The 116,352-nt window shown below is 42.3% G+C and overlaps 3 protein-coding genes across 9 annotated transcripts; 1 reads left to right on the plus strand and 2 right to left on the minus strand.

The window, feature by feature from the left end:
- Positions 1 to 400: 400 nt before the first annotated feature.
- Positions 401 to 22,977, minus strand: GTPBP3 (GTP binding protein 3, mitochondrial). Of its 2 annotated transcripts, none has more exons than XM_087922831.1 (9): positions 22,759 to 22,977; positions 19,930 to 20,156; positions 14,824 to 14,910; positions 14,081 to 14,283; positions 12,706 to 12,778; positions 11,870 to 12,013; positions 6,077 to 6,242; positions 2,591 to 2,881; positions 401 to 1,158 (listed from the first exon to the last, which is right to left on the minus strand). In XM_087922831.1, the coding sequence occupies exons 1-9, from the start codon at positions 22,947 to 22,949 to the stop codon at positions 927 to 929; spliced, it is 1,614 nt and encodes a 537-aa protein (XP_087778957.1). In that variant the 5' UTR covers positions 22,950 to 22,977; the 3' UTR covers positions 401 to 926. The 2 variants fall into 2 exon arrangements, with proteins under 2 accessions (XP_087778957.1, XP_087778958.1); XM_087922832.1 differs by lacking the exon at positions 22,759 to 22,977 and adding an exon at positions 21,020 to 21,220.
- Positions 22,978 to 30,436: 7,459 nt separating this feature from the next.
- ANO8 (anoctamin 8) lies at positions 30,437 to 97,026 on the plus strand. Of its 6 annotated transcripts, none has more exons than XM_087922828.1 (19): positions 30,451 to 30,874; positions 43,093 to 43,203; positions 54,267 to 54,399; positions 57,946 to 58,084; positions 59,775 to 59,871; positions 64,020 to 64,136; positions 66,396 to 66,523; positions 73,783 to 73,944; positions 74,597 to 74,749; positions 76,615 to 76,741; positions 78,693 to 78,748; positions 79,887 to 79,961; positions 80,278 to 80,421; positions 84,046 to 84,807; positions 85,536 to 85,727; positions 86,718 to 86,849; positions 89,845 to 89,955; positions 92,406 to 92,691; positions 95,667 to 97,026. In XM_087922828.1, exons 1-19 carry the CDS (start codon positions 30,766 to 30,768, stop codon positions 95,705 to 95,707), a joined length of 3,075 nt encoding a protein of 1,024 aa, XP_087778954.1. In that variant the 5' UTR covers positions 30,451 to 30,765; the 3' UTR covers positions 95,708 to 97,026. The 6 variants fall into 6 exon arrangements, with proteins under 6 accessions (XP_026554664.1, XP_026554662.1, XP_087778954.1 ...); XM_087922829.1 differs by having other exon boundaries at positions 92,406 to 92,529; XM_026698879.2 differs by lacking the exon at positions 80,278 to 80,421 and having other exon boundaries at positions 30,437 to 30,874.
- A 3,589-nt stretch (positions 97,027 to 100,615) lies between these two features.
- On the minus strand, positions 100,616 to 113,910 carry DDA1 (DET1 and DDB1 associated 1). The gene is made up of 5 exons (XM_026698920.2): positions 113,844 to 113,910; positions 112,115 to 112,195; positions 108,529 to 108,580; positions 102,022 to 102,083; positions 100,616 to 101,688 (listed from the first exon to the last, which is right to left on the minus strand). The coding sequence occupies exons 1-5, from the start codon at positions 113,844 to 113,846 to the stop codon at positions 101,578 to 101,580; spliced, it is 309 nt and encodes a 102-aa protein (XP_026554705.1). The 5' UTR covers positions 113,847 to 113,910; the 3' UTR covers positions 100,616 to 101,577.
- Between the last annotated feature and the right edge of the window lie 2,442 nt (positions 113,911 to 116,352).

Genomic DNA, 116,352 nt, shown 5'->3' on the forward strand with positions numbered 1-116,352 from the left:
GTCATTGAATACAACACAACTGGCTGGCTTCATTGATTGTGCTAGTAAATCTTTTTAAAGTTACAATGGCTCTCTCTCTCTGTGTGTGTGTGTGTGTTAGTGGACTATTTCAAGATATGGAAACCAATCAGTAAGGAGACCCCAAAGGTGCTTTTTTCAAGGGGCAATTGGACTTTCTGGTTTTTCCTTGAAGACGTTTCGCTTCTCATCCAAGAAACTTCTTCAAGAAGCTTTGGGACAACCATGACCTGGATGACTGAGAATCTCCATACTCAGTAAGGAGAGTGTTTCTAGATTATTATTTTTTTTTTTGGTGGTCTAGCATCCTGGTTCCTGTAATAGTCACCCAGATTCCCACTCACCCACCCAAAAGTAAAATGCAGGGTCCAAAGACAGTAACTTTTCTTTCATCTCTAGCATTTAATATTCATTAGTGCAATGCTTCTGAGTGAGGTTGCTTTTTTGCTACCAAAAGAACTAATAAACTCAACTATTTCCATGAATTTGCCTGATCTCTTTTGTGACTATTTATCCTTCCTTCAGATAATTGTTGAGAACTTTAATCCAAATGATATTACATTGTAAAGTTGATGGGAGCCGCTTAGTCACTTGTTTAGTGGGAGAAGCCGATTATTACATTTGGCAGGACCTCTTCAACATGTCTTCTATCCTTCTGCCAAAAATCCTCTCTTTATCACCACCAGTGCAGCTGCTAACCCTCAATCAGTGTTTTTTCAAACTTGCCTGGGGAATTCTAGGAATTGAAGTCCTCACGTCTTAAATTTGCCAAGTTTGAAACACAGTGCCTTAAATAATCTCCCATGGCAGCCTCTCCCTTAATCTTCCAGGAGCATTGTAAGTGCAGAATCACTTTCAGCCTCTGGATGGTGCCATGTGCTGACTAGTTCACAGCTGGTGGGTCTCCTTCACTTGCCAATACAAAAATCCTTGAAGATGATTGCCAAGAGCTCTTCGGTGCCCACTTGACCTGTCAGACGCCCTAGTTGTCGCCGTGCCAGTCGCAGCTGCTCCGCAGCCAACACCAGGTCCGTAAGCTGGTACTCAGCAAAGGATCTGAGGGCCTCCAAGCACTTCTGCAAGCTGAGCTGGTGACGTGCTTGCGTTGGACTGGGGGAACCAGTACGAGGATCGCCACACCTGCAGAGTGAGAATATGAAGATTTAAATAGATGATTTACTGGCATGTATGAATTATGCTGGGTTGTTACTTGCGTTAATAGGACATGGGCAGCATCTGAGCAACTACAGTTGAGATACACAGAAGAATGTAGGTAGATAGTCTTCAACTTATGACCATAATTGATCCAGAATCACAATCATAAGTCATGTTGGTCATTAAGCAGATCATCATACGACTATACCTGTTTTTGCAACCTTTTTGGTGGGGGTTATTAAGCAAACCCATTTTATTCAACGGGCGTCTTTTTCCAGAAACTGGGGATAAACACCAGAAATCAGCAAAAATATTGAAAATCACAATCATCTAAATGTGAACTGGTCATCAAATCATCCAAAATGCAATCACGTTTCATTGGGGGGGGGGGGGCAGTGAAGCCATCAGAACTTCAGAAGTGGGTTGTAAGTAGCTCTTTGGGGAGGTCCATCATACCTGCAAATGGTTGCTAAGTGACTGCTTGTTAAACAAGGCCCACCTGTATGTACACCTAACGTTAAAGATTCTATCTCTAATTTCCAACAGCTTAAATTAAGATATTATCTCAGGTCACATCCACACAACGTCTTTGGTGTGTTCCTCTCTCATTGTGGAGCTGGCAGGAAATATTGCCCTTTACTCTGTAACCACCACACAACCCCACTTACTACTGTGTTTCCCCTGAAAATAAGATCCTGTCTTCTATATATATATTTGGCCATCAAAAAAGGCACAAGGCCTTATTTTCGGGGGAAGTTGTCCACTGACTCAGCTCACTTGCATGCGTCGCCCCCGGTCTCCTTTTCACTGTCAGCGGCCTTCAGGAACTTCTTCTGTGGCCAGCAACGCTGGTAAGGCTTTCCTGAAGGCCTCTGCAGCTGATAACAGACTTCTGGATCGATCCGGAGCTCGGTTATCAGCTGCAGAGGCCTTCAGGAAAACGTTGTCAACTGCAGAAGAAGTGGGTCGGTTGGGGTATGCGAGGCCTGGCTGCAACTGTCTGAAGATAAGTAGTATGGCAGCTCCACCCCCTGCCCCCATCCCCACCCTAGCTTAATTTTTACCTGCCCACCCTGGAGTGGGTGGGATCTTAATTAGGGCCTATTTTGGGGGTAGGGCATATATTGGGTGCACATGTAAAAATCAAGCTAGGACTTACTTTCAGGGTAGGTCGTATTTTCGGGAAAACACAGAATGTACCCCCAACAAGCCTATGCTGCACTGTTCTCTGTACAGCTTTAATCCACAACATTCTAAGGAACATGGTTGGCAGTTCCCTCATCGGATAGTTCATCCACCGCCCAACATCATCCACCATGTAAAAAGTGCAAGGCATGGAGTTTTTAAATGTATGTTACATACAATATATACATCCACCCTCAATTCTCCCCACTGTTTTTACCCCCTCTGTTCTCACATGTGTGCCAGCTGTTTCTGCAATGCATTCAGAAAGGCCACAATCCCATCTCCAGTTTTGCAGGACAACAAGCAGGCAGGGCCTACACCAAGCCGGTCACAGGTCCTCAAGAGATTTGCTTGGTCTTCTTCTCCGAGTAGGTCCATTTTGTTCAGAACCAGAAGGTAGGCCTGCGTCTCATTTAGCTCGTCGGGAGACAGGACATCTACCATGGACGTCGTTAAGTGGTCATGCTGTTCAGCTGCAACTTTCCCATCCAGAATGATAAGAACAAGGTCAGCATCGCGGACCCTAAAAGGAAATAATCAAATAATAATAATAATCAAGCCTTAATTCTCTCCTAAGCTACCTCCTCCAAGAATCGTTAATTTCCTAATTATAATCTTCTCTTCTGAGAGCCACCTTAAGGTTTATTTTAAGAGACATCCCCAATGAAAGGATGCAGCAGCTTTCCCCATAATGCAGCCTTGATTACTACACGTATAAAAACAAGGTGGAAAGGAGAGGAGCTTAAGAAATTCTTCTCTGGATTCCTCCCTTTCCTCTGTTTTGTACATGATGATAGCCAGATGTTCTGTCTGGACCGCATTTATCATGGCTCCAAATTGATGTATTTTTTCTCCTGCATCCTTACCCTGCACACTTTCTGCTAGGAAAGCAAACACTACTCACTAACCCTTTTGTGGGTGTTTGAGGTCATGTGGTTTTCACTGTATGCTGGGAACTTCTGACTCCACACATCTTAAAGTTGCCAAAGTTGAGAAACATTGGACTAGTTTTTTTAAAAAAGATGAATCCAGTGTTTCGTTCTTCCACAAGTGAGCTTATTTTTTTAAAAAAATGTCTAGCTTTTCACTGTTAAACTTATTAAAAAAGAAAAACCACCATGGAGAGCAGCAACTAGTGACGGCAAGGAAGGGTGCATTCCTGCCACAGTACAAAGTAGTTACAGGTGGTCCTCAGCTTACGACCATAACTGAGCCCAAAATTTAAGTTGTTAAGCAAGACATTTGTTAAGTGAGCTTTGTCCCATTTCACGGCCTTCCTTGCCACAATTGTTAAGTGAAATCACTGCAGTTGCTAAGTTAGTAACATGGTTGTTAAATGAATCTGGCTCCCCTGTTGTTTGTCAGAAGGCTGCAAAAGAGGATCACATGACTCCCAGATACTGTGACCGTCATAAATGTGAACCAGTTGCCAAGCATGTGAAATTTGGTCACCTGATCATAGGGGATGCTGCAAAGGTCGTAACTGTGAAAAATGACTGAAAGTCACTTTTTTCAGTGCCGTTGTAACTTTGAATGATCACTAAATGAAGTCAAGGACTACCTGTAGTTGTACAGATGGTCCTCCACTTATCACAATTGAGCCCAAAATTTCTGGGGCTAAGCAAGGCAGCTATTAAGCGAGTTTGGCCCTCATTTTACAGCCTTCTTGGTCACAGTTGGTAAGCAAATCATTGCAGTTGTTAAGTGAATCATGTGGTCATTAAGTGGATCTGGCTTCCCCCCCCCCCTCAGTTTGCTTGTCGGAATCCAGCTGTGAAAGTTTCAAATGCTGATCAAAGGACCCCTGGACAGTGTAATTGTCATAAATATGTCAATTTTGTTGTATTTATACTGTATGTATATGTACAATGACAATAAATAATTCAATTCAATTCAATTCACTATATGCCCGACCAAGAAGAGATTCAACCTAGAAATAAGGAGAAATTTTCTGACAGTGAGAACAATCAACCGATGGAACAGAAGTTGCCCTCAGAAGTTGTGGGAGCGCCATCACTGGAAGCTTGCAAGAAGAGACTGGACGGCCATCTGTCAGAAATGGTGTAGGGTCTCCTGCTTGGGTGGGTGGGGGGTTGGACTAGATGACCTACAAGGTCCCTTCCAACTCTGTTATTCTGTTAAGGTGCCAAGGGCCCAAATTTTGATCCCGTGGCCATGGGGATGCTGCAACAGACATGTGACAACCAGCCATAAGTCAGTTTTTTTTCAGTGCTGTTGTAATTTCAATTGGCACTGAACAAATGGTTGTAAGTTGAGGATTACCTGTAGCAGACATGTTTGCCTGCAATGAAATTAAGTACTGCAGGCAAACTAGACATCATTGCTTTGAATGAACACAGTTAGATACGCTAGTTTTGATGTGTAGCAGGAAAAGACAGGCCGAGATGGCCTTCCTGGGAGGAAGGGATGGCCCAGGGATGAGTAGAAGATGAAGTCATGCACCCCAGCCCTCACGCTTTTTTGCAGAGTTCTTCACCTAAGAAACTTCCTTTCTGGATCTAAATCTGTTTCACTGGGGTCCTAGGCCAGGTGTTTGCCTGTGCCTAACCACAGCAGAAGCACACCTGGCTACCTGTTGGTTCAGCTGTGTCCCCATGAGATTGCCTCCATCTCATACCCAGCTCATGAGACAGGAAGATTGTCCATAACAGGACTCAGTTAAAGCAGGATTTTCCTTCTTACTCTGACACACTCCAAATGCAGCTTCAAAATGCATTAAAATCTATCAGGCTCTGTCAGGCATTACACAGTGACTGCGGATGGAGACAATCAAAGCAGGAAAGGGATGAGTGAGAAGGGCAGCCAATTTCATGTCAGCGCAGGTAGGGTTCAGCTTACAACCACTTGTTTCGTGAGGGTGTGATTTACTTAACAGCTGCAGTAATTCACTTAATAAAAATGGCAAAAAAAGGTTGTAAAATTGGGTGCAACTCAACTTATTTCTAAGCCTTGCTTAGTGATGGAAATTGTGATCCCAACTGTAGATGTAAGTTGTGGATTACTTGTAAAGTATTTTTTGCTTACTCAAGGATGGATGGATAGCACTCTTCCTCAGGAGAGGGGAAAGGCCACTAAGATAACCACAATTAACCACAATTAATTAGTGAAATATCTAGAGATAATTCATCTTTGACTTTTCATAGCCACATAGCTGACCACCATGGGAAACTGGGTGTTCCCTCCTTACATTTCCATGTCCTGTATCCTGGCTGAGGAATTCTGGGTGTTGAAGTCCATAAGTCTTAAAGTGGCCAGGGTTGGAGACAGGGGTGGGTTTCTGCCGGTTCTGTCCACCTCTGTAGAACCGGTAGCTCTGAAGAGCAGCAGACATAGAACCGGTTCTATGTCTGCTGATGTTTTGGCCCACCCACCCACCTAGGCTCTTACCTGACCTTTTTTTCCTGATTTTTCAACTTCAGCTGCGAACGAGGCACAGCTGCAGTTAAAAAAACAAGAAAAGAGGGCTGTTTCAAAGGCTGCTTCTCTGCACACAGCATGCTGATGATGATTTACAGGCCCGCGGCTCTCAGCGTGAAGGGAAGCTCGTAAATCCCAAACTGGTAGTTAACCCTGTCGTATCCCACCCCTGGTTGGAGACCCCTACCCTATATTGTAATATTTGCTGCATGGTAGAAGGGCGGCTCCCAATGTATAAGCCCCTCCCATTCTGATCCTCCCCTTCCAGAGTTCCTTTCACCTCTGCCGAGCCCGGCTCACTCCTTCCATCTCAACCATGTCGGTGGTCTCTCTCAGGCCTGCCGTGTCGCTCAGCACCACAGGGAAGCCACCAATGTTCAAGGCAGTCTCTACCACATCTCGCGTGGTCCCTGCCACTGGAGAGACTATAGCAGTTGGCTTTTGACCTAGAGGTTGTATCAGTCAAGAAGGGGGAGAAAGACAGTGGGTGAATTCACACGATACTCTTCGCTTAAGCTTAGTTACAAAATTTAACTCTCTTGCTCGGTTCTTGCAATACAATGAACCATATTCTAACCCAGGGATCTCCAAACTTGACAAGTTTAAGACTTGTGGACTTCAATTCTAGAATTCCTCAGCCAGGAAATTTGGGGAGTTGAAGTCCACATGTCTTAAAGTTGCAACTTGGGAGCTCAATTGTCTGGATATGCCAACATTCTAAGCCAACACCCCAAACACAAGATTTAAAAAGATTCTCTTTAGAGATCCAGTGATGTAGCAGGGACAATGTTGAATCAGATCCAGTGAGACCCAGGTCTAATCCACCCTCATCTACCAAAGCTCATTGGGTGACTATATGCCAGTCACTCTCTCTCAGCCCAACTTCTGTCCCAAGATTGCAATGAAAAAAATTGGAGGAAGGGGCTATGGTACTCCCTTAGACAAACTCCCAAAGAACGGGTATAATTCTAAGGAACAAATACATTCACTTAAACTCAGCATTTTGTCTGAGGCTGCTAGGTCTTAGCTATCTTGGTTAAAGCTACCTACATAAACTAATCCAAGCCATAAGTGTAAACTCTTAATTCCCGAAACCCCTGAGGAGACTTTATATGTGATTGTTGGAAATAAATACTATATTATTCTGATTTGTTTTGCAGCATGCTCATTTCCTTCTAGTTAATTTTTTAAAATTTAAAATAACATTGGAGGAAAGATAAGCTGTGAGGGAATATCCACGTATTGGGAATCTCAGCCATTAAGAGTTTCCTGAACCATAAGTGGTTGCCATAACATTAAAAAGGCCAATGTAGTTAAGAGTTTCCCTTAAAGTTAATGGGCAAATTTTTTCTGAAGGACATCTGAACTGTTATATATGGAAATTTGCCTTATACACCTAAGAATATAAAGAGCAAGATTGAAGCCATGTTTGCTCTCTATCTGACCTGTTCAGAGAACAGAACAATTATGAAATTTGTTGTTTTTCTAATGTCCTGTCTGGTTGCGAAATAATATGTCCCTGGGGCATCTTGACATCATTGATGATCTCTTGTGTAATCTTTTAAGTAGAGAACAGGAAATCTGAAGATGAATGGTGAAGTGAAGAAAGTTGGGGAACTTCCAGGGACGCATGGGAGGAATTATAGAAAAACACCCATGTCATTCCTATGACAACCTCTATAAACTTCTATGTATAGAAAACAGGAAGTGTTATGTAACCACGTAATTATAATAAACCTATATAAGCTGTATTTACTAAAAGGGAGGGTCTCCTTTCTCCCAAAATGGTTTTTGGGGTTAGGAGTCCGGTACTGCAGTATCTTATGTAATAAAGCAGCCTATGGATTATCAGATTATCATAGTCGGTTGTTTTAATTATTTATAGTATATTCTCTCATGAACCCTCCCTAAAACAATTTAAACAAACACAAGCGAACGTTCCTTGACTATTTACAGAATAACACAAAGCGAATTAAAACGAGTCTCCACAAAAGGGTAAGAAGGAACAACAGGGAAAGGTCTTAACGCACTTTGGGTGAAAATACATTTGCTTTGCATATTATTGGTTTGTTCGTGGTTTGGTAAATATTCTCACAGCATAGTCATGTTGACCTTTAATATTATGCCCAAATGAATCTTCCTCTGATGTGTAGCGGAAAGGATTCATTTGAGCATAATATTAAAAAATATCTTTCCTATCTGACAGCTTGCCTTTACCTGCCTATGATTTTTAATAATTCACTAGACAACCAATGATCCATTGGGTCGTCCTTTGTCAATATTTCTTTATTTAAAGAGATAAACACAGGCAAATGACTTTCAGTTGCCTTCCAGTTTCTCCAATGACAGTGCTTGTGGAAAGCAGGTAGAGAATGTCACCTGACTGTGATAGCATTGTAGTGGCCACAAGTTTGCAAATATAATTGGTCTGAGGATTCTAAAAAATTTAATTCCGTAGACGTAATGGATCTTGGATTTGTACATATTCTTTAAGTTAGCATACTTAAGAAACTCTGATTCAGAAATTGCTGCCCAATGATTCACTGTTTTGGCTAATTGAAGGTTCCAAACAGACAGTAGAGTTTGGGTAATATATAAATTGTATTTACCAGTATAGCACACTCCAGGGAACAGGTTTGAGTGCTATGTCCGTTTGCCATTACCATTCCCTTGCAATGTTTACTGATTTGGGACATTTATGCAGTTGAGACATTGTTGAGAGTCCTATAATTTCTCTTTCTAGCCCAAGATTAAAAGCAGCTCATTTTTTACCTCCATCTAAAAAATTAGTCCAGGTGACAGGCTGCAGTGTTTTTCAATTTTTATCACTGTTAAGATGTCAACTATAAAATTCTCTGGGCTGGAGGACCACCAAGATTTTCACCTGATATTTCTTTTTTATTTCACCAGCCTATCAGCCAGACTATTTTTTGACAGAGGTTTATCTGTCTTGCACAAGACCATTCTCCTTGTGGCTTGGGCTTTCAGAAGACCTGTAGACCTGTGTTCACAAACAGTTGTCTAAGAAAGAGATGAGTACCAATAAAGGAGAATATTATAAAGGAGAACATTTGTAGCCCAGGGATGAAATGAGGGGCCGCTGATGTTTCCTGAGCTTAGTTTTTTTTTTTATAGACTAAAAAGTCATAAAAGCCAGTGTATTAAGCAGGATGTACTGTAATGGAAGCAAGAATGTTTTGTAAAAGGAGAAAAGAATGAGAAATATTGTGAAAAGTATCAGTGTAAAAATACCTTTAGATTTCCTTTTCTTTTTCTTACTTCATGCTTTAATTATTATTTTTTTGCTTAAAATTTCTTATTCTTTTTAATAGTTTTGTGTAACATTGCTAAAGCTATCTTAGGATTGCTCTTTGTTACTCCAAGGACAGTAGTGTTTTTAAAATGGACTTCCTTGTTATTGTTTTATTTCCTTGAATTCTTTCAGAACAAATCGTAGTATTGTTAATAGTCTAACAATATTGTTTTCCTGGGGGAATCTTTTTACATGCTCTATTATTAAACAAAACTAACAGATCGGGAAAACGACCCTGAACTTTTCACTAGAAGACATATAGTACATACAAAGATACAAATTTGAGTATTTAGAATTACTTGTATTATTGAGAAGGGAAAGGATATTCAAACATAATCTCAGCCTTGATACGCAATTCTGTCAGTGTTACATCAATGAAATAGTGTCATATACTATTTCTGAAAAATTGGATTTTGAATGTTTTTCAATGTCAAAAGGGTGTTATGGGATAATTGAGGCATTAAAATTGATTTTAAAAATGACAATTAGGAAGATTTAGATAGATATTGTGATTTTTACTTTAGACCATGATACGGATTTTTTTTAAAAATTATGGTCACATAGACCAGGGCTGTCAAAATCACGGCCTACGGGCTGGATGCATCACGTGCTGGCTATGGCAACTCATTCAGCATTGTTATAACATTGAGCAGTTGCTGAACAAGTGGTAATTAATAGAGAACTAGCCATTACTCTAGATCAGAGGTGTCAAACTTTCTGGCCATGCTCACACCCGGTTTAGTGAAGGGGAAAAAAGTCCCGATATGTCATGTGATGCTGCTCTGATGATGTGAGTTTGATACCCTAGACACAGACAGTCAGATATTTAGACAGGATTTGGCATTTTTATCCACCTGTCAACTCTTTCTGAAGGACCTGGGATAGGCAGCTGTTGTTGTTTAATGGTGTTAAAAGTACTGTTTCAGGATGTAAATTGTTCCAAGTAAAGCTGCCCTTTGCATTGGACCAATGGGGATTTTGTCACTGCCAATGGTGTTCAAATGATGCATTAGTTCAATGGTGGCTATCCTTTTTGGGCTCCTGTGCCCAAAATTGTGTGCATGCTTGCACGCTCATGCTCACATGCCAGTACCCAGAAGGCAATGCGTACCCCCACACACATGCGCGTGCAATCCCCACCGACCCACTGGCCGGTTTGAGGCCTTTTTTGGCCTCCCAGAGGCTTCAGGAAGGCTTCTGCAGGCTTTTCAGGCTGAAAACTCGGCCTGTTTCATCACTTAATGATAGTCATAGGATACAATCAACAATCAAATCATACTAGGAAACAGTCAAGTGGGAGGGGATGGGTGATAAGGTGTGGTGAAAAGATTAACAGTAACAGTAGTGTACACTTTGTAAATAGTTGAACAATGTTGAGGGAATTATTTGTTTAGCAGAGTGATGGCTTTCGGGAAAAAACTGTTCTTGTGTCTAGTTATGCTGGTGCACAGTGCTCTATAGCATCGTTTTGAGGGAAGGAGTTGAAACAGTTTATGTCCTGGATGTGAGGTGTCTGTAAATATTTTCAAAGCCCTCTTTTTGACTCGTGCAGTATACAGGTCCTCGACTGAAGGCAGGTGGGTAGTAATTGTTTTTTTTTGCAGTTCTAATTATCCTCTGAAGTCTGTGTCTGTCCTGTTGGGACAGGACAGAACCAAACAGAGAACCAAACCAAACAGTTATAGAGGTGCAGATGACAGACTCAATCATTCCTCTGTAGAACTGTATCAGCAGCTCCTTGGGCAGTTTGAGCTTTCTGAGTTGGTGCAGGAAGAACATTGACGAGTATCATTAAGTGTTGTACATTATGATTCTTGATTCTTAACGAATGTACCTTTTCTTTATGTATACTGAGAGTATTTACACCAAGACAAATTCCTTGTGTGTCCAATCACACTTGGCCAATAAAATATTCTATTCTATTCTATTCTATTCTATTCTATTCTATTCTATTCTATTCTATTCTATTCTATTCTATTCCATTCCATTCCATTCCATTCCATTCCATTCCATTTGTCTGGTATTTCCGGAAAAACAGAAAATGATGAAACGGGCCTAGTTTTTGGCCTGAAAAACCTGCAGAAGCCTTCCTGAAGCCTCTGGGAGGCTGAAAAAAGGCCTTAAACTGGCTAAAAATCAACTGTGAGGCGCGCACATGTGCAGTGAGGTAAGCTTGCTTGCAGCTCTCTTGCCAGTACAAATGGCTCTGCATGCCACTTGTGGCACGCGTGCCATAGGTTCGCCATCACAGCACTAGTTGTTTTAGAATTGCACCCCATGGTGACTATTACTATTGGTACTTGCTTTCTTTTCTCACAGTCATTCTATTTGCAGGCCTTCGTACTTTGTGATTTTTCTCCAGTTCTTTCTTTTCTCTTCTAGGCACTGCAATGTCCACTAACCAGGTCTTTTTGTCTTGCTAACTCACAACTGTTAAGTCTAGGGTGCTTTGTGGCAGGTACTTGCCTGAGATGTCTTTATTTATTTATTTGCTACTGTTTCAGTTTGTTCTGTTAATGAAATAATGCCAAGATAAAAATTAAAACGTGATTGCAGCCTTCAGAGGGCTCATGTGGTAACTATTCTTTGTGTTTATGGCCTCAGATTTGTTTTTCGGGCTTTTGAGAAGGTTTCTCTAAAAAGGAGATTGATGAACCTTTCGTCAAAATCCTGAAAGACTCCTGCCCTCCTCTCCCTTGACCACTCTCTGACTACCCATCCACCCATTCCACCATTTCACAAGCCCCCAGTGCTACTCACACAACTGGTTGAGAAGGCTGCTCTTCCCAGCATTAGCAGGTCCTGCAATGACTACATGGACTCCATCCCGCAACCTCTGCCCACGGCGGCCATCTTGCAAATGCTCCGTCAGTTCCTTCTCCAAGGCCTTGACAGCGTTTTCAACTATGGAAAAAAAAGAGCATCGTGGTGGATGCATTGACCATCCCTTCCTCCATCCCTGGCTTCTTTCCTTCCTTGACACTGCTGTGGAAGACTAGGATCTTGCAAGAAATCCTTTGGTTTCTTGCCTGGAGCTCATGTCTATAGAGATTCTCAATCATCCAGGTCATGGTTGTCCCAAAGATGCTTTTCAAAAATCAACTGGACTTTCTTGCTTTTCTTTTTGTTTTCTTCCCTGAAGATGTTTTGCTGCTTTTCATCCAAGGAGCTTCTTCAGTTCTGGCTGAATGGTGGAGAATTCCATATCCTTCAGCCAGAACTGAAGAAACTTCTTGTATAAGAAGTAAAATGCCTTCAAGGAAAATAAAAAGTTGAGTTGCCTATTGAAAAGCACCTTTGGGATTTCCTGGAGTGTGTTCACCAAAAAGCAGATTGGCCTCAGTGGGTTTCTAACAGTGATTTCCTAAGAAAAAGAAAAGAATAAACACAGGGATGTACAAGTATTGTAGTACATATCTGCAAGGAGTGATTAAAAACAGCTTAAGGGTGGCCACAACTGAGTTATTGACATTCTGGTTGCGTTTTATGTGTGTGAAGGTAAACAGACGCAGCTTGGATTGTGCCACTGTGGCTGACATCTTGCCTTTTTTTAACCACACTCAGAGGATTCTCCCCACCCCAGCAGGAGGACCCACCTTGATCAAGGACATTGTCCTCAATATTGTCATCTTCACTGAAGTCGATGTAGGCCTCCAGATGAGCCAGGGTCTGCAGAAGAAAAGGGCTGAGAGCTATTTTCCTTCAGGGGGAAAAGTGGGGGAGGGGGAGGAGGCTGCAGAGAAAGGATGTTTAAATATTTATGGAATATTTGATCACTTTTCCATATAAATGAGTCTATCTAATAAATGAGCCTGAGAGAATTAGCCTGTCAGAAAAGGCCCTATTAAAAGGCATAAGGTTTTATGAGCTAATATGACCTCGTACATCAGCCTAGTCACTCAATGCATGAAGTGAGTAGCAGCTCATAGGGCTGGAAGGGACCTTGAAGGTCTTCTAGTCCAACCCTCTGCCCAAGGCAGGAATCATTATATCATCTTGGAAAAATAGTTATCTACTCTTTACTTGAAAACCTCTTATGATGGAGCACTCACAACTATGGGAGGCACGCTGCTCCACTGATTGTTTGTGCTGTCAGGAAATTCCTCCTTAGTTCTAGGTTGCTTCTCTCCTTGATTAATTTCCACCCATTGCTTCTTGTTCTGCCCTCAGGAGCTTTGGAGAATAGCTTGACTCCCTCTTCTTTGTGGCAGTCCCTGAGATATTGGAACACTCCTCTCATGTCTCCCCTAGTCCTTCTTTTCATTAAACTAGACATACCCAATTCCAGCAACCATCTCTTTAAATGTTATAGCCTCCAGTCCCCTAATCATCTTTGTTGCTCTTCTCTGTGTTCGTTTTCATGGTTAAGGCAGGACTTGAATTCAGGCCTCCACTTTCTAGCCTGCTGCTTTAACCACCTGAAGCCAAGATGGCCAAATAAAGGCTATCATACTCTGCCCATGTCATGCAAGCTGACTCACTTGAAAAGTCAATCATGCTTATGTTCGTTGCAGCCATCTCTGTGGTCACGAGATCAAAATTCAGATGCTTGGCAACTGCCATGTATTTATGACAGTTGACGTATCCCAGGATCATTAGATCACAATTGAGATCTTCTGACAAGCAAAGTCAATGGAGAAGTCAGATTCATTCAACAACCCGTATTACTAATTTAACAACTGCAGTGGTTCACTTAACAACTATGGCAATGACGGTCGTAAAATGGGGCTAAACTTATTTAACTGCCTTGGTTAGCAATGGAAATTTTGGGCTCAACTGTAGTCTTAAGTCAAGGACCACCTGTATTAATAATTATTTTCATATTTCTATTTTTACTACGTTATAAGCCACCTACTGGCACTTTGAATAGCAATGTGGGGCAGCATATAAATTCAATAAACAAAATTAACTGTGCTGTTCCGGTTTCTAAGACTTCTAAACACACTCTCACACACAGAGACTGTTCCTTGCCTTGGTGAGGGTGTCAGTCCAGCGCTGATAGAGCTGACCCAACTCCCCATCCATCTGACGTAAGGCCTGCCGACGCTGGCCTTCCGTCTCAGCATGAATCAGGTCTCCTAGGCCTTCAGCTGCTGTGAGGTCTAGCTTGCCATTCTGGAAGGCCCGTTTGGTGAATTCTCCAGGTTCAGCAAAGCGCAGCTCTGGAAGTGCCCCTGAAATCAGGAAGAGATTTTCCACAGGGGATACTTTACCTCAGGGGTGTCAAACTCAAGGCCCAGGGGGTGGATCCAGCCTGCAGGGTACTTAGATCTGGCCTGCGGGGCCGCCCTGCAAACAGCGAAGGACTGGCCCACGGTGCTTCTGCCAGTGAAAATGTCTGTTTTCGGCTGCCAGGGCCTCCTACAAACCCCCTGCCAGTGAAAATGGAGGTCAGGAGGGCTGCATGCAGAGGGCTGAGCTCCATTTTCACTGGCAGAGGGTTGTAGGAGGCCATGGCAACTGAAAACGGAGCTTGGGAGCCCGTTTTTGCTAGCAGAATGCTCAGGTCACCATAGGTACCCCCAACAGGAGTGATGTTAAGCTGGCCATGCCTACCCCGGTCCCCTGAGGTAAAACACAACTCTGATGTGGCCCTCAATGAAATCGAGTTTGACACCCCTGCTTTACCACTTTTCCCCACTAAAGAGGTACTTCCCTTGCACCCCTAAAAATGGCTGGGAAAGAAGGATTAGCCAAAATATTGAAAGACCCACCCAAAGCATTCAAGACGCCGCTCACCACAGCTGGGCCACCATGCACATGGAACTCAACGCTGTCCTCGCCTGTGAAACTAGCTGGTCCTAAAGAAAAATAAGAAAGTTGGAATTAACTTAATCAATTACAAGGCCCATTCAGTTCCTCGAAGAAAGGCTTCTGCTTCATTCCTTAAGAGAAACTTAGAATCATATAGCTGGAATGGACTTTGGAAGTCTTCTAATTCAACCTTCTGTCCAAGGCAAGAGTCCTTATATCATCTCAGACAAATGGATCTCCAATCTTTTCTTGAAAACTTCCAGCTACGGAGCGCCCAAAACTCAGGGAGGCAAGTTGATCCATTCATTAATTGTTCTGTCAGGAAATTTTACCTTATTTCCAGGTTGGATCTCCCTCTGGAGGGCTTCCACCCACTGCTTCTTATCTTGCTTTCACATGATATGGAGAATACATCAATATTCTCTTCCCTGAGGTATTAGAAGACGACTATCATGTCATCCTTAAGGCTGCTCTTTGTTAGGCTAAACATACCTAGTTCCCTTAATCGTTCATTGTATGATTTAGCCTCCAGAGCCTTTTATTATCTTTGTTGCTCTTCTCTGCACTCTTTCTAGGGCCTCAGCATCTTTTTTGTATCATGATAAGCACTTCATAAAAGTGTCCATGATGGGTATTCAAAAATAGACTGTCCTCGATCTGCAGGGCTTAAGGTCTGCAACTTTAGACTATCCTGGCTTAAATCATTCAGACAAGAATGATAAATTCAGGTGGATGATTGCACTTTTTCAGCCAGGGATCAAAAACATATCCTCCGGCAATGATTTAACCACATTAGGTAAAAAGATAATTTCACACATCTTGAATTCATCTCTTTTTGATCAGAAAATACTGACTTCTGAGGGTCCCAAAGGTGCTTTTTCAAAAGGCAATTGGACTTTGTTTTTCCTTCTGCAGAACTGAAGAAGCTTTTTAAATGAAAAGTGAAATATCTTCAAGGAAAAACAAAGTCCAATTGCCTTTTGAAAAAAGATATCTTTTGGACAACCACTACCTTGACGACTGAGAATCTCCATAGACACTGACTTCTGATATTGTAAGAAGAGAAAAATGTCTCTCTTTATATTTTCTTCAAACTGGTTTTACCAGCTTAAACTATTTTTCCATTTGTGTTTTCCTTTTCCAAAGACCTTTCCTGGAAAGAAAGAGATTTCCTTTCTTGCTTGTTTTTGGATCCTGTTTTGAGTATAAATTCAGATCAATCTCAAAAATTACTTTCAAAGGCTTAGGCTAATCAAAGATAATGAGAGAACAGGAAATGAGCAATGGAATATGGAATATGGTACTGTTAGCTGAGGCTGAAGCTGCCATACTTAAAGATGAAGCAGACACATAAGCAGAGTGGACAAAAAGCCAGGAATCTCGTCTAAAAGATCCGTTTGGGAGACAGATAAGAAAGAAACAAGTCCTTAAAGGAAACAAAGGAAAATATGTCACTTGAAGCAAAGAAAGGCCTAAACACATGGGAATCCCTCCCGCCAAGTCCCATCAATTGCTACCAAATTTGCAAATCAACAAGGCAGGACTAATTGCCAGTCTACAATCTACTGGGTATAAAGAGGCAGCAAACCCCACACTCACTACCGCTGAGGATGTTATCTAGGCAGGTAATGAAACGTCTGCAAGCAAACAACCAAGCTCAGAGAGCACCAAGGACTCTGTTACCATACAACAAAGAGTAGCATTCTTGGAATCCCTGTTTCTTGACCTTACTATTTCAAAGGGCTGACAGATGATCAATATGTTAAATATTATTTATGTTCTTTTTATGACCTTGTAATCTCTTAATTGGGGTAGACTCGAGGCAACTGAATGGAGCTGAGCATTTAATGGCTGGATGCCCTTCCTGATGCCTATCCAGAGTTTACAGCAGATATTTTCTTCATGCCCTGCAAGAGAAACATCTGTCACCATCTATGACTGAACTCTCAACCTTCCGAATGGGATGTGAGCATCTTCATCACTAGGCCACCATGCTGCTCCAGCCAATACCTTAATTGGACTATAGCAATTAAGGTATTGGTCTACATGCAGCTGCCTTTGAAGACCCTCTGGAAGCTTGCAGTGGTTCAGCAAGCCAGGCAGTGATGAACATGTTTAGTTTGACTAATACAACACCTCTACATTTGGAACTGCATTAGCTTCCAGTCAGTTTCTAGGTGCAGTTCAAGACATTAAATTTCCTACTTGCAAAGTCCTACATGGCTTACGATCTGCTTATGCTGTAAATCACCTGCTCCAAAACGAATTTCTCCATCCTGTCAGATTTGGAAGAGAAGACCTGCTATGGTCCTGTCCCCAAGGAGTTCTATCTGCAGAATTGCTTTCAACTGTAGCATTCCTTTGTGGAAAATATCCCTTTCTCTCACTCTCTCTCTCTCCCCCTCCCTCCCTCCCTGCCTTTGTGTCATTATGTTTTTTTGTTCATCTGTTATTTTAATCCTTATTTTTGCTGCACATTGCTCAGTCATTTGGAATGGAGTAGCATAGAAATATGAATAGTACAAATAAATAAACACAATAAAAGCTATGCATTCCAAGGGGCACCAATGAAAATGATCACCCAGCAGAATTTAAGTCCTAGACTGAGCTAGGACCAAAAGGAATGCTACTTATTCCTTTATTGTGGCAGGTAATTTGCTCTGTTTTGTAAATTGCTGGGTTCTTGGTGTCCTTTGAGCTTGGGTGGCCTTCTGCAGACATTTCATTACTAAGCTCAATGATATCACCACTCCTCCATGCTCTGATAATCCAACCTAGTAATAAAATGTCTGCAGAAAAAAACAAGTTCCGAGAACAGCAAAAAAAACTCAACAGTTCACCCCTGAACTATGTAGAGTCTGTACTACTGGAACTTCTACTATCTGTACTTGCTGTTCAGTCTGAGAAACAACTTCCTTTCAGTCTAATTAAACATGACATCTTTCATGTGGTAGCCTCATGTAGAAGGTCTTTTCTGTGTTTCATGTTTTCCCTCAAGGGGGGATTATTGCATTAACTGGTTGCTTCAACTGAACTTTATAATAACCATCAATTTTCTTCACAACGATTATGGAACGTGCCTTCTTCCTTCATAGGTTACAAGACCCCATCTGAATGTCTGATTGCTGTAACAATTTAGGGCAAGAATTACAAAAAATACTACCCCAGAGGAACACAGCTGAGCATAAACAGCAAACAAAAAAGTGCTTATTAGAAATAACAAGGTCCACAAAGCTAATGAGAGCATAATACCACTGCAGAAAGGTATGGCTCTATAAACAACTTTTCAAATATAAACACATATGCTGCTATGAAGGATTTTTTTTTGGGGGGGGGGGGTCAGAATCAGAATAGGGCTGGAAGAGACCTTGGAGGTCTTCTAGTCCAGCCTCCTGCTCAAGCAGGAGATCCTATACCAAGGGTCTTCAAACTTGGCAAGTTTAAGACTTGTGGACTTCAACTCCCAGAATTCCTGAGCTAACATGACTGGAGGAGGCATTTTGGGAGTTGAAGTCCACAAGTCTTAAAGCTGTCAAGTTTGAAGACCCCTGTCCTATACCATTTCAGACAAGTGACTGTCCAGTCTCATCTTAAAAATCTCCAGTGATGAAACAGCCACAACGTCTGAAGACAAACTGTTTCATTGGTTAATTGTCTTCACTGTAGGTAACAGTGGTAAGGGCACGTTGCTCACTGGTAGATAGTTTGTCCTAGATTCCAGGTTGCTTCTCTCCTTGATTAATTTCTATCCATTGTTTCTTGTCCTGACCTCTGGTGCTTTGGAAAATAAATTGACCCTTCCTTTGTGGCAACCTCTCAAATACTGGAATACTGCTAACATGTCCCCCAAGCAGTTAGAACAGAATGATTTATTTTTTTAGCATATCCCAGAGGTCATTTTAAAAACAGCTCTATTCCATAATAATGGCACTATTCCACCTGAAGCATTTTAAGGAAATGTGAAAAGATGAATATTTAGATCTAAAAAGTCATAGATAGAAGACCTTTACCAGCTTGGCACCTGGTCTTGCCTGTAGAAGATAAGAACTTAATTGCTTATTTAAGACCAGAAAAGGCTCTAAAATTATTCAATTCCTGTGTTAATTAAAAGTAATTCAACTTGATGGGCACTAATTTTGGCTTTGCTGTTTATATTTATGGATAAATATGCCTATTACTTGTAATGATAATTCCCATCTTTACAAAAGGGAATTCAACAAATTACAGACTCATCTCTTTGCTTAATTAACTGCAAATGTGATGCAATGTCAGGCATGTGTGTGTGTTTGAGCGACTGAGAAGTGGAGAGATTGATTGGTACAGGAGAGCCTCCTGGTGGAAAAACAAGCTGCCTTCCAAGAGGATTATTTTTACTATCAACCAACATCTAATGTTCTAATACTTAATAGAAATATATTAATCATTAGTAGATAGTGGATTTTTTTAAATCAACAGAGGGGAATTAATTTCTCTTACCATAATGTAGCTGAAGTAGAATTCCCATATTTCTCATGTATTTATTTCAATACCTGATCTATCTTGAAGGGCTGTTATAGTGCTGAAAGCCTAATCACATTCACTTTTCCTCACTCTGATACCACAGAGCATCAAAGTGAGGCAATCTTGAGCTTCTTTCTCACACTCTTGTTTTCTCACATTAAGCTCATGTTTTACTAATAGCTTTCATACACTGTCTTTAAGGACAACTTTATAGTCCTCTACAATGTGATAGGTCCAGCCAACATTCACTGATTATTTTCAGTTTATAACAAGTTACAGTAACTGCCTAACATACAAGTAGTTCTCGAATTATAACAGTTGAACCCAAGATTTCTCTTTGTTTGATCCCTCCAATAAGTATCCATAATCTAATGCTTCCTCATTAGAACTCTGAGCCTGCCATTTGGGTGGGGGAGGGGAGGTGCAATTATTTTACATATCCATCTATTCAGCTGAGAACAACATTGCCAAGACAACAGAGAATTATGTACCAGAAACTTAATAAAGCTTTAATGTTGGACGAGAATCAGTACAGCAGATATGCTTAGATACTTTAAAATTCTAACCTGGGAACCATAATACAAGGCCTCGGTCCAGGATTTCAGAAGAGCTGGGGTCACAGATCCTACGTAAAGTAGCTGTTCTTGGAAGTGGCGGTTTCTTTGTCCCAGTCATGCAGAGCAAGGCTGAACAGCTAGCTGGGCCACTGGTTCGAATCACAGCCACTCCACATTTTCCTTGGCCAGAAGACAAAGCAAAGATGGTGTCCCTCTTTGCAGCCTGGCAATATAACCTGAAAAACAGGAAGGAAAAAGAAGAGCCAGTTTGGTCCAGTGGTTAAGGCATCAGGCTAGAGAACAAGAGTGTACGAAAATCAGTGCATTTCTTTTGATGATGACAAACGTGTCATCCACGTAGCGGCCAAAAAAGGGGAGATAAATCATGAAGCTACTCCAATACAATGGAACCTCAGGTCACGACCATAATCCATTCCAGGACTATGGTCACAACCTGATTTAATCATGACCGGAAGCATGACTGACTGTGCATGCATGGACAAAAGTTTGAACAGACTGCGCATGCGCAGAAGGGGAAATTGGCATGGAAAGGGAATCTGCTGCGGTGGAGTTTGTTTGCCACCCGATTTTTGAATCGTGACCCGAACCTTCTTCACATTCCAAAGAGAAATATGTCCATTAAAAAATATTTCTTTGGTCTTTTTAGTTGCCATCAGAAAGAGAGTGGGGGAAAGTAGTGCATTCCTGAAATGCTTCAGATAATTGCTAGGCAGCCCTGTTGGCGAGTAAGATTATTACTGGAGAGCATGACTGATGACTCTTGGCTATGGGTGTGTCCCATTGGAGAATATATATCCAGGGGGCATGCTTCTTGTCTGGACTACATTGCAAGGCTGACAGTAACACAGTGACCCTGATTTCTGCAACGCATTCCACAGCAGCATATATCATTGATCCTCATTGCTTTTATTGGGCGAGAAGAGTGAAAGTAGGCCTAGACTACGTATTATGGGCACTCATCAATTTTGTACAAATAGGGTTGCCCAGTCCACTCCATGGAGCTCTTAGATCTCTTTAAGAACTAGAAAGCTGGCCAACAGAGAAGGTGAAATATGCTCCTGAAACGGTTATAACTTACAGAGGCAACATTCTCTTCTGTTGGATTCCTGTCTTCTTTGCAATTGTTACAAAGGCCTGACTCTTTTAGAAGAGAAGGCAACGGTAAGGCAGGCAGAATTAGCCTTGATAAGACCACATTTGGAATATTGCATTCGGTTTTGGTCACCACAATGTAAAAAAGATGTTGAGTGCAGAGAAGAGCAACAAAGATGATTGGAGACTTGGAGGCCAAAATATAAGAACAGTTGTAGGAATCAGATATGTCTAGTAGTTTAATGAAAAGGCTAGGGGTGACATGACAACAATGTTCCAATATTTGAGGGCCTGCCACAAAAAAAGAGAGGGTCAAAGCACCAGAAGGCAGGACAACAAACAATGGATGGAAACTAATCAAGGAGAGAAGCTATCTAGAACTAAGGAGAAATTTCCTACAGAACAATTAATCAGCAGAACAACATGCCTCCAGAAGTTGTGGGTGCCCCATCACTGGAAGCTTTTAAGAAGAGATTGGACAGGATGCAATCTGGGTTGGCCACCGGGACTAGAGGTTTCTCTTCTGAGCTTTTGGCAGCTCCGGTGGTTTAGAGGTGGAGCTCTTGCCTCACAATCAGAGGCTGTGAGTTCATTCCCAGGTAGAGGCTAATATTTGGAATAGACTCTCCTGCTCTAGCAGGGGGTTGGACTAGATCAGTGGTCGCCAACCAGTGGGCCGGGGATCACTGGTGGTCCACGAGAAAATGTTGGTGGTCCCAAAACACCCCCCAAAGCAATTAATCCAGGCTGCGCAGGAACACAAGGCTGTGCCACCCACATGGCCCGTGGGAACACAAGGTTTGTGTCCCTTGCATTGTGAACAACACGAGGTAGTGAGGGGAGGAGGGAAACGGTGGAGGGGGAGGACTCACCCCACTCGCCTGGCCTGGCCACTGGGCTGCTTCTTTCTGCTTCTTTCTTCTTCTGCTTTTGGCTGCACACAAGGAAAGCAGCAAGAGTCTTTCTTTCTCTCCCTCAAACTCTGCCAGAAATGAGTCTTTGGGGCCCTGCAAGGCATCCTGCTCCAAGAGGCTACACCAGCACGACAAGTCTCACAAAGACTTGTTTCCGGTGGAGTTTGTGGGGGAGAAAGAAAGACTTCTGCTGCTTTCCTTGCATGAAGCAAAAAGTCTCTCTCTCTCCCCCTGAGAACAGAGCTGGAGACAGTATCCTGTGATCTCAAAGAATGGTCAATCAATAGGAAAACGGGGTGAGGAATTTTCCTGCAGACTTTTTTGGGGATTTTCCCAGGGTCTCTGATCCGCGGGATTTAAAATTATGAGTTTGGTGGTCCATGAGGTCCAAAAGGTTGGCGACTCCTGGACTAGATGGCCTCCAAGATCCCTTCCAACTCTGTTATTCTATGAAAATTATGTCTCATGGTGGAGCCCATCCTCAGGGAACTTCTCTCACAGGAGTCCGAAAGCTCGGAAGATGAAACCTCTGGTCCTGGTGACAGAGCCAGATTGGATCTTCCAACATTATTCCAGATACATACATTTCCTTTCATTTGTTAGAAATTGGACAGCCATTTGTCCAGAATGGTATTTGGCCAAAATTATATAGGTATTAGGGTCTCCTACTTGTGTAGGGAGACTAGGAGACCTCCAAGGGCCCTTCCACTTCTGTTATTCTAACCCTGTCCGCAGGGAATTGCACACCAAGAACATTACCTCTTTTCACGTGCCTTTTGAAAGGCGAAACTTCGTATTTAGAGTCACCCACCTGCAGAAGAGCTTGCAAACCCTTCGACTTCTTACAGGCAACAGCCTTCTCTGCAAGAAAAGCCACATCGCTCCCCAGCAGGAATTAGAGCAACATCGTTCCCCTTCCCCCTCGCCAATTGTCCTCCCCGAGTTCCCTCCTGTCCAGCCCTTCTCCCCTATGCAAAATCCCCACGCTTCCTTTGAGACCATGACCTGACGTTCACCTTTGGCTTCAACTGAGGGCAACGTGCCCTTTTGTAACGTGATTGGTCGAGGGGGAAGGAGGGCGGGGCTTCGGAAAGGGCGGGGCGCCACGTCCTCCCTTTTAATAGTATTGTGTTGCGGAGTCGGTAACTCACAGCCTTACGCTTCCTGGATCGATTGCTTTCCGTCTGTTTACATAGGCGATAAACAATACGTATGCAGAGTAATCTTGCATAATTCCATATAATCTTCAGCCTTTTGGGGGTGAGGTTCTTCTTGGGTGGAGTGTGCAGTATTTAAAAATCAATTAGGGAGGCTAGATGATGATCCAATATTAATATTAAATAATATTAAATATTAAAGGAAACCGAGAGGAAGAATTTTTAAACGAGATCACGCGAGGCCGCTGTTGGGAAGAAGGAGATTTTAACACGCACTCTTCGTGTGCTCGGGTGCGGGCTTGTCTTGCAGGGCAGGTAGATCTGAGACCAATTAAACCCCTGTCTGTAGATCGCCTCCCTAGGTGGAAGCGGCATGCACGCATCTCCAAGCTCTGAGATGACGTAGCAGCAGCCTTGGTCCGCGTGGCGGGAAGCTCTTGGAAGGACCCTGGCAGCAAGTGGGTAGCCCTAAAATAGAAGGGTAGAAGCCCAGTGTAATTTTTATTGCTGGTGTATTTTAAACGTGTTACTACAATACTACGTTTCTACATTTTTGGTTCGCGCAAATCACATTATAACACCCGCTTCCCCGCACTTCTAGTTGTTTGCTACAAGAAAGCGTACATAAACATCGCCCTTCCGCTAAACACCGCCGCCTAAGAAACATAAATTTTATTATCCGAGGTTTCCTCTGCTGCTTGGCGCTGCAGGAGGAGGATGCTTTGAATCTTATATTTTTCCCCCCAGATTAAAACCGCGGAAGTGACCTCTTAGGACGTGGCCGAGAGAGAGACAGGATGACAAGGTTTAAAACTGAAAAACCAAAACGGATTTAATCTAGAATTTGCTAAGAATGTTGCTTAAGTGTGGCCCTGGTTAAAATTATACATTTGCAAAAAAAAATATCCCCACCTGATAAATGCAAAAGTCATGACATCCTGATTTGGGCATGACCTTTCTCCTAGTAACACAAACTGGAGAGGCGGGAGGCTGATCATGATTGTATATTAATAGAGAAGTCAGTGTTTGGGTGCTTAAAACAGCTGTCGGCTCTGATTTAATTGTGATGCTTTTTAGGCTAGCCAACTTTGAAATCTGGAGTCCGTATAAGTTAAAGAAAATGAGCTCATCTGACTATCATAGCTATTTTCATCTGCAGGCTTATTTTGTTTTGCTTATTTGTTTATTATGTATTTATTTATGCACTCCCAAGGAATTCAAGCCACACCCCAGCTTTTCCACCTCTCTGTGTTTTATTTTTACAATCACAGCCTCAGGTAGATTAGATCTGAGAAAAAAGTGATTTGCCCCTAATGAATATTTAGGAGCATAAAAATTTCAGCTGGAATTTCCCTTTTCTACTCCAGCACATCTTTTTAAAACTTGCTGGGTCCCGTTCCCCCCCCCCCACACACACACTTTTGGCTTTTATCCTCCTATATTGTACTATTATGATCTTACCTGTGGATGCATTATTTGTGTGAAAAGGATTGGACTAAGGTTGAGCAGAATTTTTTAGAAACTACAACATCTCTATAAGCAAAGATTCTCAGTAGGTGGCAGCACGTAGCCAACCTTGTCCAATCTTTAAAAACCTAAGCAGAATCAGACCTGTGTAGTGCTTGGATGGGGGACCACAAAGAATCCAAAGTCTACAAGGTTGTTAAGCAAATAAAGACCACAGTAGCTGAATATAAAGGCAAACTGCTTCCATGTTGTTGCCAAGAAAGCAGTGTGACTGTAGCCTTAAAATCACCAGGCAACAAACGTATTATAAGGATGATGTTACATTTTAACCCATTATTTTTTTAACCTTGATAACTTTTAAGATATGTGGACATCAACTCGCAGAATTCCCCAACTAGAACCATGGATTTTAGAAGTTGAAGTCCATACATCTTAAAGTTGCCAAGGTTAATAAACCCTGTTTTAACCTAACAAAAATCTTGTAAGATGGGCCAGTTATTTCCTTATTGCAGAAAAATGGGAGTGGGAAGTTTTATGCCTCATGAGGTTTTATGTTTGAATTGAGTATCTATCTTTAACTTTCCAAATTATTTTGAGAGCAGGGTAAAGCTTGGAATGAAGGGAAAGTCAAGGCAATGGAGATGAAACTGTGACATGAAAATTGAGATAAGAATGTATCTAATTTAGGAAAGTGTAAATCCAGTGTCAGGTACAAATAATTAGAGGCAGCTTTTTTTTATAAATCAAATAGAAACTGCAGCCAAGACCACCACGGTACTGATATTTGTATACAGCACTGTCACAGGTTCTTTTAAACTACAGGTAGTCCTTGAGTTATGTCCACAATTGAGCTCAAAATTTATGTTGCTAAGCAAGAGAGTTGAATTCTTCTCCATTTCATGACCTTTCTTACCACAGTTGTTAAGTGAATCACTGCAGTTAAGTTAGTAATATAGTTGTTAAATGAATCTGGATTCCTCACTGACTTTGCTTGTCTACTAGAATAGAACAGAGAATAGAATAGAATGGAATGGAATGGAACAGAATTCTTTATTGGCCAAGTGTGATTGGACACACAAGGAATTTGTTTTGGTGAAAATGCTCTCAGTATTCATAAAAAAAATAAAAATAAAAATAAATTCATCCAGAATCATAGGTATAACACTTAATAGTAATCAAAGGGTACAAATAAGCAATCAAATCATACTAGGAAATATAACAAGTGATCAAATCAAATCAAATTATACTAGTAAACAGTCAATTTAAAAATCATAAGGATACAAGCAACAAAGTTACATTCATGCAGTCAAGTGGGAGGAGATGAGTGAAAGGAAGGATGAGAAGATGAATACTAATAGTAGTGCAGACTTAGTAAATAGTTTGACAGTGTTAAGGGAATTGATTATTTGTATAGCAGAGTGATGGCAGTCGGGGAAAAACTCCTTGTATCTGGTGTTCTGGTGTGCAGTGCTCTATAGCTTCATTTTGAGCATAGGAGTTGAAACTGTTTATGTCTGGGATGTGAGGGGCCTGTAAATATTTTCACAGCCCTCTTTTTGACTCAAGCATTACACAGGTCCTCTATTGAAGGCAGGTTGATAGCAATTGTTTTTTTTCTGCAGTTCTAATTATCTGTTGAAGTCTGTGTCTGTCTTGTTGGGTTGCAGAACCAAACCAGACAGTTACAGAGGTGCAGATGACAGACTCAATAATTACTACAGATAGTCCCTGATTTACAACAGTTCATTTAGTGAACAAAGTTACAATGGCACTGAAAAAAGTGTCTTTATGACCATTTTTCACACTTGGGACTGTTGCAACATCCCCATGGTCACATGATCAAAATTCAGATGCTTGTCAGCTGGCATGTATTTATGATGGTTGCAATGTCTCAGGGTCATATGATCATTTTTTTGCCAACCTTCTGACAAGCAAAGCCAATAGGGAAGCCAGATTCACTTGATAACCATGTGACTAAACAGTTGCAGTGATTCACTTAACAACTGTGGCAAGAAAGGTAAAAAAATGGGGCAAAATCCACATAACTGTCTCACTTAGCAACAGAGATGTTGGGCTCAATTGTTGTTGTAAGTCAAGGGCTACCTGTATTCCTTTTGAATCCTACTGCTGGAGAACCATCTATTTGCCTTAGGCTGCTTCAGGCTTCATTCCCATAACCAAACCACCCTCCCTCCCACTCTAAAACCACCACACCCAGCTGCTTCTGTTCAGCTTTTATAGCCATCAGTTACAATGCTGGCTAGGGAGGTCTTAAAGGGACAGGCCCCCAGCTGCTCAAATGTTGGTGGTTTTGCAGACAGGTTGCCGTCTCTCAAATACCCTTTATTTTATTAATGCAATGTCATTACCAAAGAAGAAGCTAGATCTTTTACCTCACCATCTATTTTGGTAGCTTTTCTAATCACTTGTGAAGGAGCAGGACTTATGTGTTCTGCTATTTCATGGTTTGTTTAATCATGGTTATCAAATAATCTATGACTGGCCATGCAAAGCCAAAATCAAATGGCATATGTGCCACAGTTTCTGAATCAGGCCTAAATATGGTGGTTCTTGAGAGCATTACTTCAAAAAATGCTCACAGTGACTCTTAACAGGAAGATTAGCCTAGTCATGCCCATTATTTAACTATAATGGTGGTTTTTAAAACTTGGCAACGACTTATGAGCACAGTTGTGCCCAAAATTTCTGTTGCTAAGTGAGACATTTGTCAATTGAAAATGGGTAAACCATTTTATGACATTTCTTGCCACAGTTGAACTACTGAACTACTGAGCTACTTCAGTTGTTAAGTGACACAGTTAAGTGAATCTGGCTTCCTCTTGACTTTGCTTGTCAGAAAGTCACAAAAGGTTATCATATGACCCGGGACACTGCAACCATCATAAATATGAATCGGTTGCCAAACTGAATTTTGATGGGGATGTTGCAGTGGTAATAAGTGTAAAAAATAGTCAAAAGTCACTTTTTTCAGTGCTGTTATAACTTTGAATAGTTCAACAACTTTGAACTTTTGTGAGTCGAGGGCTATCTGTACTTTTTCAGTAACTCAAGAAGGTAATCATGAATAATAACAAATATAGATAGCCCTGCCTTGACTTATGATCACAACTGAGCCCAAAATTTATGTTGCTAAGCGAACAGAATGATACTATCGCATCATAGCAGACCAGTCTTCATTTGGCTCCCCCCTTACCACCGCCCACGTGTTTTTAAATCACAAACAGATATGTGTTACCTTGACATTTATTAGAGAATATATAGTAGCGTAACATGATACTCCAAGCATCAATGTACTGTAACTCACAAAGTCTCATACAATATATTGTCAAAACCATTTCCATATGGTACAGATAGTCCTTAACTTACAATCATTCAGTGACCAAAGTTACAGTAGCAAGGAAAAAATGACTTAGGACCTGACCTTGCACTTAAGACCATCATAGCTTCCCTCACGGTCACATGATCAAAATTTGGGGCTTGGTACCACCAAATATTTAGGATGACAAGATAATGTGATCACCATTGCAACCTTCCCCGCCATCTTCCGATAAGCAAAGTCAGTGGGGGAAACTGGATGCACTTAATGACTGCATGATTCACTTAACAACTGCAGTGATTTCCTTAATAACCATTGCAAAAAAAGGTCATAAAATCGGGTGTGATTCACTTAGCATCATTTTACTTAGTAACGGAAATTCTGGTCCTGGCATTGGTTGTAAGTTGAGGACTACCTATAAACACTTCTTTGAGTGATTGCCTGACTCCTTATTAACTGCATACTCATGGCAGCAATGCAGGTAGTCCTCAACTTACAACAGTTTGTTTAGTGACAGTTCAGCTACAATGGCACTGAAAAAAGTGACCTATGACCTTTTTTCACACTTATGACCATTGCAGCATCCCCCTGGTCGCATGATCAAAATTCAGACCCTTGGCAACTGACTCACATTTATGACAGTTGCATTGTCCCAGAGTCATGTTGCCACCTCTTGCAACCTTCTGACAAGCAGTGGGGAAGCCAGATTCACTTAACAACCGTGTTACACTCTTAACAACTGCAGTGATGCACTTAACAACTGTGGGAAGAAAGATTGTAAAATGGGGCAAAACTCAATTGACAACGCCAAAAGGTGCTTTTTTAAAGGTGCTGGACTTCCTTGTTTTTTCTTTCGAAGGCACTTCGCTTCTCATCCAAGAAGCTTCTTCAGCTCTGACAGGATGGTGGGGAATGGGGATGCAGATGACCAGCTGTCTGCAAGGACTATAAATCCCTCCATTCCCCACTATCCTGTCAGAGCTGAAGAAGCTTCTTGGATGAGAAGTGAAACGTCTTCAAAAGAAAAGAAAAAAAAGTCCAGTTGCCTCCTGAAAAAGCACCTTTGGGACAACCATGACCTGGATGACTGAGAATCTCTACAGTTACTTAACAACTTTTGCCTAGCAACATATTTTTTTTTTTTTTGCTCAGTTGTCATCTGTATAGAATTAGTTTGCTATTGTTTTTCGCAATTTCCTAGACTAGAGATTTTCTGGTGGTCTTCCATCATACTATTATCTAGGTTCAACTGTGCTTAGCTTTTTTAATATAAGTTTGAGATCAGTTGGATCTTGACACCGTCTACTCTATGAAGTCAAGTGCCATATATCTGTGGCTTTTGAAATTATCTCTACACCAGATGAATTTTCCCATTCTTTCCCACGAATTAGTGTTGTCTAGTTTCCTATCCACCCAAAAATCAATTTCAAAGTCAGTCAGCCTTTGGTGACTTTACTTCCTTCACATTTAAGGCTATTTTTTTTAAAAAAAAAATCAGCAAAAGGAATGTTTATCTCTAGTTACACCTGTTCTGGAAGGAGTCTAGAAATAACAACTTGACCTTTAGGATGTGAAGTTATTTGAAGTCAAGACAAGGCAGGGAAATAAGGATGGAGGACATGAAATGTAAGGGTTTAGAAGGAACCATGCTAACAGGTGTGGTACAGATTAAATAATTTCCTGAAAGAATAGAACACTCAATCCAGTTTTAATTCTAAACTGGGACTAAAAGGCTGTATACCATCCTCAACCTGTTTTTTTGTGGATCCAGCCACTTTTTCAAAATCTTTTACTGAAAAGCAACAACCCACTACAGAAATAGGAAACTCAAAAAAGCGTCTAGTAGATCCCTGAAGTATGTGGAGGATCATTTTTAAAGAGAGAAACCTCCAAATTGCCTCCAACATGCAAGCTTCGTAAACTATAACATGTGGGGTTCGTTCTCACAAGATGTGATGGACACAAGTAGAGGGCATTTGACTATGAAAAGTTCAGTATTGTAGCAGGCAAGAGGTCTATCATCTGCTATTTATAGGAAGTGGGACATCCATATTCAAAGGCAGCCAATCTCTGATCTCCTCAGATATGGGAACAGATTGACAAAATATCTTCTTTGTCGTCATTTGCCATTTCATCGCGTTGCTCGCCATCATGGATTTACTGTTTCCATTTTGATTGTGGGCCCTGTCCTAATGTAACCTCCTCTTCCTAAAGGCTGCTTTATTTATTACCGTCATTTGACTGTTCTTTTATTTCAACTTCTGCAAAACCCCCGAAATATCCATTACTAAATACGTTAGTCTGGGCGAAGTGTGTGGACCGCGAGGGGGCAAATTCAATGTATAATTAGGAGAAATTATCTCAGATACTGTGTCCGTGTGCAGCGGAGAACACACAGGGAAAGTATTAACAGTTCTGCCAGGGGATCCCAATTCAACCCCAGGCACGCTATTGACAGATGGCGCTCGGGAGTCGCAGGCCAACCAGATTATTAAACGGCTCTTCGCCGTCTCTTCGCTTTCCCCCCCTCCTTTGTCCCTCCGTCTGCACGCTGGCTCGCTCCGAGGCGCTTTGGGGCGCTGGATGCGTTAGGAGGGGCCATCCGGGGCAGGTGCCGCTCACCTGGGCCGAGCAGGGAAGCCCCCTTTCAGGCGTCCGTCGCTCCAGCCCGGCCCTGATGGCGCGCCGGCTGCCTCTTCAGCCCAGCTCCGGTCCTTCGCTCGCCACCCTCCCGTCCTGGCGGCTGTGAGACCAGCCCCGGCTGCTTTCTTGGTTCGGATGAGCCGCCCGCATCCCGACGCCGCACTGCGATGCTGTTTTCCTGGTGCAGCCCTCAACCTTGAGCTCAAGAGCCACGATGCCAGAGACTGGGGCGGCAGGACCGGCGGCGAGCGTCCAGGAGAACAAGCGAGGCGGAGGCGCGATGGATGGGGAGGCGGCCGCGCCACCTGCCACCGGGGTCCTGGGTGAGTAAGCGCTGCCCCCGGGCGGCTGTCCCGGGCCGTGGGATGGCGATGGCGGCGCGGGCGGAGGACCGTGGATAAAGAAGGGTCGCACCGGCGGCTTTTCCGCAGCCGCCCGTAGATGTTGGCAAGCGCGGACTTTGACGAAGTTGGGGAAGACCGGAGGGCGGCTGCATCCCTTCCCCGGGTGGAAACACCGGCTGCGGGGCGCCGGCTGGGAAGGAGCGCCTGTGTGTGTGTGTGTGTGTGTGTGTGCGGGCGTGGAAGGGGCTGCAGTCGCGCCGCCGCCGCCGCCAGTCTATTGTCTCACAAGCGGGCGTGACTCCCCCGACCCGAGAGCCCACCGGCTTCAGTCGACGGATTGGGGTGGGGTGGGGGCGTGAGGCGTCCTCGAAAGCCTGGTCGGGAGTGGCTGGACACGACGCCCGGCCGCGCAGACACGGGCGCCTCGTGGAATTGTAAGGCGAGCGCCCGGACCTGACCCCTCGCGTCTCCTCCGGAGGTCAGCCGGTCTTCGGGGTGCAGGTGGGAGCGGCCCTATTCCGCCCTTCCAAAATTTCCGTCCCGCCGGCGGAGGCCGAAGGAGACCGGCCCTGCAGGTCCACTGCGGCGGAGGCCATCCGCGCCGTGGCTTTGGATGACGCCGCCATCGGGGGAGGCTGCTTTTCGGCGGGGCCGTAGCGAGAGGACCCTTAAAGGTCGCGAGGCGAGGGAGTCGCAGGGCGCGCGTCGGCTTCTCCCAAACCCTGGCTTTCTAGACGCGCGGGACGTGGGCTGCGGGTGATGGGACTTGTAGTCGAGCGTTCCTGGAGGGCGCCGGTGGGAAGGAGCCTGAAATATTTATTTATTGAGCTGGTGCTGAGAAAACCCAGCCACTGGGGGGTGGAAAGAGCAGGACTAGGTTGGGAAGGAGGCCTCTCCCCTCCCTATGTACCTTTTGGAAACCTCTGGCCAGAGTGAGGTTGTCTTTTTTTCCCCCTCGCTCTTTCCCTTTTGGCCCATTTCGGATAGAAAGAGACTTCAAGAGTTTAGCGTGTGTGCGTGCACACAAATGTATGTGAGAATGGGGTGATATTAGAGCACCTAGAGTTCATATACTGCTTGATATTTTAAAATTTCCCCAAAAGACACTAGGCGTTGGACCTGCAGTCCCAGTGATCTGTTATACATGCAACAGGGTTTATGACCTTGGCCAGTTTTTTTTAAATTTTATTTATTTATTTAAGCAAGTTTTAGATAACAGATATAATTAGGAACATGATTATAAGTACATGAATTGGGTATGAATAAAATGGGATATTAGGACAGGGACGGTAGGCACGTTGGTGCTGTTATGTATACCCCTTACAGACATCTTAGGAATGGGGTTTTGCTTCAGTACAGTTTAGATGCAACTTACACACACACACACACACACACACACACTTATACTTGTCTCCCCCCCCCCAATGTTTTTATATAAGAGTGCTTCTGGGGGGATAAGCGGGATATAAAACTAAGAAATAAAGCAAAAATCATTATTTCTTTCACAGGCCTAATCTTTCTTCAAGGTTAGCAGTGGAAAAACTGTGAAGAACCTGGGGAAAATCTATGGGAAACAGTTTAGGATGTGAATTATCTGTTTGAGATAGGATTCCCAACCCCAACCCCCCAAATATGAATTGAGGATCCCTGGCTTAAAGTATTGGACTTCAGCTCCCACAAACTCTGTAGTCAGTATTGTACTGAACTGAAATCCATAATTAAAGCTAAGCACACTGCTTGGGTTCATAAACTTAAACCATATTTTTAGCCACAATTTATTGCATAAAGCTCACTTGGCTGGTTTCATACAATACATTAAATTATTAAAGACGGTGTGCTAAACCACTAGTAGTTTTAACCTTTATTAGTTGTCTGAGCCACAGTGGATGGATCCTTACAATGTATTAAGCCCTAAGGCAGCTATGGTTGACAAACTGTAATTGTACCTTATGTCTGAAAAACCAAAACCTCACAATTGTGTTATGTTTTAGTGTAATATATATCTAGAATCTACATGTGGCCAAATTACAATAAATTGCTTAAGCATAAGTACATCTGGATATTAGAGAGAAGAAAGTATTTTATCCCTGTCCCATCAGATGAAGGAAATTCTAGCAATACTAAACAGCTATTTCTGAGGACAGAGCCTCAACAGGAGGTGTATTAGTAGCTTTCTCTTGCCCACCTTATTTCTTTTCTGGTAGTTTTTCACCCCACCGAAGTAACAGGCACATGTAGTTAGTTCTATGAGTTAATGAAGGAACTGCAAAACTATTGTCCCTGAATAAAACAGCATAGAATCAAGCAAGGTAAAAAAAGAAGTATGATCTCTTAGGCAGAGATTTTGAACCTGAAGATGGTTGTTTGAACAAAAAAAGATAAGTTGTGTACTCTTGGAGATTAATTGAATCCTCCAAGCCTTTGGATTGATTTGGCCCAGAAATACATCTTATTAATATGTAAATTAATGTCACAAGCTACCTCTATTGGTGCAAATAGGAGAGAGCTCTCATTACCTAGATTCTAGCTATTTAAAAGTAGAAAGTGCTTAATTGGTCAAAAAAAGCGGGGCAGCAGTACTGACACACTATGCTGAGCTTGGTTGGTTTTAACCTTGTGTAACGTTTTAGCAGCTTAGTGTTTGGTCAGAATTCTAGCTTTTTGGTTCAGTTTAAATTCAATAAATAGTGTGAATCCTGAAAATGAGTAAACTCAGGACTCAGATTAAGCATGTCATACGAATCCAGCTATGTTCTGGAGACTTTGCATTGAAGTCTGCTGACATATGTGAGAGTACGTGCACGTGCATATATTTTCACTGTAGTGCCAACCTCAGCCCACACTACAGCTATGCCAAGAAGATTTTGGGCACCCACAATGCCCAGCCTGTTTCTTTCATTGCCTGGAGTCAGCACGCACAATCCTCAAAGACAGAACTCCTTTGTCAAATTCCCAATTCCCATTGGGTTGGCTGAGATGGGGGAATAATTTTTTCAATCTTGTATCATTTCATCCTTTTTCCAGAATTTTCCCAACAAGCGGAGGCTGCAGTTCTGAATCTGATTAATTGAAGTAGTGTAACTTCTTAGTATAGCCTAATAGAAAAACTTGAGCAAACTGTTAGTATGGGGAAGAAGAGACGGACACCCTGAAAATTAGGAAAAGATAAATAGGGGTTTCTATTTTATGCTGCAAATCTTTGTAGCCTTTCTTTACTCCTTATTTTGGAGCATTATGAGGTGGACTACTCTTGCATAGGGAGGTTCCATGTGGGTTAGATATCCTGAGGAAAAGCTGTAAGGGTAAACACTTCAATTAAATGGATCAGACCAAATATGAGGTCCTACTTTTGGTAACGATTAATTTTTTTTTCTCTCCCATCAGTAGTTGGCATTCCAGAATGAAATATAGGATCCATTCTTCACAACTTTAAAAGCAATTCCCTCTAGATATATTGGACAATAATTCCAATTACATATGGGGATGTTGGATTTGTTTTTGAGCACATCTGAAGGGCACCAGATTGGGGAAAATTGGTTTAAAGGATTCCAAAAGGTCTGCCAAGTTAAAATGTATTCAACATACAAAGAACATCTACTCGATCTGTAAACAGGATGTCTTGCATCCTGTTTCCAAAATGACTTGCCAGATGCCTCCAAGAAGCCCATTGGCAAGACATGAAATTTGCCAAACTTCCCTGTGTTATTTTCCTGAAAGGATCTATTAACTGGGAATAGATTTCCTTTGAACAGGGAGTTGCTGTTATTCTACAAGCATCAGCTTTATCTCCAGCATGTCCCAATTGTATACAGTTGATCAGAAACGAGTTTTGCAGCTTTTGCCCTTCCTTGAAATGGAGTCCATATTGGCAGTAATCAAATATGTGTGTCGGACTCTCAGAAGTGAGCACGTACAAAATGACACATCCCTTAGCATCTTAACTCTAAACTGCATAACAATTTCTAAACTGAAATTGTAAAACAAAGAAGAATTTTGTACAGCAGCTGATTGCATGCCACAGACTGAAGAGAGAGGCACCCTAGAGTTCCCAAGAAGTGTAACTATTTAAAGGAGCACATACATTATTTACAACATACTCTGCCATAAGAAGTGATGATAGTTACTATATGTAAGTAGATAAATCCACATTCATAGTCTAGTTTTCAGTCTTTCTGGTCCTGGATTAGGAAGCCTTTTCATCTAATATATGGGGGGGCTGCTCTAGTATTCATACAAACGGATAATATCAATTATTTCAAGGTCTCTAAACAGAACCTCCATATTTAGACATTGTATACCTTTGAATAATAAACCCTAGGAGTTGTGCAAACAATGTGGGGATTGGGTGTGGGGGATACTTTGTTTTTGCTATCTTGGAAGCAAATACAGGTAGTCCTCGACTTACGACTACAGTTGAGTTCCAGATTTCTGTTGCTAAGCAAATCAGTTGTTAAATAAATTTTGCCCCGTTTTACGACCTGTCTTGCAACTGTTGTTAAGAGAATCACTGCAGTTGTTAAGTAAGTAATATGATAGTTAAATGAATCTGGCTTCTCCACTGACTTTGCTTGTCAGATATTCACAAAAGATTATCTCACGGCCAGGGACACTGCAACCATCATAAATATGCGTCAGTTACCAAGCCTCTGAATTTTGATCACGTGACCATGGGGAGGCTGTAACGGCTGTAAGTGTGAAAAACTGTCATGTCACTTCTTCCAGTGCCGTTGTAAGTTTGAACAGTCACTAAAGTGAACTGTTGTAAGTCGAGGACTACCTGTTGTAGTCAACAATGCTCTCAATAGTAGCTAGGTCAGTGATGGCTAACCTTTTTGACACCAAGTGCCCAAAGCGGATGCACACATGCACACCCCCAAAGTGCAGTGCACCCTCTCCCCGTGCATGCACCCTGCTCCCCATGGATGCAACCCCTGTGTGCACCCCGCCCCTTGCACAGGCACATCAGAGACCCAAAGACCAGCTGGCCAGCAGGAGGCGTGCACGCACATCACAGAGTTAACAGATAACAGATAATCAGAGTTGGAAGTGACTTTGTAGGTCATCTAGTCCAACCCCTGCCCAAGCAGGAGACCCTACGCAATTTCTGACAAATGGCAGTCTAATCTCTTCTTGAAAGTCTCAAGTGATGCTGCTCCCACAACTTCTGAGGGCAAGCTGTCCCATTGGTTGATTGTTCTCATTGTCAGAAAGTTTCTCCTTATTTTTAGGTTAAAATCGCTCCTTGTTTAGTTTCCATCCATTATTCCTTATCTGGCCTTTGGGTACTTTAGAAAATAGCTGGACCCCTTCCTCTCTGTGGCAGCCCTTCAAATATTGGAAGACTGCTATCCTGTCTCCCGTGGTCCTTCTCTTCACTAGACTAGCCTTGCCCAGTTCTTGTAACTGTTCTTCATATGTTTTAGTCTCCAGTGCCCTAATCATCCTGGTTGCTCTTCTCTGCACTTTTTCTAGAGTCTCAACATCTTTTTTATAATGTGGTGACCAAAGCTGAATGCAGTACTCTAGGCCTAGTCTAGTTAGGTGGTACCGTTCCATAATTTGTGGATTCCAGTCAAATTGGGACTACAACTCCCATAATTCCAAATTCATGCTGATATTCAGAGAATTGTAATCCAACATACTGAAAGAGCAACAGACTCTGAACATACTCAGAGAGTGGGGAGAATTGAGTTTAGATTTGTTTTTTGACTTCAGGGACTTGTTCTGATGATAGCTACTGTGTAAGACACATTTATTTTAAAGCGTCCATGGACAGAGGCTGTATAACTCTGCATTTGAAATGGTCATGAATACACACAGGAGGTGGCGGAAATAGGCTGATGCCTCTCTCATTTTGTTTTAATTAGTCCTCGACTTATGACCACAATTGAACCCAACATTTGTGTTACTAACCAAGACCTATTTTACAACCTTTCTTGTCACAGTTGCTAAATGAATCACCACAGTTGTTAAAACGATTGTTAAGTGGGATCTAGCTTCCCCAATGATTTTGTCTGTTAGAATGTCACAAAAGTTGATCACACAGCCCTGAGGACACTGCTACTGTCATAAAATGCGTATCCGTTGCCAAGTGTCTGAATTTTGATCATGAGGTCACAGGGATGCTGCAACGGTTTGTATTTGTGAAAAATGGCCCTCGGTCCATTTTTTCAGTGCCGTTGTAACTTTGAACAGTCATTAAACAAAAGGGGGCGTGCATAAACGCACCAACGTGCCTACCGTCCCTGTCCTATTGTTTCTTTTTCTTTTTCTTATATGTATCCATGTATTCATAACTATGTTTTTTTACTAATACCTATTATCTTGTAAACAATTGACAAAAATAAATAAATAAATAAATAAATAAATAGTCCATAATATTTTTCCAACTTTAGAACATTGTTTGGCAGACCTGGGTATAAATACAAAAAAAAAAAAAGGTGTTAAGTTAAGGACTACCTGTATGGACTTGCTCTGGCTTTTCAGTGTAGCCATCATGGTAACCCTGATATGGCTAATCAGGCATGAAAGGCCAGGCTGGTTGTAGTGGATCAGGTAGTGGAGTAGGAACCACAGTTTGTAGTTTTCTCTTAGTCACAGAAACCCAGGGGTGGGCTGCTGGGGGTTTGCAGGGGTTTGGGAGATCCTCTAGCTAAGATTCTGCACAGTTCGGAGAACCCTCAAATCCCACTCCTGGCTGGCCCCGCCCACCCCTCCCCTCCCAAGAGTCCCCACGTGGCCCGTTTTGGATGCAGGTAAGTGCATGCGGAGGCTCAGGGAAGGTGAAAAACAGGCCTCCCAGAAGTTTGGAAAGGCCGGAAATGGGCCCATTTCTGGCTTCCAGAGAGCCTCCCGAGCCTGGGAGGCTGTTTTTGCTCTCCCGGAGGCTCAAGGAAAGCCACCAGAGCCCGGGGAGGGCAAAAATGCCCCCCCCGGGCCATGGTGCAGGAGGCCGACTCGGCCACACCCACCATGGCCATGCCCACCCAGCAACCAGGCAGAGAACCCTCTGCTAAAAAATTTTTGAAACCCACCCCTGCAGAGACCCCTGGACAATTTTTAGCCAGTCGCTCTTTTTCCACTTTACACATCCTGGAAGAAGTTAATAGCAAACCACTTTGCAATTTTGCCAAGAAAACTGCATGGATTTGTCCAAAAGGCACCAGAAAATTAAAGGATGGGTTCTCTTCCCCCTACCCCCCTCAGTTTTAGCCCAACAGCGAAACTTTTATTTCTCAGGAAAAGGACTAGATAAAACAATTGCAAAATAGCAGGGTGTGATTCATACTCCAGGGAACCCTTGGGCCCTTTCTCTCAATTAACTACCTGCTGAAGGAGATGAGTCCTGCTTGTCTTGACATATTTGTTTCCAGATGTGCTAATCTTTGTAGCCCGTTGGCTTTGGGCCAGGTTCTGCCTTCACATCCATTTTCTGCTGCTGCCTGTTCCAGTCTAGCTGGATTTTTGCCACACAAGCTTCTAGTCCTCATTGCCACATTTAGAAACAATAAGCTAACATTTCTTGCGCAGAAACATTTCTGAAGATAATGATTAAAGGAGTAATCATTATAGCCAGCTCTTCTCCAAAGGGATCCAGTGGCATGTATAGTTCTTCCTTCCCAGGAGAACTTTCTGACTGGGTTCCCTGTCACAATATGCCAGAGGTGAAATAATGGGAGAATTGGGGGCTGCAGTGCATCCCCATCTTAGGGATGTTGTGATGTTACTGGAAAACTTATTTATTTAAATCAAATTTATATGGTTACCCATCTTACAAAAAGTAACTCTGGGTAGCAAACAGCAAAACAGTAAACACACTTACATTTTTAGATTTAAATTTTTAAAAAATTTAAGAAACATATTTGTAAAATATCTAAAAAGCTATAGTTCTTTAGAGCTTATCTTCCTTTGGTGTTACAGATACAGATACAGAATAACAACTCCCAGAGTTGAAGTCCACAAGTCTTAAAATTGCCAAGGTTGGAGACCACTGATCTAGTCCAACCCCCTCCCCCCAAAAGCAGGAGACCCTACACCATTTCTGATAGATGGTAGTCCAGTTTCTTCTTGAAAGCTTCCAGTGATGAAGCTCCCACAACTTCCGAGGGCAAGCTGTTCCATTAGTTGATTGTTCTCACTGTCAGAAAAGTTCTCCTTATTGCCAGGTTGAATCTCTCCCTGATCAGTTTCCACGCATTATTCTTGCCTGGCCTTCAGGTGCTTTAGAAAATTAAATAGTGTTTGTTTCAATGGTTAAATGTTTCAATGGTTAAATCAAGACTACAATATGTTTCTCTGTCTAGATTTACATGTCAAGCCCATGGGCTTAGGAAACTACACGTGACATTCATGCATGCAAGAAGTTCGTCATTGGCCTCTATTCTCTCTAACCTTTTAGCTTTGCAGCCTATGCAAATGTGCCACAATTGGCACGTTTTACTTGTACAGATGGGCAGTTACGGAAATCAAATAAGTAAATAAATTAAATGGTGGCTTTTTGGTTATAGCTAGCCACAAATATTTCTGCACTGGTATGCATGGATCCTGAAGCCACCGCTGCCATCACTTATAGGCCACGTTGCAAATTCTGGGAACTGAAATTTCTTCACATCTCACTGGGGAAGGTTTTGTTTCCCGCACAGTATTTCTGACGCAAGGCAAGCCAAATTCTGGTTTTTGCTTCTTTTGCCAATTTTGGAACCTTTAATAGCTTATTAGTGGACAGCAGGCAGAAACTGTAGATCAGTGGACTCGATATATGCTGAGAACAACCAAAACTACTGGGAAATCCATCATTGAGTTGGTTGCCATAGAAATGTCTAGTTTCAACATTCCCACCGCCTCCCTCTCCCCATTTCTCCATCTTTTCAGCAGAGATTTCCCAATAGTAAGTATACGTAAGAAGTATGTGTTATTGGTGACATCTGGCTAGGTCTATCTTGCAACGGATAAAAGGGATCCTTTTGTGCAAACTGGTGTGTGCATGTGTGCGTGGTTTATGTGTAAATCAAGATGAACCAGAGAGAGAAAAACAGGAGTCCCTTGAAGAGGTGGGAGCTTGAATGAAGAGGTGCTGGTTTATAGGTCTGATACAACCTTCAGCAAGAATTGACTTGCACTGCAAGAAGAATGCATTAAACAAAGAATAAAGAGCACTTTATTCTTCTTGGTGGTGCAAGAGGAGGTAAATCGCTGTTATGTATTATGTATTATTAAATTATTCTGGCTTTTATATGTATTTTCCTAAGAACACCTTTGTCCTTTTTTTTGGAACGGCAGAGCAATGGACTTCCAATTATGATAGACTTCTGGGCCTGCAACTGTAAATAAAGCCCAGCTTGAGGTGGAAAATACTTCCCCTGTTGAATTTTTGCCTGTGTGGCTGTTGAATGTATAGGCACAACACTTTTTTTGGGCAGAGGACAGGATTGGCAGCCCTATGAAGAAGGAGCTAAACTTAACCAGGGCACAGTTTGGGGTTATGAAAGAGGGAAGGCAGACTGTGTAATCCATGTGTGTCCAACCTTTTGGCTTGCCTGAGCCACTTTTAGTGAAAAGGGATTGCCATAGGCTGCATATAAACTAGATAATACAGCTAATGTATACAAATAAATTTTATTTGCTGTTTAATATTTTTCATTATAACATTGTGGGGGCCGTATTATTCTAGCTGCCCAGGGCCACATGTGCAGGTTAGACATGCCTGATCTAAATTGTTTTCCACCAAGGTTCCTGCCCTCTTAGTAAGTCAGGCACTTACTTAGCCTGACTCCTGCACTGAACTGTTTCTGCTCCTATGTCACAAAAGTGTTTATAGATCCTTTCCAGCAAAGGGAGAAATGGAGATTTCCCATCGGAGTCCAACTTCTCCTCTCAAAACATGCCCTAATGCTCGGGTTTCCATGAGGTCACCAGTGGCCCCAAGTCCTTCTTGATATGCATTCAGAAAAATAAGCAATGTGATGAATAGAAATGCATTTTTACTGATATGGTTGCATAGGTTTGTCTGAACAACTTATCAGTAGATTTGGATTGTTCATTCAGAATTTAATGTTCTACTGTTTAATGTTGAAGGATTTTCTGTCACAGTAAGAACAGAGATTCTGGCTTGTTCATTAACAGTTTTCAATTGTGGCTATGTGGGCATCACAGAGAAGCTGCCTTCTGTAGCCCTGTGTCTTCAGATTTTCTTGCCTGCCATACCCCATGATCCTGAGCTGGGATGAGCATTCTTGCAGTAGCAGGACATAATTGTACAGGTAGTCCTCGACTTACAATCATTTGTTTAGTGACTGTTTGAAATTATAACGGCACTGAAAAAAAGCGACTTGCAAGCGTTTCTCACACTTATGATCCTTCCAGCATCCCGATGGCTACTTGATCAAAATTTGGACGCTTGGCAACTGACTCATATTTATGACGGTTGCAGTGTCCCAGGGTCACATGATCACCTTTTGCAACCTTCTGACAAGCAGTCAATGGGGAAGCCAGATTCGCTCAACAATTGTGTTTCTAACTTAACAATTGCAGTGATTCAATTAAGAACTGGGGCAAGAAAGTTTGTAAAATAGGGCAAAACTCACTTAGCAATTCTCTCGAATAGCAACATAAATTTTGGGCCCAATTGTGATCGTAAGTTGAAGACTACCAGTAGCCTAACCTAATGAGAGGGTGGGAAAAGATATTTCATTGGGAAAGGATTTTTCATTGGAAAAAATCTTTCGCCGTTACCTCCTTTTGCACTGGTTGTTCTGAAACACTGTCTCTGAACATGAAAAGCTCTGATGGCTTTCTAAGGTAGAGAAGCAATAGATAGCCCTAATATCAGCTCTGCTGGATCAGAGGAGGGGCCTGCTCTTAATCCAGCATCCCACTCCAATCTCTGAATGTGACAGAACCTGCATCTGGAGGAGGAGTCGGTGGGAGAGGTTTGCGGGAGTGGGCTTCAATTTTTTTAGCAAGGGGCTCTCTGCCCTAATGACTGACTGGATGGGTGTGGCTGGGTGGTCATGTGACTGGGTGGATGTGGCCAACCCGACATTGCTTCTTGGCCTTAATTACCTAAAAAAAAGATATATACCAAAAAGTTGTGTATTATTTCATGCATTTCATACTTAAATAAAAGACTGAGTGAAACCAGGCTTAATAGCAGTGACTGTGACAGGGATCTTGGAGTCTTAGTGGAGTTCCTGGTGAATTATTCTTATTGTTTGGGGATTAATCCTCTTGGAGGCTAGTGGCTATATTATCTGATTTTTTTCAATGGCTCTCCCTCCCAAGCGCTGAGTGGATTGTTCATCTAGCTTGCAACACTTTTACGAGGAGTAAAATGCCCAGAAGTTCAATTAAGCCTATTAAGAGCTTTCCCTTGCTGCTTATCTTCCTGAGGTTCTTGGGGGCCCTCCAAGCCTTGCAGAGTCTTAGCTAGGGGCTCTCGCGAGCCCCCAGTAGCCCATCCCTGGAGGTTTGACAACCCAGAGCTTCCCCAAAGACAGGCCAGCATTCGGAGATTGTGCAGCCCTAAACTGGATGGGGGAAAGGGGAAGAGGTTCAGGGTAAACGCATCTGAGAATCTCTAATGATATATATCTAGTACAGGAGTATCAAACTCTATTTCATTGAGAGCCGCAATCAGGGTTGTGTTTGACCTCGTGGGGGCGGGCTGGGGGGACGCATCAATGTCACTTGTGTCGGGGGAATCTGTGGTGGCCTGGGCGGGGCTGGGGGAGAATCCATTGTCCTCCCAGGCTCTGTTTTTGTTCGTGATGACCTCCAGCCAGCGAAAACGGACCTGGGAGGACCACATGCGCCGCTCCCAAGCTCCCTTTCTCTGGCAGGCACCATGGGCCAGTCCTTTACTGTTTCCCGGGTGGCCTCATGGGCCAGATCTAAGGACCTTGTAGGCCAGATCTGGCCTGCGGGCCTTGAGTTTGACAACCCTAATGTTACAGGTATAGCTTGGCAAGATTCTGTTCACTAAGTATCAGCAAGTCAAGGGCTGAACTTGATTAGGTTTTGCTGCGTCTTCTCTGGACTTAGGCCTGACATTTCTGCAAATCAGAGGAGAGGCAAGGCGGGTCCCTCACAGGAGAGAAAAGAGGGCATCCAAGTTTCTTTTCAGTGCATCTCAGCTCAATTAAAAGATGCTGGTTCCAAAAGCACTCAGTGATTCACCATCTGTACTTCTCTCTTCACAGACAAGCTGTTTGGGAAACGTCTGCTGCAGGCTGGGCGTTACATCATGTCCAATAAATCGTGGATGAAAACGGTCCCCACAGAAAACTGCGATGTGCTGATGACTCTGGCAGGTGTGTAAGGTCAGAGTGGTGGTTGCCGTTGATTCTCTCCAAATGCAATTAGAATTGTGCTTTTAATTTTCCCCTCTCTGCCGTTTCCCCTAAATAACATTCTGAATCAGTTTAGTCTTGATTGCTGAAATACAGTAGCTGGAGGTAATCTTGTAGGATGTGGTGGCTTCCAGGTGTTAGGTCTTCTATTCTCAGAATTCACAGTAACCAGATTAGAATTGGATTCAGATGATCAAGTGCAGACCCATTGTTAGAGCTGTGTTGACCTATTGCTTTTATATTTTTTTTCTCTGACTGCTGTGGGTTTTATGCTTTTCTTTGTATTTTTTTAAAAAACATGGTTAGTTATCCAGAGCCATGCATTTTGATAAGTTTCATAAACAAATGCACCAAAGTGGTTGCTTTGGGCTTCATAGGTTGAATGGATCCATCCAATTTCAGGTCATTGATAAAACCATACTTTAAAAATCCATAACTTGATGAACCATTCAATGGACAAAGTTTGTGCAATATGGCTGGTTGAAACTTACCCTACTCCTGAGGTAATGATTTATCTACGGCTCTGTCAGCTGACAAAACTGACACAACTAAACCCCAATTTACCTTGGCTTGACCATCCTTGCTTGCTGTTGCTTCCTCCAAAGTTTACAGCTTTAAAAAAGGTACAATGTGCCTATCTGAGAATAGACATCTGTTATATGGGAGGGAGTGCATCAGTCAAAATACTAATTCAATTTATTCAGTGTATCTCATTACCAGCATTTGTTTTGAATGAAAGTAACAAAGTAGATAAGTGAGACATCAAAACTAAATGATTCAGCAAAAACAAAATAAATAAATATAAATAAATATTTATCCTTGGATTAACTCCTGGTGACAGCCTCTATGTAATTTTCCCTCCCTTCTTGTGAAGAATGATGGAGATGGCAAACTTTGAACGGGTGAAATTGCTCTGTTTTTAAAACAACATTTCCCAGGATGAGAACCTGCAAAGGCAGTGCAGATTGACCTAGCCACAAATGCCCAAAGTGACTAAAACCTCAGAAAATTGCCAAATATCACGTTGTGTTCTTATGGAAAATATTGCAAGATGTCAGTTGGAACATCAACACCTTTGGAGACTTAGTGTTCACACATGAATTTAGCTCTTTTAAAAACCTATTATTATTAAAAATAATTTTCAAGTTATATAGGAAGAAAGTTCCAAGTGTCATAATGCTGAGAGGTATCACATAGCTCGAACCTAACTTGCATTTCTGTTACAACGCAATGATCCACGTGCCGATGGAGAATTCTTCCAAAAGAATTTAAGATCAGCTAATGATTTCAGTTAGGATTCAGAGATCAAATTAAAGAAAAATATGTTAAGCCCAGGAATGTTTTGGTCAACCCTAAAATAGAGTTTATACACTTCCCCATACGTTTGCTTGTCCCTCCCCAATAATTATTTTTCTACATATTTCCAAATACAAGTGTAGCAAACTTCCTTATATGGAGAATCTTCGACTTGAGACTCTAATTGAGCCCAGAATTATGGTTGTAAGTTGTGCTAGTTGTTAAGGAGGTCACCATATTACTATGGCCAATTATATGATTTTTTTTGTGTGTGTGATGTTCAGGAAGCAAAATCCATTATCCACAATGGGCGTTTTTGTCAGAAATCCGAAGTAAACGCCAGTTTCTGACGAAACAAGTAAATTGTGAAGTGACAACAGGACACCACAGACATCCATACATGTGGGCCAGTTGTTGAGCACCCAAAATGCAATAATGTAACCACGATGTGTGTGTGTGTGTGTGTGTGTGTGTGTCCCCTTGATAACTTTGAATCTGGGGAAGCCTGGGGAAGTCTGTTGTAACTTTGAACCCTTCCTAAGCAACTAGTTGTAAGTTGAGGCTATTTTTACTAGTGCTTCTAGATATGTCGGACTACAATTGCCATTGCCTTTGATCAACATGGCTAGAAAGTGATGGGAGTTATAGTTCAACATATGTGAGTAGCCCAACTTAATCATTAGCATTTGCAAATTGCAGTTTAATTAATTTCCCTATTCTATCTAAAAACTGCATTTCTCAAACACCCAGTTTTTATTTTTCCCATCTGAAACTGGATATTTCAGTTCAGAGGAGACAACTGGGGGTGGGGAATGCCTAACCACAGTTATCTCAGGTCTGTAAACTCATTCCTAAGGGAGGACTAGAACTCCCAGTTACCTGGTTTCTAGGTCAACACCTTAATCACTATTCCAAAATTGACTTTCAGTTGGGTGATGAATAGAACTAAACCAGTGTGGTTTAGAAACTAATTTAGGGATTACCAATATGTGTGAACCAGACACTTAGATTAATTCAAGGAAGCATGGATAAAGCAGACCATGACCTAGCATGACAGGTGAGCTCAGCCAGGGCGTCAGAAGTTGGGGGTTTTTTTGTTTTTATTTTGTTTTGCCTTCTTGTATTAGCAGAAGGAATAAAACTGAATATGTGCTTGAAAGGAGATACCAACACAGGACAAATGCCAAACCGTAATAGAATATGGAGGTGCAGGAAAGGTGGGGGAAGGAACACTTCTGCACTTAAGCTTTTGAATCACTGCCAGTGAGGAGGCATTCACAAACAGATATCACTTGGGAGAAAGAAGCTTGCATCACCCAAGGCATTCAAAAACATAGCTAAAAACTAATTGCATTGTGCAGCTCTTCAGCCACCATTGCAAAGGATGATCTGTTATAACATTTAAGGATGATCTGTAGGAGTAATGATTCACCCACAAGTCCAGAAGAACCCCAAAGTTCTCATAACATAAATTAATGTCAGGCCCCCAAAACCAAGAAAGACATGTGGTGATTCTTCCAAGCAACTTGGAAGCCAATCCAATTGGTTGGCTGTACATGAGGGACTCAGAATCAGAATAGAGCTGAAAGGGACCCTGGAGATCTTCTGGTCCAACCCTTTTCAAGCAGGAGACATTACAAAATTTGAGATAAGAGGCTGTCCAGTGTCTCCTTAAAAACCTCCAGTGTTGGAGCACCCACAATTAGCCATTCCACTGGTTAATTGGTAATTGTTCCACTGGTTAATTGTTCTCACTGTTAGGAAGTCTCTCCTTAATTCCAGGTTGCTTCTTTCCTTGATTAGTTTCCATCCATTGTTTCTGGTCCTGCTTTCCGGTGTTTTGGAAAATAAATTCTCTCCTTGATTAGTTTCCATCCATTGTTTCTTGTCTTGCCTTCTGGTGCTTTGGAAAATAAATTGACCTCCTCTTCTTTGTGGCAACCTCTCAAATATTGGAACACTGCTATCATGTCACTCCTAATCCTCCTTTTCTCTAAACTAGCCATTCCCAATTCCTACAATTGTTCTTCATATGTCTTAGTCTCCAAAGCCTCAACCTCTGTTTTGTAATGTGGTGGCCAAAACCGGATACGCTTTTCCAAGTATGGTCTTACTAAGGTTTTATAAAGTGGTATTAATTCTCATAGTAATTTTTTTTATTGTTCCACATCTATAGACAGAATTGTGGCAACTAAGTACTCTACTAGCTGCATCTGGCATATACTCTGAGCTATTAGGAAGGGGCTGTCTCCACTCTCTTTTTCTCATACTAAATATTTGGAATGAGCTGCCTCTTATTCCTCTGGAATGCACTCCTGGGAATGTAGCCTACTTCATCCCGTCACAATCAATGCTCCTATTTGATAGTTTTATTCAGGCAAGGGCTTCATCATCCACTTTGCAAGCTTTGACCTATGTCTTCAACACTGCACGGCCTCCAATCCTTCTAGCAGTTAATTTGCTAATGGGAAAATTGATGCATCTTCCCTGTTTGATATTAATGCATCTTCCCTGTTTGATATTAATGCATATGTATGAACATTAAGGCATCTTGCAGTAGGCATACTGTTTTACATAAGTTTTGCTGCAGATGCATATTTCAGTCACAGCAATAACCTACTGAAAGTCAGTGGTTTGCTAATGTGTCCTTAACTTAAAAACTGATGGCACTTGGTTTTTCAATCGACAGAATAAAGAATGCACCACCTAGCAAATAGAGATGCAATTCAACAAATTATGATGGAGGAACACAATATAGTCAGTGAAAAAAGAATAAGGGTGTAATTACAGTAGCATTTCCTTCTAGAAATGTGGATATAACATGGGCTAACCCCTAACCTTAATTCTATTTAAGGAAAATACCAAGCAGGGATGAGTCTGTGTGACATTTGTTGTACTCGGTGGCTCGATTCCCATGAGCGAATAAACCACGGAGAGACAAGAAAGGAGCCTCCCCCGATTGCCTACCAGCATTCAGGCACCCCGCGGGTAAAGATAACTCCGCCTGAAAAAATTCCTTTCACAGAGGCAGCCAGCCACCTTGGTGATCCCTGGCTAATGCATGCCATACGCTAAATAAATAAATACATACATACATACATACATACATACATACATACATACATACGAACAAAAGTTGTGTGGGTAGCTCTTGTGTATCTTAGTTGCAAGATTTTAGCTGAAGATCAGGATAAATTCTTGGTCCAAGTAGTTCATTATTGGAATGAATTATCTAGACCTAGAGCAATAGTGATGGATTTGAAGTTCTTCCAATAGAGCTGAATTGCAACTCCCCAGCATTGATAAAGGAGAATATTTGTAGCTGACTGTAGAAATGATTAGATTAGATTACTGGCAGATTAGATTAGATTAGATTAGATTAGATTAGATTAGATTAATAGAGTTGGAAGACACCTTGTAGGTCATCTAATCCAACCCCCCACCCAAGCAGGAGACCCTTCACCATTTCTGTCAGTCCAGTCTCTTTTTGAAAGCCTCCAGTGATGAAGCTCCCACAATTTTCGAAGGCAACTTCTATTGATTGTTCTCACTATCAGAAAATTTCTCCTTAGTTTCAGGTCCTCGATCAGTTTCCAGTGATTATTCCTTGTCTGGCCTTCAGGTGCCTTGGAAAATAGCTTGATTCCCCCTCTCTGTGGCAGCCCCTCAGATACTGGAAGACTGCTATCATGTCTCCCCTGGTCCTTCTCTTCACTAGACTCGCCAGGCCCAGTTCCTGTTAACCGTTCTTCATATGGAATGTGAGGCCCCTGGTGCTCTCTGAGCTTTGTTGTTTTCTTGTAGACCTTTCATTACCCAAACTAGGCAACATCATCAGAGCACTGTTGATTGCATCTAGTTTGGGTAATGAAATGTCTGCAAGAAAATAACCGCTCTCAGAGAGCACCAAAGACCTCTCAACTCCAAGCATCTTTCACTTTATCCATGGTAGTGGATTCATCTGGACCTAGAGAGAATTCCTCATTCATTCACTCAGAGAGGATTTCCTATTTATCGACCAAATTTATATGGCCACCCATCTCACACAAAGTGAGTCTGGGCAGCATACACTTGCAATAAAACCAACAATTACAGGTAGTCCTTGGCTTATGATCTCAGTTGGGACCAAAACTGTTGCTGAGCAAAGTGGCTGTTAAGTGACTCCTGCCTCATTTTATTTATTTATTTATTTAATTTATATTGCCGCCTATTTGCCCATGGCGACTTGAGGCGGCTTACACAATGTAAAACCATATTTAAAACAAAATAATAATAAAAAAACAAAACTAACAAAAAGAATCAAATAAATTAATAAAGTACAATAGAACAAAATCTGGGAAAAATAAAATAAAAAAATCACCCCACAACTTCCACCCACCTCCCGCCCCGACGACAGCAGATCACACTAGCCATTTGATGGCCTCCATCCCTCTCTGGGTTCCCCAGGCCCACTGGCAAAACCAGGTCTTCAGTACCTTCCGGAAGAGTTCTAGAGTGGGGGCCATTCTAATCTCTGGGGGAATGATATTCCAGAGAGAGAGAGCCACCACGGAGAAGGCCCTTCTTCTGGGTCCCACCTGGGTCCCACCAGGTGTGTATCCCTCAGGGATGGGACCCACAGCGTTCCCTGCCACCTCACTCTAATGGGTAAGGTAGATGTGACCGGCAAGAGATGGTCCCTCAGGTAACCTGGACCCAAGCCATGAAGGGCTTTTAAAGGTGACAACCAGCACCTTGAATTGCACCCGGAAGCAAATCGGCAACCAATGCAGCTCCTGCAGGAGAGGTGACACATGTGCACACCAGGGTCTGCACAAAACCACGCGGGCCATTGTATTTTGCACCAACTGGAGCTTCCGGATGCTCTTCAAGGGCAGCCCCATGTAGAGCGCGTTGCAATAATCAAGACGGGTAGCGACTAAGGCATGAGTGACTGTGAGTAGGGACTGCTGGTCCAGGAAAGGGCATAACTGATGCACAACCCGCAGTTGCGCAAAGGCCTCCTGGCTATGACCGCCACCACGACCGCCACAAGATCTTATGATCTTTTTGCAACAAGCAATTTTAACTGCGGTTGTTAAGTGAATCATGCAATCGTTAAGTGTATCTGGCTTCCCCTGTTGACTTTGATTGGCAGAAACTTTCTGGTAGGGTCGCAAATGGCAATCACACAACTCCAGGATGCTGCAACAGTTGTAAATACATGTCAGTAACCCAATTTTGATAAGATGACCCTAGGGATGCTGCAATGGTTGTAAGTGTGAGGGTTGGTTGTAAATCACTTTTTTCAGTATTGTTCTCACGGTTCCAAGCAATACATCCATAGCAAACAGAACTCCAAGGCAAGCAGATTCCTCAAAGAACAGGTTTATTGGATATATCGTATTGGCACAGACTGGTAAAAACAGACTCTAAAGATTCCCATGGTTTTCACCTAATTAAAAGTAAAGTTTTCCCCCCTTTCCCAAATAGTCACATGGTCCAATCAAGGTGCTGTCCAGTTGCTTGGAAACTTCACTCCTCTCTTCAACCACCTGTGGGAATGTCTTTGGTTCTCAGGGGAAACCATTTTGTTTTGGCTACAAAACCCCAGCTATCTCTATTCCTCCTGCCTATCCCTCAGCACCATTGTGGTAACACTGAAGCCTCAAGATGGCCTCAGACAGTTGTTCTAAGTTTGAACAGTTGCTAAACAAATTCTTGTAAGTTGAGGACTACCCCATGAAACATAAAACTACCTTAAAGCCATTTAAAACAGTTAAATATAAACTAAAAAAACAAGATGACAACATGGAACATGTCATAATATTATACATGATGCAGCCTACGCATAAGCTCTCTGTCGACAGAGATCCTGAAAGTCATGTTTTAAGGAATTTCTGGAAGGTTACAATGGTTGGGGCCAGTCTCATGGCGGGGTGGGGGGTGGAGATTGGTGTCCAAAGATTGGGTGACAAAGACTACCATCTACCAAACAGGTTTATACTAAATACCAAATCCAGATACTCCATGTCATGGGTTAACATAGATATCTAAAAACATACATTCATGTAAATGTTGGGCAGATTCCATTTAAAAGCATATGCAGTATTCTGATATTTTCACAAATTAACAAAGTACATGTTTTGCCCTAGACAGAAGAATGGTGAAAAGAATATACATATTTGGTATACATATTTGGAATAAAACGTGACATAAATTTACAAAGCTGGTATGGATTCAAGGACTAAACTTTGAATTTGCTGGCATGAAAGAAGATTCCTATTCATAATGTAATGGGAAATTCTACATTCTCTGTACCTAGATCATATAAGCTGCTCTCTAGAATGTAAGTTATTCACTATAAAATGTGTTCAAACAGTGTGATAGAAAACGCAGCAAAAGTGAGTTTACATGACACTACACCAGGCTAAAATGGGTTTTGTAATGCGTGATCTATTGTGCTACAAGACTAGAATTCATTTATTAACATTTGATTGGAACCAAGGCATTATGTTAATCTATAGTATTAGAATTAGAATTTTTTATTGGCCAAGTGTGATTGGACACACAAGGAATTTGTCTTGGTGCAAATGCTCTCAGTGTACATAAATGAAAAAAATACATTCATCAAGAGTCATAAGGTACAATACTTAATAATAGTCATAGGGTACAATAAGCAATCAAATCATACTAGGAAACAGTCAATATAGATCGTAAGGATACAAGCGACAAAGTTACAATCATACAGTCACAAGTGGGAGGGGATGGATGATAAGGAGTGATGAGCAGATTAACAGTAATAGTGGTGCAGGCTTTGTAAATAGTTGGACAGTGTTGAGGGAAATATTTGTTTAGCCAAGTGATGGCGTTTGGGAAAAAACTGTTCTTGTGTCTAGTTGTTCTGGTGTGCAGTGCTCTATAAGCGTTGTTTTGAGAGATTGTTTATTTGGTCAAAATATGTGAGCGCAGCAATTCTTGTTTCATTATCCTAGTTTAGGATGTTATCTGAATCTGTCCAGAGTGTCAGTATTCATAGATTGCATTGTCTAATCTTATTGCTTGATTTGTGGGGCCCAGATACCACTGCCTTCTCTTGTAACTTTCCTCTGTTTTCCTGTTTTTCCCCTGTGTTTTTCTCCTAGTTCAGAAAATCCATTAAGTAGAGAAAAATGGAATATCTTTACAATGACTTATGACTGATAGCACTAATTGCTAGCTACTTAAAAGCACATACTCGCTCAGAACATTACTTTATGCTCATTAATGACCTAAATCTTCTTTTTATTCATATTGATAGCTGGCCTTCTCTAAAATAAGCTTGCAGTCATCTCAGTTGTGCTCATAACAAGATCATATGTGGTCCAGCAGTTAATTAATTGCACTTAAATAGCATCATAGGCACATGATAGTTAGAAACTTCAAGGGAGACAGAAAGACACAAAGTTGTGCAAAAGAATTGGAGTAAGAAGTAATGTACCAGTTTTTCCCTCCCTTACTCTACATCGGAGCATCAGAAGAGGCTGTGTAGGTTTTAAACAGCAGCAATAGGAGGCAGTAAATGGAATGATTCATGGAAGTTGTTTTCACTGTCCTGGGAAAATAATACTTTGTTCTTAATTGGGTTGCACTCACTCAGCATCCCTACATACTTTGGGAATGAGCCTAAAACTATTTTCACTATTGACCTACCAATCTTATTAGATTTATATTCTGGCATTCCTCCCGGAACTCAAGAAAGTCTACGTGCCTAGCTCTCTTTCCAGTTCTTGCTCACAGCGACAATCCTGTGAGGCAGGTTTTGCTGAGAGACAAGGAAAATATATGGGGAGCTAGAACCTCCTATGACAGGAATGCTGACAGTGTAAATAATCCACTGTGACCTTGCACAGAGATGGGAAGCAGAAAGAAGGGCATCCTGCAAGCTGAGGAAAAGGAGGGAGGAAAAGGTGGCATTGAAGGTTATAACAGGGTAACAACCACCATACTGTCAGAAGACAATTAACTGTTCAGTTCTAGTGAGCAATAAAGATTCTGCAGTGGCTGTACTAGGGGACTTTAGCTTAGATGTAGGCAGATGAAAGAGGAGGTTCTGACATTGAATACTAAGCCACACTTTTGGTGATGTCTATGCTAGAGTTATTCCTGGACAGGGATAGAGTCATTGGGCTGATGCAATACATGTGTCAGTTATGATGTGGGAGTTGCTTAATGCATGATGTAAAAACTGCAAGGAATGCAACAAACAACAGCAAGTGAGGTGGCTAGCTGCTATCATAAAATACTGTGTTTTCCTGAAAATAAGACCTGGGGGGGCTCCAAAATAAACACCAGGGCTTATTTGTTTGGGGGGGGTGTCTTATTTTTTTCCATGTAGGGGAAGCCCACTTCTGTTTGCTCGCGGTACAACAGGGCAGGAGGCTGGGCGGTGTGCTAGTGGCGCCACCACGAGGCAGGTGAGGGTGGAGCTGTTCCACGTGCCCCGCACTGGCTTACTTCAGGGCCCCTGCAGCCAGTCCATCCATGCCCCAACACCTGCCTCGCCTTGTGGCTGCATCATGGGCACTCCATTGTGGCCGTGAGCAAGCAGAAGAAGTGGGCCGGCGGCTATGTGGGTTCCTGCTGAACATGGCTGCTGGTGCTGCCACTGCGAGGCAGTTGTCGGGATGTGGATGGCCTGGCTGTGGGGGCCCTGAGGTAAGATAGTGCGGGCGAATGGAGCAGCTCCACCCCTCCCACCTGCCTTGCCGCACCTCGTGTCAACAGCACTATGAGCAACCAGGTGGAATGGAAAGCCGGGCAGCTGCGCAAGCTCTTAAGTAGGGCTTATTTTGGGGAGGTAGGGCATATATTAGGTGCATACATAACAATCATGCTAGGTCTTATTTTCAGGGTAGGTCTTATTTTCGGGGACACATGGTACCACAGTCTTCGCTGATTGCCATTTTGTTCCTGGGCTAATTGAAATCCCAGGAAGATTTACGGTATATAAGTAAACTCTTTTAGTCAGCAGCATCTGCAAAATTGGATTACCGTGTCCAAACTGGCAAGATGGTAAACAGAATGTCGCAATAAAATCCATCGGCTTGCATTGTGACACTGCCATTTTGCTGTCTTTGATACACAAACCCTTGGAAGTGGCTATCCATGGAAATTATGTTTGATGTCAACCAAGAAGAAGCTTCTCTGCATTGTTTTGGAATTTGTTCAGCATGTATATCATGTTGAGCACTGTTATATTCATCTCTGCATTCGAGAATTTGTGATAGGGCTGCCACATTAATGGATGTCTGCCGATTAGGTTGGTTGTTACTGACATGGAGGCGCCATATCAGTATAACAAATTATGCGAGGGCCTGTGATTGCCACACATATCCCTTTTATTTTCTGTCTCTTGGGAGTGTTAGTCTTACCCAATGTCATACTGAGTATTATTTATGACATGGGACAGACATAACCGGTGCCTCCTAATTATAGCTGAACTCTAATCCCCAGAAGGCCCAGCCAACGTAGCAAATAATCAGGGATCCTGAGAGTAGTATGTTTCCAACTCTATCCCAAAGCATTGGAACCATGAATGTGGGTGTTTGGGGTGTGTTTTTATGTTTGGCATGAATGCGTGCAGTGCATGAATGAGTGAGTGAGTGAATGAATAAATGAATGCCACTAACTTCCAACTGGAGGAAGATTGCAAGTGCAACTAGTCTTCGCATAATTAGAAAGCATGCATTTGTGTTTCATCTTACCAGATACAACTGATGACCACACATTACTATGGTTGTTGAACCACATCCGTTTGGGAATCCCAGAGCTCATCATCCAGATTCGGCACCACAAACACACCCGGGTCTATGCATTCTTTGTCACAGCAACTTATGAAAGGTAAGTCCTCTTGGAGGTTGGCAAGAGGCATAGATAGGCAAGTTGGCAAGAGTAGATGGGCAATAAAGACTTAGCGTTTCTCAACCTTTGAGCATGCTAAGTGGAGAATTCTGGGAGTTGAAGTTCAAATATCCCAAAGTTGATAAGGTTGAGAAACGTTGGTCTAAAGATATTGAAAATGGATATATTTTCCAGTATTACATGGTGCAGGCTTATATAGCAACAGCAATAGCACTTAGACTTACATACCGCTTCACAGTGCTTTTACAATCCTCTCTAAGCGGTTTACAGAGTCGGCCTATTGCCCCCAACAATCTGGGTCCTCATTTTACCCACCTCAGAAGGATGGAAGGCGGAGTTAACCTTGAGCCTGGTGAGATTCGAACTGTCAAACTGCAGGCAGCCAGCAGAAGTAGCCTGCAGTACTGCATTCTAACCACTGTGCCACCATGGCTGTATAGCAGGAGTCTTCAAACTACAGCTTGCAGGCCAGATATGGCCCTCCAAAGCCATTAATCCAGCCTGTGCGGGACCACAAGGCTGCCCCGTCCACATCGTCCCACCTAACTGCTAGCTCCCACCTGCCTTCTGGAGGCCGAGGAGGCCAAAAATGGGTCACAGAAGCCTCCCTGATCTCCAAAGAGAGAGGGGGAGAGAAAGAGAGAAAGACACAAACACAAACACACAAACAGAAGTCCTTCACACACACCCCAAGGCAGCCACATTCCTTCACTAACTTGCTTTCCACCCCCAGGAGCATAACAAATTAAAGTTTAATTTATGTGTATTATTTAATAGACTGCTAAATTAGCCATGCCCACCCAGTCACATGACCACTTAGCCATGCCCACCCAGTCACATGACCACTTAGCCATGCCCACCCAGCCAGTCCAGGCCCCCCAATAGTCTGACGGACCATGAATTGGCCCTCTGTTTAAAAAGTTTGAGGATCCCTACTCTATAGAATCAGACTACATATGGTCCTCCATTTATGACCACAGTTGAGCCCAAAATTTCTTTTGCTAAGTGAAACATTCATTAAGTGAATTTTGCCCCATTTTACGATCTTTCTTGCCCCCATTTGTTAAGTGAATCATTGCAGTTGTTAAGTTAGTAAAATGGTTGTTAAAGTGAATCTGGCTCCCCCATTGACTTTTCTTGTCAGAAAGAACCAAAAGGTGATCACATGAGCAACCATCATGAATATGAATCAGTTGCTACGTGCCCAAATTGTGATCACATGACCATGGGAATGTTGCAATGGTTGTAAGTGTGAAAAATGGTTATAAGTCACTTTTTTCAGTGCCGTTGTATCTTTGAATAGTCACTCCACTTGACCCAGGGTTAACTTCTCTAACACCAACAAATCTCAATGGTGTCAGGAGACAGTCTCTGTGCTATCACCTTTTCATCTGGAGAACTTGGAGTTGAACCCAAGAGCTTATGTATTCAAAATGTAAGACTTACGGGAAAGTTGGCTGAAAAGATATTTCTTCCTGGTCTTTTAATGTAGGACAGTGCCAGGCCCAAACCCAGAGATGACACAGCAAAATCCAACTGAATTCCACTCTTTACTTCCTTATACCTAATGGACAGAATCTTGCCAAACAAAACTATAAGTAGTCCTCTATTTTAAACCATTCATTTAATTAATATGCAAAATTTTGAATGACACTGAAAAAAGTGACTTATGACCAGTACTCACGCTTACGACTGTAGCAGCATTCCCATGGTCACAGGATCAAATTCTGGTTGCTTGGCAACCGGCATGTATTTATGATGATTGCCACATCCCAGGGTCATGTGATCATCATTCATTACCTTCCCAACAAGCAAACTCAATGGAGGAAACCCAGATTTGCTTAACAACCACATGATTCACTTAACAAATGCAGTGAAAAACGCTTAAGAATCATGGCAATAAAAGGTCATCAAATCGGGTGCGACTCACTTAACTACTGACTTTAATAATGGAAATTCTGGTCTCAATTCTGGTTGTAATTCAAGGACTACCTGTATAATCTTCTAATCAAGGGGTGTCAAACTGCATTTCTTCGAGGGCCGAATCCATGGGCCAGCTGGGCGGGGAGAGAGACGGGATGGACACCTGCAGCACCCTGCTGGCCAAAATGGGGCACAGGTTAGGGTTAGGGCTCTGCCCCCACACCTGGAGGCTGTCCAGGCTGAAAATGGGCTGCACGGGGGCTGTGCACGGGCCCCGTGCAGCCCATTTTGACTGCCAGAGGCACAGCAGGCCAGTCCTTTGCTACTTCCAGGTCGGCCTTGAGTTTGACACTTGTGTTCTAATCCTGAGATATTTTAGTGTGTAGCTGTCTTGAACCTCTTCTCTCCTCTCTATAAGAGGCTCCACAGTTTCTCTGAGAAAGCTCAGTGTTGCCAAAACTCTGTTGTAAACACTCCTCCAGGTGCCTTTCCATCACAGAAAGATTGTGCAGAATGCAACATACTGTAGGTAATATAATCTGTGACATTCTTGTGGTCTCTTAAAGGTCATCTGCTGAGTCCAGTTTCTCCTTAATCAGAGTAAACATAAAATAGTAAAACTACTTGCCGAGTTTCAGAAAGCAGTAGATGGATTTTATCATCTTACTATATTCGACATTTAGTTTTTAGTTTACTTTATTGTCACTGCACCTCGTACAACAAAATCAAACACCATCTTCAGTGCACATCATGACCACGACCATGAAAATAAACACAAACACACATCCTTCACCCTTCACACATTGAACCGGAATGTTGTAGATCAGTTTTTTTCACTCTAGTATCTTACATATTTGTACTGAAGGGCACCAATTTGCAGACATGTGTATACATATAAATCAGTACAGGACATATTTACTTATTTATTAAATTTATATGCCACCCACCTCACTGTCAGGTGCCTCTGGGAAGAGAAAAGCCACATTATTCCAGCAAACATAGAAAACCCAAAACAAGGTAGTTGCTCTTCTGGGTTCGGCGTGCGCATGTGCACCCGGCATCTGGTCTTCATGCCCGTGGGAGCGCTGGAAACTGGAATAGCAGCTCCCTGGTGCGCATACGCATTAGAAACCAGAATACTAGGTGGCTGGTGTGCACGTGTGCTCTGGGAAGCTAAGCTTCCTGCTTCAGGCGCTCCCACACACGTGCGTCGTAGAGCTGCTCTTTTGGTTTCTGGCGCGCGCATACACGCACGCGCTCCGATTGGTTCGCCACCACTGTTCTAGGCTCTCCAGCCAGCGTAGTGAAGGAAAAAGAATGCTGGGAACTGTAGTTTAACAGCTTGAAATGTAACAAGTTTAGTTTTTTTAATTCTGGATTTTCTTAGGGTCTTTTTCCCCCATTGCTAAATTGAAATATTTTTCACCTATCTTTTGGTCAGCAAAAAAACTACTGCCGTGAATTCCAGTACCAGCTAACATTTTTTTTTTTGCAGACTTCCATTATCAAGATCATCTTTTCTACAAAACAAAAGCTGGAGAGATGATAAATCCCAGGGTGAACTTCATTTTCTCACTCTCCTGTTTGCCCTTCTCTTGGCAGTTTGCTCCGGGGGGCGGACGAGATTGGCTTGCGGAAGCCTGTGAAGGCTGAATTTGGGGGTGGCATGCGCAGTTTCTCCTGCGAGGAAGATTACATCTACGAGAACATAGAAAACGAACTCTATTTTTTCACTTCTCAGGTGAGTCCTCTGGGGCAGGGAAGAGGAGAAAATCTCCTAGCAGTGATGATGTTACCTAGTTTGGGTGATGAAACGTTTGCAAGAAAACAAGCGAGCTCAGGGAACACCAAGGAACCCTCATGTCAACCCTGAGCTACTCCCTTTATTAGAAAAATCCCCCTTCCCTTTGATTTTAGTTGCTGTTTGGTAGAAAATCCATTGATTGTTAAGGACCTCTGCAGACGATCCTGCTGGGTAGATTGAAAGAATTGCTAGGTCAGACAAACTCCGGGTTCCACAAACAGTTATTACTTCAGTGCTCTCAGGAAAGGAGGACAGAGACCTCTCTGATCTGTCCCCAAGGAGCTGTTTTTTATTAATAGTTTGCCACTCTGCAGGGAAGCTCTGTAGAGTCCTTATAGCTAATGGCCCTCTGTTTCTCCTTCTACAATGAACTCGGTTAAGACCATCAGTGGGATCCTATCTATTCCACTACCAGTTTGGTGATCGCGTGCGCATGCACACACACCCAACATGTGCCACCTAACACGCACACACAGCTTTCCACATACTAGCTGAGGCCTGCAGCACCAATCAGCTGAGAGGATAAACAAGAGAAAAGCACAGGGGTGGGCAGAAGGGCCAATCCTGCGTTTTTTCTTTCCTTTCTCCTCTCAGTTGATTGTCAGAGGCTTATTTTACTACTGGTAACATACCACCACTGGTTAAGACCTAGGCCTATGTGTTGCGTTCATGTCCCAAAGCTTTGGATGAGGCATCTGAACACCGCCCACAAATTGCAATGTTTATTGAAGGCAAAGAGGGAGGATCATGTTGACAGGATTGTATTCTTTTAGTGTGAAATTCAAAAAAATTCAGTGGAAACGAAATCAAATGTCGTTCAAGGCTAAGAATGCCTCATGGCTAGGCTTGTCATAATCCAGATTTCCGAATCTGGCAGCCTAATTAGCACAATATTTCAATTAGACTAATAGACGAATTCACCTACTTTGCATTCATTGGATGCATTTTGAACACAGAGAGGACCTTCCTCTGGCTCTCCTTTCTTACCCCACAATCTCCATTTTTGAGGGTTTGGTTTCAACAAACTTTCTTCCCTCTGGGAATCCCATAGGAGCATCCACTTAGCAACTCGTTTTTTCCCACTTAGGGCAGAGATCTCCAAAGTTGGCAACTTTAAGATTGTGGACTTCAACTACCAGAATACCTGAACCAGCCATGATGGCAAGGGAATTCTGGGAGTTGAAGTTCACAAGTCTTAAAGTTGCCAACTTCGGAGAGCCCTGGTTCAGGGCTTCCCCTCCTAACTCTTGATTTTTCCCGTGCTGTGTACCAAAACAGGGTTTGTCTGGTTATAGGGCACCCCTATCCATAGCCTCCATACTTACACTCTGCTGCTCCCAGCTTTATCACACTTGCAGAACAGACCTGCACCACACAAAGCCATAATTCCCGCATGGACAGCTTTGTTGAGTGGGGTTATTTCCTCAGTCCTGGAACAACCTGTCCTCTGCCTTTGCTTTGGTTGGAGTTGTGTGTCCCAATTTACAACGAGTGGAACATTGCGATCCAGTAGGGGAGAATTAATGGCTTTCAAGAGAGCTGTAGAGACACGATCCAGTCACGGACATGACTTTGAATGAGAGGTTGTTAACCCAAACTTTTCATGGCTTTTCCATCCTGCTTTCAGGAACGTCAAAACATCATCAGGTATTGGCTGGAGAACTTGCGGGCCAAGCAGGGTGAAGTGCTGCATAACATCCACTTCCTGGAAGGGCAGCCAATCAGTGAGTTGGGGATGGGGGCCTGCAGATGGGATGTACTCAGTACTGTGCCTCTGCCAGTTAAAACCAGAATTGGGTTGGATTTTTTTACGCGTTTCCTTGCCATGCTGAATCTTCTCTGTGCTATGTCTTTTGCATTTGCTCAATGCTAGCAAAGTCTGGTTTTGAAACGAAATATTTATTTACCTATTATTCAAATTTCTATAGCCACCCTTCTCGCGTGAATGGCCTTGGGCAACTTACAAACGATTGAAACAAATGTAAAAGCAAACGATAGAACCTTTTAAAAACAAGAGGAAAATAATGTAATAGCATATAAAATAGATACTAAATACATAAAACGTACAGCCCATAGTAGTCCTTTACTTACGACCATACATTATGCCGCTGTTTCAAAGTTGCGTCACTTCTGAAAAAAGTAATTTATGACCAGTCCTTCCACCTATGGGCAGCATCCCCTTGGTCACATGATCCAAATTTGGTGCTTGGCAACAGGTATTTACAATGGTTGCAGCATCGCGGGGATTATATGATCATCAGCCAGCCTTTAACAAGTAGAGTCAATGGAGGAAGGCAGATTCACTTAACAATTGCATGATTCATTTAACAACCATTGTGATTTGCTTAATGAATGCAGCAAAAAGATAAAATTGGGCGCAACTCACACACTGACTGCCTCACTTAATGACAGAATGTTTGGGACCAATTGTGGTCATAAAGCAAGGACTACCTATAATCCGTTCATCAAAACAATCAGCACAGCCACTGTTCCCCATGCTTGTTGGTAAAATGTCTTTGAGACTGTGCAGAAAGCCAGAAGGGGATATAATGGCTGCATCAAATTACAATAATAACTAATCTCATAAATCCAGGCATCCTCATGTCTATTAATTCGGATTAGTCTTATCTGTGATTTATTTTAACTGAAGAGTGGAAGGATTGGGGTTAGCAGCTAGAATACTTGGGCCAAACTTGGCCCTTTGAAGGGAAAGTCTCAAATCCTCACCTGTCGATCTTGAAACAAAACTGCTGTAATTGGAATTTTAGCTGAACATATTATCTGAGACAGGAACCACGTCTTCCTTCCTAAGTAAATTGAATCGTAAATCAAGACCATTTTTAAAAAGAACATTTAATACTCACTTGCCAAATTAGATGCCTTTGCTCCTTACTTTCCCTGCCCCCAATTCCCATGTTCAAGCCATCCCTGAAATTGATCATGCTGGAAAGAATTTTAATCAAGTGAAAATTTAAGTAGGGCAAAGTGTAGAAATTGCAAATGCAGGAGAATGAAGAAAGTTAACAGAAGAACATTTGTCTTTGCCTTCCTTCACCTCTGGACAGCTATGGTGTGGTTTAAATATTTTATAGAAATGAAGTAATACAAATTTCCCTGAAATTTGTGGGGTAGGGTAGGGTGAAGTGGGGGCTAGATGAGGGGCTGGCTAGCTTAAAGCACCCTTGTCTTAGATGAAGATGCTATAAAGTCAGAGAAGGTTGTCTTTCGGTGGCTGGAAATTATGATTACAGTACAGGTAGTCCTGGACTTACAGCCATTCGTTTAGCGACTCTTCGAAGTTAGAATAGCACTGGGGAAAAGTGACTTATGACCATCCTTGCACTTATGACCATTACAGCATCCCCACAGTCATGTGATCAGAATTTGAGTGCTGGGCAACCGGTATGTATTTATGACAGTTGAAGCATCCTGAGGACATGGACTCGCCATTTGCAACCTTCCCAGCTGGCTTCCAACTACAGCCACATGATTCGCTTAAAAAACTACAGCGATTCATTTAACAACTGTGGCAGGAAAAAGGTCGTAAAATCGGATGCAACTCGTTTTAACAACTGCCTTGTTTGGCAATGGGAATTATAATCCCAGTTGTGATCATAAACTGAGGGCTATCTGTATTTGCACATGAGAAAACCAGATAGCACCGAGCAGGAAAACATTACACAGGAATCGTACCTAGTTCAAAAATGGAGATGGAATAAATGTGAGGGAGGAATGTGAGGAGGAATAATAAAGATACATTAGTTCATTAGTTATTATAAGAGGACCAAGCATTAGGTCCCACACATGTTATTTTAGTCTGTCGTAATCATTGCTGTCAAAAGCATCAAGGCACATAAAAAGATGAGAGCTTTGTTCATCCTGACTTTTTTTTCACCGCATTGTGCAAACACCTTGAACACTATAATAATATATCCTAAATATATATTAGTATGCACTTGAAAGGAAGATGATGTTGAATTTAAAACAGTACCCTCTAAAAGAGATTAAGAAGAGGGGGGAAGAACCCTGCTTATCCTTCCAAATGCCACACAATTAATCCTAACACTGCTATCTTTTAGAAAATCCCTTAAAATGTATCACATACTGCAGACCATGGTGGAAAGCAATTGTTGAGGTAATTCCCCACTAGGAGAATGAGCGCATACAGGGAGACGTATAGAGAGTAGTGTTTGAATAATACAGACAGAGCACACAGATACACTGTACAGTAAGTATAGGTTTTTACTTCCAGAAAGGTTTAAACAAAGTTCAAAATAGGCAGTCCAAAGTCTTTCACAGGTAAGATCAGTCAGTTGTTAGTTCAGGAATAATCCAATAACAAATTCCAGTGTCAAAAACAGTTCAGTATCAGACTTACATCAAATCCAGGAATATCAGTCAATTAGGAAAAATGGAGGAACGCCAATACTTTCCAACAGAAGGAAACAGATACACTCTCTTCTGAGACTCAGACTAAGACAAACCAGGTTTCTGGCTCCATCTTATGGCCGTTTCAGAACCCACACCTAATTACAATTTTGCATTTTCTTAAAGATACAGTTTTAAAATGTTTATCCTGGTTTATATATTTCTAACCCAAATAGCTGTTAGATGACTCATATTCCTAACAGCAATTTTATCACCCCATGCTGATTCTGGGCTGTTATTCCTTAGTTCTTGGCATTTCCTTTTCCAATATAGTAATATATCCATTGTTTTTCGCTGTTTGTCCCCATTTCCTGCTTGATTTATTGTTCTAATATGTTGCATGATGCCTAGATTGGCTTGTTTAATTGTGTCAGCTTATATAAACTGAACAAACAAAGGAAATTTGGATAAAATCCAGATCATTTTTTGAGGGCCATAACACACATCACATATTTATTATCCTTTCTCTCTCTTTTTTTTCTTTGCATTTTGTGTTCAGTTGTTGCTCTTTCATATTGTGGTATTTAAACTTGGATCAAGCTTAAATTGTATTGATTGACCTCATGCACCAAATGACTGAGTTTGCCTCTGGGCCTGACTTGAGCATAGTTAGAAAATAAACAGGGTGAGTGGGGTTAATCTCTTGTCTGAAAGGGTTCACACCTGTAAGGCAAACAAAACATAGGCAGAACAGGACAATCCAGAACCCTCTGAAGGCAGGACGAGGAACTATAGTGAGGAAAAGCCTCAATGTTTGCCTTCTAGTAAATCACTGCTATTTTATTAATAGACCAAAACAGAAACACCATTGTAGCTCCTTGACATTAATGCTCATGGAACGTTTTCAACAGTCTGAATGGGCCCAGTGGTGGGATTCAAAAATTTTACCACCGGTTCAGTGGGCGTGGCTTGGTGGGTGGGCTCTGCACATGTGCACATGTGCCAAATACGCACTTTGTGCAGGCACAGAGGCATTCCAACTCACCTCCTACAAGCCTGCACTCTCCCTGTCGCTTCAGCAGCTGCTGCGCGGCACTCTGCTGTGCCGCGCAAAGCAGCTGCACTTCAAAAGCAGGAAATAAAGGTGAATATGGGAGCCCGAGTGGGCAGGCAGGCCCAACAGCAGAGCGGTGGTTCAGTCTCTGCTGCTCATCGGCACTAGTGGCTCAGCAGAACTGGGCTGAACTGGTAGAATGCCACCACTGGAATGGGCCTTCCATCTCAAAAGGCTGGCCGGCTCCCTTCTTACTATGGAATGCATTTCCAGATTCAGTCTGTTTTGTGGCCTATTGCTAGCACAGTAGCTCTCTACCGAGGGATATGATTGACCACGGGAGTGCCAAGGAATGGGGCCCAGTGGGCTACGGTTAGTGTAGAGAGCTAAAAAAGAGAGATTTCTGGATTTTTGCTCTGCTCTGTTCTTCTTCCTTCTTTCTTTTCACAGTCCCTGAGCTGGCTGCTCGTGGTATCCTTCAGCAAGTCTTCCCCATCCATGAGCAACGGATTCTGAATCGGCTGATGAAATCGTGGGTACAAGCCATTTGTGAAGCCCAGCCTTTGGGTATGGCCCCTTGACTCACATAGGTCTCTGCCTAGAAGTTTTATTAGAGTCCTACCTCCACCTATTTTTTTCTCTCCCTACATTCTACTAAAGTAGCTCACGAGATTTGTTTTGCTTTATTAGAGTTGAAAATTAATGCTCTCCCACCCCACCATTTTAAATCGTAAGCTGCCTAAGTGAGTCAGGGCTATTGCTTGCCCAGCACAAAGGCCCTGATTCTCTAACATGATCTCAACCCAACCATTTCTCTGTAAATGGGTAAAGGAACTAAATTTATTTCATGCTGAGTCAGATCAGCATAAGCATTTTACAAAACAGACTTCACTAAGCTCGGAAAACCAGATCTGCTATAATTCAGGCAAACACAAGATGGCAGTAAAGGATTATTATTTTTTTATCTCTTTGCTGCCATCTATTGATTATACAGACCTTGCAATTCAAATATAGTATAGTGGCAGTATCAGGAGCAGCTAGAAGTTGTATATTATTTTCTAAGTGTGTGAAGTTGCCTTCATGTTAAATATGAAAAAAGATACTCAATGGAAGTGAAAGAAGCTCCGTATGATGGGGGGAAGATTGGAAGTAAATTATTATTGCAAAAGATGAGGAAGAAAGATATATAGAGAAAAAATAGTTTAAAAACATAGTGAAAGTATAAAAATTGGTTGAGGTCAAAAGAGGTAGAGAAAATACAGAGTTTTTTTGTAAGAGAGAGAATGATTTGAAGTTTTATATGAATCACAGCAATCTAGACCTATCTTGGTAAAATATTTATTTATTTACTTTTTATGGCCACCTATCTCACAAGAAGTGCCTGTGTAGCAACATACCAAAAAGATATAAAGCTAACATGTCAAAAAGTAGTCATTAGTAAAAAGTTAATAGTTACTTCTATATTAAATTCATATGTTCACCCAATATATGGAAAATGAAGAATGGATGGAGATGTTTTAGGTGAAAATGCTGGCAGAGAAGTATGTAGTCTCTTGAGAGGAATCTTTGCCTCTGGGAAAAAGTAGTCAGAAAATCTCAGCAGGTGGTAGCATCTCCCTGAACTTGGCTGACCTTGAAACAAGCAGAGCTGGGTAGTATTTACTGTAGGTGTGGGGGCAAACTATGAGGTAGATCGGGTAATCTAAAAATATTTCAGAAGACGTTAATGGCAAATGATTTCAATATTGCATCCAAGAAAAGAGCCAGTTGTGAGAATTTAGCCTGACTCCCAGTTAAGCTGTATCATTTGTCTCCTAAGGGTCTCCTTAGCATAGAGGGGCATTAGCAGCCATCACATTCCCGTCAATTTAGTCTAGTATTTGTCAACCTTGGCAACTTGGCTGAAATGTTTTAGAATGTAGTAGAATGGCAGCCAGTGAGGCTACTGTATGCAGGTAATCCTCAACTTACAACTGTAGTTGAACCCAGAATTATGGTTGTAAGTCATTGCAATTGTTAGCTGTTCCCAGACCCTATTTTGCACCATTTTTGTGTCTAATGTCTGCTCTAGTTTCATTGTGATTCTTAATCATTATTTCTTGCATCTTAGATATTGCTTCTTGCAGGGATAGTAGGGTAGCTTGTATGTTAACGTTAGAGACATTAGACTGTTTTTCCCCTATTAGAGATTCTTCAATGGTTTTTTGGGTTGTTGGTGGAGCAGAAGTTAAAGTAGTTGTTAGGGTCGGGGTGGTCTTCCTTCCTGATTTCAAAGCCATAGTTGTCACCATTTTTGTGTCAGTCGTTAAATGAATCCATTTTATACAATGGGAACTTTTTGTGAGAAACCAGCAAACAACTGACAGAAAACAAATAAATTGTAGGCAGTCAAATGATTGGACTACCTGTGATTGCAGTCAATAATATGGTTACTGTATTCTGATCAGTCTTCAATGACAGCCCTATGTAGAATATACTGTAGTAGTCCAGATGGGATATAAATAAGGCTACTTGTACTTCTGAATTTTCTTTCACATTACCTGTCCAGAAAAAAAGTGTTTAAGCTGAAAAGTCCCAGGGCATCAGAAACAGGAAAATGAATTGAGGTAGGATTGTTGGGTTGATAACCACTGTATAGACTACCTGACAGCCGAGGAAAAAAGATCATTCTTGTTCCTTGCCCCTTTGTGGTATTAATGAAATGTAATTTGCTCTTTGATTGAACAGAGAGATTTCTCTAGTAGCACAGTTTTAGGAAAGAGTAATCTTGCCTTTTCAAGTTTTGTCCTTAATGTTTTCCTGAAACTGTCCCTCTTCTTCTACCAGATGAAATATGTGACTATTTTGGAGTGAAGATTGCCATGTACTTCGCATGGTTGGGCTTTTACACATCAGCCATGGTATATCCTGCTGTCTTTGGCTCCCTTCTCTACACCTTCACAGAGAATGACCAGGTGAGGCGTTGAAGTGCATTGCAATGGCATGGTAGCCTTCTGGATTTGTTCTAGTTCTACCTGAAGAAGCTGAGAATCAGATTTCTGGTAAGCCTAGATATATACAGGATATATTCTTTCTCTTTTTTCCATACTTCATTACTTTTTTCCTTCCTTCTCGACACCTCCAACAATCATAACAATTAAGCTATAGGCTACTTGGCATCATAGACCCCAATGTCCATTAGAAGCCTCTTAAATACCCTGTGAACCTTGAACTATAGCGTTCAAAATATTAGATATTTTGAAATAGTTAAATATTTCAAATATTGATATATATTTGAAATAGTCAGTATTATTAGGGTACAAATCAGTGGTGGGATTCAAATAATTTAACAACCGATTCTCTGCCCTAATGACTGGCTGGATGGGCATGGGCGTGGTCATGTGACTGGGTGGGCGTGGCCAACTCAATATCACTCTTCATACCCAGCCCTGCCTCCTGGCCACTCTCACTTTCCCCAGGCCTTGGGCCTATATGTAACACCTCCAGAAATGAAAGAGTTAATCAGCCCTCAGTTTCTTGGCCCTCCCCACCCCATGAAAGGATGGGGAGAGACCAGCAAAGCATTCTTCTCCTATCACCAAGGAAAGTAAGACATTGGAGGCTGAGCTTATTAAAAAGCAATCCATTGTGTCATTTTTCACCCCCAAAACAGCCGAAAACAGCCTGAAAAACGGGTTGAGGCAGGGTCAGCCAGTGGTGGGATTAGCCAGTTCATCGAACTGGGCATAATTTCAACAGCCGGTTCCCCCGAACGGACTGAATCCCACCTCTGGTACAAGCCAAATAGCCTACAGTTTGTTATTATTGATAGAGATGAAGAGAAGGGAGGAAAAAAGTAATGTGTGGAAAAAAGAGAACTGCATATACACAGGCCTCCAAGAAATCTGATTCTCATCCTCTTTCGATAGAGGTAGAACAAATTCAGTGGCATCTATTTACAAGGAAGAATTTATATAGAAATATTTACATAGAATTATAATTATATTCTCGCCATTGATTTGCCTCAGAATTCAGGGATCATTTTCATGTGTGAATGAAGCTGAGCGGGATGGGACAAATATTTAACAGAAAAGGGGGGGAGAGGCGGGTCCCGAAGGTACTTTTTTTCAAAAGGCAACTGGGCTTTGTTTTTCCTTAAAGACATTTAGCTTCTCATCCAAGAAGCCTCTTCAGTTCTCAGAAGTTCTGAGAAGTTCTCGAAATTGAAGAAGCTTCTTGGATGAGAAATGAAACATCTTCAGAGAAAAACTAAACCCAGTTGCCTTTTGAAAAAGCTCCTTTGGGACAACCATGATCTGGATGACTGAGCATCTCCATAGACAGAAAAGGTGGCGGGGCTTGGAAGGCTGGTTGGAAAAGGAAAAGGAAGAAAAGGCAGGATTGATTATGAGAAGAAAAGTTATAGAAGGTTTGACACCTTGAAAGGATGTGGAAGATTATGTGGAAGAGTTTGAAAAACAACAGCCCTTTAAGAATTTAGTGGGAAAAGGGCAGAGAGAGGAAAAGCCATAGAAAATGCTGACCTGCAAGAGAGGTAGAATAGCTGTGGGCCACAAGCAATCCTTAAAAAACTATTTTTACAGCCCCTGCTACCCTGTGAACATCCAGTTCTCCTCCCTCTACTATCAATGAGTTCCATGCACAAGAAATTGTAAATGGTGAAGTGCAAAATGCTGGAGACAGAGAGAACGGAAAAACTCATTTTGACAGATTTGATGCTGCCTAAAATTGCCATATTCACCTGCCTATGGCAGAATCCAAATGCATGCAGGCAGGTGATGGGATGGGTGGAACAAGAACTCATCTCTGTGTATATATTTTATTTCTATGCCAGAGTTTCACAACCTTGGCAACTTGGAGATGCAAGTGGTATTCCACTGATGATCATAATTGGGACTGGAATTTCTGTGGCTAAGCAAGATGGTTATTAAATGAGTCACACCCAATTTTATGATTTTGTGTTTTTGCCGTGGTCCTTAAGCAAATCACTTCGGTCATTTAAGTGAATCACACAGTCATTAGTTGAATCCTGCTGTCCCCATTGCCTTTACTTGTTGGAAACCAGCTGGGAAAGTGGCAAATGGTGATAATGTGATGTTGGATATTCTGCAATCATTATAAATACCTGCTGGTTGCCAAGTGCCCAAAATTTGGTCACATGACCACAGAGATGCTATGACAATTCTGAGTGTGAAGACCACACCTATGTGTGAGGACCATATATTTTTTTAGCACTATTGTAACTTCAAATAGTTGTTAAATGAATGGTCATAAGTCAAGACGTCCTGCAGGTGCTTTTTCAGGAGGCAACTGGACTTTTTTGTTCTTTCTTTGAAGATGTTTCACTTCTCATCCAAGAAGCACTACTCAGGTGACCCTGAGGACACAGATAAACCTCCAAGTGCTTCAACGACCCTCTAAAACAGAGGTCTCCAAACTTGGCAACTTTAAGACTTGTGGACTTCAATTCCCAGAATTCTCCAGCCAGCATAGCTAGTTGCCAAGTTTGGGGACCCCTGCTCTAAAAGGATGCAAATGACCAGCTGTCTGTAAGGAATATAAATCCTTCCATTCCCCACTATCCTGTCAGAGCTGAAGAAACTTCTTGGATGAGAAGTGAAATGTCTTGAAAAGACAAAAACAAGAGAGTCCAGTTGCCTCCTGAAAAAGCTTCTTTGGGACAACCGTGACCTGGGTGACTGAGAATCTCTATAGTAATAGGTCAGGAGCTATTTGTGTTTAGACTTCAGTTCTCAGAATTCCTCAGCCCATCATGCTGGCTAGGGAATTGTGGGAGTTGAAATCCATACATTTTCAAGTTTCCAGGGTGAACAAACACTGTTCTATGCACATATAAGCCCACCTACTTTGCCACTTAGATGAACTCTCTAGATTCCTACATAGGCTGCCAATTCCTATTCTAACAAAGAAGGAACCAGAACACTCATGTTCAATTTACAACGAGTCTTGGCCTGGAGGCTCACCTTATTTCCTGCTTCATGATCATTTAATGCTTCCATTTTGTTCTTGCCAAGAAGCCCCTAATCCTGTTAGGCAAGGAATTGCAAAGGAGAACCTGGAAGAGAATGATGTGTCAGCATTTTCAGCATCATTAGCTTCTAAATGCGAGGAGCCATCTTGTCCAAGGATAGAGCAGAGACAATTAGAAGTTTTATTTTCCTCTTTCTGTGAAGGGTAATCTGATACTCCCTTTGCTGCTAAGCCATAACTGCCAACATCATCATTGGCCATATAGTCCATGGCTTATGACCACAATTGAGCCCAAAATTTCCATTGTTAAGTGAAACATTTGTTAACTGAGTTTTGCCCCATTTTACGACCTTTCTTGCCACAGTTGTTAAGTGAATCACTGCAGTTGTTAAGATAGTAACATAGTTGTTAAATGAATCTGGCTTCTCCATTGAGGTTGCTTGTCAGAAGGTTGCAAAAGGGGATCATATGACCCCAGGATACTGAAACCGTCATAAATACAAGTCAATTGCAAAGCATCTGAATTTTGATCACATGACCATGGGGATGCTGCTGTGGTCATAAGTGAGAAAAATGGTCATAGGTAAATCAGTGCCGTTGTAATGTCAAACAATCACTAAACTAACTGTTGTAAATTGAGGACTACCTTTACGGTTCCTTTAGAACTGTTTATTGCTGTTATTCATTCCTTTATTGACTACTCTTCCGAGTTATCTGTGCCAGAGCAGCTCATAATGTTATTTAAAAATCCTAATAGAACTCTGATTATTCCAGAGGTATAAAATTATAATAAATAAATAAGACACTAATGAAAACCACAAATAGAATAAAATACTCTTTTAAAATATCCCAATTAGGATAATTAAAGAAAAACTCTATGGTTGCCTTAAAAACAAGCCAGGGAATTCACACATAACTTTCCAGGAATAAAGTTCTAGAAAATTAATGGAAAAGGCCCCATTGGTGCTCACCACCCCAAGACTTTTTATTTATTGATTTTATTTATGAAACGTATATGCCTGCCAACCTAGCAGTTCGAAAGCATGCAACTGCAAGTAGATTAGGGGTGTCAAACTCACATCGTCATGGCGTCATTGTGTGACATATCATGACTCCCCCCCCCTTTGCTAAACCGGGTGTGGGTATGGCCAGCATGTGATGCATCCGGCTGTGAGTTTGACATCCCTGAAGTAGATAAATAGGGAGTCCTTCGGTGGGAAAATACCAGGGATATGAAAGGAGAATTGTAATAGTAATTTATAGGCTGCCCTTCTCACTATCCAAAGGTCCTTTGGATAGGTCCTCTTGCTGAAGGGCCATAGAATTGGGCCTCATCATAGATATTTGCTACAAATTAGAACAGCGGTGTTAAATTTGTGGCCTATAGGCCATATGAGTCATGCACTGGTCACGGCCACCTCCGGTTTAGCAAAGGGGGGGGGAGAGAAAGTCATGATATGTCATGTGACATCAACGTGACGCCGTGCGTTTGACACCCCTGAACTAGAAGGATGCATTGTGATGTCATGATGAATACACGGTCATATTAAAGGCCCCGGCAGACTTCTCTGGCGCTACACATCAGGGAATGTATGCGTCTGTCATTCAGGGATGTTTGCATAGGCATTCCATTTATATTTGTGCAAATATAAAATTCTGGCTTGGGGCCATTGAAACAGCAAAGCACAGAACAGGAAGTCGGATAAGCCAATTGGAGTGCAGGACACGCACCCCACGCCACACGCAATTGGGTTAGGGTTAGGGTTATACTTACCCATCAAACCCTTTGCAGTACAAGTTTGCAGTGACACATACAGACAGTAGTGGGCAACTCTAAATCAGCCTGTAGTTGTTGCGTGATATTGCAGGCAAGTATGGAAGTCAATGGCTTGGCCCATGATGTCACAACATACTCTGTGGCATTTCCTTTTATCCCCAAGAATCCTAATGGGCCTGAGCAACTGATGACAACACTCTGGCAGGTTGAGATGGCCGCGACTAATCCCTAGGTTGGCCCCGTCTTAACCTTATAAAGGTTAAATCCATTTTTCTTTGGCTCTGGAACTAAATAGGCTAGGAATGTAGAAGGGCTGAAAAGGTCAAAGCCCTGAACTTTTGTGAATCTTTTGATGTCACATTCTTCCAAATGAAGGTTGTTTTTTTGTTTTTTAAAGGAAGAGATACTGATACAAGCGTCTCAGTAACTGGATTGCTTTCACTTTAGAATCCAATCTGGCTTTCAGCTGTTAAGGTAAAGACTTCTTTCAGTTCTTAACTAGCAGCATCTCTGTGGATAGACAAGGAGGCCAATCAACCACCTGATAGCTAAGGAATGCACACGTGGTACAGTTGTGACTCCTTGAGACTCTTTAAGCATGCCATTATGTGGTGTGTATTACAGTAAACTCAAGACTTGTGTCACTTAAGGCAAGCTCATAAGATCTTCCTTCTCCAAATGCAATCATACTTGGCAAACCACCTGAAGCTAGGCAGAAATAGAACAGGGAACGCTTGGAATCGGTTTGAGCTTACTGGACCATATCAAAGTCCCACTTTGGGCTGTTCTAACAGTGGGAAAGCTTTATTTGTCTAGGAAGAAGACAATGCAGAAAAAAACAAGTGCCCTTTGTGATTCTTTCCAGGATCTTGTATTCAGATTATCTGCCTGTATTCACTGAGATTCTGCTTACTATCCTGGCTAATCATTTGACATTTTCTCTATAGTTTCTCAGTGTTTAAAAATGAAACCCTAATTCAACCTGGGACTGCTAATGCCATAGGTGAATTAGTTCTTGTATGTTCTGCTTATCCATTCCCTATGGACATATGTACAAAAACCCAGTGCCTTTTAATGATGATCAGACATTAACCGAGGATGGATCTAACATCTGTTATAGATAGTCCTCAATATGCAACCATTTGTTTAATGACCATTTGAAGTTACAACAGCACTGAAAAAAATGACTCACAACTAGTCCTTGCTTTTATAACTGTTGCCACGTCCCCACGGTCACGTGATCAAAATTTGGGTGCTTGGCAGCCAGCATGTATGTACGATGGTTTGCAGTGTGACCATCATGTGACAGCTTTTCGCCATCTTCCCAGTTGGCTTCTGACAAGTAAAGTCTCTAAGGGAAGCTGGATTTGTATAACAACCACATGATTCGCTTAACAACTGTAGTGATTTGCTTAACAACTGTAGCAAAGAAGATCATAACATCGCAACTGGAATTCTGATCCCAATTATTGCAGATTGAGGACCAATTGTTATCATAACCAATTAAGTAAACTAAAGCTACCTAAGGCTGTGACTTTCCTTCCTGTTGATGAACCTCTGGGAAACATCGGAGCATGATGAAGAATAGGATGCTGGATCAGATGGGTGATTTGATCTGTTCAAAAGGGATCTTCTCTCTTGATCAACGATTATCGGTATCCATGGTTAACAATGACCCACCAGCTTCAGAGGCAGTCTACCTTTACTCGGGAAAGCTCCTGTATCCTCCATAGGGCTTCTGATCACCAACCAACCCTAAGGATTTTTCCCATCAGGGAGTGTGTGAAATGTTCCCGTTTTGAAATGTTTCAAGTACAGCATCCTGTTTTGAGTGGAATGGATTGTCTGGAACATTTTGCAAAGATTTCAGGCTCAAAAAAAAATGCTGCAAGCCTTAACGCATTTACATTTGCAGCCAGAGCAGTCCTATGCTCAAAGCAGCACCGTTCACACTTGAAATGAGACATGTCTGAAATTTTGTGCTAGGAATGTTTTGAAATGAAATGTTTGGTGTCCTTCTGCGAAGGTGCAGAGGGAAGGGCTGTTCCCTTCCTGTCTTACCAGATCTATCTGGCTGGCTGTTGTGGGAAGGTGAATTTTAAGTTAAACGTCAGGCCAAGATTCCTGGTTGTTAATATTACCATGAGGGGTCCTGGGTGCTCTTTGAACTTGATTGTTTTCTTGCAGATGTTTCATTACCCAAACCAACATCTGCCCAAACATCTACCCAAACCAACATCTAACATCACCAGTGCTAGACTAGCAACCCTGAACAACCAATATTCTTCTTTATTGGTGACATTCTCATCCCAGGAGAATGGTTGGAGTTGATTTTTCTGATTGACGGATAGTTGGGATAGACAACCTTCTTTAGTAGCTGTTAAAACAGTGGAAATTTCAGTTCTTCTTTGCTCTTCATTAATCATCTCTTCCCTTCCTAATTAGACCAGCCGGGACATTTGCTCTGTCATATTTGCCATCTTCAATGTTATCTGGTCCACGCTGTTCCTGGAGGAGTGGAAACGCCGAGGAGCCGAGTTTGCATACAAGTGGGGAACTCTGGACACACCAGCAGAGTCCATCGAAGAACCTCGGCCTCAGTTCCGGGTCAGTGGTGTCTGATCTAGCTCAGAAAAGAAGAAAATACAAGTTTAAAAAATAATAATTTGTGCTGCCCATGTCCATGGATAAAATCTAGGCATGTCAATCAAGATCAAGTGAGGTACTAATACCACTCTATAAAGCCTTAGTAAGACCACACCTAGAATACTGCGTCCAATTTTGTTCACCAAACTATAAAAAAGATGTTGAGACTCTAGAAAAAGTGCAGAGAAGAGCAACAAAGTTGATTTAAGGGACCGGAGGCTAAAACATATGAAGAACGGTTACAGGAACTGGGCATGGCAAGTCTAGTGAAGAGAAGGACCAGGAGAGACGTGATAGTGGTGTTCCAATATTTGAGGGGCTGCCACAGGGAGGAGGAAGGGGTCCAGCTATTTTCTAAATGGATGGAAACTGAACAAGGAGAGGTTCAACCTGGAACTAAGGAGAAACTTTCTGACAGTGAGAACAATTAACCAATGGAACCACTTGCCTTCAGAAGTTGTGGGAGCTTCATCACTGGAGGCTTTCAAGAAGAGACTGGACGGCCACCTGTCAGAAATGATGTAGCATCTGCTTGGGTGCGGGGTTGGACTAGATGACCTACAGGGTCCCTTCCAACTCTGTTAATCTGTATCTGTATCTCCTTTCTTTGCAGGGTGTGAAGCGCATCAGCCCAGTAACCAACACGGAAGAGTTCTACTACCCGCCTTGGAAGCGGTTACTCTTCCAGTGTTTGGTGAGCGTGCCCATCTGTATCTTCTGCCTCTCCTTTGTCTTCCTTACCATGCTGGGCTGCTTCGAATTGCAGGTGAGGTGGTCCTGGAGTTGTGGGCAGACAGGGTCCAACAATCCAGTCCCGGTGTCTTATTTGTTGTTTCCATCAGATGTCCTGGCTGTTCATAACACAAGTCTGGCCTTTATCTTGCCCCAGCCTAAGATTTAAACAGTGTCATGCTGATCCTTAAGGTTCTGAAAAGAAAAGGGATACTTCAGCTATCTCAGAGCCATGGCATGTAACTTTTATAATGCTTCCTGCACTTTCAGAGAAGACATATTCATTTTACCTCTTACTCAGTTTAATTATTCATTGTTAATAGTCCTGAAGAGGGTGGCATCATATCTTATGGAGGAGGGTGAAAAATAATGCCATTGGCTGTTCATCAGCTAATCATCATCCTTAGAATGTTTTCCCAGCTGCTACTATCAATGAGGATAATGCATTTTATTAGCTAACCAAGGCTCCAACATGAATTTAGATAATATATCACTATTTGGCCACGGTATTATATCAGTACTGTATAGCAAGGGCTAAAATACCCTATGCAATGCAAACTGACAAACAAGAGTAGTATTTAATTTCTCTTAGCTTAACTGTGGCATTTCCCTCGTTTCCCCACTGAGGATGGTGCTGGTCTGGATAGCAACCGTAGTTGGGTACTATATTACTATCCTAACAAATTGATATTTTGAGACAACGAATATCTAAAGTATTAGTCTCAACTTTGGCACCTTTAAGATATGTGGACTGCAACTCTCAGAATCTCTTCCCCAGCAGAGCTGGCTGGGAAATTCTGGGAGATGGAAGTCCATGGATCTTCAAGGTGCCAAGGTTGAGAAAGATTGCTCGAAAGGATCCCTAAAGGTGCAATTCACACCATTCATTTGCAGTGGTTCAGGTATGGCCTGCACATCTCAGGAAAAGCAGTAAGTGGTGAGCTACGCCTGGGAAGTGAGAGGAGCTGAGGCTAGGAGCTGGACCCGTTCTTTGGAAGAGTCCCTGCTGACATTCGACTTGCCTCCGTCCTGCTGTCATTTAGGAAAACATTTAAGCTAAGCAAAGTTGTGGAGCATTTCTAGATTGAGCTGATACCATCTGAATTAATTAGGTTACTACTGGTAATTGAGTGACAGGATTGATCCGGTGGATATATATTAGTAATCAATGTTATTGATTGATATTGATTAACTTATATTATTACTTTATTGCAGATGTTATTTTTATATAGTTTACTGGCAATATTTTAAATGTGTTTTGTTCACCAGCTAGGAGTCTTGATTGAAACAGAGAAATGTAAATTGAATGGATGGATGGATGGATGGAAAGATAGATAGACAAACAGACAGACAGACAGACAGACAGACAATAGAGATAATCCTTGAATTATGACAACTGAGACCAGATTTCCTGTTGTTAAGCAAGTCAGTTGTTAAGTCTCACTCAATTTTATCACCATTTTTGCAATGGTGGTTAAGTGAATCCCTGCAGTTGTTAAGTGAATCAGATGATCAGTTAAATGAATCCAATGGTCCCCATTGACTTTGCTTGTTTGAAGCTAGTTGAGGTGGTCATAAATAGGGATCGCAGGGCCCTGGCATGCTGTAATCATGATAAATACATGCTGGTTGCCAAGCACTTGAATGTTGATCACGTGACCATGGGGTTCCTACGATGGTTGTAAATTGAGGACTGTCTGTAGACAGCTTTGTTGATAGTCAAACTAGGTTGGTTTTTTTTTATTTTTAGAAAATGCTTAAATTCATAGAACAGAAATAACTGAGCAATAGGAATTGGTAGAAACAAGGAACCCTCTGCCTTTATGAAAAGCCATTTGTACTGATCAGTTGTGATGCAATCCTGGTTCTCCAATCTTTTTCTTTCTCCACCTCCATCAGGAATTTGTGCTGAGCATCAAGGAGCTGCCACGCCTTGTTCGCTTCTTGCCCAAAATCATGCTGGCCGTCATTGTCACCCTCTGTGATGAAATCTACAGAAAAATTGCCTACTGGCTAAATGATATGGGTAAATATCCAGATTGCACATCTTCTGATCCAAAGAAAACTAAGCTAAATGGAACCTTAAATGGATCCGAGGAAACGTTTTGATTGTGTCCAACTCAAGAGATGCGCAGAAACTGGGAATTTCCAGAAGAAGCCCAGATCAATATTTCTTAACCTGGCAACTTTAAGATGTAGGAACTTCAACTCGCAGAATTCCCCCCAGCAAGCATGCTGGTTGTGGAATTCTGGGAGTTGAAGATCACACACCTTAAAATTGCTAAGGTTGGGGAACACTGGTCTAGATGCTACGCAAGTTTCCTCCCTAAATCAGGGAAAGGCCCACAAGAGAAAGAAGAGCAGAGAAGGGAGACAATACAGCTAGTCTCCAGCTGGATGCTGTGAACCCCTGAGCATACTAGAAGTTCTTACCCAAAATCTAATATTGGAGCAATAAATAAAATAAAAAGTATTGCATGCTCTAAAAATAAAAGTATTGCATGCTAGTACTCTCTCTCTCTCTCTCTCTCTCCCCCTCCCTCCCTCTGTCCACCCCTCTCTATCTTTCCCTCTCTCCCCCTCTCCCTGCCTCTCTCTCTCATATTATAGATTGCCCTCACCTTATGACAATTGAGCCCAAAATTTATGTTGCTGTTAAGTGAGTTTGCCTCATTTTACGACCTTTATTGTCACAGTTGTTCACTGCAGTTAAATTAGTCAAACTTGGCTTGTCAGAAAAGGTGTCCACATGACTTTGGGAGACTGAGTGTCACAAGTAAAAGTCAGTTGCCAAGGGTCTGAAATTTGATCACATGGTGTGAGGATTCTACAACGGCCATAATGTGAAAATTGGCCCTCAGTCACTTTTTTCAATGCAATTGTAACTTCGAATGGTGACTAAATGAACCGTTGTAAGTCAAGGACTACCTATAGTTTAATATATATTTTTTGTTTTGGGGGAAAACTGCTCTCACTGTAGCCAAACACTCTTTGGTTTTAGGGCAGGGGTCTCCCAACTTGGCAACTTTAAGACTTGTGGACTTCAACTCCCAGAATTTGGCCCGTTTTAGAGGTACAGCAGAAGGAATGATTTTCAGCAGTTTGATTGCTGTACCAAACTTACAACAGCTGATGAAGATAATCATCCAATGCTTTGAAATGTTTCTTGGGGTGGGGGTGGGGAGTGGAGTTTTTGTTTTTGGCTTGGTAGAGCTCACGTTCTTTGGTGGAATGGTGAGACCTCAGTTATGAAAGATAGGAAAGCATTGCCGCAGATGCCTGAAGGCTAAGCTGGAAACGAGCCTTACTTTATGTCTTTCTTCTGAGCTTCTCACGGGCACTTGCCTGAGGTAAGATATGGTACTAAATGATTCCACTTGGATCTGATCTGGCAAGTCTGACCATATCTGTCAAGTGTCTCTACTGTGCCATCATGAAATGCCAAGTGTTAGAGAATCAGACTTTAAGACGCCATTGCTTAGACAGCAGATACTGGCTCATCTCAAATTCTCAGCCATGAGATGGCTACTACTTAGAGAATATTTTCCAGGAATAGCAAGAGTAATAGCACTTACTATATACTGCTTTATAGAGCTTTACAGCCCTCTCTACACGGTTTGCAGAGTCAGCCTATTTCCCCCAACAATTTGGGTCCTCATTTTACCCACCTCGGAAAGATGGAAGGCTGAGTCAACCTTGAGCCTGGTGGGATTTGAACTGCCAAATTGTAGGCAGACAACAGGAAGCAGAAATGGCCTGTAGTACAGCACTCTAACCACTGCGCCACCAAATGCCAGTAAATTGTTGACATATGGCTGTTCCAAAGAGGTTTATGTGTTTGCTCAAATTTACCAGTAAACTCTGCTTTAGTTCACTGCTGCCCTTGAGAAGTCAGCTTATTCTGGTTCTAGAAAAGACCCATCAAACTGCCACGTTTTACCTTCTCACCTCCTCCTCCTCGTTCCTTTTCCTTGCAGAAAATTATCGCTTGCAGAGTGCCTACGAAAAACACCTCATCATCAAAATGGTCTTGGTAAGTTGAGCCTTTTGGCTTTTTGAAACTGTTCCGTTCCAGTTTTAAAAGTAGGACACCGTCTCAAAAATCCAGTAGGATGAGTTTCTCCAGATAGGGGCCTGTTACTTTTGATGGCTTTGGTTTTCTTTGGTGAACCTTGGTAAGAAAGTCCCTCAGTGAGCAAGATTACAGGTAGTCTCCAACTTACAACTGGTTGCTTAGGAATCACTTGAAGTTCTGATGGACCTATCTTGAAGATACTTATGACCCAGACTTGAAGTTCTGACGATCAGCCTTCTTTAGGGTCACATATCCAGACTTCAGGCGCTTGGCAAATGGTCATGTTATCTGGCAGTTTGCAGCGTATTTTACAAAAAATGGCCCTGTTTTGGCAAAACTAGGCCATAGCAAACAACAAGGGTTAACTTAATGACCACTGTATTTGCTTAATGGCCACCTTGTTCACTTAAGGACTTCTGCCAAAAAGTTCATAAGATCATGCGAGCAACTCACTTTACAACCATCACGTCGTAGCTCCATTACGATCATGATTCAAGGACTCCCTGTAATGCTGCTATTTAATACTGCTAATTATATTTATCCACCAAAATTTAATGGTGATGGGGTGTGCAAAAATGTACTCTCTCTCTTTCTTTATCTGGACTGTTTAGTCTCAATGAAGATTCATCTCATTTTGATTTTAGCGGACTATTTTTGTTCAATAATTCAGTAACAGCCCTTTGGTAGATTGCCCAAAACTAGAGATAAACAATGAGACAATCTTAATCCTGTCCCAGAGTTGCTTTTGCAACAGGTAACTGGACTTTCTGGTTTTTCTTTGAAGACGTTTTGCTTCTCATCCAAGAAACTTCTTCAGCTCTGAGCGGATGGTAGGGAATTTGCATTCTTTTTTGACCAGCTGTCTGAAAGGAGTATAAATCCTTCCATTCCCCACCATCCACTCAGAACTGAAGAAGCTTCTTGAATGAGAAGCAAAACATCTTCAAAGAAAAACCAGAAAGTCCAGTTGCCTCTTGAAAAAGCACCTTTGGGATAACTGTGAACTGGATGATTGGGAATCTCCATAGATATTTAGTCTTAATCTTGTTTAATCAACTGTCTCTTCTTATGGCTTGTTTCTCTCTTCTCCAAACAGTTTCAGTTTGTAAATTCATACCTAAGTCTTTTCTACATTGGATTCTACCTCAAAGACATGGACCGCCTCAAGGAGGTATGGCATTCTTGAATATGGGAGGCAACAGCCAAGGGAAAATGGGAAAGGGGTAAATTGCACTGGGCTCCATTACAACCAGAAACAGTGTTGGTCCAGGTAAATGTGCCATTTTTATCCGGATACGTTTAGGACCAAAAACGTCCCCCGGCTATTCAAAAAAGTTGCACCCCAAGAAAGCCAAGGACTATCAGCAACTTTTAATACATTCTTAACATGGTTTTCTTTCTTCCTTTCTTTTACGGGTTCTTTTAAGTTTTCATGTTTTTTTCTCTCTCTCTTTGTCTCTCTGTCTTGTCCGTATTGCCCTCCACAGCTCCTGCTCATCTTTTCTCTCTTCCAAAGCCTTGTGCGTCAGCTTAAAGACGCGGTCCTTCCCTCCATCACTCTCCAACTCCACCTCTATTTCATCTCCTTTAAGGGTTTGCTGATTTCTTCCTGGCATCTGGGCATCTCCAAAGTAGGATCCTGATGATGGAAGGAGTATGGAAGGGTGGGGTGAGGGTGAGGAGGAATAAGCAGGCTGCAGAACCTCAGCTTTAATCCCATTTATTTGGCCCGATGCATTTTAAGAAGACTTGCTTTCCCCTGACCAAAAAAAGGAGACGTTTGCTCTTACAACTCTGATCAAGATTTACTTAGGATTGATCAAAAATGATGAAACCGGCATGGGGGCTGAAAAGTCTTTCAGAATGGAAAGCAAAAAAAAGGAGTTTTGAAAGGAATTGGGTGCTCACGAGACCCCTGCCTTCAATTCTGTCAGAGTTTGTGCAACACATCTGACCTGCACACAAGTAAAATAATTCTGCAGGATTCATTTACATAAGAAAATTTCCTTATATACAATATCATACAGCAGAAGTCAGCATACCAATCTAGGGACACAGAAGCAATATTCACAGAAGCAAGTCGTGACAAAGTAGAGAGATACAGAGGCCTAGAAGCCTAGATTTATAGAGGCCTAGATTACAGAGGACAAACCAACTCTTACATACAATTCAGCAAGTCAAACCACACTCAGTCTTTTATGGCCCCATACAAACAAATACTATGTTTCCGTTTCCAAGCAGCCCCCATTGGCTGACCTGTTGCCATGTCTAATTCAGACAGTCGCCATTGGCAGACCTGTTGCCATGTGTAATCCAAACAGTCCCATTGGCTGACCTGTTGCCATGCCTAATCGAACAGTCTCCAATTGGCTGACCTGTTGCCATGTCTATTCCAGTTCATGAACTGGACTGACAAACTACACAAACTACAAAGTACACTGCCAAATTCCTTCAAGAAACTGATTTTGGACAAGATGGCATGGTTGTCCTTTGCATAGAAATAGGCTACTGGGGAAAAAATGGGGTTTGGTTCAAAGAGATGCACCTCTAGAATAGCCTTTTGTCTTCAATCCAAAGTGCTGCTTCATCCTAAGACTTAAAACAGCCCTTAGAAGTGAAATCACATATAGCAAACTACAGTCTTATGATCACTTTCTGGTAGCAGAAACTTAGTTTATTTCCAAACAATCAGAATTAAGATCAAGATTACAGGTATAATAATACATTTTGGAAAGAAAGATAGTTCCTAAATTTGCACACACCTGAATACTTACTGTTAGATTAATTTTGACTTTCTAAGGCTAGTTTCAACTAAATTTTTATTCTACGACTTAGTGCAAACTTATAGGAGCTTAGTCTTAGACTATTGTACCTTTCTCATAAAATTGCTTATACTTCTTTCTTAAACTTTATAACTTAATTTTTTTCTCCAAATGATGTCCAGTGATGATGATGATAGATTTGTATCAGCAAACAACCTCAGTTAGAAAATTAGATGTAAGGAAACTAGAGAAATAACATCAGCATATGATTTTAATCTGTTTAAATGGTTACTTTTTAAGAAGCAAGTAAAGTTAGTTTCTAAATAATTTATAAAAGTTTGCCTACTTCTCACAAATGCATTTTTTTTTACTTTTTTTTGCTTTTGAAGCTTAGAATCAGGATGGAAGGGCTGGAGGGATCATATGATAATTGACTCCAAAGTTTCTCGATTTTGACAACTTTAAGATGTGCAGACTTCAGTTTCCAGAATCCCTCAGCTAACATGTCGCTAACATTGAGAAACATGGACCTCGCCCAATCACTACATCAACCCCAAGACCATCCATCCTTGTTTGTTCCATTGTTGACCAGTTTTTACCATTAGGAAAAATTTTGCCAATGTCCACCCAATTATATGACCCTTTTCGTCTGGCAGTTGTTAAGTGTATCTGTGGTATTATGTGAACCCATTGTTTGCTGTGGGGCATTTTTGCTGAAAACTGGAAATGAACTTCAGTTTTCAGCAAAAATGTTGTAAACTGTGGTCACATAACTGCAGAACACTGAAAGTGGTCCTAAACGTGAACTGGTGGCCAAGTGTCCAAAATACAGTCACGTGACTGTGAAAGAAGCCTGGCCATCAAAACCAGGTTTTAAGTACTTTTGGGGGGTTGGTTGTAAGTTCAAATGGTCGCTAGTTCATAAGTCAAAATGTAAAATGTATCTATAGAAACCCCTGTTACAAAGAAAACTTTCTTACAACTGATAAGGGTGTAATATAACAAGGAGGGAGAAATTCCCAACCATGTTCCTGGACTCCACATGTTCTTCAAAGCAATTCATAAAAATTGGTGAGTTGTCACAGCTTTGTTGGATGTGAGCTCATTTAGTCAGGCAAAAGAGAAGGTGAAAGCTAAGCTAAGGTAGTAGAGAGTAAATTATGTAAAGAATGAAGGGCAACCTCAAATGTTTTTGTCTTCTGATACTTTATGATTCATCATAGCCATCACAACAATCATTTTGTGAGTGTATCCACAACATCCTCTCAAAATTTGAAATACATCCTCTAGAACAAAAAGTTTTGGAGGCTCTTGCTCTCTACATGACACTCTGCCAATTTGCAATGTAGCTGAGGATTGAGGTTCCCCTTAGAATAGTATGTATAGGATAGCCTGATGTTCGACTCCAGAGTTGAGTAGCTGATTCTACTAAGGAACAACTGACTAAGAATGACAGGCAGGGAGCACTTTTTCCCACTTCATTGGCCAAAATAGATGCTTCAGTGTGTCCAGCTGATTGACCATCTCACAACTCCCCCAAGATATGAGGAATAGAGGGAATATTGTGAGCAAAAGGAAGAGCAGCTACCAAGACAACAGTCAGATAAACAAAAGCTGAATCCAGGGTAAAACTGTAATCCGAAAAATCATCTCCCTAGTTCTCATGAAGATGAAGTGTTACTACCACTTTGTAATGCCTTGGTAAGACCACACTTGGAATACTGCGTCTAGCTTTGGTTGTAACAATGTAAAAAAGATGTTGAGACTCTAGAAAGAGTGCAGAGAAGAAGAACAACAAAGATGATTAGAGGACTGGAGGCTGAAACATAAAAAGAATAGTCGCTGAAATTGGGTAAGTCTAGTTTAATTAAAAGAAGGACTAGGGGTGACATCGCCATCTTCCAAAATGTAAGAGGGTGCCCCAAAGAAAAGGGGGTCAACCTATTCTCCAAAGCACCTGGGGGGCAAGACAAGAAGTAATGGATGGAAACTAATCAAAGAAAGAACCAACCTAGAACTAAGCAGAAATTTCCTGACAGAAATCAATGGCATAAATTGCCTCCAGAAGTTGTGAATGCTTCAATACTGGAGGTTTTCAAGAAGAGATTGGACATCCATTTGTCTGAAATGGTATAGGGGCTCCTGCCTGAGCGGGAGGATTGCACTAGAACAGGGGTCTCCAACCTTGGCAACTTTAAGACTTGTGGACTTCAACTCCCAGAATTCTGGGAGTTGAAGTCCACAAGTCTTAAAGTTGCCAAGGTTGGAGATCCCTGGACTAGAAGACCTCCATGATCCCACCCAATTCTGTTATTCTGTTATACAAAGGGAGGGAAGGAAGGAGGCGCCAAGTGCATTCAGACTTGTAAGACTCTTGATACCATAACCTCATGATAAAAGTAGTAATGATCTGCATGACTTTTGCTTCCTAGTCTTGCCTGTGCCGAAGGGCTAATACCTGGATGCTTTACTCTTCCCTCCTGCCTCTTTCAGATGCTGGCTACACTCCTCATTACCCGCCAGTTCTTGCAGAATATCAAGGAAGTCTCTCAGCCCCACTTATACAGCAAGTTCAAGCGTGGTGACTTCAGTATGCAAAACCTTCGGGAGGTGACCCACACCTTCTTCCGCCTGCTGACCCAGAAGTACACCTTCACCACTTCGTGCGGCACCAACCCTCGGCATCCCAGGTATGGTGACTCGCCGGTGGGCCACAGGCCAAAGGTCCATGAGGCCCCAGAGGGGGCCGTCAAGGGGGAGAAGAAATGCCTCAATGGAGGGTGCGGCGTGCCTGAAGAAGAGGACGAGGAGAAGAAGGAATCGGACTCAGAAGACGAGAGCATCATTGACTGTGGGCTGAAGCTGAAAAAAGTGAGCTTTATTGAAAAGGCTGACCGCAAAACGGGGGATCCCAGTCTAGAGGACATGAGTTTCTTGGAAGAAGGTAGCCCCACCATGGTGGAGAAAGGGATGGACCCCTCCTCTGTCTTTGAGCTGTGCGAGGATGATGATGAGAGCGATGAAGCCTCAGAGAGCCCGTTTAAGGCCCTCCCGGATGTTAAGGAGCCAGCTGTTACCATGCGGACTCGAAGGCCGCGGGTGGGCAAGAACCTCACAGAAGGCGAGGAAGAAGAGGAGGAGGATGGTTCTGGGAATCGAAGACAGGCCCGGTCCTCCTGGATCGATCCACCAGAGGAGAACTACACCACGCAGCTTGCCCAAGCCGAAGTGGAGAGTTGCATGAAAAAATATGAGGTAAGACCAGATGTGCTGCTTCTCTGACTAAGCAAGCAGGCTATTCATGTGATTATTGATTAATTAAGTCTGTTTAATTAATTGGCATTTGGACCTTTCTTTTTAAAAAAACTATCCCCTGCAAAAGATGGTGAGTTTTGAAAGTTAGTCATGTTCAGAGTATTGCAGCGTAAATTCAGTGCCAGAAAATTAAACACAGATGGCTGAAACTTCATTTAACTTCTTTATAAGCACAAGTAAAATTTTACAATTCCAGTTGTAGATTTTTTCAACATGGAGCAAACTCAAATGGAAACAGACATGTTACAAGCAACTCAACTCCAGCAGACAAACAAGCAAGTTAGTTTCTCTTTCAATAGACAGACTCAGAGCTTAACATAGCTTCGGTGCTGCAGCCCTTAATATAGAGCCACACCTAGGCTACTTCTAGTTTCAGTTTCCAAACAGTCCTCATTGGCTGACTTAGTTGCTATGCCTATTCATTGGTTGACCTTGTTACCATGCTCTGTTCCAGTTCATGAATATACTCTTGACAAGTGTGTTTTCTATCTTTGGAACTTCTTCCCTGCAAAAGAAAAAAAATGCGGCTTCAGACACCCAGTGCTAAACTTTGGAATCAAAATAGTTTAGAAAAGAACAAATGAATGAAGTGCTTCGTGGGCTTTGTAGTTCTCTCTTGCACATGCACACACAAGACATCCCAACATTCTGATTCTCTCCCAACCTAGGACACTTTTCAAGATTACCAGGAGATGTTCATCCAATTTGGCTACGTGGTCCTTTTCTCGTCGGCTTTTCCCTTGGCTGCAATGTGTGCCCTCATCAACAATATCATTGAAATCCGGAGCGATGCCTTCAAGTTGTGCACGGGACTCCAACGGCCCTTCGGGCAGCGGGTGGAAAGCATTGGAGAGTGGCAGGTAAGCCTGGCTTTTCCATCTGGCTGCAATTGACCAGTGGAAGGGCTTGCCTTCGCGGGGGGTGCTCCATCACTGGAGGCCTTTTAAGAAAAAAATTGGACAGTCCTTTGGAATAGCAGTAGCAATAGCACTTAGACTTATATACTTTTTTCCATTTTCTTAATAAATAAATAGCAATAGCACTTAGACTTATATACTTTTTTGCATTTTCTTAATAAATAAATAGCAATAGCACTTAGACTTATATACTTTTTTCCATTTTCTTAATAAATAAATAGCAATAGCACTTAGACTTATATACCGCTTTATAGTGCTTTCCAGCCCTCTCTAAGCGGTTTTACAGAGTCAGCCTATTGCCCCCAACAATCTGGGTCCTCATTTTACCCATCTCGGAAGGATGGAAGGCTGAGTCAACCTTGAGCCTGGTGAGATTCGAACTGCTAAATTGCAGGCAGCAGATCTGGCCTGCAGTACTGCACTCTAACCACTGCACTACCATGGCTCATGGTATAAGGTTTCCTGCTTTCATTGAGGGCTGCATCAGGGTTGAGTTTGACTTTGGGGGGGGGGGCGGGGGGGGCATGGCCAGCTCTACATCACTTGTGTTGGGGGCACCTCTGGTGACCCCAGTGCTCTGCCAGAGAAAACAGGCTCCCGAGCTCCATTTTCGGCTGCAACAGCCTCCTGCAACTGTCTACCAGCGAAAACAGAGCTCAGGAGGGCCGCCTGCAGCTCTCCCAAGCTCCCTTTTTGCTGGCAGAGGCACCGCGGGCCAGTCCTTTGCTGTTTCCAAAATGGGCCCATGGGCCAGTTCTAAGCATCCCACAGGCCGGCTCCGAGTCCCGGGCCGTGAGTTTGACACCCCTGCTGTACATTATACAGTTTTTCTTTCCAAGTTGCTAAAAAAGAGAATGATTTTTCTCAAGTCAGTCCCTGAAAGGGCTTCATTTTTTTTTAAAAAAAAAAGGCCTTTTCCCTCCCCCTCTGCAGAAAGTGATGGAAGCCATGGGCGTCCTGGCCATTGTGGTGAACTGTTACCTGATTGGCCAGTGTGGGCAGCTGCAGCGTCTTTTTCCCTGGCTGAGTCCTGAAGGTGCTATAATCTCTGTGGTGGTGCTAGAGGTAAGAGTGTGATCAGCTTCTTCTTCTTTTCCTCTGTAGGTAGTCCTTGACTTACATCCATTCGTTTAGTGACAGTTTGAAGTTACGACAGCAGCACTGAAAAAAGTGTCTTATGACTGTTTTTCACACCATCGCATCCACGGCCACATAATCCAAATTCAGACGCTTGGCAACTGACTCATATTTATGACGGTTGCAATGTCTCCCAGGGTCATGTGATCACCTCTTGCGACCTTCTGACAAGCAGAGTCATTTAGGAAGCTAGACTTGCTTAACAACCATGTGACTAACTTAACAACTGAAGAGATTCACTTAGTTTTGGCACGAGAGATCAAAAAATGAGGCAAAACTCACTTAACGGTTGTCTCGTTTAGCAATGGAAATTTTGGGCTCAATTGTGATCATAAGTCGAAAACTTCCTGTATTATTTCTTTGGTGGACTTGCCAACCTCTTTTTTTTTTCTGTATATTTCGTATTTCTCCAAGTACTGAGAAAGAACAGAGGACATTTAGAAGAAGTGCTGATACTTAGATTGTGATTACGGTGCAGTGTTTTTGTTTTACTTTTTTTAATTATTATTTTATTTATTGGTAGTTTATTATGGTTGTGATAAGCCTGCGCTCAGAGTTGTGTAAGATGGGCAGCCATATAACTTTTTAAAATAAATATGTTGCTGGATTAAAGGCAGGAATAATGGTTGCACTCATTTTATTCATCTTAACACTCAACATTATACACTCCAGACCTCAATAATACATGCAACAAAAATTATTACATAAAAATGCTGGATTCAGAATTGGGAAGAACACTCAGGAAGTGCATTCTTGAGAAATAAGAGATAACTTACTTAATGACAAGATTGCTATCAGGCTTAAAACCGAGAATGATACATGGCAGGCAGTTCTTTATTGTTTCATACCCATAGACAAAATAAATCTTGCCAGACTGAGGACTCCACTATCTGCATCTACAACATACTCTGTGAACCACAGATACTCTTCGACTTATGACCACAATTGAACCCAACATTTATGTTGCTAAATGAGACATTGGTTAAATGAGTCCCCACCCCCATTTTAAGACCTTTCTTGCCACAGTTGCTAAGTGCATCACTGCAGTTGTTGAGTTATGAACACGGTTGTTAAATGAATCCGGCTTTCCCATTGGCTTTGCATGTCAGAAGGTCATCCTTTGACTCCGGGACATTGCAATCATTATAAATAGGAATCAGTTGCAAAGCGTTTGAATTTTGATCGGCTGACCATGGGGATAAGAGTGAAAAGGGTCATAAGTCACTTTTTTTAAATGCCATTGTAACTTTGAAAGGTCACTAAATGAACTGTTGTAAGTTGAGGGCTGCCTGTATTAGGGAGGGGCTGTCTTCATCCTCTTTCTCTCACACATAATACTGCCTCTTACTCCTCTGAAGTAACTCCTCTTACCCCCTCCCTCCTGGGAATCCACCCTTCTTGCTACCGTCCATTGCAAGTGCCCCAGAGACAGTCCTGTCCTCTGGCCTGGGAAATGAGCCAGCGCTTAGGAGAAAACTTGGAAAGTGGGAATTGAATGTACCTTTGGGAATATTTTGGTCACATCATGCAAAGGCAAGTCATTGGCAAAGATCCTGATGTCTGGAAACATTGAAGGCAATGGAAAAAAGCCAAGAGATTAAATACCATAATTGGTGACTCATCTCACAAGATCTCAGTCTAATGACTACTGAACAGCCCTGGTGAAGTGACATCTGTTACATCATGAGGGGTTAGAAGCAACTGAACAACAATCTGTTTCCTGTCACAGATCTACACATTATGCCCAGGTCTGAGTTTAGCAGTCTCACTTTCAGTTAGTAGTATAAGATCTCAAGTGATAACACTGAAAAATTGAAAGATACTAGACATTAATTCAATGTCAGAGTTCTTGCAGACCTTGCATGTTTGAGACCTTGCACAATTTCAGCCCATTTTTAAAATTACAAATATAATTTTTCATTGAAGCAATTTGGGTGGGGGCGGTGTACTGTAGATCAGGGCTCTCCAACCTTGGCAACTTTAAGACTTCTGGACTTTAACTCCCAGAATTCCTCAGCCAGCAAAGCTTGCCAAGGTTGGAGACCCCTGCTGTAGACAATATCTGGTTACAGGTGTAACAGAGGCCGTGGCGCCTGCAGGTAATGTCTGATGACCTTTTGTCATAAGGGCCCAGAGATGGTATTCAGCCGGTTCTGACCGATTCTGTCGTACTGGTAGCGGAAATTTGGACCACTTCAGAGAACTGGCAAATTCCACCTCTGGCTGGCCCCACCCATCCACCCCTGCTCTATCCCATTCTTTATTCCATTGTTTCTTAGCTCAGCTGATTCGCAGGGCAGAACAGATTGCCGCGCCTCAGCTGAGCTAAAAACCAGCAGGATGCAAATTGGAATCCCACTGCTGTAAGGGCCGAGGCATTTTTGTTATACCCTGTAGCTCATTTTGCTTATATAAGTTTCCATAGATACAAATGAGATTAAAAGTTTTAAAAAAAAACCTCTTATGATAAAACCCAAATGTTGATTTTAGTTTGATAACTATCTTAAAAAAACATTTCTTCTGATAGCACCTGGTTGTTGATGTTCCGTATTGTTGTATGTGTGTGAACACAACTTGCTTTCTGCTCCTTTCTGTCCACTCCACTGATAATCAGCTCCAGAGGAAGGCAAAACTCCTTTATTGAGATTGGATGTAATGGCAGAATTTTGCAAGTCTGATATAGGTATCATACTGTACATCTCTCCCTTCCTTATACTCCTGTGAACTAAGGAAATGTCTGAGCCTCTTCTAAATACGATCTGTTTGAGCTGAACTTCCTATACATATTTGCGTATAAACCAATCCTCACATTTTTAGCAAAAATACCATGAAAAATATACCAACTGTTGATAAGCCAATGATAAAGATGAAAACATACGTACATACTTTTACTCTTTACAGCCTGACTTTCTTCTCTCCACAGCATTTTGCCCTTTTGCTCAAATATATCATCCAAGTCGCAATTCCTGATATCCCAGCCTGGGTTGCAGAAGAGATGGCTAAACTCGAATACCAGAGGCGGGAAGCCTTTAAGGTGAGTCTCACAAGAGAGATTGCACAACGTGGAGCTCTCTCTCTCTCTCTTTTTTTGGAATATAGGTAGTCCTCCATAAGATGGTTTTAGTCTGGGTTGTCCATTTGGTTTAAGGTTTTTTTTAAGCTGGTTTGTTACGGTTTTTCAAGTGCAGGTGGTCCTCGATCTACAACCACAGTTGAGTCCAAAATTCTTGTTCCTAAGTGAGACAAGTGGCTTTTGCCTCATTTTATTATCTTTCTTGCCTGAGTTCTTACATGAAACACTGCAGTTGTTGGAGTTAGTAACACGGTTGTTCCATGAATCCGGCTTCCCCATTGACTTTGCATGGCAGTAGGTGACAAAAGGTAATCTTATGAGACTCTGGGACATGGCAACCGTCCTAAATATGAATCAGTTGCCAAGTGTCTTGAGTTTTGATCATGTGACCCTGGGGATGCCGCAACCGTTGTAAGGGTGAAAAACGATCATAAGTCAGTTGTAACTTCAAACATCACTAAATGAACTGTTGTAAATCAAGGATTACCTGTACACTAGTCTGAGTCCATGGGAGTTGGGCAGCTAATAAATTCAAAGAAATAAATAATAATAAAAAGCTAGATTCTTGGAAAGGAATCTAGATTTATTGAAAGGGGGAAAATGGTTATTTAAAAAAAAATTCCTGGAAACTGGAAATGTGTACTTAGGCAGTGGTGGGATTCAAAAAATTTTTTACTACCGATTCTTTGAGCGTGGCTTGGTGGGCATGGGTGTCTTGGTGGGAGTGGCAGGAGAAGGATACTGTAAAATCTCCATTCCCTCCCCACTCCTGGGGAAGGATACTGTAAAATCCTCCCCACCCCACTAACCTGCTTCCCAGCTCCATTTTCCTGTGCAGGGCAACAAAAGAAGACCAGCTGATCAGGTGGGACTCAATGGGAGGCAGAGAATAGATGGGGGTGGGGCCAGTCAGAGGTGGCATTTGCCGGTTCTCCAAACTACTCAAAAATTTTCACTAGCAGTTCCCCAAAACTGCTCAGAACCTGCTGAATACCACCTCTGTACTTAGGCCTCTGTTGACCAGTGAGTAGCTACGATCCTTTTGATCGTCTTTTAAACTGACTCAATCAAAAAGGATATTATCTCCCAGTTGTCACAAATGAAAAGAATCTCTTCCTGCCCCGCTGTATTTTGCAAGTAGCTGTTCCCACTCCCCAATAATTCCATTTACTTATTTGCAAATTACCCATCATTGCATTTGATTTAAGAATGTGACCTTTAAGGTCAATTCAAGCAGTAAAGTATGGAGCGCAATGGCAACTTATAGGATAATGCGTGCTAATTTCAGAGCTTGTGTCCTTGCCCCACCAGGTGATCACCTTTTGGAAGGATAGTTTAATGAAAGTAGTCCTTGATTTACAACTGTTCATTTAGTGAATATCTGAAGTTATAACGGCACTGAAAAAATAACTTATGACCATTTTTCACACTTAATGACTGTTTGTAGTATCCCCATGGTCATGTGATCAAAATTCAGACGCTTGGCAACTGACTCATATTTATGACAGTTACAGTGTCTCAGGGTTATGTAATAACTTTTTGTGGCCTTCAACAAGCAAAGTCAACAGGGAAGCCAGTTTCACTTAACGACCGTGTTACTAATTTAACAAGTGCAGTGATTGCCACAATTGTGGCAAAAAGGTCATAAAATGGGGCAAAACTCATTTACAGACTTACAGATTAATCAGAGTTGGAAGGGACCTTATAGATCATCTAGTCCAACCCCCCGCCCAAGCAGGAGACCCTACACCATTTCTGATAAATGGCAGTCCAATCTCTTTGTAAGATTGGACTCATTTAACAACTGGCTCACTTAGCAAACAGAAATTTTGGTCTCAATTGTGGTCATAAGTCGAGGACTACCTGTAGTGTGTGGACTTACGACCACAACTGAGCCCAAAATTTCTTGGTTAAGCTTTGGTTAATTTTGCCCCATTTTACAACTTTTCTTTGGCACAGTTGCTAAGTGAATCCCTGCACTTGTTAAGTTAGTAACCCGGTCGTTAAGTGAATCTGGCTTCCCCATTGACTTTGCTTGTCGAAAGGTTGCCAAAGGGGAATCACGTGACCCTGGGATACTGCAACCGTCATATATGTGAGTCACTTGTCCAGCATCCGAATCTTGATCATGTGGACCAGGGGAAATGCGACACTGGTTGTGAGTGCAAAAAATGGTCATAAGTCAGCCTTTGTCAGTGCCATCGTAACTTTGAACGGTCACTAAACCAACTGTTGTACGTCAAGGATGGCCTGTCTTAAAAAAACAAAGGGGATAATAAGAGCCCCGTGCCCCTGATTTTATCCCGTGTGTGAAAAAGGACAGAAACTCTTCAGGGGAAAAGAGAAGGGGAAGTTGTGGGAGGCTGCAAAGAAGTGAGACGATTAATTCTTGTGCCGCTATTCCTCCCCAGAAGCATGAACGACAGGCCCAGCACCACTTCCAACAACAACAGCGTCGTAAACGGGAGGAAGAGGAGCGTCAGCGCCACGCCGAATATCATGCCCGGAAAGAACGGGAGAGCAGCCGGGAGGAAGGCAAGGCTAATAGTGGTGGGCAGGATCCTGGACACGAGAAGAGCCAGCCCAAAGGGAAGGGTTCAGGAGGGTCGAGCCACGGATCCGAGAAACCCAAACGGCCCAGCTCCCTCCTGGCCACCAACAACGTCATGAAGCTCAAGCAGATCATCCCTCTACAGGGCAAGTTTTTATCAGGGAGCACGGGGGCAGCTGGCACCGGGACGGCCCGCTTACCCCAGTCCCCCACTAGTACTGATAACAAACTACCTGGGTTCCTTAGTTTCAAGTTCCTTAAGTCCCCAGAGACAAAACGGGAAGCCAACACCGAGAAGGTGCAGTCACCCACTAAGCCTTTCAACCCCAGCAAACTGTTCAACTTCACCAAATCCGAAGGGGGCAATGGGGCATCGTCCCCTCCGCGGCCCGGCCCTTCGGCAGATGCAGGCGAAAAGCCTTTGGCCAGCAGATCCCATCTCAACGGGTTGGCAGATGAGGAAGTGTCTGAGGACCTGGAAATACGAACAGTGGTGGAGGAGGAGGGGCCGAGCCACAAACTCTAACCAAGATGTTAGGGCGTGAGAGCTGGGAAGAGGGATGAAGAGGGAAGGCATGGGTTGCTAGTTGGTTCCTCAAGCAGAACTGGGGCAGCCTCTGAGTCGAGTTGGGAGAGGTCTGCTGGGTCTTTCAGCCCCTTTCCAAGCAATTTCAGGGCAGCCCTTGCTGAGATTTACACTGGGGAAAAAGAAAGTTGAAGATGGTTCCAGGGAGGCTTTGATGGCTTTGACCAGGAGGCTCAGTTCTGATATGGATGGTTATTGATCTGAGTCAGATTTTAAACCGAGAATTCCCAAAAGAATAAGGAAAGCAAAGGAATTGCAAGTTAGAAGTGAAGGATATGGAGCAGAGGGTAGAGGGGACTTCCACTAACCTTTAACAGGTTATTTTACATATCTTTCTCCTTATTTTATCAGAGCTTGGGCCAGGAAAGCATCCTAGATTTTCTAAATGTTAACCCACATTCAGAATTTCCAGATGCATCTCTGTCTTTAACCCGGATGGACAAGACTGCAAAAAAGTTGGTGCAATGCTTTGTTTAAGAAGTCACAACCTTTAATCTTTAACCTTTAATGACCTTTAAGTCATTAATCTTCATTGGAGTGTTTTTACTTTCCCTCCAAGAGCCCTTTCAGGTATTAGATAGAATTTCAGCCATAGCTAGTGTAGTCTTTCCCTGGATGTAAATATTTTGAAAAGAGAGACACAAATACTAGAATCTGATGGGAGGAAGCTTTGCATTACTTTCCCCTCCTTCCATTTAAATCATAGATCAGGGGTGTCCAACCTTGGCAACTTTAAGACTTGTGGACTTCCTGCCCACCAGCAAAGCTGGCTGAGGAATTCTGGGAGTTGAAGTCCACAAGTCTTAAAGTTGCCAAGGTTGGACACCCCTGTCATAGATGATCCCCACACAGTCCATTTCTGCTTGAAGAACAGCCTGATGTGGCAGCAAAGCATAGGATTTTGAGGAGGCTGGAAGGGGAGAGGGAAGATTGGAACCATTGTCCATGCATGATTGACATCTCTTGCACTAAAACTGAACAAAAAACCCACAGTGACTTTCATGTTTCCGAGACAAAAGCTACAGCAGTCGATCAAAAAGAAAGAAAGAAAGAAAGAAAGAAAAAGAATTGGGGCAAGTAGCATTAAGCGTCTTCGGAACAAAGATCTACCACCTATTTTCTTTCTACAAACTTAGTAATAAAGAAAACAAGAAATAAAGGGATGAGGGGATAAAAATCTAATTTGGAAGGCACTATTATTAATGATTATTAATTTTTTTGCAATAAGGACCTTGACCTGTGACAGGCTGTGCCAAGGAAATTTTTCTCAATTTGCCGCTTAATCGGGAAAGCAGATATAGGTAGTCCTCAACTTACAATCACCATTGGGATCGGAGTTTCCATCACTAAGTGATATGGTCATAAAGTGAGACACGCCCTATTTTTATCACCTTTTGCCATGGTCATCAAGGAAATCGCTCAACTGTTAAACTAATCTGGCGGGTTTCCCACCCCACCCCGCCCTATTAACTTTGCTTGTTGGTAATCCTCTGGGAAGATCACTATGGTGATCTCATAAATCTTGTGGGACACAGCAACTGTCGTAAGTACACCCTTCTTGCCAAACGCACAAATGACTATGAGGCTGCTACAACAGCCCTAAGTGCAATGGCTGGTCACAAGTCACTTCTTTCAGCGCCATCATAATTTTGAACAGTTGTTAAACGAATGGTCCTAAGTCAAGGATTACCTGTAAATTGAGCTAATAGAATAATGACTTCATTGAGAAATCCATGCAGTTGGTCTTGCCAGAATATGGAAGAGTTCTCTGCTGCCGCTGTTGCTGCCTTCTGAAATACTTCTTTCAGATTCCGTGTCCATCCTGGACACCGGGGATTTCCCGGTCATTTCTTTACCAATATTAACCATATTAACCAGTTCAGACCTGCTTGGCTTTTTAAATATGTAGGTGCACCCACTTGCTGAGTTGAGAGGGAAGAGTTTGAGCTAAAAGATAGAAAATCCAGAATGAACATCGAAATAAATAGGAGAGAGAGAGAAGGGAATTTTCTCATTAATCTGCCTCAAGTAGATAATAGCTGTAGTCATCACCTTCAGGAACGTTCTAACACTTTGGAAATGGGGTGGGTAAGAATTTTTTTTTTCTTTTAATCAGGTAGTGTGTCTTCGCCCTGCGGCCTAAATTTCTCACAACTGGTCTGAATAGGAAGGGTGAGGGGAAATCCTCCCTTTATCTGGCAGCCGCTTTTAAGATGCAAATCAGTGTCAAAAAAACTTGTCTTTTTTTTTTGTTTCTTTAAAAAAAAAGCAATTGACCCCCCCAGCCAAAATATAGCAGCATCCCTTGATTTCCAGGCTTTGTAGAATCTCTGAACGTAGTTTTGTTAAGCAGGAGGGCTGTTGCAGAGAACAGGCATGGCCTTTGCTCACCCCCCCCCCCCCAAAAAAAATCTCACCCGACTTAAGTGAGCTGGAAGTGGCCAACTTAGCAACACAGATTTACGGAGGCAGCATCTCGAGCTTTTGTCGGCTTCCCCAAATTAAAGGAAAACTGCTTTGTCTTTTCTTTACTAGTCCAAAGGAGCCGGTCGCTTTGCAGGACCGAAAAGAAGTGACTCTAAAGGAAGGGATTTCTCTTGTCTTCTATACACAACCCCGTCCTTCTCCGGAGCAATTTGCCATCGCCGCAATACATAACTGACTGCTAATACATTTGCTCCTCACAAGCCATTGTAGTGATAAGGTTGGAGAGGGATTTCCAACAGGTGCTGGCCACCTTTCTGGCCTGCTCCCCCCCAAAAAAGCCCTTAGAGGATTTTCAACTACTAAATCCTCCAAGGGGGGGAAAAACAACCAAAAAAACCCCACCCCCCAATAAGTGAGCTCCGATGTCTCTCCTCCGAATCACTCCTTTGCCTGATGGTGAAGCCAAGTGCTGGCCTAGCTGTATTTTCACCCACGCCAGAATGCCAAAAAAAGGGGACTGACCTGCATGGCTTTGATGCTCAAAGCTTTCTCTCTTTCTTTTTTTGCGGTGGCATCACTTTCAAGCTGTTTCGCAAGAGCAATAACACAACGCTAGCAGCTACCAAGTCCATTGCTGGATGCCAGCTCCATTGGATGGGTGCCAAGGAAATAACCAGGAGAGAAAGACTGGTATGCTGCTGGCTTGGACTCCTCCGGGACACGTGTGGGTTTTTCACCATGGCTTTTCTGTCTCTTCTATCAAGTTGGCAGAAGAGAACCCCACTCGCAGCTCTTAGCTGTGACACCAAGGATTATTCTCTGCTCTTGGTGGACCTGCCTGCGTTTCATTCCCTAGCTAAAATGGACCACTTTCATTCTGCTGAATGGTTGGAGTACTAGAGGTCACCCGGATAATCAATCCATTCTCCTTCTGCTTCTTCACTGCCTAAGCACGGAATGCGTTTTCCCAGTGACCCAGCCGGCGTTCATTCATATTTGCCATGCCCAGCCAACCAAAGCTTAGCAAAATGGGGGCAGTTCACAGAAAGGCATGACTTGAATGCACCATGAACCCTCCCAAGCCAGATGGGATTTGAGGTGGGCAGGAAGGCTCCCTTCTCCTCTCGTGCCCTTCCAATTCTGCAGCACCCTAGGCCCAACTCAGATACTGAACTCAAGAGTACCTACAAAAGCACTGGTCTCTTTAATGTCTTACTCTTCTTGAGCAATTCACTGTACCAGAGGGGATTTTTTTTTTATAAAAAAAACAACGGGAGGAAAGCAAAGGGGACTATTTTTATTTATTGATTGATTTGCTGCATTCTAATTTATTTCTGTGACTTGAAGACAAGAAGGGTGGGAGAATCTCAATTTCTTTTTGAGTTATTTTTGTAAATTTGGCAGAAATGCAATAAAATTATATTTCAACAAAAGGAATAAAATTCGGGTCAGGGCGGGGCAGACACCAGCAGCTTCTTCAGCATTTATTTATACAAGGCCCTCACCAATAACTTTTTGCTACACTCACAGGATACATTATAAGGAGATTTAATTTATATGTCACCCATCTCATCACCCAAGCGACTCTGGGTGGTTAATCTGAAACCTATCGAATTTGATTTAGTCAGCCCTATATATTGTTATATAAATTGTGACTTTACAAGGGCCACTCCCTTGGCTGGTCCACAGAAAAGGCTGTGTCAAATTCAAGCCATGGTACCACCTACTGCAGTGCATAAAAGCAGCCACTGCCTTAAAATTCTACCTTTTAAGGCAATTAGTGAGGCTTCAAGACAGCTTTAAAAATAGGTTTCCTGAAGTTTAATTTGATTATGTGCATACAGCGAGTATGAGAATGTGTATAACTTGTGAATCAGAGGTGTAGATTTGCATGTGCCTTCAAGTCAGTCTTGACTCCTAGTGATTGCTTGGAGCAGCCTTGTCAAGGTTTTTCAGAAGTGGTTTGCCATTGCCTCCTTTTTAAGACTGAAAGAGTGATGGGCCCAAGATCTCCCTGTTCGCTTTGTGCTTAAGGTGGCACGACACAAGATTCTCCCGTTTTTTTAGCCACTGCACCAAACTGGCTCTTTTAGAAATATAACCATGTGTTAATTGTGTTGCTGGAGTTACACTTTGCAACTGCTTAAAATAACCTTTGGTGACCCTGATCCAGCTAAAAGCAATCTGGCTTAGTCTCTTGGGCTAAGCAAGAGATCTTTTTAGGGCACATTTTGAACTTTGAGAATATGGCACATGTTCCCACAAAATCTCTTTGGGGGAAGAGGCTGCCCACTCACAGAATGGTTGACATGAGGGATGTGAGTCCTTCATGCAACCTTTTCTGCTGGAGGTGGTACTCTGCTAGGCAACAAGCCTATTGCTCACTTCTTTAACTAAAGGGTTTCCTAAAAAATTGTCCGATGACCCATGGAATTTTATGGGTTCTATGAAAGGCGTTGAGGTGAATACGGACAATCCTAGAGTTAACGCCATGGATCATTATGTTAAAATACAGCCAGATTCTAGGTCTCAACTGCAACAATTCTTGGCAGCCACTATTTTTTGCTATAGTCTACTGGTTATCTGTGTTTGCAGCCCTAATTCAGCTGTCCTATCTTAGGTATCAGAGATTTGTCAGATCTTGGGAACTACAGAAATCTACTCACTGTTTTGATTATATTCTATCAAATTCAAAGACTTATAGCAACCACAGACAAATCTTCCAGAATGATCTTCCCTAAAACTGACCCTTCGTGTCTTTATTCATTCATTTGGGTTCACTTTATGCAAAAAAAAACAACCCACCATTCATATTTAACAGACACTGGGTTTAGCTGATCCCTCTTTCCTTTTATTAATCGACACAGCTATAGCAAGCTGGGTTTGTGCATTTTGTTGAGTCGAAACCAAACCACTCGTATTATGGTTTATAGATTGGAAGGTAAAAGAATTTCACAGTGAAATTAATGCACAGCCAAACAAGAAAGCAAAGTCATGAGCTGCCTGCCACCCCAAATCTGATGTTCTCGCTCTGTCATTTGAAACTAGGACCCTGTTGGCTTTGCACTATGTAATCTTACAGCTATGAATTGGGCAGGCCATGGTTCCAGTTCCACAATCACATATTGCCGTTGCTGACAAACAAAGTTGAATGTGTTGATGGTATACTACAAAGACACTGTTTTTCAAGCCACATAAAGTCCTCATATATATATATAAAATTCCAATCAAATTAAGTAAAAAGATTAGTTTTACTTTTACATTTAGAATTTAGAAATCAACAGAGTACATTCTTCAAGTGGGGCAGAATCCACTAAAACCAAATTATGTTTCCTAAATTACAAAGTATTGCACATGCATAATTTGAAATGCATCAATACAGCTTGCAGAATTCATCAAAACACACCATCATCTGACTTGGTGCACAGTGTGAACTAGGCCCATTGGGGATTCCCCCAAATCTGTATTAAAGATGATGCTAGTTTATTACTTGGCAATGAAAACATTTGGATACTGCTTTTCACTGTAAAAACCTAGCAGCGATTACAACTATCACAAAAAAGAAGGTAAAAAACATCCATTAAAAGAATTAGGGAGTTTTAGCTATTGAGAAATGGTAACACAAAAAGGATGCACTTTTACATCGAGATAAAATATACCAGAGTTGGGCTCTTTGAGTGCAATTTATTTGATTTTTTAATCCCACCTTTATTTTATAAAGTGGCTAACATGCACAATGCGCCTTCCTTCTATTTTCCCACAACAACCCTATGAGGTGAGTTGATCTGAGAGTGAGTGACAGGCCCAAAGCCACCCAGCTCCATGCCTAAGGTGGGACTAGAACTCACAGCTTCCCAACACCTTAACCTCTACAGGAAGCTGCATCAATAAAAGATATTCCACAGGACTCACGCTAACTCAAGAGACTAACCACATCCATACCATCCTGTGACAGCTTGTGTTGGGTGGGGAGCTATGGCCCTTTTATGACTTGTGGACTTCAATTCCCAGAATTCCTGAGCCAGGGCTGGCTTAGGAATTCTGGGAGTTGAAGTCCACAAATCATAAAAGAGCCATAGTTCCCCACCTCTGGCTTATATGAATAAACCGTTATATCTAATTCACCTAATCCACACATCCTTCATACATACATTCTTCACTCCTTTTTTTTTTACAACTATCCCTAAACCAAGTCAATCTGCTTTGATGCCCAGACATGACATTGATGCAAAAAGACCAAGGGTGAGGTCACACAGCTTGCTTACTGAGCCAAAGGATATTGGCCAAGTATCACTTCTGTAACGAGCATACCAGTTACTAAAACAGCCAGTCCACTATTTTATTTGCCTGAGAAATCAGAAATAGTTTTCATTTGTTAGTTAGGTTCCCAATTGACTTAAGGACAGGTGACCATAGTGAGAGGCTGCCAATCAGAAGATATGACTGTAGCCCAACTGACAATTACTTAGAATAAGGCAGCTCATGTCGCCTTGGCTTAAAATGTTAAAACACTTCAAAATTAAGCACTTCACTGCACAAAAGTGGGGTAGGCAACCTTTCTGCTTTCAAATCTATGTTCCTTCTGGATAAACTGTTGTGGGCCATGTAACAGGATGAATGGTTGGGTCCAGAGCTTTTTTTTTTTAATTAAAAAAAGTGGGGACTAAAAGTGCGCAGAATTATTTATAAGGTTAAAATGTTTTGGTCGTACAGATATTCCAACCTTAGAATGAGTATTCTGCCTTGTACCAATCCTACCAAGAGCATTCCAACTTCAAATCAGATTTAGGATCAATTTCAAAATCAAGGCAATGACCTTGAAACGTTTTGCAAACATCTGACAGACACACATTCTCTGACACGCACACTTCTCTCTTTCAAGCAGCAGGCTGCAAGAAAGGACGCTGACCCCTTACCAGGGATCTGATTTCTTGCACGAGGGGTTTGCAACTAATCTCGGAACTGCAGGCAGCTCCAGAAAGCCATGTTGCTGGCCCTTGGCCTAGAGTTTCCAACAAGAGTTTTTTTTCTTTTTTAAAACAAGAACTCGTCGAAAGTGGTGAGAAATATCCCGCTTTATTCTACTTGAAAAGTTGCACAGAACTGGTCCGTCCAAAGAGTGGTACCAAAGAGATGCCGGGAAGCCCAAGTGGGTTTTTGTTTGCTATCTACGACCCGATGTGCTAATGAGTTTCCCAGGGTGAGAGGGGAGCCAGAGGGTGGGGAGGAGGAGGACAGGCCAGAGAAGGTAACATGATAACACAACATTTGCCAGCAAAATGGGTACAATCTCCACTAGAGATCATCAGCTGAAGAGAGACCACCACAAACAACCTGACCCCACCTCTCACTGTTGCTGGAATATAGAAAATGGTATGCAGGAAGGAATATGCCCAGAGAAGGATGGGTAAGAAATAAGCATTCTGACCCCAGCCCCCACCTTACGAGTTCCTCCTGTTATCGAAACAATGGTAAGTCATGACACACCAGTAGTTGTACAGTAATTGTGAGATGGAAATTCTTGATAGTATGAACAGAGGAGACAATGCGGAGGGCGTGCCATCAGCATGAACTGAGCTCCTTCTTCAGAAAGCAGCTCCTTTCTCCAAAAAAAAGGGGGGGGAGGGGGTAGCCACAAAAGTGGATTTTTTTTTTCATGTTTTTTTTAAAAAAGCACTGATCACAGATTAAACATCATTACTTTCCGATTGGTTCTGAACTTGAGAGAGTGCGAGAGCGCGCACGCATAAATAATAAAAAAAAATGGAAAAAGAAACCTCCCTCCCGGACCCCAAAAATAAATACATTGGCTTCTACTAAGTCAGAAGTGGTATAGGCTGCACGACGGAGGGCAGGAGGAAGAGACGGGGAAGGCAGAGGGCTGACGGAAGTGTGCGTGAGTGTGTATGTACATGTGCGTGCCTGTGTACACACTGAAAGACACACAGAAAAAAATAAAAAAAATAAAACCCACACAGGAAGCGCCTGTAAATTTTAACACAGAAGACTGGAGAGAATTTTAAGTGTCCTCATTCATATCTTGGCTGTCTGTCCGGGCAATTTTGCGAGGTGGGGCAGAGTTTTCACCTTCTATTTCCACTTGCTCAGGATCTCTTTTCTTTGCTGCATTCTAACAGGAGGGGGGGGGGAAGACAAGAAAAATTAGATTGGTTTGACTCCCTCTCACTTCAAGCCTCCCAATCTTTGCTCAGAGTTTTTGAAATTGGATTCTCTCCCAAAGCAAACATCAGATATCAATTTTGCTTCCAGTAGATTTCCAATAGTGCAAACAAGCAAGCAAAACATGGTACGCTAGAAGTTGCTTATTAATTATCCCAAATGGGATTTCACTAGAGATACGGATCTATAAGTCGTTTTTAACCCGCTATCCTCCCTGTACATTTTCTAACATGCATACACACTAAGAATGGTACTTGACAACAATTCTCACAAAAACCCCTACCTTTTTGTCCCACTGCTGATGTAAGTAACGCAAGAGTATATTTGTCTTTTCTGTGACAATTACTGTGGAAGAAAGACAAGAAAAAAAATGATCAGTACAGAATGAAACAAATCCACAAGGAAGCATTGCAAGGTTCTGGACTCCACTGACTGTAGTATTATGTGGGGCAGAGGTTGCTTGCTTGGAGCTTAAACCAAGCACAGAGAAGGGCTGTCACTCAGCAGGGGAACTCCACATCTCACATGTAGAAAGGCACAGGTTCGATCCCTGGAGATCATCTCTCCAGCCCCCCAAAAGCAAGAAAATTATTTCCACGGGATCTCATGGAACTTGTGGCAATCAGGGAAGGTGCAATTCTGACTACAGAACAACCGGTTCCATCAGAAGTAGAGGCGCCATTAGTCTTATTCAAGACCAAATAATGAAAATACAGGTAATCCTCAACTTACAACCATTCATTTAGTGACCGATATTACAATGGCACTGAAAAAAGTGATTTAATGAAAAAAGTGATTAATGATCAGTCCTTGCACCTAATAATCATTGCGGCATCCCCACAGTCACTTGATCAGAATTCAAGCACCTAACAAACTGGCAATGCAGTTGTGATGGTTGCAGCGTCCTGTGGTCACGTGATCAGCATTTATAATCGTCCCAGCTGGCTTTGGACTACCTGTAATAAAACCACTCTTCTATCGGGAAGAGTAGCCCCCTCCACTAGACGCTCTTAGGATAAGGCATGGAAATTCTACTCTAATTCTCACATTTCTCTTCCCGCTCTTCTCCTCTTTTGTATTAGGCCTATTAAATATTGCAGACTTTTGTCTTTTCATAGCTTCACGGCATGTAAAAAGTCAGCATTTTTCTGTCCACATAAATCAGCAGCAGCATATAATCCCTGTTACAGGGGTTAAGGGTTTGGGCTAGAAATCAGGAGTTTGGTCCTTCCCTAAGCATGGGCGATTTGGGCGAGCCATTCTTTCAGCCCAACCCACCTTGCAGAAAGAAAGAAAGAAAGAAAGAAAGGAAGGAAGGAAGGAAGGAAGGAAGGAAGGAAGGAAGGAAGGAAGGAAGGAAGGAAGGAAGGAAGGAAGGAAGGAAAGAAGGAAAGGAAGGAAGAAAGGAAGGAAGGAAAGAAATAAAAAGAATGAATGAAAGAAAGAAAGAAAGAAAGAAAGAAAGAAAGAAAGAAAGAAAGAAAGAAAGAAAGAAAGAGGGGAGGGGGGAGGGAGGGAGGGAGGAAAGGAGCAGCACTTCATACATTCCCTTGAGTTTTACAAAAAAATAGCAATAGAAATAGCCGTTAGACTTAGATACTGCTTCACAGGTCTTTCCAGCCCTCTCTAAGCAGTTTACAGAGCCAGCCTATTGCCCCCAACAATCTGGGTCCTCATTTTACCTACCTCAAAAGGATGGAACCTTGAGTCCAGTAAGATTCGAACTGTCAAATTGCTGGTAGCTGGCAGTCAGCAGAAGTAGCCTGCAGTACTGCTGTCTAACCACTGTGCCACCATGGCTCTTAGGCAAAATATAAATCTCTGAATTTAAATCAAAGCTCCTTCTCTCTAGTCCCACTGGTTGTTTATCAACCAGATGTCTTGGCAAGAAGTGCATAGACAAAGGCATACAATAAAATACCTTGCCTACTGTTTGTCCCCAACACCTGGCCTATCATAACCCTGTGCATTTGCACCTCCCATGTGGGGAGGAGGGGAAGCTTCAAAACAATTCAGGCAAGGATGTTGACACTACCACTCGATATTCAAGGCAGCTGAGAATCAGATGACCAAGAATCCCGACCTGCTGCCTGCCACATTCTCCCATGGACCACAGCTGTCTTCTCTCACTTGTAGCTCTCTTTGTTGCCGAGATTATTTATATATATATTTATATATATATATAAATAAACTGACCAATCCAAGCTAATTCTGAGATTGTATCCTATATATTTGAAACGACTTCAAGATTGAAATGCTCTGATTATATAGGACTTACAACTGTTCATTTAGTGACCGTCCAAAATTGCAATGGCACTGAAAAAAGTGTCTTATGACCATCACAGCATACCCATGGTCACATGATCAAAATTTGGGCAGTGGGCAACGGACATGCATTTACAACAGTTTGCAGTGTGACAGGATCATGCAATGACCACCTGCGGCCTTTCCGTCAGGCTTCTGACAAGCAAAGTCAATGGGGAGAAGCTGGATTCACATAATGACTAAGTGATTCACACAAGTGTGGCAAAGCAGATCCTAAAAATCAGGTGTGACTCACTTAACAACCGCCCTGCATAGCAATAGAAATTCTAGTGCCAATTGAGGTCGTTAAGTTGCGGACTCCCTGTGAAGTATTTTGCCTATCTCTTGTCATTCCCCTTGTACAGACAGTCCTCAACTTACGACCACAACGGACTCCAAAAGTTCTATTGCTAAGTGAAACATTTGTTAAATGAGTTTTCTTGCCACTGTTGTTAAGTGGATCACTGCAGTTAATAAATTAATAACATGGTGGTTAAGTGAAAATTGGTTTCCCCATTGACTTTGCTTCTCAGAAGGTTGAAAAAGGGAATCACACGATTCCTGAACCCTGCAACCATCATAAAATACCTCAGTTGCCAAGCACCTGAATTTCGATCATGTGACCATGAGGATGCTACAATGGTTGTGGGAAAAACAGTCATAAGTCACTTTTTTTCAGTGAGGTCGTTGAGGATTACCTCAGTGGTGGCTAACCTTTGTTGGCTCCCCTGCTGATAATTGTGCACGCGCTCTCACATGCCAGAACCTAGAAGACAATGCGTGCTGGCGCCCCCATGCTCCCTGCGCATACCTGCATGACCCCCCACGCGACACACATCTCTGCACATGCGCGTGAGATTCCCCCTGCACGTTGCGTGTATCTGTGCATGTGCACATATCTCCTGCGCACCCCTGCCCCCGCGCATGCTCACCAGATACCCAACTATCAGCTGTCAGGTGGCGGCAGCACGCACGCATGCACAGTGGGGCCCTTCTGGGTGAGCTCGTGTGCTGGCAGAAGTGGCTCTGTGTGCTGCTTCCCAGCATGCATGCCATAGGTTCGCTAACACGGGACTACCTGTGTTCCCACTCAGAGCCCAGCTGTTAGGATGATAGGATGAGAATGCTATTCTCAACAGTCCTCTTCTGTGTTGTAGATGCAGCCTGTTCCCTGGTTTGCTCGAGAATAAGTTTCAAAACAGGGCAGGAGAAGAGTTAAGGGTAGAGACGGCATAATGCTCCGTCCAAATACAACCCAAGACTTGCAATGGCACATTTACGATTATGGCTTCAAAACAGTTCTTCCTGCCTCCACTGCATAAAGCAATTGCCTGGCAGAAATTGAAAAATAGGCCTTCACGGTCAAATTGGAACTGGAAGCTGGCCAAGGTTTCTAAGGCAATTTGAGGATAAAAAAACACTACGATCCTTAATATTGTATTTGCTGCATGGCTTGTCGAAATGTCCAGATCGTTCTCTTATCCAAATAAGGCCTTTGTGGAGTCGTACAGAGATAGCCTTGAAGCAAGGACATGGCAGCTATTAGAAAAAATATAAGCTTACTTGAAAAGACAAGAGAGGTGAGAAAGAAATTCAAGACTGGCTCACTCTCTCTCTTAGGTATAAGAGGGAAGGAAGGAGAAACACCGGTAAGCTTTTGTGTCTTTATGTGCGAATCGGTCTTGACTCCTGGTGACCGCCTAGATAAGGCCCTTGAGTTTTCTTGGCAAGAAGAAGAGGTTTGCCATTGTCTGCTTGTTTGGGCTGAGAGAGATGACTGGGCCAAAGTCACCCAGCTGGTTTGTGCCTAATGACTAGAACTCACAATCTATCGGTTTCTAGCTTGGTGCACTAACCACTACTAGACCAAGGGTCTTCAAACTTGACAGTGTTACGACTTGTGGACTTCAACTCCCAGAATTCCTCCTCCAGTCACGTTAGATCGGGAATTGTGGGAGTTGAAGTCCACACATCTTAAAAGTTGCCAAGGTTGGAGACCCCTGCACTAGACCAACCTAGCTCTTCTGTTATTCAATCGGTAACTGACAGTGAACAATCAACTGAAATCGAAATTATCCACTACTCTTGGTCCACCCGCTTTTCTATTATTATAGCCTATATATCAACGCAGTTGAGACACATACATACAAACCAGTATTTCCTGTGGTGTCTATTTCCTTCAAAGTCTACTTTGAAGAGCTGACACATGTTTTCAGGTGATGTCTCACCCTATAGACAAAAGCCTCAAAAATATATAATCTGTGCCTGAGTTTCAAGATGCAGGAAGTACCTGTCGCAATAGAGCAACAAGTGTGGCAAAGAGTCATAACCAAACCCCCGGTCCATGGACCAGCACTGGGCTGCAGCATGCCAGAAACCAGGCAGAGGAAACAAGCCAAGCCCTATCCGCAGGATGCAGGGAGCAACTAGTTATGGATGGCCCATGCCTGAACCAAATGACAAAAGGGTTTTAGATACCTCAATCTTTGTATCTTGCAAATGCAGACTAAAAATGCACTTGTGCTGGGTAGAATTGCTGCAGGAGAGTGGGGGAGTAAGAGAAAGAGGTATGCTGCGGATCCCATATTTTAAGTATTTTAACTTATTGCAACCTGCTGCGAAATCTTTTCAGTTGGGCAAGCTGTAAAAACTGGGCTATAATTATGTATCAAATCACTTGACATACAATTGGGGAGGGGGTGGCAGGTGGACAACACATGGATGCTTGGGAAAACCAATGGGGCTCACCAACCCAGGTGTGCTCATCCTGTAAAATTACTCCAAAATGCCTGCAGGTTTTATTTTGGGTAATTGAAGTTGATCCTAAATGTTTCGGCAGAACTTCTCATAGTGAGATAGAACGTGCAGATTTGAAGCAAAATATTTTTTTTTTTTTCATTTCATTTCCTGCACATCCCTAATCCAGATGAACCGGATCAAAAAAGGGTTACAAGGACGATCAGAGGATTGGAAATTAAGTTTCATGAAAGGAGATTGAAGGAAATTGTTATGTTTCGCCTTCGGAAAGAAATGGAAAAGGTAAATGAGAAGGTGCCACACAGAATGGATCTGTTTTCTATCACCCCAAAGGGGAAGACAAGGAAGTCAAGGAATTATGGGTGTAAATCGCTGAAATGTTTTTAGGAAATACTTCCTACAAATAAGACCTTAACAACTACTAAACCAATTATTATCAGAACTGCTGAGTGTTTCTTAGGCTCAGCAGCCATTCATTTTGCTTTAATTTGAATGACAGTACTGGACTTGATGAGGATGGCTAAAATGACCACGCCCAAACTGGTGAATTTTTATTTTTATTTTTGTTTTGCTGTGAGAAAGTTCGTCCTGGTGGACATCCATCTTGATATTTTGGCAGCTTTTCAATACCATCAGTGAAAGAATATTTTGTTGGAGCAGCTCTAGGGAGGTAGGATTAAAAAACTGAGTAAGAGGACGTTGGTGTTTTAAAACACAAGGCACAAAGATCAATTAAACACAACCACGCAAGACTTAATTTCATGACAAATGGGATGCAGGACCCCTAGGGTCCATCTTGCTCATCACGTTATTAAACGTCTATACCAGCCAAGAGCTGCATCCAGCCCCCATGTTGAGTCACAACGTTAAATAAAAATCAACTGATTTCTGCATTCTAAAATACAATGTAATATTTTAAAACTGACAGTGCACTCATTTATTTATTTTTTGATAGGGTCTTCATGCTGCAGTCCTTTGACAATACCCCAGCCTAAGTGACGTAGCTTGAAAACACTAGATTAATTTATATGAAGACTAGATAACCCATGACCAGTTGGGTCATCCTTTCAGAGATATTTCCTTACTTAAACAGAAAAACAGAATGGTCAAGGGCAAAAAAAGCAGCGGGAGGAGGAATGATTAACATCCAGGAGGCTTAATGTAGCTGACCAACTTCAATGGACAATCAATGGTGGACTGATCTACCCAGCCTCCAGAGGGCGGGGTGGGGGGCGGGGGGGCTGCACCATGGTGGTTCAGCGGTTATATTGCTGTATTGCAGGCTGACTGTCCATGGTCTGGAGTTAAACTCCCCATTTTATGTATTTCCGATCTTTTACAGCCATGATTGAAAGTTTTTCCATTGCACATATTTAGCTTATGATATCCAAATTCATAAAAAATCATAATAGTTTTTCTAGCAAAGAAATAGTAAGATAAAGCTTCCATACACAATCTAAAACTATCTCATAGTGCTAAATAATAGACTAATGAACTTTATCTCTGTTTTACCTTAATTATGAGCTTGAAGGAAGAATCTACTCTTTCAGTGAAGTTCTACATTAAAAACTGAAGTTTTGATCTGACTCCATATAAAAAGGTACACCACAAGTCACTTACATTTTTAACTGCTGACAAATATAAAATACACAAATTTCCTTTTATACATATACAGCAACTATTTTCCATGGATGGTGGGCAGGAATAACAAAAGCAGGCAGGGACTTACTCTGTTCTGATGGATATTCCCGTGTCGGAAGGTAAACTGAAGGTCTTCTGTTCTGTAAATAATTTTTTTTTTCAAAAATAAAAGAGTTATGCTGTGTGTAAGACACAGTTCAGTCCTCATACTGTTAAGCATTCAAACTGAAATTGTAATTGAATATTTCTTACAAAATAAGAAAAAGATAACTTTCCAAACAGATCATTAGCCATCATGTCCTAATGGAAGCTGACTTAATGCTTATTATTTGCTGGAATTCTCCAATGGATGCAGAATCTGTCAGGTCCCTGTTAGATTCAGAATAGTATTCCTTCACTCCCAAATAGGCATTTAATGCATTTGTAAGATATATATCCCACTTCTCATACAAGCAAGCAAAGACAAAATATATACCACTCTTCTCCCCATCCCTACAATAACTCTGTACAGCAGACTAGGTTAAGAAAATGAATGGCTCAGTTACTTAGTAAGCTTCCATTACTAAGAATGAATAAAAATCTGGGTTCTCTCTGCTTCTAATCCAATATTTTAATCGCCACCAGAGTCTCACAACAGCATTGGACAACCATGGAAGTTAAACAGACTCTGCTTCTAGATCACTGATGGCAAACCTATGACTTATGTATCAAAGGTGACCCTGTTTTGGATGACACCTCAAAATGCACTAAACACCTGGCAGCCATTCTCAAAAGCAGGCCCCATTCTCAAGTGATTTTCGAAGGCTGCACAAGAAGAGGTTGTGCTCTCTTGTGGCTTTCAAAGTGGCTCCAGAGGTCGGGCCATGCTGCCTCCAAAGATTATGTGAGATTGGAGTGTGCTTTCGCACAATTTTCAGAGGCTGCACAGGCCACGGAAGAAGATTTTCGAAAGCCGCTTCAAGAACAAAAGTCTTGTGCAATCTGGAGTTGAGTAGGCTGAAAACAAAGGGGACACCATCTGAGGGTAAGTAAGGCACTTCCTGGGAACCACACACAACAGGACAGTATTTTTTTGTTAAATGAAAATGCAGAGAATGATTTCTCCTTTGTTCAGGGCAGGAGGTAACACACCAGCAGAGTCGGGTTAGGCATTTTCAGAATTTTTGACATACCGACCCTCAAAGTCTGCTATCACTGTTCTAGACCAGGGGTCTCCAACCATGGCCACTTTAAGACTTGTGGACTTCAACTTCCAGAATTCCTCAGCCAGCACTGGCTGAGATTGGAGACCCCCGGTCTAGACAGTTAAAGGTAAGACTTGGCCTGACTCTTGAACAAAGGCATTCATCCGTTTTGTTACATATACAGGTGGTTCTCCACTTACAACCATTCCTTTAGTGACTGTCTGAGGTTACCACAGCACTGAAAGAAGTTATGACTCTTTTTCACACTTAACGACCATTGCAGCATCCCCACGGTCATGTGATCCAAATTCAGACCCTTGGCAACTGGCATGTACTTATGACCTTTGCCCTGTCCCAGGGTCACGAGATCTCCTTTTGTAACATTCTGGCCAGCAAAGTCAACGGGGAAGCCAGATTCACTTAGCAACCGTGTAACTTAATGACTGCATATTTCATTTAACAACTGTGGCAAGAAAAATCGTAACATAAGGCAAAACTCATTTAACAAATGCCTTGCTTAGCAACAGAAATTTGGGGCTTATTCTAGTCGTACTTTGAAGACTACCTTATTTTCTTTCTCACATTTTTCTTTTTTTTAAACCAGTCTAAAGCAGATTGTTTGACAGTGACAACTTGCTTAAAACATTTAACAGTATCTTTCTACTGGAAAGTATTCTGACCTATTGTAGCAATAGCACTTATATATCGCTTCACAGTGCTTTTACAGCCCTCTCTACAGAGTCAGCATATTTCCCTCTACAATCTGGGTCTCCACTTTACTGACTTGGAAAGATGGAAGGCTGAGTCAACCTTGAGCCTGTATCTGGATGGAAAATTCCCAGATTGATAGAAATTTTAGATTTTAGTCTGTGTCAAGTAGTTTTCTTCTGCTATTCCCAATTCTACCTTTGATCAATTCCATTAAAAGTTCTACTTCCATTCACCTATTTTCTAGAGGTATGTAATACTCTTTAGCTCAAGGGTCTTCAAACTTGGCAAGTTTTAAGACTTGTGAACTTCAACTCCCAGAACTCCTGAGCTAACATGACTGGAAAAGGAATTCTGGGAGTTGAAGTCCACAAGTCTTAAAGCGGTCAAGTTTGAAGACCTCCGCTTTAGCTAATGGTTTCCTCTATCCAGTCGTTTCTGGCTCTAGGGGGCGGTGCTCATCCGTTTCTTAGCAGAGGGAACCAATGTTGCCTGAAGACATTTCCATGGTCATGTGGCCAGCATGACTATAGGCCCCACACAGAATGCTGTTGCCTTCCCACCGAAGTGGGACCTATTTATCTACTTGCATTTGCATGCTTTCAAAAGGCTAGATGGGCAGGAGCTGGGGCAAGTAATGGTTGCTCACTCTGTCACCATGATGTTTGGGTCTCAAATCCAGGCTGTCAATTGCTGAGCCGTTGTATTCCCTATGAAACACTTTTTACCCAGTTCTGTTACAAGTAGTCTTCGTTTAGAGACCACAATTGGGACCGGCAACTCGGTCATTAAGCAAAGTGGTCGCTAAATAACCACCACAACCATGCACATTTTCTCAGCTTTCCTTTGCTGCTTTATAGACCTGCAAAGGCCAAAAATGGGAGGATTGATCACAAAGTTACTTTTTCATCTCCACTGTAACTATGAACAACCGCTAAATAAGGCAGTGGCTAACAAGGACTGGATGTAATCGATTACTTACATTTTGTTTTGGGAGGTGTTTTTTTAATGTATTGCAATACGAGACTGTTATAGATTCAGAATTTACAAATATATATAATTTATATAAACATATGGAAAGAAAAAGAAGCCAATATCAAAAAGACTACAGCTATGACAGTTTAATAAGTTAATCTTTTAAAAAACAAATCACAGAATTCTCTCTTATTGTAACAGCCTATCATAGTTACCCCTTGGAAAATGTGGGCGTTTTTAAAAAAAGTATTTACAAAAAGAAACAAAAGGTAACCAGCTATTATTAAAATACCTGTCTTCACTTTCCTATAACACATGTGTTTGATCTGTGAAATTAAATGTTTTAGAGATTTTTCTGCTATCAGCATATACTAGAAACTCTACTCAAGAAAAAGATTAGCCAGAATGCATTAAGAAAACTAATGCAGGGTTTAAACATGAGCATGGATAATTAAGCCTCTGAGACTGATGCGTATTTATTGACCATTTGTGTTGTCCTCAATTGCCATTATCTGATTTTTATGATCTTGTTTATTTGTATTGAGTTTTTTTAACCCTATGTTGACCACTCAGAGTCACTTATGCAAGATAGTCATATGAATCAATTAAATATATAAATAATCCTTGATCTGCATGAAACCTTCAGCCCGCTGAGAATCCAAAAAATGGCCAAATTTTGGAATCAATTTTTGTTTTTTTGCAACAAAGGGATTAAGCTAGGGACCCTTACAGCACTGCTATAAAACTTTTGGCCAACTATGAATGTCATTCTCATGAATTTACAACCAAAGAGACAAAGATACTTACCGATGCTTTGCATACAGAATCTGCATGGAATCGGCTGAAGTTGCTTTTGTTATAAACTGGCAATCCTTTCAGAAAGTCAGCCTAAAAAAAAAAGAAATCCCAATCACAGGCACATAGACTAAATCTCAGGATCTAAAGTAATGCTCCTCTGACACCAGATGGGCCACACCAAATTTTTAGTAGCCAGCAGTGGGTATTTCCCTTTCAAAAAAAGGTACTTTATTTTTTAGCAGTTAACTTTCACAATCTGATTTTTTCAACCTCCCATCTTTATAACACTCCCTAAATAAATCTGACCATATACGACAAACAAGCCACCTGTTTTCATAGGTAACTCTTTTAACTTGCATGGACCCCACTTCATGGTGCTCCAATCTCTCTCCACCATAAGAACAGACAAAGGGAAAAGGGCATATATGGAACATTAATCAAAGCCAGGACCAGCAACCTGTGTCATATTTTTAAAACCTGAGGCTCAAAATGAATCCTCTATCTGAGCTTCCTTAACTGAATAATGTGCCTTACATTGTTTGAATAGTCTAGACCGACAGCCAATAGACTGAGATGCTCCTGAACTGAGCAAGGTTGGATGCCATGGCCTAAATGCCCCTCCCAGTTTTGGGACTGAATTAAGTACAGGTAGCCCTCTGCTGACATTCATTCATTTAATGACAGTTTAAAGTTACGACACTGAAAAAAATGCCTTATGACTGTTTTTCACTCTTACGACCATTGCAGCATCCTCATGATCCCATGATCATAATTCAGACACTTGGCAACTGACCCGTCTTTATGACAGTTTGCAGTATCCCGGGGTCATGTGATTACCTTTGGCGCCCTTCTGACCCGCGAAGCCAATGGGAAAGCCAGATTCACTTAGCGACTGCATTACTAACTTAACAACTGCAGCGATTTGCTTAACAACTGGGGCACGAAAGGTCGCAGAAATGGAGCAAAACTCACTGAGCAAATGTTTCGCTCAACAGCAGACATGTTGGGCTCAATTGAGGTCATAAGCCAAGGACTACCTATACAGCATACCCTAGCAGAGAGTACCAAACCTCCATCCTAGGCACAAGCTCCCCCTCCCCATAGACACCCCAAAAAAGGCTTATCCGGGCAATATTCAAGCCAAGCAAGATCTCTGGATCTTTCCTGATCCAAAGCTGAAATCTAAGCCCGACCCCATTTCCCCGTTTTTTGTTCCCCCGACCCTCCTGGCAATCCCCCCAGCCCCCTCCTTCAGAATCGTCCCATGCCCGCCTGCCTGCCTGCCGCCTAATCCACACCCCGAGGCCCTTCTTCGTTTAACCCCTCCAACGTCCATTTACGGATGGAGGTCACCAGAGGCAGAGCGGAGCTCCCACAGATCCTCCTCTAAGGCCGCCTCCCCAAGGTGGGGGTCCCGGCCAAGTCCCGCACCCCAAATCCCTCGCCGCCGCCCCTCCCCTCCCCGATAAAGGCCCTCCTCCCTGAAAAACCTTCTCAGCGCAGGCCGGGGGTCTCGCTGCCCTCCCTCCCTGTCCGAGAGCCCCGGGCCGGCCCAGCCCCGGCATCACCCCGTTCCTGTCCAGCGCCCGGCGCTCATTGCGCCCGGTTGAAGCCCACCACCCGGCACGCCCCCTCCCCTGGGGAGCCCTGCCTCCTCCCCCTCCTCCCTGAAGGGGAGGGGACACAAAGCCGGTGGAGGGGGACGCTTCCACATCCAGGGCTGGGAGTGCCCACCTACCATTTTCCCCCCACCAGGCACCTCCTCACCAACTTCTCATCTTCCTCCTCCTCCTCCTCCTCTTTCTGGGTTCCCTGCTCGGCGACGCCCATGACGAAGGCCATTGGGCCGCCGATAGCGGAAACGGAGTCCCCATTGGTTCCTGTAGACGTCGCTCTGGAAGAAATGCCCCCCCACCTCTCTCCCGTGAGCTACGGAAGGGGAAAGGGAGAAAAGACGGAAGGAAAACCGCGGATGAGCCGGGCTTCCTCCGTGGCTTCATGGGAAATGTAGTGCGTTCGGGAAAGGGAATCGTGGGTCTCTTTTTTTTTCATAAACCCAACATTTCCCCCCACGTCTTATCAGGGACCTTGTTTGAGATGCATGGGAGTTGTAGTTCAATGTATTTGAAATATACGTTTGGGCAAAACTGGAGGCGCCTTTCACCGCCTTTTCATGCTCGTAAATTTCTAGTGGCGTTTTCCGATGGCTGTTGAAATATATGATATTGATATCTGACTCTACTGATAATACGTTGCGGAGGGCTTGGTAATGGCCAAGATGATTTAAAAGAGGACTAGAAACACGTGTAGAATTCTAGTTTACCAATGGCTATGAATTCTAATAGCTATGTTGTAAAGGACTTTCAGAGTCAGGCAATGATAGGTAAAATACCGTCTTTTCTGGGAAATTGGGAAAGGACTCCAGTCTGTCTGCTTAGACTGCACAGTTCCAGGATGCATCTTGTAACAAATAAGTTATTTACTTATCATATTGATATACAGTACATAGTCTCCTATTCTCACTCAGGTCTTTGGGGAGGAAGACTTGCCATCTTTTTACCTTGAAACTTGGTTGATTTAAAGTTATATAGATATGCAGGCGTTTCTATATAACAGCAGGTAGCCGATTTTGACTATTAGAAAACAAAGCAAGGATGAATCTGGTTAGCACTGAGGAAAGGAAAAGGAAGCTGTGCCCTTTAAGGAAAAAGGCAAAGTTCTTTCCTTTTGTGGATTTAAATTTCCCGGCTGGGAGATTTTACTGCAAAATCATTTGGTCAGCTGCATTGGAAGCCAGAATCAGTTTATTAATAGGAAGGCAAATAAGAATAAACCCTAAGGCGTTCCTGAGATTAATAAGTGAGTAGGAAAACCTCTTTCTTATACACTTCAGGTTCTTTGATTTGTAGGTGTGAATCTTTGAAGTCTTTGATTTGTGTTTGAGTTCCTGTTTCTTGAGATTGGGATCTCTTCCTGGGATCTTGGTAGGAGTAATTGTTTTATAGTCCAAACTCTGTTTTTCCGTGATTCTTTGTAGCTATCAGTTTGCACCTGGTTGCAATATCCTGAGTTTCCTGTTATGCTGTTTGCATTTCACAATTTTTTTGTAGCTTGCTATCTATTTGATTTCTATGGGAAAGGATCCTAGTTAATGTGTGTCCCATGCAAAGGTGAGGGCTAATGGAGCTGTCCCTGCTTGTGTTTTCACGTCTCCTTTCTTTTAGGGGAATTTTCCTTCCCCTTCTAATGTTTTAAGATTTCTTTTCTTTTCCTAGAAGAGAGGGGAATGGTAACTTCCAACAGCATTTAGATCACCACCAGAAATCTCAGAACTGTGGATTAGATTGGGAACCCCCAAAAAGTAGGTACAGGCAGTCCTCAACTTATTGAGCCCAAAATTTCTGTTGCTGAGACAGTTGTTAAGAGTTTTGCCCCATTTCATGACATTTTTTGACAGCAGTTTATTGAACCACTGCAGTTATTGTTAGTAAGAGCCGTGGTGGTGCAGTGGTTAGAATGTAATATTGCAGGCTAATTCTGCCGAGTTTGAATCTCACTGGCTCAAGATTGACTCAGTCTTCCATTCTCCCGAGGACCTATTTTGTTGGGGGCAATATGCTGACTCGGTAAACTGCTTAGAGGGCTGTAAAGCACTACGAAGAAGTACATAAGTCTAAGAGCTAGTGCTAGTGCTATTGCTGGAAGAAATATCCTTCTGGGTTCAGTTCCAAGTGGGAAAAAAGACACTGGATTCATGGAAGTTGCTTGGAAAGAAGGTTTATTGATGAACAAGATCACATGCCTTGGAGATCCTGGGTGAAGAAAAAAAGGAAGAGATGCTGAGAGTCCCTGGGTTTTATACCCTCTCTGGCTTTGAACTTCCTGAGGCACAGGAAGAGTATTCTGATTGGTTGCTGTCAAAGGTCATGGCTATCTTTTAGGTTGTCTGTGTGCTAAGTTGGTTGAAACTTGCTGGGCGATGCAATGAAGGGCAATGAAATGGCTCTGCCTGAAGGAGGTAGGACTTTGTTATGTAGAATAGACTGGCCCAGGCCTTAATGGCCCATTAACAAAGGTGGGGGAGGGCTGAGTTTCTGCCTTTTTGAGTTTCTACTTCTCTTTTAGGGGAAATATTCTGCCTTTTTAATATTTCCTAGAATATTTCATTCTTCTAGGAGAGGGGTCGGAGCTAACTTCCTACACTAGTAACCGGGTTGTTAAATGAATCTGGCTTCCCCACTGATTTT

Source organism: Pseudonaja textilis, chromosome 1 (genome assembly GCF_049901715.1).
Source record: "Pseudonaja textilis isolate UNSWEBS1 chromosome 1, rPseTex1.2, whole genome shotgun sequence".
Taxonomy (NCBI): domain Eukaryota; kingdom Metazoa; phylum Chordata; class Lepidosauria; order Squamata; family Elapidae; genus Pseudonaja; species Pseudonaja textilis.

What these genes read in the sequence shown, in the direction of transcription:
- DDA1 (XM_026698920.2), bottom strand. An exon ending in ATTCTGTATGCAAAGCATCG is followed by an intron (nt 108,581 to 112,114) that starts GTAAGTATCTTT and finishes AATTATTTACAG; the next exon opens with AACAGAAGACCTTCAGTTTA. An exon ending in GGAATATCCATCAGAACAGA is followed by an intron (nt 102,084 to 108,528) that starts GTAAGTCCCTGC and finishes TTTCTTCCACAG; the next exon opens with TAATTGTCACAGAAAAGACA.
- GTPBP3 (XM_087922831.1), bottom strand. Translation starts at nt 22,949, where the DNA reads ATGGTCTCAAAGGAAGCGTGGGGATTTTGCATAGGGGAGAAGGGCTGG. An exon ending in GTTTGCAAGCTCTTCTGCAG is followed by an intron (nt 20,157 to 22,758) that starts GTGGGTGACTCT and finishes CCTGTTTTTCAG; the next exon opens with GTTATATTGCCAGGCTGCAA. An exon ending in CAGAAACAGCTGGCACACAT is followed by an intron (nt 1,159 to 2,590) that starts GTGAGAACAGAG and finishes CTCACTCTGCAG; the next exon opens with GTGTGGCGATCCTCGTACTG.
- ANO8 (XM_087922827.1), top strand. Translation starts at nt 30,766, where the DNA reads ATGCCAGAGACTGGGGCGGCAGGACCGGCGGCGAGCGTCCAGGAGAAC. An exon ending in CCTTCACAGAGAATGACCAG is followed by an intron (nt 66,524 to 73,782) that starts GTGAGGCGTTGA and finishes CTTCCTAATTAG; the next exon opens with ACCAGCCGGGACATTTGCTC. An exon ending in AACCTCGGCCTCAGTTCCGG is followed by an intron (nt 73,945 to 74,596) that starts GTCAGTGGTGTC and finishes CTTTCTTTGCAG; the next exon opens with GGTGTGAAGCGCATCAGCCC.